Source organism: Astatotilapia calliptera, chromosome 3 (genome assembly GCF_964374335.1).
Source record: "Astatotilapia calliptera chromosome 3, fAstCal68.1, whole genome shotgun sequence".
Lineage (NCBI taxonomy): Eukaryota > Metazoa > Chordata > Actinopteri > Cichliformes > Cichlidae > Astatotilapia > Astatotilapia calliptera.
The window spans coordinates 62,840,342-62,965,528 of record NC_137424.1 but is presented as its reverse complement, the minus strand read 5'-3'; the positions used below and the strand labels follow the sequence as shown (position 1 = coordinate 62,965,528).

The 125,187-nt window shown below is 38.5% G+C and overlaps 6 protein-coding genes and 3 long non-coding RNA genes across 13 annotated transcripts; 2 read left to right on the top strand and 7 right to left on the bottom strand.

Moving 5' to 3' along the window:
- Positions 1-640: 640 nt before the first annotated feature.
- Positions 641-9,702, top strand: LOC145422355 (syncytin-A-like). The gene is made up of 2 exons (XM_080293623.1): positions 641-1,231; positions 7,088-9,702. The coding sequence occupies exon 2, from the start codon at positions 7,643-7,645 to the stop codon at positions 8,603-8,605; it is 963 nt and encodes a 320-aa protein (XP_080149749.1). The 5' UTR covers positions 641-1,231; positions 7,088-7,642; the 3' UTR covers positions 8,606-9,702.
- A 7,596-nt stretch (positions 9,703-17,298) lies between these two features.
- Positions 17,299-28,158, bottom strand: LOC113019637 (L-amino-acid oxidase-like). Its single transcript, XM_080293585.1, has 8 exons — positions 27,455-28,158; positions 22,192-22,240; positions 21,689-21,909; positions 21,299-21,411; positions 20,967-21,171; positions 20,116-20,184; positions 19,877-20,013; positions 17,299-18,645 (listed from the first exon to the last, which is right to left on the bottom strand). Exons 3-8 carry the CDS (start codon positions 21,734-21,736, stop codon positions 17,847-17,849), a joined length of 1,371 nt encoding a protein of 456 aa, XP_080149711.1. The 5' UTR covers positions 21,737-21,909; positions 22,192-22,240; positions 27,455-28,158; the 3' UTR covers positions 17,299-17,846.
- Positions 28,159-36,338: 8,180 nt separating this feature from the next.
- LOC113018994 (uncharacterized) lies at positions 36,339-38,819 on the top strand. The gene is made up of 5 exons (XM_080293473.1): positions 36,339-36,521; positions 36,790-36,886; positions 37,260-37,370; positions 37,819-37,985; positions 38,318-38,819. Exons 2-5 carry the CDS (start codon positions 36,797-36,799, stop codon positions 38,778-38,780), a joined length of 831 nt encoding a protein of 276 aa, XP_080149599.1. The 5' UTR covers positions 36,339-36,521; positions 36,790-36,796; the 3' UTR covers positions 38,781-38,819.
- Positions 38,820-42,855: 4,036 nt separating this feature from the next.
- On the bottom strand, positions 42,856-44,890 carry LOC145422297 (uncharacterized). Of its 3 annotated transcripts, XR_013903587.1 has the most exons (7): positions 44,509-44,890; positions 44,328-44,360; positions 44,142-44,231; positions 43,659-43,730; positions 43,462-43,550; positions 43,247-43,349; positions 42,856-42,996 (listed from the first exon to the last, which is right to left on the bottom strand). It is a non-coding gene; the product is annotated as an uncharacterized LOC145422297 (long non-coding RNA). The 3 variants fall into 3 exon arrangements; XR_013903586.1 differs by having other exon boundaries at positions 42,857-42,996; positions 43,247-43,730; XR_013903585.1 differs by lacking the exon at positions 42,856-42,996 and having other exon boundaries at positions 43,034-43,730.
- A 15,379-nt stretch (positions 44,891-60,269) lies between these two features.
- On the bottom strand, positions 60,270-63,386 carry LOC145422361 (uncharacterized). The gene is made up of 4 exons (XR_013903644.1): positions 62,612-63,386; positions 62,083-62,235; positions 61,634-61,721; positions 60,270-61,050 (listed from the first exon to the last, which is right to left on the bottom strand). It is a non-coding gene; the product is annotated as an uncharacterized LOC145422361 (long non-coding RNA).
- A 4,720-nt stretch (positions 63,387-68,106) lies between these two features.
- LOC113019639 (uncharacterized) lies at positions 68,107-73,419 on the bottom strand. Its single transcript, XM_080293467.1, has 10 exons — positions 73,258-73,419; positions 73,091-73,123; positions 72,562-72,819; positions 72,230-72,475; positions 71,586-71,699; positions 71,212-71,268; positions 70,956-71,021; positions 70,727-70,777; positions 69,598-69,680; positions 68,107-68,552 (listed from the first exon to the last, which is right to left on the bottom strand). The coding sequence occupies exons 1-9, from the start codon at positions 73,286-73,288 to the stop codon at positions 69,598-69,600; spliced, it is 939 nt and encodes a 312-aa protein (XP_080149593.1). The 5' UTR covers positions 73,289-73,419; the 3' UTR covers positions 68,107-68,552.
- Positions 73,420-83,161: 9,742 nt separating this feature from the next.
- LOC113015380 (uncharacterized) lies at positions 83,162-89,096 on the bottom strand. The gene is made up of 4 exons (XR_013903576.1): positions 88,771-89,096; positions 88,251-88,504; positions 86,401-86,466; positions 83,162-84,376 (listed from the first exon to the last, which is right to left on the bottom strand). It is a non-coding gene; the product is annotated as an uncharacterized LOC113015380 (long non-coding RNA).
- Positions 89,097-97,439: 8,343 nt separating this feature from the next.
- LOC113015369 (uncharacterized) lies at positions 97,440-105,901 on the bottom strand. Its single transcript, XM_080293464.1, has 9 exons — positions 104,842-105,901; positions 104,536-104,580; positions 103,649-103,918; positions 103,307-103,567; positions 102,936-103,055; positions 102,446-102,517; positions 102,117-102,182; positions 100,968-101,056; positions 97,440-100,454 (listed from the first exon to the last, which is right to left on the bottom strand). Exons 1-8 carry the CDS (start codon positions 104,870-104,872, stop codon positions 100,968-100,970), a joined length of 954 nt encoding a protein of 317 aa, XP_080149590.1. The 5' UTR covers positions 104,873-105,901; the 3' UTR covers positions 97,440-100,454.
- An 8,449-nt stretch (positions 105,902-114,350) lies between these two features.
- Positions 114,351-124,936, bottom strand: LOC113017444 (uncharacterized). 3 transcript variants are annotated; one of them, XM_080293613.1, is made up of 7 exons: positions 122,904-124,936; positions 122,434-122,703; positions 122,089-122,349; positions 121,700-121,843; positions 121,517-121,555; positions 118,460-118,525; positions 114,351-117,672 (listed from the first exon to the last, which is right to left on the bottom strand). In XM_080293613.1, the coding sequence occupies exons 1-7, from the start codon at positions 122,944-122,946 to the stop codon at positions 117,551-117,553; spliced, it is 945 nt and encodes a 314-aa protein (XP_080149739.1). In that variant the 5' UTR covers positions 122,947-124,936; the 3' UTR covers positions 114,351-117,550. The 3 variants fall into 3 exon arrangements, with proteins under 3 accessions (XP_080149739.1, XP_080149736.1, XP_080149738.1); XM_080293610.1 differs by having other exon boundaries at positions 122,434-124,934; XM_080293612.1 differs by having other exon boundaries at positions 114,351-117,669; positions 122,434-124,934.
- Between the last annotated feature and the right edge of the window lie 251 nt (positions 124,937-125,187).

The following is a 125,187-nucleotide window of genomic DNA, read 5'->3' as shown; positions in this document are numbered from 1 at the left end:
ACCAGGCAAGGGCAAGGGACCAGCCCTTTGCCCTTGGTGAGAGGCAGAGGGCACGGGTGGGCATTGTCAAAAAAGAAGCCTAATCTTTAAAAAAGTATAGAGCGTGTCTGTCTCCCAAAGCTGGTTCCACAGAAGAGGTGATTGAAAGCTAAAGGCTCTGCCTCCCATAGTACTGTAATTTTAAACAGCCTATGAACCACAAGAAAGACAGCAGCCTGAGAGCAAAGTGCTCCATTGGGTTGAAACAGTAAGTTATTAAGATGAGATAAAGATACTACTACTCTATCTTACTACTATTACTAAACTTACTAGATTCCCTCAGCTCAGCACTCAGGTAAGGTCATCATTTTTTGTTGTTGCTTTTTCAGTCAACATCTAAATCACTGTCAAATCAGTTTCATGGTGTGTTTTCTGTGTTCTAGTGGCAAAACATCCAACCGTAAGTACTTTATGCACATTTCTGCTGTGACACAATAATCCCAGCATAAATTTAAATAGGTAGGATGGTTTGCCACTTAACTTTATTTTAAAATTGCGTTTTGATTTTTGTGTTGTTCTCCATAAACAGTGGTAGAATGGTTTGTCAGGTAGGACGGATTCCCAGAACACTGGAACACCTCACCCAAGACGCGCCCAGGAAAAATGTTTCTATGTTTCTTTACCTTCTTTTAAATGTGCAAGCATGCCCTTTTGTCTATGGTTAGATTAGTTTAGAATTATCTTTTTAGACTTTCTCAGCAAAGACATACTGTTTTGGGACATATTGTTTTAGATTGTTTTATCTCTCACAGCCTTCTCCCAGCTCTCTGCTGACGAGACTAGCGCCACATATGGAGTTGTTTATTTTATTTGTTTTGTATTTTCTTATCCTGTTCTCACTGTCTTTCCTATAAAAATTACCAAGCCACTGTGCATGGTGTGAGTTGTTCTTAGCAGCTCACCCGTGTACACGTTTGATAAAGAAAGTAACTTTGTCTCATTGTGTCTTTATTTCTCCTGGGTTTTTTACAGAGTTTTCCCCCAACATTTCTTGGTCCTTCGGAGCCGGAGCGCCTCCATCGTGTCCCATCTCCGTGACCAGTCCACGTTGCTCGTCTGTCGACAGCCCACACACTAGGTGTGTGGTCAAAGACCAAGGGCGTTAAATTCGAGTCTTGGCCAACGTTCTTAGAAAGCGACCCACGGTGGTGGGGCCCGATCGAGGTGGACCAGACCCGGCGACACTGACCAGGTAGATACAGACACACTGACACAATCTTGCGTAAAATCGTATTTTAAATTCAGGGAATTTAAAATAGCGAAAGTAGCTCGTCGCGACTGGAAGCTCCCCACTTCTGTGGGTTTAAAGTAGCTCGTCGGCTGGTAGCTTGGAGCTCGTCGACTGGAAGCTCCCCACTCTTGTGGGTTAGGTTTGGAGCTCTGAGTAGCTCCCCCAGCTGGGTCAAGGGAATAAGTAGCTCGTCTACAGAAAGACTGGCAGCTCCCCTTATTATAAGGGTTCCGATCGCGCGAATAAGTGTGAATGTGAATGTATGTGTGTGTATTGTTGTAACTAACGGAGCAAGCTGACTTTTCACGGTCCAATAAGAGACTGAGCTGCTCCTACTGTGTTTTTCTTTTACTGCTATTCACTGACGTGCTGGTGAGTTGAGAGAACGGTCGAGTTCCGTCTCGTAAAGTTCACACCGCTTTTGGAAATAGTCCGAAAGTAGAAGGGCGTGTGAGCAACCACTCTCGTCTCTAATACCAGCGAAGGTGATAGCAGCTGTATTGTGTATGTATTACTTAAACAAAAATAAGTAAATACATAAATAAATGGGTAATCAAGCAAGTGAAATTAAAACTCACTCCTGCTGACGAGCAGTGGTGAGAAAAGAAAAGTCCAGACGCCGGACAAAAACAGTGTCTGTAAACTGAGAGATTTAAGAAAACAAAATATAAACAGTCAGAAGAACAGGGGCCCGTTCTTCGTACCTCGCTAAGTAGGTTAGCCGGATTAGATTGTTGACGATTTCGCGTGATCCTGGATCAGTCGGTTCCCCGAAGCTCATCCGGGACTTGCTGCCATAGCAACAGAGCCGTAAGCGTAAACCTGCTCGGGAGCAGGTTCACTTTATGTAAACAGGATTAGATCGCGGCCACGCAGGTATGTCCGCTTCATTTATACGAAAGCAACAGCGATATTCCACCACTGTTTCACCATAAATAAATATTATCAATGTAACTAAAGACAATGCAGCACCTGATCCATTTATTGATTTCACACAGATACATACAGGTCATTTCCTAAAAAAGGGAAATGTACTATTAACATTCTATTACATGTATGTGATTATTACAGATGTAATTCATATTTCAGAGTAGTAATTGTAAATTACTTCGTGTAATCAAGATGAGAGACCACGGCTATAAAAGCGAAGGTGGATTTGGGAAGCCTGTCGCAGCCATGTCCTGTCCGTATACGCGAGCAGCCCATTGCGGAAGGTGCAAGATTGATAAGGAGAGTCCTCAGAATTCAGCGTATATTGCGGGATAGACAGGATCCTTTAGCTCAGCGCGACAGTGTGCTCATAGAGAGATATCGATTTTCCCGTGAGGGTATTATTTACTTAACCAACTTGTTGACGAGGGGGTGCAGGACCACCACCTGTCTTTTTTTCCTCTGCCCTTTTCTTGGTTGCTGTTATGAACAAACTAACAGAGTATTACAGGCCAGTATTACCTTGCCAAGAGACGAAAAGCAATCTAAGAGATAAATATTACCATTCTGTAGAATACTCCTGTATTCCACTTTTACTTGTTCCCATGTTCTTGTGGGTCCTGTTGTGGCTCTAATGTGAAAGGGGATATAATATAACATATTATAATATAATATAATGCCATATGATATTGGACAATATAGTGTCATATGATAGATCTACCCTACCGCCTACTGGTGTTGGCCAGAGGGGCCGATGGCGCGATATGGCAGCCTGGCTACAACCGTAGCTGCCTCCACCAGTGTGTGAATGTGGGAGTGAATGAATAGTGGTATCGTAAAGCGCTTTGGGTGCCTTGGAAAGCGCTATATAAATCCAATCCATTATTATTATTATTATTATTAAATTACCTACGAGTTTGATTTGTCAGCAACTTTCTGCCAGCCCTCTCTCCTTGCTTTTGCAGCCTTTGCAGTGTTCTCTTGCGTTTTAATTAAACTCTGAAACTCCTGAAATCCCTCACTCAAGAGTTCTTGCTCTGCTGCCGGAAAATACCGAGCACGCCCCTTCGACATTTTCGCCGACCAATCAGCGGGTTGCCGATCAATGTTTCTACTATCGATGCGTAGCCCCTTTTACGACGCCCAGTGATGTCACATTCCTGCGTCCAGCTGTAGTAATCGTCAACAGCAAGTGTGTTCGGGGAACCGGATTAGCGAGCTCACGGTTAGCGCGATGATTTGATCTTGGATGTGTCATTTGATCTTGGATGTAGTAAGCGACGTACGAAGAACGGGCCCCAGAACTCAACTGCCAGTTTAGTAAAACCAGAAGACGAGACACTGTGCAGTTCCCACAATCCTTTTAGTAAACCATCACTCACTCCTGCAGCCGCATCTGCAGCAACACCCATATCAGGAAGAACATAATAATCCCTTATTAAGTGAAAACTAGAGATCACAGTAGTTTTGTAGTAGTTTAAAAGGGTTGAAAACAGACCCCACTGAGTAGATATAAATATAAAAAGTACGAAATAAAGATGAACAAAGGGAAAATTACAGTAGAAATTATCTTTAGAGTATTTGAAATTAATAATAGCAAGGATAACAACCTGTAAAGTGATATTAACAATGAAACACAGTTGACATGATGACCATGCCCAGCATGTATAAAATGAATATAAAGCAAATAATTCACACGAAAATATTTTAATAAGGTATATTAAGGCTGTGTCATTGTTCAGCCAAGGACAGTGTGTGAAAAGGTAACTGTCTCCACCCTGGGAAAAGGATGATTCTGCAGGTCATCTGAAGCCCTTGATGGATACAAAATAAAATATAAATAATATATTATAATAGAACTGCCTGGTCCGCCATGCAACAGAGAGAACAAATGTGACCGCAGATTGGATGAATTCTAAATTATCTGTTTGCCGAATAAGATTATCTAACTAACAAATTGGCTCAGGAGTAGTATAGTGGTACACACTGATAAAATATTATGCTATTGCTGTTATATAAGACAAAGGGTATAATATTAACAATGACATAATATTAATATGAAGAGGCACCTTAATCGGTTATGATGTGAGGTGGATAATTGTTAAGCAGTAGTCTGCATCAAGCTTAAGGTTTGCTAAAACTCAGTGTAATGACATGTGAGATGAAGACAATACAGAGAATAACTAAACTAATGAAGTGCATAGAGGCACTTGACCAGCTTGAAACCTATCATCCTAGAATGACACATTGCTGAGATATAGAGCACACCTATAATAACAACCAATAAGCAAAACCCTGTAGACAACAGCTAAAACTACAGGATTGAGAAGCTGAATTAAATATGTAGACACTGCTAAGCTGATGAGCATGTTCCACATTTTCTTTTCTTTTTATTTATTTGTTTCTTTTAGAGCAGAAGCTGCTGTAACACACCCAAAGAAAGACTGCAGGTCTGACCAACCATCTCAGTCGTGGGCAAAAAGATGACAGTCAATAAAATTCTAAAAGATAATTTGTTGACGAAAAATATATCAAGAGATAAAAGATAAAACAGTCCAGTGTCCCACTTATGAATTGTATAAAAACACACAGTCCCAAGGCCAGAGCCAGCTATGCCACACAGCCAAGTTGCACTCCACATGTTGCCTTTAACAGGGTTAGAAGTTGTACTTGGAGACCCACCACCCTGCAAGCATATAGTCAGTGGTCACTCAAGCCTCTGCAACCCTGCTGCCTTTAGGCTGTGGCATATAATAGGCCCTGGCCTGCACAGAGAGACAAAACAACACACCTAATATAAAATTCATAGGGCAAAACCCGTCCATCCCAAACATATCTGATTTCATCACATTACATACCTGCACAGAGAGACAAAACGACACAGCAGTGTTTGTAGTGTGGGCTATAAGAAGACCGGTGTATCAGTGCAATCAAGTACACCTGCCTCTAATTAGTCCAACCCCATTCCAGCCATTGGCTCACCAAAAATGTGACACACACAAAACCACTCCCAACCCAGTGCAACTTCACACAATAATATGGAGCTGAATTAACACAGGCACATTAGTCTACCATGTTACAAGCTGCATGCTATTAAAAGCCAACATATGCAGACTTCTGCCTTGTTCGGATGGCAGCATTTTTTTCTTTTTCTTTTGTGTCCTGACACGTTTATGTTTTTTGTTTTTGTTTGATTATTTTGTTGGTTTTGGAAACGAATTTAATCGAACTTGTGACAATACTTGAGAATCACAGTGACACATAGTGATTAGGCATATGATTGAAAAATGCCTAGGTTTAGAGCTGTGAGCTATGAGCTGTGAGCAATGCAAAGTTAAATATATATATTTGTATAAATGGGAAACAACCCTAACTTGAAAGTTTGAAATGTGTGAGATCCATGCATTGTTTGAAGAACTAGAAATTATCTAAAACTGCCTTAAGTGAAAATGTAGAGTTGCATCTATTCTCCCAAACAAAAAAACAAAAAACAAAAAAAGGGAGAAGCATTCTGTAACTTAAAAATAAGGCTGACTGTTGACAACAGACTAAAACACTAATTCGCAGGTGGCTATCAGGAACAGAGAGGCGAGCAAAGTCACAAACACCAAGGCTGCAGACAGCCACGCAGAAACAGCAGATAACATAGAGACAACGCCTGCTAGAACCGTGGAGAGGAAGGTCACTTCACACGAGATTGTTGCGCATGTGAAATACACAAAGATAAACAAATAACCATTTATATAGACAGCCAGTATGTTTTCTCTGCTGTGCATCATTTTGCAAAAAATCTGGAAAACCAGAGGAATGATTACACCAACTGGCAAACCAGCATGCCAACCTCTTACAACGCCTACTGACTCTTTCATTACTACAGGCAACAATTTTGCTGACAGAGCAGCAAAATAGGCGGCACAACAGGCAAACATCACATTGATGGCAGTAAACACACATCAGATTCCACTGGATGTGTTGAAAAATGAACAAAAAGCAGCAAGCACAGCAGAGCAGGCAAAATGGCTAAAACACGGTGCAGTTCTGACAAACGACTTAATGATGTGTTGTGGCAAGTCAGTGTTGCCAAAAAATTCCTCCACAAAATGGCGGCATTAGTGACTCATGGCTGTACGCATTTGTCAACGGGGGGACTGACCAGTATTGGCAACTCTCATTTCTACACTGTAAATTTTGAAACTTCAGCAAAACAATTTGTCAGAACGTGCATGACGTGTCAAAAATATAATGCTCAAGGTAACCTGCGACCAAGGAGAGGCCGTTTTCCAACTCCGCCTCATCCTTTTCACACAATTCATATGGATTTTATTGAACTAAGCGAATGTCAAGGGTCAAAATACGCCCTAGTGGTTATAGACGTGTTCTCAAAGTGGCCGGAAATCTATCCAGTGAAAAAGGCAGATGCAATTTCAGTAGCAAAGTGCCTGTGCAATCACTTCATACCCACATATGGCATTCCAGCTTTGATACGATCAGACAACGGCACTCATTTTGTAAATGATGTCATCACTAAGGTCTCTGAAGCACTCGGTTTCAGCATAAAACACCACTGTGCTTATCACCCTCAGAGCGCAGGCCTTGTAGAGAGAACTAACGGCACTATAAAACAAAGGCTCAGGAAATGCATGGCAGAAACAGGAAGGCCGTGGCCTGAATGTTTGGGTTTAGTGAAGATGTGGATGCGCTTAACACAAGGCTCCCATAAACTAACTCCATTTGAAATCATTCATGGCAGGCCGTTTCCACTGCCTATTACCAGTCAACCAATAGACAAAGCAATCAGAGAAAACACATTAGCAGAATGGATGTCTAAGCTGTTAGAAAACAAAGAGATCATTGTACATAATCAACAACCTGATGATGTTTCTCCAGTGTCTTGCAGACTAAAGCCCGGTGACTGGGTTCTGATCAAGGTGCTTCAAAGGAAAAACTGGAGCACACCCAGGTGGGAGGGGCCATACCAAGTCCTCCTCACTACACCGACCGCTTGCAAAATTGCGGAACGACCATCCTGGGTCCATCAGAGTCACTGCAGGCGAGTCAGTGAAGCCATCTAAACACAGCTGACGGCAGGCTTGCCTACTTGTTGTGATCTCGCCCGGTGGAGGGGTCAGCTTTCCTGGCCGGGGGGTCTACTCGCGACAGGAGGGTGTGTTCCGTCGTCATGAGGTGGTGGCTCTTATCAACTGCAGCGGCCCTGACCATGGCCGGGCTCCTCACCTTTGCTTCCGTGAGGGACAACAAGTCACGTTATATGGAGAAAAGGCAGACACTGTATGACAAAGGAAAGTACACCAAGTTTCCCCATGGCTATGCCACTAATTTCTGGTGGCAGTTTATGAACACTACAGCTTACTTGAATAATAAAACTGACTGCTATGCAAATACATATACACTTTCTGCCCACCAAGGAACGAGAGGAAGTGTATGGACTGTTCACTCAACGAAACCTGTGCCAGTAACGCGACACTGATGAGCCTCAACTGTCGCTCCAACTACAGCTACCGGATGATACTACAAACAAAGACTCAGTACCAGACAGGATGTGCACGGACGGCACCCAGCAGCAGAGGAACCAGAGTTTTGGCTGACTGGTACTTCCTATGTGGCAACAAGGCTTATCTGTCACTCCCTGAAGGTTGGGGAGGTCTGTGCGCCCTGGTGGAATTATCAGATCACGTTTTCTTCATGCAAAGTGTTGCACATCACCCAAGCAGCCGGCAGAGACGTGAAGTGGACGTCGCCTCCCCCAATTCTTTCGGCATTACCGTGGACACTGGAATGCCGGGAGAGTTTCGCATCTGGGGAGGAGGAGTGAAATTCTTACAGAGCTTGATCCCCGGCATCGGAGTTGCCGAGGTGCGAGATCATGTGGAAATCAACCGATATGCTCTGCTACGACACATCAACTTGACTAAGACCCTGGGAACCGCCTTAGCAGGAGAACAGCAGGCCATCAGAACGATGGTGCTGCAGAACAGACTGACACTAGACCTGCTAACAGCATCACAAGGAGGAGTTTGCAAGCTGATCGGGGAAACATGTTGCACTTTTATCCCTGATGGATACGAAACTGGAGGAGACATTTATGAAGCTTTGCAGAATTTGACCGCTCTGCAAAAATATGTCACTGACCACACACCTGGAGCAGCTACAGCACAAGGCTGGCTTGACTGGCTGTTCAGCGGTTCATGGCTGGCTGCTGTAGCAAAGCCATTTTTTCTTCTAGGTCTCATCATGATAGCACTGCTCATATTAGTGTTGTGTGTGTTGCCATGCCTAAGACTAATGATTTCACAGATGATAACAACTACAATGACTGCTTATGTTGCCGTGCCTGAAGAAGAACAACATCCCGTTGCAATTCTGTTAGAGGAGAACTTGTACTAGCTGCTAATAAATGACGTGGTGATTAAAAATGACTTGTCAAGTGATCATGCACTGATTAAAACATTAGTAGGTTATGCAAGTTTTCATGCTTTTATTTTTTTTTGAAGTCTTGACTTTTAAACATAAAGTTTTTCATTTTGAATATAAAGTTTTCATGCTTTTATTTTTTTGAAGTCTTGACTTTTAAACATAAAGTTTTTCATTTTAAATATAACGTTTTCATGCTTTTATTTTATTTTTTTTGTGGTCTTCAGTTTTAAACATAAAGTTTCCATTTTAAACATGAAGTTTTCATTATTTTACACATAAAGTTTTCAATTTAAGGTTTGCATCATTTTAAGTATAAGGTTTCATGCTTGTATTTTTTTGAAGTTTCCATTTTATAATATGAGGTTTTCATCCTTGTATTTTTTGAAGTTTTCATTTTACATATTAGGTTTTCATCATTTTTAAAATATAAAGTTTTCATTTTACTTTTCATTCTTTTATTTTTTGTAAGTTTTCGTTTTAAAATATAAGGTTTTTTCCTTTATTTTTTGTAGTTTTAGTTTTGTTATTTTTCTTGTTTATTCCACTTGTTATTTCATTTACTATGTTTTTCTTTGTATTATTTTCTTTTGTTTTATTCTTTAGACCAAATGACTGCCATTTCTGCTATGCTGACATTTTGAAAAATTAAAAATTGTTTAAGATACTTAATAAATAACCTTCACAGACAATTGTTGTATACATTTAAAATAAGTTAGACAGGAGGGAATGTTACAGGAAAAATGTTTCTATGTTTCTTTACCTTCTTTTAAATGTGCAAGCATGCCCTTTTGTCTATGGTTAGATTAGTTTAGAATTATCTTTTTAGACTTTCTCAGCAAAGACATACTGTTTTGGGACATATTGTTTTAGATTGTTTTATCTCTCACAGCCTTCTCCCAGCTCTCTGCTGACGAGACTAGCGCCACATATGGAGTTGTTTATTTTATTTGTTTTGTATTTTCTTATCCTGTTCTCACTGTCTTTCCTATAAAAATTACCAAGCCACTGTGCATGGTGTGAGTTGTTCTTAGCAGCTCACCCGTGTACACGTTTGATAAAGAAAGTAACTTTGTCTCATTGTGTCTTTATTTCTCCTGGGTTTTTTACAGAGTTTTCCCCCAACAGTGTTGTTCTCCATAAACAGTGGTAGAATGGTTTGTCAGGTAGGACGGATTCCCAGAACACTGGAACACCTCACCCAAGACGCGCCCAGGAGGCATCCTTGTCAGATGTCCCAACCACCTCAACTGGCTCCTTCCGATGAGGAGCCAGTGAAAAGTGCCATAGACAGCAATTCTTCTAGTGTCCACTAAATTAGTACTGTGCAAAGGTCTGGAGCCACACTTATTTTCTTCATACTCTTCTTACAAAATTCCAGATTTTTTTGTATTTTTTGAAAATGGTCTTGACCAATAGTTCTCCAGGCTTTTTGAAGGTCTTTCACAGTTTCTCTCTAAACACTGGCTGCTTTCCACTCATTTTCAGCATGCACTTCAATGTGAAATTCTTCATCCTTTCATTCTTTTTCTTCTTCTTCTTCTCATTATTATTAAAAGTATGCTTGGAACTTTCCCAAGTGTGATTTACATTTACATTTAAATCCACTGCAAAGGCTCCATTCATCATTATAACCCTGCTCTGACGTTTTGAGAATTTATTGTTTCTTATTTTACAGAAAACACAGTATGTTGTATCCTATGCCATGATTCTAACTTAGTGACAGCACAACCCAATAACTAAATAAAATTATCTTTTTGTTACTAAAGAAGCATCATTAACACTCACTCAGCTCCTGACTTCTACTTTACACAGTTTAATCAAACCAAAGTAGAAAGTCAGATCATTATCTTTGGCTTTACAGAGCAGCAGCACGAAACAGGACACCACTTATTTGTCCCGGGTACTAGACCACATTTCAGTTAAAGACAAGCTCAGTATCAAACTTTGCAGGTTTGTTTCACTGCTGACCACAAACCTGGGGCTATTGTTTTGGAAACAAAAGAGCAGGGCCTTTCAGAATAGCATGACCACAGTGAGCATATGCATTTATGCACAGGCAAAAGAGACACGGCTGATGGAACAAGGTGGTTTCAGTTTAATGTCTAAATAACAGACAGAAGCATTTGTTAGCATTTGAAACATACATGCACATATAGCCATGTTACCCTGGCAACCAGGTGTATCTTAAAATTCACTAGATATAACAATTTGTAGATATGCACACAAAACTAAATTCAGTAATCACATTGCAATTACACTTGTGTTATCATTTGCACAGATAACAGGGCAGACAGCAAGAAAGAAAAAAAATCCACCAAATAAAATGTGCTTTTTTCTTCTTGTGGACTTCTGCTACAGTCAGCTCATTTCAGTTTATCTTTTTGAGAAGGAAATGGTGGAGCAGTCTATAGTAGTGAGATGGATATTGCTTTCATTTTTTATTGCACAAAATTTAAAGAGTGTGATGGTGCATTTTTCCAGTGTAAAGAAATATATATATAGATAGATATATTTAAGTGTTTTTTCTTTTTTGCTGTGACAAAGAAAGAAATTGATCAGCACGACTCTTTGGACTTAATTGTAAGAAATAAATGTGTAAAATTACAGAAAACATTTTGGTAATTCATTGCCCAGACGGTCTAGTTTGTTTGTACAGAGTTACAGAGGTTTTATTACTCTGCTTCAAAATACTCTGTTTATTAAGGCTGTGTTTTTAACATGTTTTAATGCTTTGTATCTTGTTCTATTTAATCAGAACAAGCCCCTATAAACAGTCAGTGATCACTGTCGACCTCTCTCACTTTTTTTTTTTACAACTGTTCATTCTTAATGGTTAGTTTTTAAACCTTACGATGTAACTACGGCCTAGCCCATGCAGCAGTATGTTAATGACTAATCTAACATTGTGGATGGATTATCTCAGTTGTTCTCCTGTGTGAAGTTTGGTCTGTTTACAGCATCCTGCCATGTGATTGCATTTGTCCCTAACTATTGGGAACCCTCACATAAACTTTTATTGAGTGGAAAAAAGTTAGCATTCATCCTCCAGCTTCACTGTGTTTAAGTTATGCTAACCACAGCTATGTATGGCGTTATTTTTGTGCCACTATTCTGAGTGCACGTAAAAAAAATTTGAGGGCATGTAAAAATGTTTTGCAGGAGCAATTGTTGCATTTTGAGGAGAAATTTACTTTGAGCTAAATTTGAGTGAACAAAATTCATTGCCGCGTGCAAAACCTGTATTTCAGTTTTTGCTATTATCCATATACACACACACATAGCTGCCCCTCTCGCTCAGTTTTTGCATTTGTGCTTGCTCGCAATGTGTTGCTTGCGCTCTCAACATTTCTGTCCGTGTGTGTTCAACTTTTTCTGTACACCGTTATCTTTGTGCCACAAAACCAAAAACTCACAGACTTGAATGCAAAAAAAATCTCAATTTAACTGTCACATCCTGGGTCGGTGACCCAGCGTTTTCTGTTTTGTATTATTAATCTTTGATTTCTTTATGTCTTTGTTTGTTCATAGGTGTTGGTTATCGGGTCTCTGTTTTGTCAGTGTATGTTTCCTGTTTTACTTTGAAGGTTAATTAGTTCCAGCCATGTTTCCACCTGTTCCCCATCTCCTCTTGTTTGTTCCTGCCGGTGTATTTCAGTGCCTTGTCAGTCAGTGCTCGTCGTCGTATCGTTAACGTTGGTTCTTCCCCATGCTGTGTGGTACCTGTGTTTCCCCGAGAGTGTAACTGTTATCATTTTCCAGTTTAGTTTTGTGTCACCTTGTTTCATCTGTTTGCCTGCAATAAAGCAGTGGATTTGAGTTTAAGTTTCAGCCTCAACGAGTCCTGCATTTGGGTCCACCATCCTGCCTGACTACACACTGACCATGACATTAACTTGGCAAGCTAATAACCAGACAGGTTCACATGAAAAAAACAAAAAAATAAACAACAAAAAAAAAAAACAACAACTTTTTTTTTAAATAAACTTTAAATTAGCACATTTTCTATGTAACAATTGTTACACTGCAGTGATTCCGTCTTTCTAGTGCTTAAAATAATATACTTCTGAATGAACAGAACTGCATTGCTTGTAGCAAACCAAAACCCATGAACACAAAATTATGTGAAATGTTTTTCTTTTTCTTTTTTTTTTTTTACCTCCGCCCTGGCGACATTTACCAAAGTGATGCAGTCCCACCAACAACAACAGAGCACTCAATGAAATAGTGGCAATGATCCAAGATGTGGCACATGACGTCTCGTTGAGACTTTCTGAATGAGTTGTTGAATGTTAAAGAGTTAAAATTGTAAGGGGAACATAAACAACCCTAAATTTTCATTTATACTTCTTTATACTGCAACACTGTTTAAAATTTGACATATATGCATTCAAAACTTAAAAAAACTCCAAAAAACCTTACTTTACATTTGATTATCGGAAGGTATATTTTGTACATTTCATAATATTTATTTTTTATATTTCATAATATTTCTAAAACACGAATAGATTCAACGGCTTTGCTTAAAAATCAATGATTGAAAATGTGTCTACATTTCAATTACATCACACGTCTGCACCAACCTTATATTAAAATGTAACACAAAAGATACCATACACGGTTCCTCCTGGCACATGACTTAGCTCAGAATTACAAAGTGATGCAGTTGTAATAGTACTGCCATTAAAAAAGAAAGAAAAAAAGATATGACCTCTTCAGGGTCTTACCTGTGACACTGAGCCAGCTCTCCAGTGACTGTCCACCTCCTGAGATGTTGCATGTGTAAAGTCCCTCATCTGACTTTGAAACTCTGTGGATTATCATGTCTCCTGTGGAGCTGCTGTGAACATGAGCTCCATCTTTATAAAAATTAGAGGTGAAGTTGGAGGAAGCAGTTTTGTTTCTGCAGCGAAGAGTCACAGCTTCACCCTGCATCACAGGAACAGCAGGACTCTCCAGGACCACAGATCCAGCTGAATGACAAGAATCTGAGATTTAGTTGCTGTGAAATTTATTTAAACTAAGTTTGAAACAAAATGTTGTCCCAGTGCAAACTTACCAGTAACAGTAATGTTGATGCTGTCGCTTCTGTTTGCTCCTTTAGTCTCACACCAGCGCTCCACTCTCATCTGGATACACACTTTTTATTATGCACAATGATCCTGCTTTTCCCTGGTCGTTGTGACTGCATGAGTTTATTTTCCCTTTGGAATTATGCACAACTTCCCAATAAACAGCATCCTCACAGTAAAATATCACTGATTCATATTCAAAGAACTGCAATCTGTTTGGAACGATACGAAGAGAAACTGCATCTGTGAAAAAGAAAAAAAGAGAAAGGTACAGTTTAGACTTGTACCAAAACTGCTGTGGTTAAACAATGAAAAAAATAACACTTGAGTAAATGAAAGCAAATTAACTGATGAAGTGACTCATGACTCCGACTGATTACATGTACCAAATGTGCAGGTTCACTAGAAACAGAACATATTCTTTCCATACTTTTCATACATTGTCTGCTCCCCGAAGCAGAAAAAGACTAAACATCATTCATATCAACAACCAAATGCATGATACACACCAACTTCCTGGTAATGTGTACACAGCAGGATCACTAAGGAGACAAAAAAAAATAGTTAGAGATTACAAAAAAACTCTTGTTGGCTCCCACAGCTGCTGGCAAAGGTATCATAGCATCTCATAACTACTGAAGTTTAGTTTTTATGTGGAAATAGACGTGGTACTTACATAATTTGATGCACATAGCTCTGACCTCCATGATGCCGTGCTGCTGACTATGTCGGCACGTGACAAATGTAAAATGCAATGAGCAGGGGCGTTTTCCTGTGTGGCTTCTTTCTGCACTTAAAGCAATGCTAAACCTTTAAAAAGAACTTTCAAAGAAGTTGTTGCCTTCAAGTTACCAGCAGTGTTTCACTTCACTATCAAAGAGGCAACAAAGACAGAATAATGCTGCGTTCAATACTTTTAATCATTTAATATGCATTTATTTTTTAATGATGTTTACTTTATACCTTTATGTATTAGCATGCTAACATACATTTAATTGTACTAAAACAAATAAGCAACTTAAGATTTGAGTAGTAGAAATGCCATCACCAAATTTGAAGTAATAATAATAATAATAATAAGAAGAAGAATACGAATAAGGATAAGAATAATTAGATTTACTAACCCTAACATCTGCAATAATGATAAGCAGTGACAAAAAGTTGGTTACCAACTTAACGTCATTTCAATGAGATTAACGCTGACAGCACTAATGGGAACACAACGAATATGACTGCACATTTACTCCGACATCATCCTAGTGCAAAGACAAGTGGAAGCAGACAAAAATAACAAGCACGCATGCTACAAACTTTACCCGAGTCATGTAGACAGCCGTTAGCACATGATTCTCCTTATGGGGACCTGATATGTTTAATATGCTGCTGAGAATATAGCCCAGAAGAAGCGTATAGTATAGCTTTTATTTTGGAAAGAGCCATTTCTCTGTAATAAACTCTTTTCCAAAGATGAGTGATTCCTCGATCAGATAGATTTATTTTTTTTATTACTTTGTTGTTTCAGCATCATTAAATTTAAAAACTGTACTTTTGAGTTAAAATATATATTTATAATTTTAATAAATGACAAATTAAAAAGGCATGAACATTTTTTTTTGTATCGAAAAAATATCGAACCGTGACACCAAAGTATCGAACCGAACCGTGAATTAGTGTATCGTTGCACCCCTAGTGTTTAGGGTAATGCAGCCTCTCAAGACCACAAAGGGGATAATTTAGACTTTAAAGACTTTTGAGTACAAATTTGAGTACAAAAATATATAATATATATGAAATATAGAAGAATAATATAGAGCAATGTAATTATACATTTACATGTGAAATTCATTCTAAATATTTGTTTTCCAATTTAAATCTGTCTAGGGTGCAAAAACTGCAAGGACAACCCATGTTTCTACCAGAGGTGGGACCAAGTCATTGTTTTGCAAGTCTCAAGTAAGTCTCAAGTCTTTATCCTCAAGTCTCAAGTCAAGTCTCAAGTAATGTCAGGCAAGTCAGAGTCGAGTCTCAAGTCACTGGTGTAAAAGTCCGAGTCAAGTCACAAGTCTGAAACTTTGAATTTCAAGTCCTTTCGAGTCTTTAAAAAAAAAAAACGAAAAAATAATGTTGCAGTTATGCTAAATGTAAATATTAGACCATGTAATTTTTAAATCTGTGTTTTTCTCAACACATGACAAAATAGTGAACTTAGAAAATATACACAAATTGTGAAATTGCACCTCTATAAAATGCAGCTCAATTAAACCTAGCTCCAAGAATAATTTTCACCGACAGTTCTGAGATAAGCTGCATGTTATTCTTGGATGCGGTTGTAGGACCAGCTTTAAAATCGCATGACAAAAATATCATACACATTAAAAAAAACTGTATCACCAACGTAGCCTGGAAAACATTTGCTAGTTAGATGAAGTCAGCTATCTCATCGTAGCATATTTATATGCATATTTATAATCATACGGTTCTTGGAGTGAGTGCATACACTCATGAAGTTTAGTAACTTCAGGTCACTGCAACAAGCCCAGGTACAGTTTACCGACGGATGGGTGCAGGACCTTGAAATGCACCGTGTAGAACGAAAGACCATCGTACGTATCATAAGTTTACCAGTCTCACAAATCGTCTTCATAAATACACATTCCTTAACCGTTTATTAATAGGACCTTTGAGCTCAACTGTAATTAATTAGTAGTGGAAATAATTTCTGGTACCCATCACAGAAATGTAGCAGTGACAATAATATTGGATGCTGTAATTGTACTGGGCAATTAGTGATACAAAAAACCTGTTTTATCCTGTGAATAAAAGTATATGTTTTTGTCAATGTACCATAATAACAGAAGCGAAACGCAATATTGTGTCAGGACAATTCACTATTTATGCACAATAAACAAAGGAGCATAGTGCGACAATTTCTGTTCAGCGCCAGACTTGCTTGTAACCTACATCACCAATTATGTTATGAAAATGACGTATTAACTACTAAAAAAACACTGACCTTCGTGTAAATGCTTGGAGCAGACTAACCTGTGAGCTGGAGTGTTCTGGGACGTTATATTTGATCTTTGAATGGCTGCAATCCAGGCCATCCATCGTGTCTTTGTTACTTCGGAAACATGAACAATTTCTCTTCAACGACGTGATCCGATAACAACCGATCTCTTTACCCGTCGGCTTCCCGTGGCTGTCATGCGACCGGCTATTGCAGTTAATAATACAACAGCTTCTTGACATTTTTGTGTTTCTTTTTATCACTGTGTAACTGATTTTAATTGAAAGCCTGCGTGCGCTAGTACCGCTTGCCACGAGTTCCCAGAATCCTTTGCGGTTCTACCCGTGAATGACGTCACATTTTCAATCTCTATATAATATGCATGCTAAATTTTATATTTGGGGTAAAATATCAAGTCTTTTCAAGTAAACCGGTTCAAGTCCAATTCAAGTCCCAAGTCATTGGTGTAAAAGTCCAAGTCAAGTCACAAGTCTTAGAACATTTTTTCAAGTCAAGTCTAAAGTCATAAAATTAATGACTCGAGTCTGACTCGAGTCCAAGTCATGTGACTCGAGTCCACACCTCTGGTTTCTACCTTATATTTTATTTCCCATTTTATTTTATAACACACAAAACAACCATTAAAGGTAAAAAAAGAAGTTATAAATTTAAAATCGCTTATAAATTTAATCAATGAGATGCAAGCATAAAAAATATGTAGTAATACATAATATATAAGTAATAGGTAAATTATGACTTTGTAATACATGAATAAACTAAAAAAAAACCCAAAACAACATTCTAAGAGGCTGTGACTGAAGTCGTAGAGACAAAAAAAGTTAATGCTCAGTAAAGTTCATTTCTTAGTAATTATCACCCAATTAAACTCAACCCATTAAACCAGATGTCTATTAATGCTAATACTTAAAATAATTTTTACAAGCAGTACCAGTAAAGCTACTGTTTATTAACTATACAGGAGTTGGAATAAAATTACAAGCAAGCACCAGTGGAGAAAAAAAGTAAATAAACAGTGTACCTGCAATGTTCTTTTATGGAAAAAGAGGTTTAAGAAATAGAGTCAATTCAGCATCACCAGTTAATCATACATATCTTTGTGGGAGCCGAAGTTCCATTAGAGTTCATCTCGTTTTGCACTTCTGACTGACTCTTTGTTTGCAGCGTTGTTAATGTTGATAGCCGCCCTGATTGCAGATTTCATTGATGTCTCGATCCAACCATGAGGGAAGGCTGTGTGCTCACCAGCAAAGTGCACCTTGCCCTCATTTTTAAAGAGCTCTGCAGCATATTCTAAGTGTTGGTAGGGTGTGAATAAAGCAAAGGCACCCAAACTATAAGGATCCAAGCTCCACTTCTTCACTATGACCCCTGTGCAGAGATCCCTGACCTTCTTGCCATGAATCTTTTCCAAATCTCTCAAAGCCAGCTCTTTAAGGTCTTCATCGTTTGGACCTAGGAATAGTAGGGAGTTATCAGACCAGGTGTAGGAAGCCAAGAGGACACCGATGGTCCTATTTTTTGGGAAACTGTGGCTGGGGTAGTAAATGAAACGAGATGGCCCATCTGTGATGCTCTTCCCCCCCCGGATGCCATCATCCTCCCAGAACCTGTTTTTGAAGATGAGCAGGACTTTAGTGGAGCTGTCGTAATGGACAGACCTCAGGGCATCCATCTTTTTAATGGAGAGAGGGGGATCGAAATCTATGAAAAGAGCCGCTTTGGCTGTTGTTGTTACCAGGACAAAGTCAGCTTTAAGATCAGTAAAATTTGACTGTTGGCCTCTTTGATATGACACAGTAACTTCATCTGAATGGCTAATACGCTTGACTGTAGAATTAAGAAGAATGGGGACATCAAGGCCATTCAGAAAAGCTTTGGGGAGATGTTCTGACCCACCAGTCACTTCAAAGTACCTTTAAAATAAAATAAAGAAAAACAGAGATATATATTTTTCACATGAATTTGTTAGTAATCAATGTCTAGTAAATATATTTTACATTTTAGCTTAATTTAACAATAAATTGAGGTCTCAAATGTTTTCAGTTTCATAGAATTAAATAATAAAATGTAACATGTACAAGTGCAAAGAAAACTCTGTATGTACCAGACCATAGGGTGAACCGGATTATAAAACGCATTAAGTAAAACAAAGCAGTCAGATAAGTCAAACTTTACTCAACTTATTCTTATTGCTTCCTCTACTTCTGTATCACTGATTCATTAATGTTGAATTTCCTCACTGCTGCTCTATTCTCAGGTTCTACTGCATGACTGATATCCATGAGTTTAAAATCTGCTTCGCAAGCATGTCTCTTAACAGGTGCCATTTTGTACACACATAATATAATATAATAATATTATGTTGTTGAAGCACAGTAAGTATTACTCTGCAAAGCTCCTGACTACGGGAGCCGTAATGCTCCGACAATCCATCAAGTGGTGCGGCTTTGTAGCTTACCAAAGTCATACTAAAACCTTTTTTGACAGATTTGAGTGCCATGTACCACATAAATTCGGTTCGAGGTCAGTTAGCACAACCAGAATTCATACATAAGGTGCACCAGATTATAAGGCGCACTGTCGATTTTTGAGAAAATGTAAATATTTTCAGTGTGCCTTATAGACCAAAAAATATGGTACTGACTCCTGCTGACAGCAATACAGCCTAAAGTCAAATTTTCATTTTTTTCAAACAGAAATGATGACACATCACATCAGGAAAACGTGCTATCAGGTTAAAGCAGGGTTGGGCAACACCAGGCCTCAAGGGCCAGTGCCCTGCAGGTTTTAGATATCACCCTGGGTAAAACACCTGAATCAAATGATTTGTTCATTCATTTAAATCAGCTGTGTTGGATCAAGGACACATCTAAAACCTGCAGCACCCCAGTCCTTGAAGCCTCCCTCACTCCTGGTTAAAGCAATGAATTGTTATATCCTCTACTTCAAATAATTAAAACCTACAGCTCATCTAAATGAACAGTTGAAGCACTGATAAGAAGTTTATTCTTAATTTAAATAAGGAAATAAGAATTTCAGTTCAATAACGGAACATTTCATGATTTGATTTACTGATATATTTCACTTATGTTTATGAACTCTTCTATGAAAGAAGTTATATTTAGTTTAGTTAAAAGGTCTTACTCGACGTTGTCATGAACATCAGTTTGGTCATAGATCATTTCAGTGAGTGCAGTGTACATAAGGCCCTGCTCGTTAAGTAGGTCTCCAATCATCCTAATGGCTTCAGAACTCAGACCACCTTCTTCTTTCAGGTAATCCTATTAGGAAAACAAAGTTTCTGGTTATGAAATCAAAGTGGGTCATAGAGAAAAAATAAAGTTTAGCTCTTTTAATTAATTAATTATATAATTTAAATTTACCTTCACAGAATAGCGGTCAAATTTTTCCAGTGCAGCTCTACAACCATTTTGTGTGACTTCGTTTTTCACCTAGAGAAGTAAAACTCATTGAGACAATGTCATGTATAAATATCTAGCTGCATATCAACACAGTCTAATTTTATGGCAAGCAGATGTAATACCTGAATGAACTACCTTAGAGCAGTCTAACCTGATGTTAGAGTTGTGTTAACCTTTTAGAGTGTTTACCAAGTGTTTACCGTCAACTAATCTAGGATTTATTATTTATTTTTATTTTATTTTATTGACAAGAACTGTGGGCCAAACCCCATCCCTGAACTTAGCAGTGACTGCAAATACATGTACAATGAGCAGTTAACGAAGTGCACTCATCAGAATTCAGAAGGAGACTAATTTAACATTCGTGGGAGGCATAATAGAAAAATCATTGGTTTCAAAAAATGACATAAAAACAAAACTACCGTGAAGAAACAGGCAGAGAGCATGGAGTAATTAGGCTTGAGCAGATATGCCTGTTTGACCAAATTAAACTGTTTTCAAATGTGTTGTGTTCAAGTCAATCTTCATTCTTGGCACTGTATGAAATAAGAACAAATGTTCCGAAATACTAAAAAGTTTCCATGTGATGCACTTCTTTGTTCACATGACTATATATTTTTACAGAATTCTGGTTTAACAGCTTTTTTAAAATGAAAATCTTTAAAATAAGTGTTTGTATAAAAACCCATATTCACACAACTGTTCAGCTTGAAAATGGGTCTGTTAGATTTAGACCAAACAAAATCAACTCAGTTTTGGTGTTTATGTTGAAACATTTAACGCCAACTGGAAGAACTAACCCCTCCACATACCTTTTCTAATGCTTGCTGTAGGAGAGCGTCAGCTGATTTATGCTTCTCACTTGGTGATAGATTGTATTGCAGGATGTCAGGCTTTTCCTTCACTTTGTATGTCCTTTGTGGCTGTATTCCATTCACCAGGTAGAAAGTATTGTTGTCATCCATGATGAAATTATTCAGCTCAACTCCCAGATCGTTTGCAAACTGAAGGGCAATACTGTTGAAAAAAACAATCAGATTGTGAGTTTCCTCAAGGTTCGACAGATAAACTAGGAGCAGAAGTAGCCTCTATCACCACTGTGGTATTAAAAATGGCCACCTTTTAAATAACTGATTTTACTCACTGATGAAAATCAGGGATCCTCATAGCACCAAGTTCAGCATACCAGCCCTCTTTGTCATTCCTGTAGGTCTCCACACGTCCACCAATTCGTCCACTAGCCTCTAATATGGTGACCTTATTTAAATATTACCAAACACAAGTACATATTATTTAATATGTATGAAATATTGCTTGCTTTGTTTATCTACACACACTAATCTCGTTGAAAAGGAAAGTGTTATTATTAAAATTGCAAAATCTCCAACTCTTTTGACTACACCAGGACTGCTAATAGGACTTGCAGTACCTCTAGTAATTATATATTAAGGCTTGAAGAAAAACAAAGATTCGTCTGTCACAGATAATAGAACAAAATTTTAAATAACCAGAATATAAACATCTCATGTCAGACCTTATGTCCTGCGTTGTTAAGTAGCCTGGCAGCTGTCAATCCAGCCATGCCAGCTCCAACAATGACAACATGACGAGATGTGTTTGTTTGTGGAAGACCGTTCTTGGCTATCTGTAGAAGCTACTCGTAGTCAGTGTCATTCAAACAATCAGCTAGAACAGTCTTCAGCCTGTTGGTAGTGTGACTTTGACATAGAGTGAGCCACAAAGCACTGACAGCAACTGCAGACAAAAAAGGACATGTTGTACATCAGCATGTAACAAAGCCTTCCAATAAATTTAAATCACCAATTTTTATGCTTAAAACTAAGCAAATACGTAGAGAGAATTTAAGGAAGCTACTTTGAATTTCAAAAACAGATTTTCATAAAAAAGTATTTTGTAGGATTTGTAACATATCAGTATTAAATTAGCATTTTGGTTTCTTTTCAACTAGTTTTTAAACAGTTTAACATCTGGAAGCTGACACTACTTCAGTAACAGTGCAAAATGTCACATACTCACATAATTTCACTACAAGTGGATCCATTGTTCACGTTTGTCTGCTTTTCTTCTGAGGTGACATGAGAAGGAATGTACACTTCAACACATATGAAAATAAATAAATGAACAAAATGCAACTATTTGTAGTTTTAGCTGTCTCATCCTTTTGTGACCTAGCACAGCATATAAACTTACTCTGTTCTGGTTAAGAAATCCTAACACTGGGATAGAAATGTCCTCAGTCTTTGTTATTTAGGACAGTAGTGAGAGATATAATTAAACATAATTATTAATTAATATTTTGTGCTTTACTTAGGAAAACTGGCTTTAACGTCCTACTTTCTAATTTATAATGCTAAACATTGCAAAACTATTTAATTAACTAACTGTTGTCTGCTATATATATATATATATATATATATATATATATATATATATATATATATATATATATATTAGTTTTACATCACTCAAAAAAAGCTTTCAAAAAAAGTTTTCATTTACAACTGGCTTTTAAAAGAATCAGTTATAATAATCATATTACTACATGCATTCTTGCTTTTTTTAAACTACTTTCTGTAGATCTTGGCTATATTTCTTCGATTTAAATCAAGTAGTAATTCTTACCACGTGAAGCTCTGTCAGAAATGAGACAGAAACTATCATGAATGGCCTTATATAGCGAGAGACTAGGTATTATCTGGAAAGGTGTGTATGTTTTGTTCCTCTGAATTTTCTTAGAAGATTTTTTTCTGACTATGTGACACTATGTGTGACACATAGGTATGGATATCGAAAACCGGTTCTTGTTGACAACCGGTTCCCACTGTTTCAATTTTTTGGAATTGTTTGCCATTTTTGCAAATGATTCCCTTATCGATTCCAGTCGCCCCGAATGACGTCACCACGTTGCGGAGCGTCATTTACCTGGCAGGAAACATGGCGGCTCAAACGCTAAAAAGTTTGGTTATACTTTACAAAAACGGATGACAACAGGGCAACTTGCAATACTTGCAAAGTAGATATTTCATTTAAGGGAGGAAACACTACGAATATGCAAAAGCATTTGCTCACAAAACACACGATAACCTTAAATGAATGTTGTGTTTTTAATTCCACAGTTCCGTCAGTCTACCGGTAGCGTCTCCTTTCAGGCCAGGATAGACGAATGTCACCGAGCAGTGACTAAGTTTGTGGTCAAAGGCTTGAACCCATTGAACCCATTTGCCACAGCAGATGCCCCTGATTTTCGGTAAGTGAATGTGTTTAATTGTAGGCAGGGACATTACTGGATATTCTTGTGTAATTGCTACAGAATAATTTATGTTATACTTTGTTATTGCTACAGAATAATATTTATTTTATTATTTTACATTTACAATTTTTTTCCTGGGGTCCCTGTGACACCCCATTGAAGAGCCGTAGGCTGGATCTCTTAAGATCTCACTGTTGGGTTTGTAAGGCCATGTTACTCCTAAATTTCTATCTTGTTCAAAGAGAAGATATAAAACAAAGTTCTAAGCTAATCGACCTTAGTGTTCTCCTTTTTTTTAAAAAGAATCGATAAAGAATCGAATCGTTAAACAGAATCGAAAATGGAATCGGAATCGTGAAAATCTTATCAATACCCATCCCTAGTGACACATAGTGTATGACCACTCCTTTGCTGTTTTTCTACTAGAGATCTCCTTCATGATCATTCATAGACAAGCAGGTGCCAAGACAAGCATTTCACCTCAACCGCTTTCACCACCATCCCATAGAAATACAAGCACACATGACAAGTTCAATTTCACAGTTTCAAAATTGTTTAAAGCCACCATTTTCCTTGATTTGAGCCACGCTGGATCTACATTGCATCTGAACAGCATCTATGCACAAAGATTTTGTAGAATACCTACAAATTTTAAAATTTTCATTTTTAAGTATTTTAAGTCACTTTGGGAATAGTAATGAATTTTGAGTGCAAAATAATCTTCTTTTGGATATTTTCAAATGAAAATAGATCGATTAAATCCTTGTATAGTCTTCATGTTTGGGACTTTCTCGTATCCCTTTGGGTACATTGATCCATTTGGAGTTTTAAAAAGAAGTGTAAAATTAAATTTTACTTTATAGACCATCAACATATGTTGTCATTATCTCAGTATCAGACAGTAGAGAAAACATATATGTTTAACGATTCCAATCAGTCTCTACCCAAACAAAGTTAACAATGGAAGTGTGATTTGTTTTTGCCATAAGGTTATAATTCACAAATCCACAACCCTGAACATTATCTTGGAAAAAAAATGGATTGAGACAATGTCTTCATTAACATTAATATGTGTTCAACCATTGTCAGCTTTGTCTTGGGAAGGTACTGACCCAGGTTGTATGATGTGTAAAAACTATTGTGGCCATTGAGGTCTTCAGACATATTTAGCACCACCCGTGCCCTCTATGGATTGACTGATTTCTAAATTGTCCTCATAGTGTGAGACTTCTTCTCTTCATCCTATCTTCCTCTTCTACATTGCTGCATCCCTGTCTCTCTTCAAACATGAGGTCTAAAGTCCTTTGACAGCTAAATCCTTTGGTTATATTAAGCATGAAAGACTACTGTGATGCAGAAGTATTTATCTCTTCTGTCCTACCCCCTTGATGTGCAGGTGTGAGGTATATAGAGCTAGAAAATATGGAAAGACAAGCAATTGGTTTGCAGGTGATGGAGGTTAGAGTGTAAATGTAAACGCGTTGGGTATAGCAGCATATGTGCTCAGTTATTATTTTTGGTTTGGAAATTTTTGTCACAGAAAAAATTCTAAGGCTATTGAGTATCAGGTAGAAACAATTTAACTTGTACTGTTTGTTTTTTAACAGAAACAGGTCAATTTGACCCAAAAACCATACGAGGATTAAATCAGTTGTTTACTAAATTTTGAATGTGTTTATGCAGCAGCAATGTTTAGGTGGAAAAACAAAATCATCATGAATGTCAGTCATATATCTGTTTTATATGTGGGTTACTGATTGAAAATATTTCATGGATTATTGTAAAACATTTCTGTGCTTCCAGCGATGAAGCTATTAATCATTTTGTTTGGCAAATAAAAGACTGCTGGTTCAATTCCAACTGGTTCAGTTCCAGAGGAAGGGCCTCTGGTGTTAAGTGTAAATCAAACATGCAGCGCTACCCAAGGGAGCAGCAAAAAATGGCTTTTTATAATAACGTCTTCAGTGTTTAAACCTTGGAAGCAATCTATATACCTGTCCATAACAACTACTCTTTAAGTCATAAACAAAAGGTTAGACACAAACTTGTCTCTTAACACATAAAAACGGTGGCCATGACTAAAAGATTAACCAGCTAATATTTGTGTATTTAAGAAACATTTGGGTAAAGCATAAAGCAACTGACCTCTGCTGTGCTTTCCACTAAGAAGAATTACCTCTTTGTCTGCACCTTAAAAATTGTGCAATCACTTGTCTGTTCTTTTCCGTGGAAAGGAGGGTAGAACAAATAAGCTAAGATTTTGAGAAGTTGCCAGTAAGATTGCACAAACAGCTTACAGTTGTTTTTCCTGTTTGAGCTGACATTGTGTGTATTTCTGCCCCCCTCTCTCTCTCGCTATATATATATATATATATATATATATATATATATATATATATATATATATATATATATATATATATAGGAGATAGAAGCCACTGGCATTTAGACAAGAAAGTTCATTACCATTAATGGAGGGTTTAACCCCAGGCTCTGTAACCTGGTGCTGCACGCTAAGCAGAGGGGAAGATGCCAAGGACTAGTGAGTGTCAGAACCATTATCCAAGATGAATCAAACAAGATCCATGGGGTCAAATGATGGCCAGAATCTAACACGTGGCATCCAGCACATAACAACAGGGTGCAAGATCCTAGCAGGCAGGGCATACATGGAAGGCCATAACTAAGAGGCCAAGAAAGTATATAGGAACATCTGTGTTGAGTATGGCCTGGGAGTCCTGAGGTCAAAATGGGACAGGCCCCCTAGGGTGGTTTTGAATGAGGTAAGATCCTGTGGGACTTCCAGATACAGACAGACAAACTGGTCATATCTAATGAACCAGACATAGTGGTGTTGGACAAGCAGACGAAGATGGAAAAAAATTACAATGTAACTATGAACGGCCAGATTTACTAAAAGAGCTAAAACAACATGAGAGCACAATCCCCAAAAAGGGCTGGTTGGTGTGCTTGGATTTACAGGTTATTTACCAAAGTTGTGCTGTTTTCGGAAAAGGTAAAGTCAGTTCATTTTAATATCAAGCACATTTTTTTGCATTAAATATCTGTGCAATTATTACTAAATTGCATGTGGCAGATGTTAGTAAATAATTTTGTATTTTTGATTTAACCCTCCTGTTCTGTTGCTGGTTAAACCCATTTTTTGTTTCATTATGAAACATTCTGCTTCACAATTGTACGTGATAATGTAACCAACATACAGTGGGGCAAAAAAGTATTTACCGTAATTGTCGGGCTATAAGCCGCTACTTTTTGCACAAGCTTTGAACCCTGCGGCTTTTAGTCAGGTGCGGCTTTTCTATGGATTGTCCATGAGCGGATTTGTTTTGTTTGTTCCGCTGTTGTACGGCACTACGTTGCCTGGCGGAAGGATCGGAGTTCAAGAGTGGTATGTTAGTCACATGTCCATCCGCCAGGCAACGTAGTGCCGTACGAAGTAGCGCGAAAAACAAACTTCAAAGTAGCGCTACGCGTTCAGCTGGAGGCGTGGATGATGAGCGGCGATAAACTTGCAAAAAGCAAGTTATGCCCAACTCCACCACTGGATTCTGACAGCGTGGGAAAGTGTGAAAACATCCACGATCACCAACGGATTTCGAAGGGCTGGACTGCTGCCTGATGGAGAGGAGGCTCTTCAGAAGGTGTTCGACTCTGACACTGACAATGAGGATTTCTTTGGTTTTGAAAGTGACAACGAAAGAAAGGAGCTGAGAGTGGATGATGAAGCCACCCTGAGCCTGTTCGTTTCCGACACTGGAGGAGAGGACTTTGGTGGTTTTAGTGCGCAGGAAGAAGAGAAAGATGGTGGTGAATGACTGACTTTTCTTCTTGTTAAAGCCGTGTCACTGCACCTGAGCCTAAAAGGTAGTCTGAATCTATTTTTCTGGTGTGCTGTAGGTTATTGTTATGTACTACATTTGTTACTCATTTATGAAGCACAGTACATGTTTTGTACTTGTAATTACCACTACTTGTACACATACCCTAAAAGGTTATGCAAATATGTACCTGAAGGAAACGGTTTCCAGGGCCTAATCCGTGGATCGACTTCCTTCGAGGCGTGGACGTCTATCAGCAGAGAATGTACCTTCACCTATCAGCAGAGAATGTCCCTTAGTCTGTAACACAGTCAAATATATTCTCAAGTAATATTCAAGCATGCCATTCAGCGTGTTAGTACGAGCTCGGGAGCAGCTTGGGAGAACAAGAAAACAGAGACTGCTTCAGGTTGTCTTCCCAAATTGACTCAACTTTATTCACAAGTACAACAGTTTATATAGAGGGTAAAATTCATGAGACAGCAGATTATCAGTTTAAACCAGTACAGACCAAGATAAGGGAGCGTCTTCCTGCCCTTGGGTGAAGAAGCATCCTTTGTGTAGTTTATTAGTTCAGCTACAATTGTGATTATCTCCGCGACATATTTTCAAGGCACAAAACAAAGAGTTCTTTCATTAGTGAAATCTGAAACAAACCATTTGGCCTTCAACAGGTGTCTAAAAGATTAAGAAACTAATGTAGCTGAGGGAGTGATCTCTGTGGTATTTCAACCTTGTACCAGCCTGTGATTCTCACACATCAATTCTTGGGTCAAAGAGAAAAATAACTAAAACAAAGGGGCCTTATTGAATGACAGAGTTTTCCTGCATAATGTCACTATAAAACAATATCCAGTAAATGCTCCCATGGTACTAAAATACCTAACAGTACCCATAACTTGTTTTTCAAAATATTAATAAAAGTGGTGTGTCTCCAAACAGCCATCTCTTTCCTGACAATTCGATTTGTGCATATTCTCTTACATATGATAAGTCAACATTGAAACACCTGCGGCTTTTAGTCAGGTGCGGCTAATGTATGTACAAAACAGGATTTTCCCCTGCTTTTAGCTTGTGCGGCTAATATTCAGGTGCGCTCTGTAGTCCGGGAAATACGGTAGTCAGCCACCGATTGTGCAAGTTCCCCCACTTAAAATGATGACAGAGGTCAGTAATTTGCACCAGAGGTACACTTCAACTGTGAGAGACAAAATGTGAAAAAAAAATCCATGAATTCACATGGTAGGATTTGTAAAGAATTTATTCGTAAATTAGGGTGGAAAATAAGTATTTGGTCACCTCAAACATGGAAAATCTCTGGCTCTCACAGACCTGTAACGTCTTCTGTAAGACGCTTTTCTGTCCCCCACTCGTTACCTGTATGAATGGCACCTGTTTGAACTCATCTGTATAAAAGACACCTGTCCACAGCCTCAAACAGTCAGACTCCAAACTCCGCCATGGCCAAGACCAAAGAGCTTTCGAAGGACACCAGGAAAAGTATTGTAGACCTGCACCAGACTGGGAAGAGTGAATCTACAATAGGCAAGCAGCTTGATGTGAAAAAATCAACTGTGGGAGCAATCATCAGAAAATGGAAGACATACAAGACCACTGATAATCTCCCACAATCTGGGGCTCCACGCAAGATCTCATCCCGTGGGGTCAAAATGATCATGAGAACGGTGAGCAAAGATCCCAGAACCACACGGGGGGACCTGGTGAATGACCTGCAGAGAGCTGGGACCAAAGTAACAAAGGTCACCATCAGTAACACACTACAACGGCAGGGAATCAAATCCCGCAGTGCCAGACGTGTTCCGCTGCTGAAGCCAGTGCATGTCCAGGCCCGTCTGAAGTTTGCCAAAGAGCACGTGGATGATACAGCAGAGGATTGGGAGAATGTCATGTGGTCAGATGAAACCAAAGTAGAACTTTTTGGTATAAACTCAACTCGTCGTGTTTGGAGGAAGAAGAATACTGAGTTGCATCCCAAGAACACCATACCTACTGTGAAGCATGGGGGTGGAAACATCATGCTATGGGGCTGTTTTTCTGCCAAGGGGACAGGACGACTGATCCGTGTTAAGGACAGAATGAATGGGGCCATGTATCGTGAGATTTTGAGCCAAAACCTCCTTCCATCAGTGAGAACTTTGAAGATGAAACGAGGCTGGGTCTTCCAACATGACAATGATCCAAAACACACCGCCCGGGCAACAAAGGAGTGGATCCGTAAGAAGCCTTTGAAAGTCCTGGAGTGGCCTAGCCAGTCTCCAGACCTCAACCCCATAGAAAATCTGTGGCGGGAGTTGAAAGTCCGTGTTGCTCGGCGACAGCCCCAAAACATCACTGCTCTCGAGAAGATCTGCATGGAGGAATGGGCCAAAATACCAGCTACTGTGTGTGCAAACCTGGTAAAGACCTATAGTAAACGTTTGACCTCTGTTATTGCCAACAAAGGTTATGTTACAAAGTATTGAGTTGTATTTTTGTTATTGACCAAATACTTATTTTCCATCCTGATTTACGAATAAATTCTTTACAAATCCTTGTCTGCATGCAGTTCACAGTGAACAAACAGTTTAACATTTAACAGTTAACCCGAAGGATTAAGCAAGCTGAGTTTTGCGTTACAGTTTGTGGGCAAGTTCAAACATGTGATTTCAGTGTGATGAGAAAACAGAGGTGCAAAAGCTGTCAGCAGTCTGGTCTTCTTACCTGCAGAAACTTTAAAACACAGATATTTAGCAGAATTATTTATGGCAACATTATTACAGCATTAAATGGCATAATGTTAATTCAATTCAATTCAATTTTATTTATATAGCGCCAAATCACAACAAAAGTCGCCTCAAGGCGCTTCATAGATACAGAGAAAAACCCAACAATCATATGACCCCCTATGAGCAAGCACTTTGGCAACAGTGGGAAGGAAAAACTCCCTTTTAACAGGAAGAAACCTCCGGCAGAACCAGGCTCAGGGAGGGGCGGCCATCTGCTGCGACCGGTTGGGGTGAGAGAAGGAAGACAGGACAAAGACATGCTGTGGAAGAGATACAGAGGTTAATAACAGATATGATTCAATGCAGAGAGGTCTATTAATACATAGTGAGTGAGAAAGGTGACTGGAAAGGAAAAACTCAATGCATCATGGGAATCCCCCGGCAGCCTATGTCTATTGCAGCATAACTAAGGGAGGATCCAGGGTCACCTGGTCCAGCCCTAACTATATGCTTTAGCAAAAAGGAAAGTTTTAAGCCTAATCTTAAAAGTAGAGATAGTGTCTGTCTCCCGAATCCAAACTGGAAGCTGGTTTCACAGAAGAGGGGCCTGAAAACTGAAGGCTCTCCCTCCCATTCTACTTTTAAATACTCTAGGAACAACAAGTAGGCCTGCAGAGCGAGAGCGAAGCGCTCTAATAGGGTGATATGGTACTACAAGGTCATTAAGATAAGATGGGGCCTGATTATTTAAGACCTTGTATGTGAGGAGCAGGATGTGAGGAGTTAATATACACACGTGCTGTCTCTGCTTGTAAATATGACTGTACCATTAGTCTGTATAGTCTTGTCCTGTGGAGGTGGCTCTTCTGTGTTGTGCCATGCGCTTGTGAAGTGGCTCCACAGGACAAGACTCAGCTGTCCATCCGCATCTTAAGGATAAAGGACACTCTTTCGAGGATGCCAATGTTCACATTGTGGACAGAGAGGACAGATGGTTTGAAAGAGGAGTGAAAGAAGCCATCTATGTTCACTGTGAGCGACCATCTTTGAACAGAGGCGGGGGTTTACGACACCAACTCTCTGCCATCTATAATCCAGTTTTGAGATCCCTTCCCAGACACCTTAACGCCCACTCACATCCTGGGCCATCTGATCTCAGGAATTCGCATGATAAGGTGGGGCCAGGTTTCACAATGAACTCACCCGATACTCTGGCTGATTGGGACCCACACCCAGTTTCACACCTTGGCTCAGGCGATTAGAGGATCATCGGGGGGTCCTTTTGTCCCTCTGTGGGGGGTTACTCCCACTAGGTTTATATCTGGGACTCTCCACCATTTGACCTTAGAACTGAAGAAACTTCTCGGATGAGAGGTGAAACGTCTTCAAGTAACTTAAAGAAGTCCAGACACTTTTCTTTGCAAGCTCCTTTGACTTCTTTATATCATATTAAGATATCTCAGGGATTAAACATCTTTAATTTACCAGAAAGTTTCACTCATCTGGCCCACTTAAAATCAAAGTGAGCTGTATGTGGCCCTCAATGCAAAATGAGTTTGAAATCCCTGACTAAGACAAATTACTGAGTGATGTTTTTAATATCTCAGTCCACTGATTAAAATGGCTTTGAATTAGAATCAGTCTCACCTTGTGGTTGAGTGTCCCTTATGGTGTAGATGTAGTGAACAGGTCTAGAGGGCAATAAACCATCATCTTCTGATGGGGAGGGACAGTGGAAGTGAAGGGATAGAATAAAGTTACGTTGAAACCAAGCACACCATTGTTTTTCTTGTGACATTACCAATAAGTTTGATGTGTCACATGGCCCTCTTCCTATTGAAAAAACAAAAGTTGTATCCAAGATGGCCGACTTCTAAATTGTCACCACCCATCTTGAGGAGTTTGCCCCCTCACATCTAATAATGTGCCACAAACAAGACTTTAATATCACCAACCATTCCCATTTTATTACGGTGTATCCATATAAATGCCCCACCCTGTACATGAATGTGAGATGAAGCTACCTGGAGTTACTCATACATGTTTTAAACTAAAGATAATAAAAGCAACAAAGAGCCTTTCACAACTCTTTGTGGGCATATGTACTACATCCACAAATCTTCCCTTTGATCATCCTTTTTTCAGCTGGCAGCTCCATGCAATATATCCACTACCCTTCCTCTGAATATGTCCAAACCATCCCAGCCTTGACTGGAAAAAAAAGTCATAATTTCGTTTGATGATTATTGATTTCTGCAGCTACAGTTGGATGGTTGGGGAACAGTGAGATGCTTTTCATGTCAAAATGGACCAAAATCTCTGAGGAATGTAAAAGAGGGTGCACTATTTTTTCGCTCTAACTTTGCAGTAATTAAATCATGTCTTAATTTCAGCCCAACTCTAGAGTGCATCATGAAACATTGTCTTTTTCTTTTTTCAGTTGAGAAAAAAACAAAACAAACAAGAAATATGTTACATGCAGTTTGTCACTGTACACGTGTGGATGACACTTTTATGGATTTATTATGATTTAGGTCACATAATTAAACAATTTTAATGACTAGAAAATATTGTTTGGCATTTATTGGTGTTACGTCCCCACAAATGAGGTCTAGGGGAAGGTGTGGGGAGCAATGACAAACAGGAAAAAATGAAGAGGAAACCAAACAGAGGTGTTTAGCTCATATTAAGGTTTTATTTGAAATAATCTTAACACAAAGAGACCGCAACAACGCTTTATCAATAAGTCAAAAAAAGGAAAATGGTCACAACAACAAAGAAAACAACAAACTAAGGTGCACTTTCGAAGGCCCACAGGGCCACCCCGTCGCTAGCTGCAGCAAGCTCTACTGCTGTTGAGGCCCACAAGTAGTGAGGTGAGTAGTAATATTTTTTTGCTCCCCACCCTGCGCGTCCATGTGAGTGCATGTATGTGTGTACTGGCTTTGCACGTGCATGTGAGTTCAGGGGTCATGTGAGTTCATAAGTGTTTAATTGCGCTTTATTTAATGAAACCATTATGTGTTTTAATTAAACTGTTTTTAAGGATTGTATAGGTCTCAGCGCTGTTATTTAGACATAGGTGATTTAATGTAACTAGTTTAGGAGCATTTCACTTTCTTTAGCGCTCCGAAAGACAGTTTTTAAACAGAGCACCACAAACAACATGCATTCCTTTAGAAAATCACTTTTCTTGTGATAAATCTAAAACCACATATTCACACCTGGCCACAGTAGCACTGTATCAACCCCCTACAATTATCTAGTAGCCACACTATGTAACAGTAAGACTCAACTACACATAGGGGGCTGCAGAGAGGGCCCCATGTGACACTCACCTCTCCTCTCTTGAAACTGGTAGATAGTGATGGCCCGCTTGAAGCTGACGCTCCGGAGCGTGTGTCGAAAAAAACAACACACTGGTTCAGAAGCACTGTGTCGAGGCTTGCTTCGTTTGGCAAACATCACGTGACCAGTGACGTCCGAAGCTTCATTACGCACGTAACTGCTTCGGTACCTGATTCAAACGGACGGGATTCGTGGAGTGTGCTGATGGTGACAGAGAGCGAAGAGGTGATCATTCCACTGACAGATATGGAGCCAGCGAGGAAGAGAGGACGTTATGGCGTGTGGAAATATTTTGAGTTGATTTTGCTCAATTCATTTTATCTGCCGAAGTGAAAAACCTGAAATGTCCAAAATCATGTTTTCATAATGTAAATATCATTACAGCATATGACTTTAGGAACACTTCCATGTGAATTAAAGCTAATGAAGACTACAAAAATGTATTTGACACTATACGTACATTACATTGCTACAGTTTAGAAAATCATTTTGTTTATTGTTTTTAGGTGATAGTCTGCAGGACCCAGGAATACCTGCATATCTACCAGCTTGCAGTGTGGTTCCTGCACTCCACAGCCTCTTCTGTTCCATGCAAGTGGATTTTCTCCAGGGCAGGAGAAACTATTTCTAAGAAAAGAAACAGACTCAGCCAGCGCACAGTAACACTAATCCTCTTTTTAAATGTAAATAACAAAAGGGCTACCTTACATTGATCATGTTTTTACTCTGCAAGTTCTTGATTAGGGGTGGGTTTTGATTATCGCTTTTCTGATTACAATCCATGCTAAATTGAATAAAGTGATATTGATTCATTAAAATCCCGTGTCGATTTGTAAATTAACGTTATTATGCCTGAAACGCCAGCATCTCAGGTTAAACTTCACAACATGTCGTCAAACACCATGCAGCTAAAACAGTAACTGGGTTTACGGATTCTGCATACAAACGTGAACACAGAGCGCGGACCCGACGCGTCAGAATCAGATTTTGGTGTGTTGTCGGGTCCGCGCTGTGTTTGCCTCTTTTTTTTTCGCTGGCTTCTGCAGCTGCAGGTTTCATAACTCTCTGTTTACATCTCTAATTAAGGCTCACATGTGTCAGCTTTCTTTTAATAGATACGAAATTATGGATATATACTGATACATGACCAGAATTGTAATATTTCTGACTGAGGCAAAACTTTCCAGATTCCAATCAAATTGAATCGGATCCTGTATCGAATCAAAATGATTCTACAAATCAGTAACGATGCAGCCGTACTCAGCTTCCTAAGCATTTTCCCTTTCCAGTTCACAATCAATCCCACCCCTAGGTCAAAAATATGTATAGGACAATTGGCCTCATCTAATATTTTGTATGAACCTGTCCAGCTGTCCAGTGATTAAATGACAAGTAGATGGAGGCAGGACTCCACAGCAGGGGCATACTCCATAATGTGCTGTGCGTTATCATATGTATATTATATATATTGCTCACTTATTGTATTTACCAACATCAAGGAGTTATGAGCAAAGAAAGGCAACACCATAGTGCATGTTTAAATAGGGAAAGTTTATTGATCAAAATGTATTACGCAAATACACATTACATTTTTTCAGCCCGCCAATCGAGAAAACAAAACCAATTACATGTTCAAAGCAACGGAACGGTGGCCCAATATCAGAGAGAACTCCACTCTTGAGTGAGCAGTGATGATTGAGCAGTCCGTTTTATTTTGGGACGATCTGATTTCCTCGTGTCAGCATTGTTCCCACATCATCATAATTAATGTTGTTCCAGGTTCAACATTGCAAGTGACCAATCACCTTCTTGTGACGTCATTCCTTTGCGACTTCGAAATACCCGCCTTCGAGTATTTCGAAATACAAGTGAAGAAGCGAAAAACCGCCGCCTGTCCGCCGAATTTGAAGTCAATTTAGGATACTTTCCTTTAATAAACGGTAAGCATTATACATATGTTCCTCACTTGGCTTGCTGTTTGTTTGCTAGCGATAGGCTACTTGACAACAGCATTAGCTAACCAGTGTTCTCTAGACCAGCGTTCCCCAACTTTTTGGGTGTTTCGTGGCCCGGGGGTTGGGTCAGGCAAAATTGCAGTAGCTTCCCTGATCATTTTACAAACATAAGTGAAGAGAATCTGGACTAAAAGGCCTAGACTTATGGTTGTGTGCTGAATCTATGAATCAAACTATCACCTGGAAACATAATTAACTGGTCCATAGCTGTGAAACTGGACATGAGTTCTTGATTCTATGGAGATTAACAGTAATCCAGAAATTTACAAATTTGTCCTGGTACATCGCGTAAATGTTGTCCCTGGGACATCGCGTAAATGTTGTCCCTGGGACATCGCGTAAATGTTGTCCCTGGGACATCGCGTAAATGTTGTCCCTGGGACATCATGTAGAAGTTGCCCTGGGACATCGTGTAGATGTTGTCCCTGGGACATCATGTTAAAGTTGCCAGAGACATACCATATGAAAGTTTAGCTTCTTTTAGCCCCTGTTTGTTTTATATTATTTTATATATATATTTTTTTTAATATTATATTTAATATTTACATTGTATTGCAAAAAACCCCAAAACAAGTTAAAATGAATTAATGAATATTGACTAATTAAACCTTCGTTATTTTTCCACCAGAAATGGACGACATAATTAGAAGAAGTGTTCTGAATGACGAAAAAAAAAGAACTGGAAAAGACACACAACTTTGTGTGCATGTGTCACAATGCCAGGAGGACCCATTCAGTGTTGTGTTAGAAAAATTGAACTCATTAACCCTTCATGGACATTATAAATGTTTAAATGTTGCCTCAGGTAAAGACAGGAAAAGAGACTATTACAAATTCAACTGCATCAGAGCTGGGGAAAAAAGTCGAAACAGCTACAGAGCAGTGGGCTGTAAGGCCTATGTTTCATTTAAAGTACTCAAATGTTGGAAAGACCACACAGTCATCGTGCAGCGTACATATGATAAGCATGATGGGCAGTAAAACAGTTAGTATTTGTTGACACCACGCACTGCGTTAACCAGTATTCATTTCCCTTATTCACACTTGTTGTAAGAGATGATCATGGGCATGGAGTCCCTGTGGCCTATGCTATTGTCAGCAACGAAAGTCAGAAAACCCTGGAAACTGTTCTTGGAATAGTTTGTGAGCATTTCCCAACTTCCCCGAGGTAAATAATACATTGACAGCTATTAATTTTGAAATAATTCCTTTTCAAAAAAGTTATAACATGCCAGAATCTAATGCTATAGCTGCAGCATGGGCTGCAAAAAACTTTCCTTTCCAGTTGTTAAAGTTATTCCTATAGGCTGTATGCAGTATTTTATATATCTACTTGTGAGTTGAAATGTTTAATTTGGCATTGAAGTGGTGCTTTGAGATAGCAAAAACATTTTCATACTGTTTAATCTCATTTAGTGTTTTCTTTTTTTCTGTAGAGCATTTATGGTTGACAAAGACTTTGCGGAAATAAATGCTTTGCAGAAGGTTTTTCCAGAGTCAGCTATCCTTCTATGCTGGTACCATGTCTTGCAGGTAAACCACATTGTTTTCTTTTCACGTTGTCTAAGATGCACCTGAAACACATTTTTACAACAGGGTCCTGTTGTTATGATTTGCCTCATTGTGATATTCACCTACTCAGGTTAATGAATATAAAGGGATAAAATGTTGAGTGACTATGTCCATCCATTTAAGACCACAGTGCACTCATCTTCTGGTGGCTGCTTCCCAAAGCTCTTTTTGACATTTAAAAATATGTTTGCCTGGTTGATTTCTGTAATGCACAGGTCCTCTTGTCCAGTGAGTGACAAAGTTATTTTTGGACGTCAGCTTTCTTTTATGCTTTTTGTACAGCTGCTCCTCTGTCTCTCTCTCCAGATTAACTTTTTTTCTCTTACATTCACAGGCTGTTAATCGATGGCTTTCAAAATCAGAGTCCGGGGTCCATGGGCTTTCTAACACCCAAAAGAGAAATGAAATCATTTCTTTCTTTTGTAAGCTGAAAGCTTGCACATCTGTAAGTGTAATTTGTCTATTTCACATTTTGATTTCTTGATTACACTAAGAGCATAATAACTTTCAGTTGCTAAAAAAAGTTACAGAGAGATACAAAATAGATTTTTGAAACAATTTCTAAAACTGGCTTCTTATCTTGCTTATCAAAACAAGTACTTAAGCTGTGCAGACCATCATTGTGTCACCCACTGTGCAGTAGAACTTGTGAGTGGGATTCTTTCACAGACAGATGCTGAAACCAAATATGCTTATAGGTTTAGTGTTCCTTCTTAGCCATTGTAAGGGAAGAAATAATTGCTTCTTAATACAAAAACACGACATATTATTAATAACTTAAAATTCTTAATGTTATTCAATAAAAGGAAAAGGGCTTCAATACATAATATTAAAGATTTCAATAGGTCTGTTAAATGGATTGAAATATATTCTGTTGCATCCAATTCTCTTAGGAGGACGACTTTAAAGCCACATCAGCAGAGTTCTGCCAGACATTTAAGCAATACCCTTTGGTGTGCCAGTATTTTCAGAAGCACTGGGAAGGCATTGGCCACATGTGGTGTGACTACGGCCGTCGCTTCAGTCACGCTCGTTCTGAAACAAACAATGTGATTGAAAGGTATGATTTATTATTTTGACCTCATTCAATTGTATTGCTGAAAAAAAGATATTATGCTTTAATCCAAGAGGCTAAACTGAGTAGGTTCGTCATGTCATTGCCAGAACAGGTTTTAGGCAAATCCTTTAAATTCTAGCAGCGTTTTTTATGTTATCACAACAAAAAACAGAGTAGGTGGGTTTGCCTAAATCAGCTAAACCGACACAGAGCATTCCTTTATAAAAGACGTGTGCAATAGGTATTCCAATTTTTAAAAAAATAATACAGTCTTGATTAAAACTTTAAATTCCTTCAATTACAGTTACTAATCATTTCAAATAACTGTTTTTCAGATTTTTCCACCGCCTGAAATACCAGTTTTTATCTGGCTACACGAATAGGCGTCTGGATGATCTGATTGAAGTGCTCCTAGGGAAGGCCGACGACTACTTCTCAGTCATAAAAACCCTGCAAGATGTGGGCCGCATGAAAAACAGGTTTGCTGACACCTTGTCTCAAGTTTCAGACTCTGCTTCAAGACTGATGGAAAGTGGTTGGGCTCTTAAAATTACAGTCAAGAACAGCCATGGAGTTAATGCATATCAAGTCCCATCTGAGTCAAGAGAAGACATGGTGTATGATGTCTGCCCTGTTGAGTCCTACTGCAACTGTACATATGGCTTACGAGGACTTCTTTGCAAGCATCTAGTGTTACTTGCAAAATTAGCAGAGGCTGACAATGACATCTATCCAAACATGGAAACAGACCTTGGCAAGAATTGCAGTGAAAGAAAGGCATTACTTTGTACACTGTGAGGACTTGAAAGTGATAAAAATGCCAAGTTTGTTTGGAAATCTGTGTTTTTTTTGCATCGGCTGAAACACTTCAGTGCACTTGTTGTACGTTCTCTCACTATAACACATGTGCTTGCCTGAAGGTGGCTTGTAGCCATTTTAAACAAATGAAAAACTCTCTGAAAAGTCCTCTATCAACTTTGAATGACACTCCTGTAGTTGAAAGCACAGACAAAAAATGCACAGAAGATGCAGTTGGAAAACTAAATGCTGTTTTAGACACAGTTAAACAGTGGGCATTCATTCCAGAGGGTATTACTGCAATGCTAGATGAACTGCATACAAATGTCTTAAAAACAAAACAAGTAGGCAAAAGTATATGCCAGTACGAAATAAAGACGACAGATAATGCACGCAAAATTAGGCCATTGTATTCTAGCAAGAAACGTTCGGCCAGCATCGACATTCCAACAGTCTGAAAATGAATGTGAACAGTCGATAACCACTGAAAGAGAGACATCCTCTGGAGAAAATGAAAACCTTTTGGAATACAAAACAAAAAAGAGAAGAGTTAAAGCTAAGTATATGCACAAGTAGACTTTTGTGTGACATTTCAAAGGGACTGCATCCATTACTTCTGTTTATTGAAACCTAAAGCTGAATAGCTGTCTTAACTTTCTGCCAAGGAACAGATGAAAAGAAATTGTTTGGTCTCTCAAGCAGTTGTTATTTATGTGTGTTATTCATTACTTAGGCTTGGTTGCTGTTTTTGATACAAATTCATCTGTGCCCATTGTAATATTTTCATATGTTACTATTTTTATATTGCTATGCATTATAAATAAAGGATTACTTATTACTATTAAAGGTCTGCATTTGTAATTGTTGGTATTATTTATAAAATATGCGCTCTTAAGTTTTTTGCTCCATAAAACGATACCTGTCACTTTTTGGACATAGAGTATCAGCTGTTGAGAATCCTGGCTCATACAAAATAGAAGTAAAAGGTTTCAACATCCAGCCTTTTTATGATTAAATACAAAGTGTAATAACAGAGTTATTGGGGTGTGATTTTGTTAATAGTTAGTCTTAAGTATAAGTTTAATAGTAATGAGTAAGAAAATATAGCCAGAGTAATGGAATGAGACTAACACCTGACCTCACACTGAGATTTGGTATGAAGTGGCATGTTTGTGCTAATGCTGACATTGGGGCTCAGAGTTCCTCTGTGTGTATATATTTGTGAACGTTAACTTGGCTAATGTCCAAGGGTTTGACTGCTTTCCTGTTGGATTGTATCACAAAGAACAGGGATAAGAGCACCAGTGGCCGTGCACACCCTCATCTCTCTCCTTCACCCAATCATTAGTGTTGGAAACCGGCATTAGCTCAGAGTAGATTAGACTTCAGTATAGTGCAAGTGATTTGATTTTATGATTATTTGATTCAGTTTTTTCTGTGTTCAAGCTCAATTACTTTAATAAAATATGTTGAATTCAAACAAATAAATAAACAAATAAACTGTGGACATTACCCTTTTAAACCTTTCTGAAACAAGACAGGTAAAAACCAGTGTATAAAAGTTTACATAGGTATAAATAGCTCTAACACTTTACTCCAGCCTGGCGTCCACATATGTGGACATCACATTTTGGGTTATTTAGACCAAAATACTAAATCTTGATCAACAAGTGCCTGATATACAGTTATGAGGACATTATACTGCAACTGTTCTATCGAAATTTCAAATTAATGTCCTCATATGTGGCTCTCATTTTTCTCAGAAACAAAAATTAGGTAAAAAAAACAAAACCTGGTAATTCTTTCTTTTTACATTCATCGGGTTCCAATCGGCCCAAATATCAAAGAGAAATTAAAAATGCATGCCATGGAAGATTTCGGGTCTTAGGGGGTTAAAATGACCAGACCCCTCCGGCCTGTTTTCCAGGCCACTAAATTAAACCCAGTCAATTACCAATTGAACAGAATAAAAACCTACGAGGTCCACTAATAGTCCAAAAGTCCAAATCTTTAATAGAAAAGACAGGCAGAACTCAAACAAACAATAATCCAAACGAGGAGCATATATACACACTGGAAAGTAAATAATTATAAGTTATTAAATCAGACTAATTAAATACAGTAAAACTAATAAGGGAAGACGAACACACGGGAAATAAAAATAACAGTGTAAACATACCAAAACTCAAAATAAAACAGGAAAGCTACTACAAACCGAGTGTGACACAATTACATTCATATTGAAACATATGTGATAATTTTCTTTCTTTGTAGCATTTTTAAGATATGTGTTAGAACAGTCATTATGCTGTTTGGATTAGGAACCAATCATTTTTGCCAAATAGTTAACACAAACTTAGAACAACAATGAACAATTTTCAAGATTCTGATTTACAGAACAAACAAAAGTCACAAAAGGTTTCATTATTTAAGAGACAAGATCAAGTTTTTCACACAGGAATGAAATGACAGAATCCAGTGCAGCGGGGCCAAAGGTGTGTGTCAGCAAACTGAAGGTTGAGGAATCAGTCAGCTCATGTTTAAGATTGTGTTGGATTTTGAGAAGAGTCTGTCTGTTATTAGAAAGTACGATTAACAATGTTACACCAATAACCCAAATACGGGGAAATGACAAATAATACCAAAAAAGATACAACTTTCATATTGTTTTACTAACTTACTTTGTCATATCAGCACTTGAATGGTCGATGCCTTTACAGACCATGTCTGTTGTGACATCGCAGGCCAATCTTCCGGCAAACCCGAGGGCTAGCTCCCCAGCCTCCTCTTCACTCAGAACACTAAACACTGTTACTTTAGTTTTGGCCTTCTTAGGCCTGTCAAGAATCATTGCGGGCAGTTTGGCTTTACGGCCCTAAAAAAGAAAAAGTGCAAACACCAAAAGAGCAGAGAGAGACACACACACGCACACAAAGTTAAATGCTTTTGTTTACATGGTGTAATTGTGTATATGTTGCAGCAAATGCACAATTTCCAGCCACATTGTCACTTCATTGATACGAGTAACCCGGATTTATTTCAGGTGACATCAAAATCACGAAATGTATACCTACCCCAATCAAACCTCTGAAAACATGAACTGACATGTTCTCTGCATTGATTCTGCGCTTGATCTCGTCTTCTGTTATTGTGTAGGTTTTCTTTTTTGAGCTTGGTACAGATAAGCGACCATGCACTCTGTAAACTGTACTAGTTCCTTCTGAATCAGTTTGAAATTCTGCATCTGCATCGATCCTGTCAACATCAGCAGCAGCAGCATTATCTGTACTCAGACTTGTGCCGTATACTTCTGCTTCTTTTTCGTTGTCTTCAGTCTGTGTACCTTCATCTCTTTCAGTCTGTGTACCTTCATCTCTGACTGTCAGTCTTCCTATCTCACTGTTACTTGTCGATTTGCTGCAGATGTTCTCTCCCTTAGGAACTTTTCCTTTGTCATTCGCTGCCTGATGCTTTCCCTGATGACATTCTTCACTGGCTACTTCTATTGCTCCTCCTGTATAGCCACCCACTATGCTGCACAACTCCTTTCCCTCTGCTGTGCTGCACTGTGCTGTTACATAAAGAAGAATGATATAAACAGCACTATATCAATTTAATTGTGAAGAGAAATCCCCACAATACGACACAGTTATGTCTAAAATAGTTTTGTGTAAAAACTGGATCTTGAAACGTCCACTTTAATTACACAGTCCTGGTGTGCAAAGGCAAAATTACGAAAAAAAAATTCACTTTAAACATTTTTGGACGTTGTTTAGTTATATTGTGACTTACTCTCACAGAAGATACACATGCCACAAACAGACTTTGAACAACGCATGTGCTTGTATGCACCACATTTCTGGCACTGCACCTGTGAATTAAAAAAAGAAAAAAAAGAAGAAGAAATAAACAAACAAAAAACAAATGAACAAAGTCCATTAAATAAACAATCTATATGGCTAAGGACATGTCATAGTGTACCCGGTCTTTGGCTGCAATCACACACCAGCACTGACTGCACTTCCTAGTTCGATCTGCAAAATATAATTTGTTTAAGTACAAGTTACATTTTCCAATGTTAGAGAAAAAGAAGGCAGCTAATTTTATCTTTACCTATTGAGGAAAATAAGTAGCGGCAAAGTCGAGACCCGAGCTTTGTGATTTCAGTGTTGTACTCCTCCACTTGTGTTTTACCGTCAATGAGAGATTGGGCAAACTAATAATTGACGAAGAAGAAAAAAAAAAAAAAGAACAAAAAGAATTAGATTAACAAAGAAATGTTTGTTTGTTTTTACCCCCCCCCGAGGAAAAAAAAAACAGAGCAACCAAAGCAAAGCATTACTGCTGAAATGGTTCAATCTACAAAAAAAATTGAGATTTTACCATCCTGCCTCTAAGGCTTTAAAAACTGAATAGGCAAAAATGTAAACATTACTTATATAGGTTAAAGCTATAGTTTTCAGTACCATTATGACATGCACTCCACATGAGTTCCCATCCTGTTGATGTGGGTGGCTCACATGTGACAAGGTCCACTCTCCAGCGCAGCCTCTTGCTGAAGCAAATGAGCTGAGAGATCGCAGTTATTACAAATAAAAAGCATATAGAGAAATCAATAACCACGTTCGGTAATGATTTCAATTAAATTAAATATGTTATGTTAAATATGTTAATTAATTACCTCCAGTTTTTCAACACCGCACTTTTTCTGACCTCCGACTCGCCAAATGAATTCATATAGACTATGGTCCTCTTGGGTATGTCACAAAACTGTTTTGTAAAAAGATGGATATGGTAGGCTTGGGCCTTGAGCTTTCCTAATGAGGGACACTGAAAAGTATCATGCACTAGAGAGAGTGCAAAATCTGTGCAACTTACAAACAAGGTCCAGTGGCTGCCGTTTTCCAGACAGGCTCCAATCAATTACTCATACATCTGAAAGATGTTTTTCTGGAAATAAAAATAATGTGACAAGTATGTTTTTCTGTCAAGAATGACACTGCAAAACTGCAAAAGCTTGTCAGGTGAGACTTGTAATTAATTCTGCAGATACACAAACATATAGAAAGTGTCATTTTTGGTTTACATTAATTAATTTCTATAGTGTGTACAAAACAAATCAAGACCACAGACTCAACACGCACCACTCAATTTTTGGTGTTCTTTATCAGTTGGCCAAGACAGAAATGTTTTAATCTGTGTGCATTGCTTTTGAACAAGTCTTTACACAGAAAAGGTTTCAGAAAGGTATTTTTCAGGTTCTTCTGACAAGGCTTCAATTTTGGAAAATGCTGTTTGTTTATAGTGGCAACTTATAAACCCTTTGTGATAAGAACATAGTTACCACAGTCCAAGTCATACCTTCAAAAAGTATGCACTTTGTGCTCTTGTGGACCCATCCAAAATTTTTCCAGTGATTTGGCTTGGTATTGGATAAATGTGAGGGAAATTCTATAAAAATAACATAAATACACCTATGTTTTCAAATACATTACAAAAAACGTAAACATGCTATGTCATTATGATCAAACAAGCTTTTCAACATACCTCACACTGCAAATAGATTAGGCCATCTATTACCTTATAAAACAAATAAATAAATACATATAAATAAAAACAGAACTAAGGAATACGATTCATTAAGTAAATTGTACAATAAAGTGTATTTAAAGCAGAATTTAACATTAGTTTTATGACAACATAAAAGGATTTTTATGTCAAGAGGTACCTCATCTGAAATGTTAGTCTGGTCAAACAGGGATTTCAAACTTGAAATACCAATAGAGTTTGGTCCAGCTACTCCCACAAGGTAATCTGTGAGAAAGCATATGCTGTAGTCAACAGATATCATTTTCTTTTTGCATGCTGCAACCATCATCCATTTCAGTCTTCTAGGAGCTTTGTCTGGTTGTAGTTCTTTTTTCTCCTCCTCATCTATTAATTAAATTGTTTTCTGACCTTCCTAACTGTTTCCGACCTGTCTTCCCAATGTGATGTTTAAGCAATATATGTATGGTCAGAAGGGGGTGAAATTTTCATTGCAGTTGTACGTGTAACATTGCATGTGATAATAAAAGGCTTGATTGGTTGATTATTCAACATGAGTTGACATTTACCTGACATTGTGAAGGAGTCACAGTTTCTGTAAGGGTGTAAGAACATAACATGTGGATTTGTTACACTTCTTTTTCACAAGTTAATAACAATCAATAATTTTCATTCCATTATTTACAAGCTATCACACGATGTCCCAGGGACAACATTTACACGATGTCCCAGGGACAACATTTACACGATGTCCCAGGGACAACATTTACACGATGTCCCAGGGCAAATTCTACATGATGTCCCAGGGACAACATTTACGCGATGTCCCTGGGACAACATTTACGCGATGTACCAGGACAAATTTGTAAATTTCTGGATTACTGTTAATCTCCATAGAATCAAGAACTCATGTCCAGTTTCACAGCGATGGACCAGTTAATTATGTTTCCAGGTGATAGTTTGATTCATAGATTCAGCACACAACCATAAGTCTAGGCCTTTTAGTCCAGATTCTCTTCACTTATGTTTGTAAAATGATCAGGGAAGCTACTGCAATTTTGCCTGACCCAACCCCCGGGCCACGAAACACCCAAAAAGTTGGGGAACGCTGGTCTAGAGAACACTGGTTAGCTAATGCTGTCGTCAAGTAGCCTATCGCTAGCAAACAAACAGCAAGCCAAGTGAGGAACATATGTATAATGCTTACAGTTTATTAAAGGAAAGTATCCTAAATTGACTTCAAATTCGGCGGACAGGCGGCGGTTTTTCGCTTCTTCACTTGTATTTCGAAATAATCGAAGGCGGGTATTTCGAAGTCGCAAAGGAATGACGTCACAAGAAGGTGATTGGTCACTTGCAATGTTGAACCTGGAACAACATTAATTATGATGATGTGGGAACAATGCTGACACACGAGGAAATCAGATCGTCCTTTATTTTGCAGATTCAAGCTGCTCTTCAAAATTTTCACCACCAGATGTCACCGGAGAGGACTGTTGAAAAGCTTCGAGTAATGAACCGTTTTTCAATACAAGCTTCAGTGCTTCGGAAAGCTTCATTTGGCCATCACTACTGGTAGAGACTGGCTTTAAATAGGGCCATCAATTTCCCTCCAATTGCCCAGCCAGTACCACTCACTCAAACTGAGGGACCTAAAACTCTACACAGATGATCTAAAAACACAAAACCTCTACACACTTCTAATATGCACATTTACACAACTAAATGGCAGTATTAAGGAAAGGAAAAACATTCAACAAATCCCTTTAAACCTTAACACCAACAAAAGGAAGCATCTCTATGGAAAAAGAAACCCCTCCACTTGGTTTGACCTGCTGATGTCATATGTGACATCATCAAGACTTTAAAATGAGGAAATGCCAGGCGGATGTTTCCCCCACACCTGATCCTCACGAAGACTGAAGAGACAAACAAAGTAAGTATGAACAAATGACTTAATCTGTAACATAATAAAATATAAAGAAACATGTAATTTGTATTTGCCTTAATTTGCAGAATGTTTAATTTGCCAGCAACAAAACGCTTACACAAACAAACTCAGGATAGTGAGTGAAGCAATGTTATTTTACAAATAGCAAATCATAGCAAATACATAGAAACAGAATAATGTGTACAAAGTGCAAAAAAAAAGGCAAACACATATGGGACAAATGGAGAGCATTACAACTGCTCCTCCACTTTGTCACACCCCAAAGGTCAGAAAACATTTAAAGAGGCTTCCTTATCAAGAGCATCCCAGCACACACATCCCAACTGTACCTCCATAGTTTACACCTTTTTCATTGTAAACTGCTCCTTTATCTCACCATGTCAGAGGTCAACTGAAACCATGTCCAACTGAACCTCCAAAGGTTTTTAAACCTTTTTTTCTTTACATCCTACTCTTTTATCTCTGCATTTCAGAGGTCAACTGAAACCAGCCCCACCTATATAAAAACACCCTAATCAGACACACTGTATTTTTCCTCACTACTACAAAACAGCCCTCGCGAGCACAACACTTCGTTCAGCAGAACGGTCAGCAAAGCTAACAGTGTTTTTTTTAAAAAAATTTTTTATTTATTTATTTATTTTTAACATGGACTTCATATATGGTAAGTAAAACGATACTATTATTGTATTTTTAAATTTATATCATAGCATATCATAGGATATTCAATCTGTTTTCTTTTCTAAAACAAAAGCCTAATTTTTAGGAGCTCGTCACAATAGGACAGCATACGTTTCACACAAGGCTGGTGTTTCTTCTCTTTTTTTTTTTTTTTTTTTTTTTAAATAGTCATGCGCTCACGCAAACCAGTTTTTTTTTTTTCTACGATGTCTCATTGTTTTAGAAACAATCTTACCTGTTTCTTATATAGTAACATTTAAAATGTATGTTTCTGTCTCATTCTACAGGATCACAGGCAGGTCAAACTACACCTCTAAAAAACACAAGGTATACACAGTGTTACACACATTTTAAATATAAGTATGTTTTGTTTAAACCGTGTATTAACTGTGCTTTTCCCCCGGGCATAGGGTCAATAAGCTGTCCAGAAAAACTTACAGAAGCGGGGGCGATAAGACCAAACCTTACGTTAGGTATGTATACAAGTCTCAGTATACATGTCAACCAATTTAAAGGAAAAAAGTTTAAATAATTACAAATGCTCTAATACACCAGGCCTGAGACAGAATACAGTGCGAGTGGGTGAGTATAGTCATAAATAAATCAAGACGCAAGCATATACGGTTTTTGAAATGATAGTGTGTGTGTGTGTGTGTGTGTGTGTGTGTGTGTATTTATAATGTTTTTAACACACGTCTATCTCCACAGCAATCACACAACCCCTTCCCATGAGGTGGACCATGAAGACCCCTTGATGCTTTTGGAATATTTACATGATATTCAACTCCCAGAACAACAACAACAAGAAAAACCACAAGCTTTGTGCAACAGAGGAGACTCAGAGCCATTCTCCATCATACCCCAGAGTGAGTGCCTGCCTTGTGATTTCAGCGATGTTTTTGAGTACAGTCTATCAGATTTCAATATAGTTGACATACCCATCACGCCAGAATGTCTCAGAAACAACAGTGATTCAGACATAGGTTTTGAAGAAGGCTGCATAACAGACTCTCAAATATCACAGGCATATGACGCATACTTAAATGCTACAAGCACCTCTACTTCAGAACAGAGTCATTCTGCTTCAAAAACGATATACTATCTTTGATCGATGCTCGCCAAAATCAACAAGCAGTACAGAGGAACCTGCAAGAAATGGCAGCTAAACTCAACCAACAACAAGAAGCAGCACAGGGCGACTTGCAAGAAATTGCAGGTGGTCTAACTGGTATCACCCAGGCAATACACAATACCTGGGGTTTATTAGATCTCATTAGTAGCAGATTTTTAAATCGCTGACTTTTAAAATCCACACCATGGACCCACTCCGTAAATTATTCAAACACAATTTTGGTACCTTCACTCGGCTAAATGGTTTGACTTTGAGGCTTTTAACTAGTGGGCTGCGCAAATAATAAACAATTCAAAAGTTTGCATGCAAAACTTAATAGTGTCACTGTAGTAGGCAGTCTTGTGTCTAATGCACGTCCTTGCCCAACTCATTCTGAACCTGATGCTGTTTATATTGATGCTGCTGATCATGCAACCGATTCACATCCAGATTTGCCTGTTGCCATGGCTTCTGCAGGGACTGTTGTTACTCAGGCTACCACTGACTGTCTTATTACTGAGGCTTCTGTCACACCTGATCGGGGGTGTGCACCTAGCGTACATGCGTATCTGGGTGCTGCTGCAGCTGCTGCTGACGCATCACCACACAACCCCTCAAACAATGGAAATTCCTTAAGTGTTAACCATTCACAAACAGGTGCTGCAGTAGTCGAGCCCATTGTTCAGTTTGGGTCTGGCAGTCAGTCAACTTGGCATTAGAGAGATACCTAATTTCAACGCCCGAGACTTGCGTGAGCACCTTGATTTTAGGGACATAAGTCTTGATGATCCTGAACAACTGCCAGAAAGAGTTAGAAACTGCTTCGCCAATGTGATAGAGCTGTGGATGGATCTCAGCAGGGCTGTGTTCTGAATGTGGTCCTGCAAGGGCCCTCATTGGCTTCTGATGTTCAAGCTGTTTTAAATCCTGATGATCAGTATGACCTTGACCTGTTTCTCAACCAAATAGCTCAAGTTATGCAAAGTAATGACGAATCTATCGGTCATGTTGAATTAGAGTTTATTGTCACGGTTGCTCAAAACAGTAGCGATGGTGCTCGCTTAAAACTGGCAAACATCTCTTATGATGAGATTCTCTCAAAGAAGGGTAAACATTTGTACACACCAAACAACACACACAATTTGTGCTTCTCCCTTTGCATAGCACATTCATTAAATTCAACATCCCCTGAGCATGAAAAACTTGCTACTGCTAAACAGTTAAATGCTCAAGTAGGTCTATGCACTACAGCCAGTGTCATTCTCTGATGCCGGCAAATTTGAGAAACACCTAAACATTAAGGAAGTAATCTATTATCACGCAGCAGGGTGTAAACGTCTGCATAGGTTTTTCACACATGATGAGCCAAATCCACACACTGTAATGATTGTACCTGCACAATGAACATTATCACCTGATTGAAAAGCCATCAGGTTTTCTCGGGGCATGCTATGTTTGTAATTTCTGTTACAACGCATAGGAAGCACCGCTCTATCACAGCTGTAAATATAGATGCAACATATGTTTCACACTCTGTCATCACCACAGTATGAAGTATTGCATGAGTTGTGGTGTCACATATAAAGAATCAAAGAAATCACCACACAGATGTGTCCACCCTAAATGTGAGCACTGACACGAGCCTAAATTAGCCAGGGACTCTGAGCATCAGTGTTTCATACAGCCTGTTGAAAAACGGAACCCTTGTGATGAATATATTTTATATGATTTTGAGACACGGTATCACAACGGCAGACATGGGGCCAACTTTGTGTGTGTGTCTGATCTGAAGGGTAACAAGTTCACATATAATACATTAAAATGTGTGGAGGTGTTTGTGCAGCATTACAGACGTCCGAGGTTTCGTGGGTACACATTCATAGCCTATAATGCATCTGGCTTTGATAACTACATACTTCTGGAGTACTTTGTCATGCAGGGCATAACACCTACCGTCACAATGAGAGGGAGCCGTGTGATTCTGATGCATGACAGGGACTATGACCAGCGGTGGATTGATTCGTTCAGCTTTTTGCCCATGGGACTTGCCAAAATACCCTCTGCTTTAAGTTTTCATGACCTGCAGAAGGGCCATTTCCCACACAGATTCAACACGAGGGATAATGAGTATTGTGTTGGTCCGTACCCAGCCCCATCCTTCTATGGCTATGAGCGCATGTCTGAAAGTGGTAAGGCGAGTTTCATGGAATGGTATCAGACCGCCTCACAGAACCCCCTTTGATTTTCAGGCTGAAGTCAGACGCTACTGTGTTAACGATGTTGATGTCCTGCGTAAAGCATGCACCATATATTGTGACACTCTACTGGGTTGTACACAAGTTGATCCATTCATGTATACCACCCTGGCTGCGTTCAGTATGGGTGTGTGTATAAAACACTGTTTCTGCCTAGAGACACGCTCGCTCTCACGTATGATGGTGCATACGTTGAGCAGAATAAGACGTTTTCAAACGTCTCTATTGAATGGCTGTCCCACACTACCAACACAGTGATAAAACATGCTCTCAAAGGAGGCGAACAGAGGGTTGGGCCATATTTTTGTGGACTGCTTTGACCCCACAAGTAACAGGGCTTATGAATTTGCAGGATATTTTCACCAGGGCTGTGTTAAATGTTACCCGAAAGTGAAGCTATCCCACAGTGCAATCTAAAAAAGATTATCCTGTAGGACACCCTCAAATCATTTACACCAACTTTGACAGACTAGAAAATTATTTCGGTTTTGTTAAATGCACAGTCCTGCCTCCAAGAGGTCTTTTTCACACAGTCCTTCCCTACAGGTGCCATGGTAAACTGATGTTTCCGCTCTGCAGCATGTGCGCTGAAGACCAGAACCAGCACACAGCATGCGGGAACAGTGGGTCTCATTTGAGCTTGAAAAAGCTGTTGAGAAAGGATACTGGAATGTTTCTATTGATGAGGTGTGGCACTTCCCCAACAAGACTGACACAATGTTTAAAGACTATGTGAAAGCTTTTCTAAAACTTAAACAGGAGGCCTCAGAGTATCCAGAACATGTGAAAACACTTGACAAATGGCAACAAGTTCAGCTAATGTTCAGCGACCAGTACGACGTGCCGCAGTTTTGTTTAATCTCTGACGACGTCGCCATGGTGAAGTGGCGCCACGCTGATGGTAGAGCATCCCGCGTGAAGAACATTAATGTCCTTGTGGGGGCCATGAAGACTTCAAGACACGCCAGACTCATGCTGTATGATTTGTTAGATAACTTGCAGCAGCATGTGCTGTATTGTGATACAGACAGCGTCATTTTCACAGCACGCCCTGGCGACTGAATGACTGGGGGGATCTCACCAGCGAATTAGACTCTGGAAAGGGAGGTGTGGAGGATCACACAATAGAATTTGTTTCCGGTGGGCCAAAATGCTACGCGTATCACACATCGCTGGGCAAAACCCAGGTCAACTGTAAAGGTGTAACACTGAACGCACTAAACTCCAAAGTTGTCACCCACAAATCCTTAAGGTTTAGTTCACAAGTTGTAGCCAATCAGACACACGCCTAGTGGCTGTGTCTGATAATATCAAACGCGATAAAAAGAAGCTTCATTTGAAGAATGAAACCGTTGTGAAGAAGCTTAAAGTTGTCTACAACAAGCGCCGTGTGCTCCCAGACTATACTACACAACCTTATGGATTTTAAATTAGATCATGGGTTTGATGCCAGGTTGCAGCACCCGTTCAGCATGGTGGTCAGCGGTCCCAGTAACTGCGGCAAGACTTTTTTTTTTTTTTTTTTTGTCAAAAATGTCATTGAAAATGCTTCCAGGATTATTTCACACAGCATTGATAACATTGTGTATATATGCTCATGCTGGCAGCCACTCTATGACCAGCTTCTTAAGATAAGATAAGAGACATAAACTTTGTTAACGGTATACCCGAATCTCTGGCTGATGACACCCTTCTGCCTACAGACAAGAACAATTTGTTAATTATAGACGATGTAATGAACGATGCCGCCAACAATTTAGAAGTACAAAATGTGTTCACAAAGTATGTGCATCATAGGAATTTGAGTTGTATATATCTGGTTCAGAATTTGTTTATTCAAGGAAAATCCAGAAGAACTATTTCCTTGAACACTAACTACCTAATATTGTTTAACAATCCTAGAGATAAATATCAAATCATGCTTTTAGGTAGACAAATGTTTCCTGGTAATACTAAATATTTTAGGGAAGCGTTTAATGATGCCACACCCACAACATATGGGTATATTTTAATAGACTATAAAGCCAAGACCCCAGATTATTTAAAACTCAGAACAAATTTGCTGTCATACCGTCTGGTTGTTTATATCCCAAAACAAAAAACAGTGAAGAGGTGAAAGGATGTCATCACGCATGCGGAGGAATCTGTCTCTGTTGGAGTTGATATAAAAGTCTCCACCGGCTCTATGCAGAGTTATTATTAGCAATGCTGGCTTGGATTTCATCAATGCATTGTGTGAGATAGCCTTTAACGTATTGCAAGGTAACATTCCACTGACCAATCAGCAGTACAAACGGCTAAAAAAGAAAACATCTCTAATCAGACTGATTGTTGATAAAAACTTTGGTTGATTGTCTTTCTCTTTTTCAATCTGGAGGGTTTTTACTACCCTTATTAGGGGCTGCAATCCCTTTTATAACCAGTCTGATAGCAAACAGGTGACAATGGAGCATGTGCAAAAGATGTTTTTGGTGCCTCAACATCAGCTGGACTTATTGAAGCAACCGCAACAGCACACAGGCAACATCAGACAGCAGGCTCAGAATGACTTGGACAAGGAGATGCTTCATGTGTTACATGAATCAGACATAGATGTGTATGAGAAAGCTAAAAAATATGGCGATATTCTCCAAAGATACCTAACAGTTGTGAGACAAGGGGCCCGTGAAAAGAGTGTTTTGTCTTTATCACTACCGGAACAGTTTAACACAGATGTGCAAGTCCCACCTGCGGTCACCCCTCCTGTTTATGGTGATGTTGGGGTGAAGGATTTTATTGCAGAGAGTGTTTTGACACACATACCAAAAAGGAGTAGGCGGAATGCAGAACTCATTCTGTCAGCTCTGAACCATTCGCCGGACTTAATTTCTTACAATGACAAAGGCGAAATTGTTGTTGATAAACGCACCATCCCGGGTTCGCACATTTATGACCTGATTAAAGCTGTCACAACCACACACAGATCTATAGGCTGGACAGAGTTTTTTAAAGGCTGTTTCAGATTTAAACATACCGTTATCAGCGTACATAAGACCATTGCCTTGTATAAAGAAGGTCACACACTGATTGACCCTTGTCAGTCCCACTGCGTGATAGTACATTTAAAGAAAAAATAAAAAATAAATTAAAGGGTGGTCCTGTTGAGTGGTTGGATTTTTGAATTCAGACTATATCTTATCACAGCTGTAATGTTGTTTATTTTTCTGCCAAAAATATTGACTGTTGTTTTTCTGCTGTAATTTGTTTTCACTAACTGCTGCGGTTAGATTGTTTTCTTTTATTATAGTTAATGTTTTTTCTTTTATCAATGTTAAATATATTTTTTGTTATTATTAATGTATTTTTGATTTCTTTATTACACTTGAAGCATGTATGATGTGACTGTATAATATATGCAACAATTTTTGATAATAAATACCATTGACTCGATTAAATCATGCTCTCATATTGTCTTTTATTATAGCCACTAGTACATATCAGTATCCACGTTGCACACACACATAATCGCTGCATACTGCCACAGGTTCTATGTTGTTGACAAAGCGACACACCAAGCCAGTGTTCCCCGGGCATTGTAGAAGAGTGAGTGTTTACAATAGCCATAGCCGGGAGTCCTTGAAGCTGTGCAATGGGTAGCTGATTGCATGGCTAACACACCTAGAAAATGTGTTTTTATTGATAATCCTGCCCATCACAGCTGATAGTTGTATAGTTTTTATAGTGTTCATGACAGTGTTTGTCTCAATAGTAATCCAAGAGCACCTGTCTCATGTTAGCTATTTCAATGACTGAATCAAATACGGAATAGCACAAGATGTTCATTGTGCGGGGTAGTGGGTTTCTGAAATGGGTTTCAAGCCTCGCATTCCCATTTTTAATTAATGATACATTGCCTGAATGTCCTTTGTCAGCTTCCAGATTGAAACAGAATAAAGTTTACCCGCTACCAAAGTCGTCACCAGTTATGGCAAGTAGTCTGTCCTTTAAATGTCTTCCAGCGGTTTGTATCAACTGATAGAATTCTCTGGTATACTGTTTACTCTGGAAATTTGGCTGGAACGGTTTAGCAGGATAAGCCTGACCATCAGCATATAAAGAAATTAATTCTATATCACAGTTTTTGAAATTAAATGGATTACAGGTGAGGCTGCCTGTGTAAGCTTCGTTATCAATGAAGGCAATGATGACAAATTTAGGTATAAATAAATTGTCAGTAGTTATCATTCTTGCCCCAGCAGGTATGGAAAAAGTCTTTAAAGATACTCTGTCTATAGTGTATTTTGCATTTGCATGATGCAATGCCTTGCTGTGCGCAAGTGTGACGCTTGGTGAGACGCTTATGATGACAAATTTAAGTATAAATATGCCTTGCTGGTATAAATGAGACGCTTACTTTTTTGACAAACAGACTGGCTGAGACAATTTTAACTCTGTACGCATTGTCATCCGCTGTCATGAGAGCAAATTTGTCTTTATAGCGCACAAATTTCAGTGACAGATCTATTCCATTAAGTAATAGTTTTTTCTTGAAAAAACAGGTTTGCATGTACAGGCGCTATCAATTCAACAATGCTGCTATTCGCTGTATATCTGCCTCTGGTCACAAGGCCTTGGTTGTCCCCTTCTATGGATGTGTCATTCATGTGTGATGCTGTATCCTTACAGAATAACCCGGTGCTGAACTGTGTGTCTAAAGTGTCCTTATTATAATTGATGACATTCTATCACACCTCTGTATGGATACGTGTTGGATGATTGGCTAGTGAGTCTATCTCCCAAATTAACATAGACTTGTTAGAACATCCAAGATAATTAACAAATCCTACATTTGCATCCCCAGTCAAGTTTGTGCCATCGGCGTTTGTGATTCTCACACGCGTGTAGATATATGTGTCGTTTAGATCCAGGTAATCTTCTCCAGACGATGAGATGTAAAACTCGATCGGGCCTCCGTCAGTGATTGCCAACACTGGAAGTATTTCAATAAATGTGCTTTTCTCAATGCTAGTCTGTGTGTAGGGAATGGTAAACCGGTCCAGCTCTGTTTTTACACATTCTCCAGATTGACTGTGTAACAGTGCCATTTAGAAAATGTCAAACGCTGTAGTTTTTGAACGACTGGCTCTGGGTTTTTTTTCACTCCGCGCGATGGTTTTGCTGGGTCTCCTGGCGGGTTTTGTGGTTTTACACTTGTTAGACATAGTGTGTCCTGTGGGTGGGGTCTTTGAAGTATTGGGCGTATACACATACACTCCGTTACCATCCTGCTTAGTGGTTGCGGGTTTGGTTATGTTGGATACGACATCAGACACTATGCCTGATGCGGCAGTTTTTAGGTGGGGTTTGACTATACTGACTCCTTTTCTAAACAGCGGTACTGCAAATCTAAACAAGCTGCGGAACAAGCCTCCCAGTCCAGCCCCATACTGCATGCTGGTGCTGATATACCCTCCAAGCTCTCCCCCAGCCTGATTCAGATAATACCGTACATATTTTGCTTCACCTGTGTTGTAAACAACCATCCTTTATTTTTTTTTAAATGCTGTCTTATCGGACAGAAGTGTAGCTTGACAAGCACCTTACCGTATAAAAAGGGTATGTGTTGATTCTGGTCGTCTTTCAAATCAATTTCTATGTCGTCAATTAATGTCTTTGACACGGGTGTGTAGTGTGGGCTGTCAAATTGTAAAATGGTTACGCGCCATCGTCGCGCATGGGCATCACCCACAAGTTGGTAATCAGTGATATCTGCATAAATAAACATGTTGTATTTTCTGCCATACAGTGGGGCAAAAAAGTATTTAGTCAGCCACCGATTGTGCAAGTTCCCCCACCTAAAATGATGACGGAGGTCAGTAATTTGCACCAGAGGTACACTTCAACTGTGAGAGACAAAATGTGAAAAAATAATCCATTAATTCACATGGTAGGATTTGTAAAGAATTTATTCGTAAATTAGGGTGGAAAATAAGTATTTGGTCAATAACCAAAATACAACTCAATGCTTTGTAACATAACCTTTGTTGGCAATAACAGAGGTCAAACGTTTACTATAGGTCTTTACCAGGTTTGCACACACAGTAGCTGGTATTTTGGCCCATTCCTCCATGCAGATCTTCTCGAGAGCAGTGATGTTTTGGGGCTGTCGCCGAGCAACACGGACTTTCAACTCCCGCCACAGATTTTCTATGGGGTTGAGGTCTGGAGACTGGCTAGGCCACTCCAGGACTTTCAAATGCTTCTTACGGAGCCACTCCTTTGTTGCCCGGGCGGTGTGTTTTGGATCATTGTCATGTTGGAAGACCCAGCCTCGTTTCATCTTCAAAGTTCTCACTGATGGAAGGAGGTTTTGGCTCAAAATCTCACGATACATGGCCCCATTCATCCTGTCCTTAACACGGATCAGTCGTCCTGTCCCCTTGGCAGAAGAACAGCCCCATAGCATGATGTTTCCACCCCCATGCTTCACAGTAGGTATGGTGTTCTTGGGATGCAACTCAGTATTCTTCGTCCTCCAAACACGAGGAGTTGAGTTTATACCAAAAAGTTCTACTTTGGTTTCATCTGACCACATGACATTCTCCCAATCCTCTGCTGTATCATCCATGTGCTCTCTGGCAAACTTCAGACGGGCCTGGACATGCACTGGCTTCAGCAGCGGAACACGTCTGGCACTGCGGGATTTGATTCCCTGCCGTTGTAGTGTGTTACTGATGGTGACCTTTGTTACTTTGGTCCCAGCTCTCTGCAGGTCATTCACCAGGTCCCCCCGTGTGGTTCTGGGATCTTTGCTCACCGTTCTCATGATCATTTTGACCCCACGGGATGAGATCTTGCGTGGAGCCCCAGATCGAGGGAGATTATCAGTGGTCTTGTATGTCTTCCATTTTCTGATGATTGCTCCCACAGTTGATTTTTTCACACCAAGCTGCTTGCCTATTGTAGATTCACTCTTCCCAGTCTGGTGCAGGTCTACAATACTTTTCCTGGTGTCCTTCGAAAGCTCTTTGGTCTTGGCCATGGCAGAGTTTGGAGTCTGACTGTTTGAGGCTGTGGACAGGTGTCTTTTATACAGATGAGTTCAAACAGGTGCCATTCATACAGGTAACGAGTGGGGGACAGAAAAGCTTCTTACAGAAGACGTTACAGGTCTGTGAGAGCCAGAGATTTTCCATGTTTGAGGTGACCAAATACTTATTTTCCACCCTAATTTACGAATAAATTCTTTACAAATCCTACCATGTGAATTCATGGATTTTTTTTTTTTTTTCACATTCTGTCTCTCACAGTTGAAGTGTACCTCTGGTGCGAATTACTGACCTCTGTCATCATTTTAAGTGGGGGAACTTGCACAATCGGTGGCTGACTAAATACTTTTTTGCCCCACTGTATATGTCTGCAGGATGTGGGGCGTTTTTATAATGAAGTACTTCTGTTTTGAATCCTAGGATTTCTGCCAGTCTCCCTCTAAATGTGAGAACACTGCCTTTAGGCCCCATAACACTGACATAGTTACTAACTGGGCTGTATTGTGTTTTAATGTCACTGCACTGTGCTGAATGAATGACTGCAGAGCTATGTCGTCTGGTTAATCACGCATCGATGATGTCTTCTTCTGAAATCCATGAATTAAAGCTTGCAGGCCATCCTAACCATTTTACTAGAGCCATCTTTTTCCGGGCCACTTTTTTTCTAGCCAATATGCTTTCAATATTTTGTTTTTATCAACAATCACGCGCTGTATTTCAGGCTCATAAAATGTACCTCTTTGTTGAGAAATGTTTGATGTTATCAGAATACTTTATTGATCCCGATAACTTCAAACATTTCTCAACAAGGAGGTCGCTTTATCGCTTCTTTAGCTGTTTAACGGTTGTATTATAAAACTCTTTACCTTCATCTGTTTCTAGTTTCATAGGGATCCTTCCCTCAGTAAGTATATCCTCAAAAGCGGCTGATGCAGCAGTCCCTGTCTTGTTTGTGAGGCATCTAACCCATGCATATTTTGAGAATACATCTATACATGTTAGCAGGTATCTAACATTATCAATATCTGCCATATATTCAGACATATCAACCAGATCGGCTTGAAACTGTTTGTCGATTCGCGAACGAAATGGCTCTTAGAGCCGGGTCTTTGACGTGAACGACGCGAGCCGGCTCATCGCGAGGCATGTTTTTTTTTTTTCTTTTTTCTTTCTCTCACCCTCTCTCTCGCACTTTTTTTTTTCGCTTCACTCAGCATGCGAGCCTTGTGCTTTACGCTGGAAAGAGGGGGGTGGATGGTAGTTACACTCAGTAACACAGGAACAGAGCAGGAGGGAGAGACAAAGAAAGAGAGCCAGGGACAACAACGTCACATTAGAAAGGTATAGTAATCATCCACAACTATTTTCGGTTGCAGATGATAAAGGATTCAGAAAGTTTATTCATGCAGGTCCATATGACAGAGAATATGCATGTTCTTTTTGTTTTCATATTATAATTTATATTTAATTGTGTTGTGGTTTGCAGTGTTTTGTGTTGTTTCACTTTAAATTTGTAAAAGGAAAAAGCTGAAAATTGAAATAGTTAAAAGTTGAAATGTGAATAGTTGATTTTTGTATTATATGATTTATTTATTACATTTTATGTGGAGTGAATAAATAAAATTATATTTACGGTGGCCCCTAGAGACAAAGCACATTCAAACTCCAAAGCATGTACAAAACACAACAGAAGTGCTCCAGGATGCTAGGGGCAGTGTTGAAATTTTGTTACCTAGTGGCTACACAAGCCAGCAAGTACCAACGACTGGATTTGGTGTGTGGTAGTAACAGGTAACTGAACTTTTTTTATTTTTTTTTTATTTGACTATATATGAATGCTTGTGTATAAATACACAAACAATACACACATGCTTTCATGCTTTGAATTGTGTAATTTAAGTGATCTAGGTAGCTCTGCTTTGGAAGTTCAGTTCATGCTAGAAATGTTTTTTGGAGTTTGTACGTGTTTTGTCTCAAGAGGCCACTGCATATATTTATATATAAACATAAATAAAACCACTTTTTTTTTTTTTTTTTTTTACATTAGTAATTCCTTTTGTGCATAATTTTATATTATTGTTAATAATAAATTAATTAATGCAACAAAACAACCTGAAGAGCCGGTTCGGAGCCGAAAGAAATCCCATCACTACTATACATACACTGAAAAAAATATGTTGTTGGATTTACTTAATTCAATGGTGGACATTTGTTGCACACAGATGTTTTGCTTTGGCAGCAACTTAAACAATTGAGTTAAATTAACACAATTTATTCATGTTCAATAAACCTGTGCAATTTGTGTTGATAAAATGTGACTTAAACATGTTTTGATGAAGTAATTTGAGCTCTTGAAATATTTTAATCCTTCACAATTTTCTCACTTTATCCCAACACGATTCAATAACTTTTACCCAATACTACTTGGTCACTTAAATACTACATGTTATCTTCAAATTACATTTTGCTATTATATTCTAGTATCAAATACACAATTTTCAAATGGAGGCCTTATAACAGATTGTATTGTTCTCTTCCAAGATGGTTGCTGGCATCCACCAGTAACCTTTCAAAACAAAATGTCTAATTTCACTGCAGTAGGTAAAGAATTAAACTGACATTACTCCTCTACTGAATCTATATAAACCAACAGTTAAATAATGTCAGTTCTTCCGTGTTCTCTGGAATCAATCACAGCAAAGAAATTAGACTCTTTCTTTTGAAAAATGTTGGGAAAGAACAATACAAAACATTCTATTTAAGGCCTCTAACGTCAAGATTCAGTTAAACAACAATTATAACTAAACAATTTGAGGTAATGTTAGTTTCCATTAACATTAAATTAGGTTACTGAATTGGCAAACACCTTCCTATTAACACTACCCATTTTACCCCAATAACTAAAGAAATTAGCACTTGCAGGTCAAAACCTTTATTCAAGAGATGCAAAAATAACATTGATACAGTGACTGTCAAAAATTACGGCACTGATCATACTGTGACATCTTGGTTCAAAACAGCACACTTAGAAATATTCAACGTTCCTTACTTCAACTGAATGAAACTGAAAATACCATTTCACACGGCCCATATGGGATATTTAGACTGCATAACTGTTCATGCTACATCTCTTCACTAGTAAAAGAAAGAAAAAATACAAAGAGAAATTTAAAAATGCTGCCAAACAGACAGAGAACTTGTACAGAGCAAAAGGAAAAACAAACAACAACAACAACAAAAAAACGGCTCGTCCTCATGGCAGTTGCAGTGTATATAAAAATGAACCCTGCGATCTGTTCCTGGAATTGAGGTTCAAAAATGCAGCAGAACAAGTGTGAGATTTAAATGTCTTCTCACCTAGAGCTGGTCACCTCACATGCATAACAGTGAGCTTCGTTGCAGGAGCAGTTTTGTCTTAGTTGTGAGCTTTTCTTGAGAGCTGAGTTGCATCCAACTCCATTACCACCCATTGAATCACCTCAAAAGTGTAGCAGAGTTGTGATGGGTAACTCATGTTGAAGGAATAAAAAAGGTCCAAACAGCATGGCTACTGCAAAGGTCACGTTATCCAGATCTTGAAGAACTACTATACCCTCGATGATGATGCCAACGTCAGAAAAGTCATTGCCTGGTGCATCCTCTGGAGACAGATGTTCATTGTGGTTTTCTCAATCTGTGCAGTGGCCTCAGTCAAGTCCTGGTTAAACACAAAACATTTCTTTAAGATTCCTTTTTAAACTCATCTCTTTTGAATCTACCAGTTCTAATGTTAGAGTAATTTAAACCAATGCAAGCAACATAGTAAATAGCTATAGCCAAAGAGTGGCCTGCCATGCTGCCATTCATGGTCTAACAGAGTTTCTAAGAGAGGGTGAAAAACATAATTTCAAATGCTTTACATTAGTTTTTCTTAGAAAGACACCGGCCCATCAGAAATCCAGGTTTTGTCACTCAGAAGATGTTAGAATTTAGACTTTCAGCCCCACAATTTGGTTAGCTGTTGGTCTTTTTTTTTTCTTCAAACAAAAGCTAATGTAAATATTGGTGGGATTTTCCTTTGTTCACTAGAATGACAAATTTAAAGTTTTTTCACACTGATGTGACCCCTAATACAGGGGTGGGGCCTCAAGGGCCGGCGGCTGAGTTCACTACCAGGCCTTATGTGAACTTCAAATTATTAAAGAGGACTACTGGTCCTAACTGGTCCAATGAGGATCAAGTGGATAACTAAATGCATTTTTAAATGTTGCAAAGCCACAATCTACTCATAAAACACTCACCATGAACTCCTGCACCAAGATGTTGCAATTGTCTTTCACACAGATGCGGAGCACTTTGATGAGACTCCCTTTGAGCATTAATGTCATCCTAAAGTATTATAACAAAGAAAACAGAGATTTGTGAACTTTTCAGTAGCACAGAAGAAAATGATCCCAGACCAAAACTTAAACCAGTCAACATGCAACACCAGCATCTACAAAGCAATATCAAAAGTTCCTGTTTGACATCAACTTTATGGATATATAGTTTCCAGAACATTTATTTTTTTAAAAAGATCAATTTTTCTCAGTGGGCCAGTAAATGCATGACGAAAATTATGGCATCCTTTCGGTGGAATCAGTACTCACAGGTAATAGTTGACTGTTTCAATGGATGCAGCATAAAAATCTTTTACTGACCTAATGCAATACATATACACTTTGTAGTTAAAGAATTTTAAAGTTCTTACTGTCATCATGGCAGCTACATCCTTTAGCTTTGTGCCCTGTTCCCCCGATTACTTTGCAAACACTTTCAGCAGACTGTCAGAGAGAAACTCAGCTCCGTCAGAAACCTTGACTGTAAAGGCATGGTTGGGATGCACTGGAATGCTGCATTTCATCTGAAATGACATAAAATTATTTTGAAATAACAGCAGGCACTGTGCTTGGTTAATAATCAGTAATGTTTTGTTGAATAAAAACTGTGTTTCCAGATCTTATGGGATTAAAAAAATCCAAAGATGTTTATTTCTGATTTGCAACCCAAGAACCCACAAGTTACAACCTCATTTTAGTTCAAGTGTGCATTAATGTGAGTCCAGTAATCACCTTTCTGACAATACATACAGGTATAAGTTAAACCTATGGCAGATTTTGGATTTCTCAGTTGTATTAATAGGGTGGTCTATTTGAGTATGCATGCACCTAATAATTATAAAAAACCTATTATAATTAAGTTACAGAAACCTTAAGCGAAAATAGAATATACTTTCTTACCATAACACCTTGAACCCACAATCCATCAGCTGACTCCTGGTGAAATGCAGAATAGATGTGGTCTCTCAATGTGCATCAACAAAAACAAAAACAAAAACAAAAGGACAGCAGGTGAGGGCAGGAGGGGTAGGGATGTAAGCTAGCATAATACCGCTGATGATATTAGCTAAAGCTGTTCAATGTCCAAAATCTCACTAACACCACGGTGCAGTAAATACACAATGTAACTGAAGAGTCAGTTGACAAATCTATTCACACAGAAAACCAAATTATGTTATGAGTGCCTCGTAATTAGGTTTAATGTGATATTACGGCTCTTGTGCCAAAGACAAATTCAAATGAAAAAGCGCCAATTCTTTGATAACAGATAAAACAGCAAATAAGCTAACGGCTCTTTTTTAGCATGTTACATGGTGGCACTTTAGACGTTTAACTACATTTGGCTGAAATATGGTAAATATTAATTCAAAAAATCAAGACATACCAAAAAACGTAGAGTTGGCTGCTCAACTTGACTGAGATGGATGCATTTTTTAAACCACGATCCAAAGCCCGCGAGATGAAATCACGCGTGGTTTCACGAGATTTAACGTTGCTATCTTATTGACTTACTTCACCTGAACATGATATGAACAATTTAATACACCCTTTCTGCATATCATGTAGTTTTTACACTATATAGTTACATTTATCTTTAAAACATGAGGCAATTGTGTTAAATACATGCAAGATGCTTACATAAATCCAAGAGATGGCCAGTCCCTTTTTTTCAGTGTAGCTTATTTAAACTGGCCAAGCCTGCAGGATGGGCCGGATCATGATAAATTTTAGACAAGGTGTTTTCCATGATGAATGCAAGACACAAATGACTAAGATGCTGGTGTTAACATGTCTTTTTATTTCATTCACACAGACAATGAATACTGAACAGCATACATTAAACCATGTGTCACCCAGCCCTGTAGTTACCAATCATGCGAAGCATGGCTGGTTTAACACGACGGGCATAACGACTTGCTTCTAACAGTTGTGCAATATTGTCATTAATTGTGCATACTATATGTTGTGATGATCTCAGTTCGGTCATGGTGTGTTCTGCAAGCCTGCGGAATTGTGTTCCAGTCCCAGCGACTGTGTATGAGCGTACAAACAGGTGAATGGCTGGGATGAATCGGTCTGTCTGGAGCCTTATCATCACATTGTCATAGTAGGTGTCAAAGAAATACTCTACCAATTCAAGCAAGCAGCTGTGTTGCACCTGACTGGGATGACCTGTTTGACATCCGTAGCATGTGTCCTGTAGAAAGTCATTTAGCACCAACATCAGTAGGTGGTGGGTTGCAAGCTTGATGTCGATTACCGTTTCCTCACACAGACCTGATCAAGTCTGAGAGGTCCCACGCATGCATGTCTCCCTCTCTAAAATGAAAACAATAAAAAGAGGTTATAATTTGTTGCACAGACACACACACACACACACACACACACACACACACACCCACCCTACCATTTGGTTTATTTAGTTGTCAGACGGCCTTATGATTTTAGGTTTGCACAGGGTAGAAGGCAAGCCAGTCTTCGGACAAGTCGCAAAATCATCAAAAACCAGGCGTTTTCTAATACCCTCCTACGCAGTGTTGAGCCTATGTTGACAATGGTGTTGTCAATCTGGCTAAACAGACGCAGCATAGCTCTCCAGTCGCACCACTGTATAAAAAAAATGTCCTTAAACCATATAGTGCTCTCTTCTATGCTTAGAGGGTAAGGATTTAACCTCCAGTTTTCAACCCCTCTGGCAGCAATAAGACTTTCCCTGTCATCACATACACTGAGAAAAATAAAGTCATCGGGCTGCGGTTGAAGCGATCAGCCTCAACCCTGTAAAGCTCAGGGCCTGTTGGACTGTTCCACTGGGAAACATACAGCATCTCTGGGAAGCCCACATTGTCCAAGCCCGCACAAACAACGGTGCGAAAGAGTTTCCAGTTTTTAGTAGACATGACTTGTGACTCCCCCCAAAACAGTCCCTCACCACAATCTACATGAAGTATAACTGCACCACTGGTATATTTAACGGTATACACATACTCATTACTGCCTCGATATTCTAACTTAAATTCAGCCCCATCTACGGCGTTCATATATATATATATATATATATATATATATATATATTCATATATATTCATATATATATATTCATATATATATATTCATATATATATATATATATATATATATATATATATATTCATATATATATATATATAAATAAATAATATTTTGTAACTTCTGTCAGTGCTGTGCTTTTTGGAAACCGAATTTCCCAGAGGAACCCACCCGAGGGATTAATAAAGTTTTATCTTATCTTATCTTACATGAGGTGGTTGTGGCATTAGTAGAAAATTTTAACAGACCTTTTTAACCTGTTAAATAGAAGTTTACTTCATTATACTTTCACCAATTCACTCAACCTGCAAATCTTAACTTCAGATACTAATAACAACCATACAAATGTAGAAAACTGATTTCCCTTTGACTTTATTGAACAGTTGAAATTTTCACATTACTGTTGCATTAAACACACTCTTACTTTGTATGTGTACTAAACCTCACTTTAATCAGCAATATGCTCAGGCTATGCAGGTATATTTCACTGCTGACCACAAAGTTGATGTTTCTGATTAGTGGACAACCTCAGTGAGTCCTTTTTAAAGCTCTTTTCTTGTAACAGCATTCATACACTTGTAATAGGACGAAGCATATGGAACAAGTTGTTTTAAGTTCAGCCTATAAACTGACAGATGGCTGCTTTTGTTAACATTCAAATTTTATGTGTTCACAATGAATTGGCTCTAGCATCCAGCTGTACCGAATGGAACATACACAAGCTATATCAACTTATAGAGATGCACACTGAAGCTGAAAATGCACAGCTTGTTCAGTTACAAAAACAATATGTAAAAGATCTGGGTTATCTGGGTCACTCTCTCAGATGTGACTGTCTTCAGTCTCTTTGTAACCTGTAAGAGAATAAAAAATTAAAAAGGGTAGAAACCATTATTTGTGATGCATATTATATACTACTATTCACTTCATAGAGCAGTTTCAATTTTTGTCATGATACATGTTCAGTCATCCAGTGAATAAATCCCAAAAGGCTAATTCTGGTCATGGTAATCATACCAAGACCCTTTAGACTTTTATGAGTAATCCTCTTTTGTGTCAGGGGTTGCTGTGTGGATGTGGAGAAGAGGGACCCAAACGCAGGACTAGTGGTGAGGGTTAAGGGTGTTTATTGTAATTTACGAATGAAGACAGCAGGAGATGGCTGACTGAACTGAACACACGGCAATGACAACATCAATGAGAAGACTGTGAACAGAAGGAAACTAGAACACAATGCACAGAGACTGACAAAGGGCTGACATAATAAAACAGGACGTGTATATATGGAAACTAAAAGTAGAACATGACTAAACTGAAAACACGGGGTCAACGACACAGGAACCCTGACATTTTGTCTGCATCTGAGGCTGAATCTCAGGTGGTTCCTGTAATCAGCGATCTTACATGCTGTTTGTTCATACTGATGTGCCAAAGTGGGTTAAAATGGACAGAATCAACCTTTTGGCATGGACATTTCTGAGGTCAGGTGGTAATTGTTTCTGGTGGATCAAGCAAACAGTTTCATACTTATATCTTGGAGGCATTGTCTAATATACTGTAACGGACTGGTTTACAAGTTAGTTTTCCTGTTGTTTTGGCATTGGCTATGGTCTACAGTAGCCTGTGTTACTGGTATTAATAAACAGCCAGTAAACACAATACCAATCGTCTCTGTCTTCTGTCAGAGGGATGCTACAATACTGTAGTTTTGGATTTTTACAGCTTGTAAGACTGCAAATACAACTATGAGAGCTGCAGAACAACAAGAAATACAGAAAGCTGTCTAAACCTAAGGTCTTAGAAACAGCCAAGGAAAGACTCACACCCTTGGCTCACCATATAGATAGAAGCCGGGGGAATAAACTCTCTCTCTACTGAACCATCCAAGGTGTTCTCTTAGTGGCAGGGGAACAATATGAGAACAGAACCAACCCACCTGAGTCCAGTAACCATCACAGTGGAAGCTGTCCAAGAAAGAGTCATAGGCAGCACCATTCCAGGCTGTTACATTGACATGGCAGATGTTTCCAGTAATGCTAACTGTACTAGTGCAAACCCACATATGGTAGTGTTAGTGAGGGCCAGGGGTTGCACCCACGTTCTGAAACAATGTGGCGTTTAGAGGTGGATTTGGAGGTTCATCTTTATATAACAATGGCTGGGATGTTGACTTGCTTCAAATTGTGGGCAACTGGAAGCAAAATCTTTTAAAAATACTGGATTCTTGTTCAAAGGGAACACTCTCATACAGACAGCCCAGCAGTGTGAGATGCACTGGTCAATATTGTCTGGACGTTGACTGTGAATGAATGATGGTAACAGTACACCTATCTTTCTTGGCTGTCAAACGATTGGTGTCTTTGCTCCACCATTTGACAGCCAGAAGAGGCAGACCCAGACCAGAAGTCCACATTTTGAGAATCTCTATCTAATATATCTAAATGACGGTTTGAATAAAAAGAAAAAAAAAAACGATATTAGAGAAGGAACATAAACCACCCACATGTTCATGTTAGCTTCTTAATACTGATACATTTAAAATATAATCCAGTCTAATTTAAATTTTTTTAAAAAGTTCTAGTTTTTTAAACCAGCCATTCCAGTTTGCACACGACAAATTACTTAGCATCCCACCCCCACATTTACAAATAAAAATTATTTGTAAAAGAATTAAAAACCTATTTTAAAACATCTCATCTACCAACAGGGAAAGTATGACAGGGCCATTAATATATTGGTCATTGTAGCAGACTGGCACTGAAATGATGGAAATGGAAGCGTTTTTTTAAGCACGGCAAACATCGCAAATTTACTCAGGCACATTTTGGATACCCTTTAAATTCACTTACATATTCTCATTTTCTGCTGCTACTTTAAAGAAATGCATCTCTGTAATGTCACTTTGTGTTCTGTTAACTCCCCTTGTCTACAGCATCAATGTGTCAAATATAAGCTTTTTCATTATGACCCAATCTGGTCTTTTGTGAGCCATTTCCTTTTTTTCATGTGAAAATCAATCATGATGTGGGGGTGGAAAATTGTGATGTAATAATTAAGAGTAACTAAAAGTAAATTAACAGTAACAGATTGTCAAATGTTTACTGTAATTACTTAAGATCAGGCCCAGAGGCACTGAGCACCACCTTCCACCATCAAAATCAAATTCCTTTCTTGGCTTTTCATGGTTTCATTAACTCTCTTTCAGCTTCTAAATTTTGTTTTCAGACACAGTCTAACACTGGCCATGCAGATAGTCTCACCTTTGGCTTTATTGAACAGCTGAGGTTATCACAGTTCTGGAAGACAAAACAAGCTACAACTTATTCTGTCTGTGTACTAAACCACACTTTAATTAAAGATATGCTTTATATCAAACTACAAAATCATATTTTACTCTTGACCACGCAGCTGTTTTGGAAAAGGCAACGCAACACTCAGATTAGCAGTTCACCACAGTGAGTGCCTGTGAGCTGCAACCATACATATGTGAAAAGAGAAAGCAGAAGCCACAAGTTAGCTTTAATTAGATGTAAACGTAGAGAAAAGCAGAACAGTGTCTGTCTTGGTAACTGAACGTTCTACGTACTTTGAACCACATGGGTCTATTTAACTGAATGCACACAAGCTATAACAGTTTATAGACATGCAAACCAAACTCAGTGTACAATGTGTACAACTTCTTCAGTTACAAAAAAAACAATACAGTATAATTCTAGGTTGTTTTTACTCTCTGTTAGTTGAAATTATGTCTTTATTCAGCTCTCTCAGCAACCTGTAGGACACACAGAAATTACAAAAAAGAATATTTTATACATTTATTTTCTTTCTTTACTTTTAATGATGGAAAGAAATTGCTTTGGTGCATATTACACACCAATGTTTAACTTAAAACAGAATGAATATATTTGACCTGAAACATTAGCATTCTTATTGTCTCTGGTGGGTCAAGCATTAATTCTGCATTTGTATTATGATAGGATCATTTTACACATGACTTCTGAAAGGATGAAACCTCACAAAGATATACAGTGGAATCCCAGCTTACGAATTTCCCATATATCAAAAAATTCAAGTTACGAAGGCACTTAACGGCAATATTTCAGCCCATTACGAAAACTTAGGAAAGACCTTCGGGAACTAATTAATTTCATAAGTCGGGATTCCACTGTGTGTGTGTGTGTGTGTGTGTGTGTGTGTGTGTGTATATGTATATATATATAGATAGATATATATATATATATATATCTATCTATCTATCTATCTATCTATCTATCTATCTATCTATCTATCTATCTATCGATCTATCTATCGATCTATCTATCGATCTATCTATCGATCTATCTATCGATCTATCTATCGATCTATCTATCGATCTATCTATCTATCGATCTATCTATCTATCTATCTATCTATCTATCTATCGATCTATCGATCTATCGATCTATCGATCTATCGATCTATCGATCTATCGATCGATCGATCTATCGATCTATCGATCTATCGATCTATCGAGATATATCTCTATATAGATATAGAGATATATCTCTATATAGATATAGAGATATATCTCTATATAGATATAGAGATATATCTCTATATAGATATAGAGATATATCTCTATATAGATATAGAGATATATCTCTATATAGATATAGAGATATATCTCTATATAGATATAGAGATATATCTCTATATAGATATAGAGATATATCTCTATATAGATATAGATAGATTCGTTATCTATGTTTATTAGTATTTACTGACCATTGCGCATTATCTGAATGTGACAAATCAGGAACTATTATTGCCAATCTTACCTATGATATTATAGAATAGAAGGGATCTGCTGATACAGGTTGGTTGATACATGTTGAGGGCATTCTTGTGATGGGTCCCGGTTCTGCTTCAGCAACAGATGGAATTAAATCAGTTGTTAGCCAAAATGTTTATTTCATAAAACATTTATTTCGCTATATGCAAGGTGCTGCTAACAAGGCTAACAAAAAAGGTGAATCTCTAATGGCGTTTCTGCTTTCTATTAGCCTGGCAGTTCCACTTTGATGAGAAGAAAATGTATTAGCTCAAATGGCACACCACCTGTAGGAGATGTCTTAGGGATCGGGTGTAATTTATGTTGGGAGGCGGTAAAGGGCAGTGCCCCTGGTGGTCCATGGTTAAGGGGCTATGGAATTTTAACTCTCTGGTGGTGAAAGAGCCTGAACTAGTGTGCCAATGCACAGTTTGGGGTTTGTAACCAGTCTCCTGAAAGATGTGCTTGGCTCTGTTCCTCTGTTCCACTATGTAGTTGTCTTCAGTGAAAGTCAATGTGGAGAGCAGAGTATTCTTTTTATCCTTCTGCCTTACTGATTATCAGAGGGTGTCTTCTTGTTTCAGTACCTTCTTGAAGTTGCTTCTCCACCTGGCAATTCTATTGTCCTACTGACAGACATCAGTTCTTGTGTGGGCAATGAGATCTGGAGAGGCATGACTGTGACTCACTCTGAACCAGAGTGGTGTTTTGTTCATGAACTTCTGTGCAAATCACAGTTTGCCCATAAAAAAAACACCATGCTCTAGCATAAGGGATTTCATAATTTGCAGATCCAGGTCGAGACTCATGATCAATTTTTCAGTCATGATCAGATTTGGGTCTGTATTGTCTGGAAACGTGGGTAATGAGAGAAAGAGCTGAGCTCTCAACTGATCACCACCTGGTGGTGAGTTGGATTAGTTGGTGGGAAAGGACACTGTAACATACGGCTTTCTGCAGGATTTTACAGCATTTCAGGAGAAGCTGGGTACACTGAGAGTTCAGTACTTCTGTTGTTCAGGTGACTGTACATTTAATAGGTTGCTGCCCGCTGTGGTGGTAATCCCTGAATTGGTTTCACTGAGTAAGTTTTTATTTCTTTATACAATAATACTAAAAACATTGTGTGTTCTGACCTGTTTGATCCTCGATCAAACTATCTTCCTTTGCTGACAGACAGAGCGATGCTGAAACAGAAGAAAGTAAACAAAAATGTATCATTATATAGCCATAAAAAAATAGATATTGTCCAAAATGAATTAATAAATAAATTAGATCCAGACATTACCACACAAGAAAATAAATATTAAGAGAGAAAACACAAGCATAGAAAAGAAAACAAACAAAAGATACAACATAAATTACCTCTGTTTTTTCTTACAACAGCATATGTTTCTTTCACTGCATTCCCTGTACTGGCTTCTGTTGAAACTGGGGGGGAAAAAAGAACATGCAACGACTATTTCTAAATCATTTAGGTTGCCCCATGTGAATTTAGCTTAAGTCACTTTAATTCCTTAAAACAAACCTCTAATAGGAAATTTCAGTTTTATTCTAGATATTAAACCAGTGTTTTACTATTACTATTACAATAATATTGAAACAGTGTTTGTTTTCTTACCTGTTTGATCCTCGAATGAGTGAGAATCATCTACATTTGTTGACTGACAGAGTGACACTGCAGTAGAAGAGGGGAAAAACAAAAAAATAAACAACAACAACAAAAAAAAACAATCCCCCCGCGCCCCCAAATTTATCAGTACATGGCTAGGAGAAAGAGAAAGTGATATTTTCTTTTCTCTTTTTTTGAATAAACTTTAAATTAGCACATTTTCTCTGTAACAATTGTTACACTGCAGTGATTCTGTCTTTCTAGTGCCTAAAATAATATACTTCTGAATGAACAGAACTGTATTGTTTGTAGCAAACCAAAAAACATGAACACAAAATTATGTGAAAGGTTTTTTTTGTTGTTGTTGTTTTGTTTTTTTTTACCTCCGCCCTGGCGACATTTACCAAAGTGATGCAGTCCCACCACCAACAACAGAGCACTCAATGAAATAGTGGCAATGATCCAAGATGTGGCACATGACGTCTCGTTGAGACTTTCTGAATGAGTTGTTGAATGTTAAAGAGTTAAAATTGTAAGGGGAACATAAACAACCCTAAATTTAATAAATATTTAATATTAAATTAATTAAAAAATTAATTAAATAAATATTTAATTAAATATTTAATAAACCCTAAATTTTCATTTATACTTCTTTATACTGCAACACTGTTTAAAATTAGACATATCTGCATTCAAAACTGAAAAAAAAAACCCCACAAACCTTACTTCACATTTGATTATCAGAAGGTATATTTTGCACATTTCATAATATTTATTTTTTATATTTCCTAATATTTCTAAAACACGAATAGATTCAACGGCTTTGCTTAAAAATCAATGATTGAAAATGTGTCTACATTTCAATTACATCACACGTCTGCACCAACCTTATATTAAAATGTAACACAAAAGATACCATACACGGTTCCTCCACATGACTTAGCTCAGAATTACAAAGTGATGCAGTTGTAATAGTACTGCCATTAAAAAAGAAAGAAAAAAAGATATGACCTCTTCAGGGTCTTACCTGTGACACTGAGCCAGCTGTCCGGTGACTGTCCACCTCCTGAGATGTTGCATGTGTAAAGTCCCTCATCTGACTTTGAAACTCTGTGGATTATCATGTCTCCTGTGGAGCTGCTGTGAACATGAGATCCATCTTTATAAAAATTAGAGGTGAAGTTGGAGGAAGCAGTTTTGTTTCTGCAGCGAAGAGTCACAGCTTCACCCTGCATCACAGGAACAGCAGGACTCTCCAGGACCACAGATCCAGCTGAATGACAAGAATCTGAGATTTAGTTGCTGTGAAATTTATTTAAACTAAGTTTGAAACAAAATGTTGTCCCGGTGCAAACTTACCAGTAACAGTAATGTTGATGCTGTCGCTTCTGTTTGCTCCTTTAGTCTCACACCAGCGTTCTCCACCGTCGTCTGGATACACACTTTTTATTATGCACAATGATCCTGCTTTTCCCTGGTTGTTGTGACTGCATGAGTTTATTTTCCCTTTGGAATTATGCACAACTTCCCAATAAACAGCATCCTCACAGTAAAATATCACTGATTCATATTCAAAGAACTGCAATCTGTTTGGAGCGATACGAAGAGAAACTGCATCTGAGAAAAAGAAAAAAAAAGAAAGGTACAGTTTAGACTTGTACCAAAACTGCTGTGGTTAAACAATGAAAAAAATAACACTTGAGTAAATGAAAGCAAATTAACTGAAGAAGTGACTCATGACTCCGACTGATTACATGTACCAAATGTGCAGGTTCGCTAGAAACACCACAGAACATATATTTTCCATACTTTTCATACATTGTCTGCTCCCCGAAGCAGAAAAAGAGTAAACATCATTCATATCAACAAGCAAATGTATGATACACACCAACTTCCTGGTAATGTGTACACAGCAGGATCACTAAGGAGACAAAAAAAAATAGTTAGAGATTACAAAAAACCTCTTGTTGGCTCCCACAGCTGCTGGCAAAGGTATCATAACATCTCATAACTACTGTAGTTTAGTTTTTATGTGGAAATAGACGTGGTACTTACATAATTTGATGCACATAGCTCTGACCTCCATGATGCCGTGCTGTTGACTGTGTCGGCACGTGACAAATGTAAAAGCAATGAGCAGGGGTGTTTTCCTGTGTGGCTTCTTTCTGCACTTAAAGCAATGCTAGACCTTTAAAAAGAACTTTCAAAGAAGTTGTTGCCTTCAAGTTACCAGCAGTGTTTCACTTCACTATGAAAGAGACAACAAAGACCGAATAATGCTGCGTTTAATACTTTTAATCATTTAATATGCATTTATTTTTTAATGATGTTTACTTTATACATTTATGTATTAGCATGCTAACATACATTTATTTGTACTAAAACTAATAAGCAACTTAAGATCTGAGTAGTAGAAATGCCATCACCAAATTTGAAGTAATAATAATAATAATAAGAAGAAGAATACGAATAAGGATAAGAATAATTAGATTCACTAACCCTAAGTTAGTAAATCCCTAAGTTACCAACTTGCAGGGTTAACTTGGCAAGCTAATAACCAGACAGGTTGACATGAAAATGTGTCCCAACAGCACTGTTGTGAGATGATGTAATAATGTTTATAAAACAATAAAATTTAGGAATCTACATAGTTATTATTGATGCTCATTGGTAACAAACAAAGTCTTCAGATGTTATTATAAAATTCAGTCCCTCGTACTATCCATGCACAGAGCTATGCTGTTTTCCAGAGAAATTGGTCAGTAGGTGGTAATTGGATATCTGTTGATCGCTAATGGCAAACATAACCTGCTCCAGAGTAGTTTAGGATTGAAGGATAACTTAGCATAAGGATATACCCCTGGTAAGAAGTGGACCACCTTTGAAGTAAAGAAAACGCAGGGATAACGTTGAGGTTACCATGATAAGACACAACCCTGTTCTGTAATACAATAATGGAGATGTGTTGATATCACTGTTTCTAAAAACCCATAACAACTAAATCTGACTAAAACAGCATTTATATATGTGGGATGAAGCTATTCGAAAAATATGCCTATTTTTATACCCAGGACCTGTGTGATTGCAGAACTAAATCCACAAAAGATGATATCAGCATGGCCACGATGTAGCACGTTTGATCATAAACAAACATATGTGAGAATCCTTTTCTCTGATTACAGCTCTAAATGCAACACATTTGTCCTCAGTCAGCAAACATCTCAACTTGGGTCTTGGTTACTGTCTCTGATCAAATTGCCCACAAACAGCCAACTCCATTTTCTTTTTTTTATTTTAAAAACAAAACATCAGCTGTATTACCTACATACCAGTCTCACTTCAGTTCTGCTCGAGGCATGACAGCATAGCTGCACATAAGTCAAAAGGAAGAGTCTTTAGAGCGCCCCCTCCCTCTAAAGTGCATTCACTACGTGCGCAAATAATCTCTGCTTACCTTTCTATAAAAGTTGCCGCATGCCTCTGGTTTAAAATTGAATAGATTTATAGTAATGGGAGCACGTTTCACAACAGTCCTACTCTGCTTCCTACTCTGTGTCATAAAACATTACACTGTGTCTTATTTTGTTTATTTTTCTTTTTTATGTTTTGTTTGTTGGTTCTTTTCTTCTTTCTGGCTATAAAATAAAGTTAAAGACAGTTTACAGTGAATACATATGTCTGATATTTTATTGGCACTAAAAGCAATATGCTTATGCAATGAAATCCAATGTATCATACAATACATTGTATGTACGATCCTGAAGGATGTAGCAGGACTGGAAATTGAGATGGATTGACAAATATTTCATAAACTGCTGTGAGACCAGATTGGGCAATGGCATTGTGGACAGAAGGTTTTCTTGTACTTTGATAGTTCCATATCTATTCTGAGGCATACAGTTATATCAAATTATAGAATCTCATACAGTTGTGTAGATATGTGTACATATCAAAACAAGACATTTCTTGTTCCAGAATTATTCTGTAAAAATGATTGTCACAGTGTTTTGGGTAATGCTGTCACGGTTGACGATGGCCAACCGTGGGGAAGTGAGGAAGAAGGACCCAGGCGCAGAGCTCTGAATATCAGCAGTGCATTTATTTACAGTGAATGGAAAATAACAATAAATGCCCGTGCTCTCCCCTGACTCCCGTGTTGTGTCTTCCCTGACAAGTCCGTGTCTTTGTGCTCTCCGCTCCCGTGTCTCAGCACTCCTCATACTTCCTGCTGTCTGGCACTCCACACCTCGCCTGGGGACACAATAGAAGCAGCAGTCAGGACACATACAATCGAGGGGATACACACGTAATGCTCCCGCGCCAGAGGAAGCTCCATCGCTCTTCTAAATAGCTCCCCCGACAAGCCCAGATCAGCAGCAGGTGTGCGGCAAGGCTTCGTGTGTGGCCAGTCCCCTAGCAGGGCCACACCCACCAGGTCTGAAGGTGCCTGTAACTTGGCCACAGAAAACAACTAAAGACACATGCACACACCAACTAATAACAATAACAACAACAACAACAATGATAATAGTCCACACTTCTCATGGACCCCGAGTCCTCCAGAGCTGAGTCCGTGACAAATGCAGCCTCTCAAGACCACATAGAGGATAATTTAGACTTTAATTTAAAGACTTTTGAGTACATATTTGAGTACAAAAATATACAATATATATGAAATATAGAAGAACAATATAGAAGAATGTAATTATACATACACTAAAATAAAACATTATAAGGTGCTGACTGAAGTCATAGAGACAAAAAAGGTTCAATTTCATTTCTTAGTAATTATCACCAAGTTTAACTAACTAAGTTGTAATAAAATTACAAACAAGCACCAATGGAAATTTTAAAAACATGAAGTAAATAAACAGTGTACCTGCAATGTTCTTTTATATAAATAGAAGTTTAAGAAATACAGTCAATTCAGCATCACCAAATAATCACAGATCTTTGTCTGAGCTGACTGTTCATCTGGTTCAAATCATCTATACGCTGCAGTCGTTCCATTAGAGTTCCTCTCGTGCTGTGCTTCTGACTGACTCTTTGCCTGCAGCGTTGTTAATGTTGATAGCCGCCCTGATTGCTGATTTCATTGATGTCTCGATCCAACCATGAGGGAAGGCTGTGTGCTCACCAGCAAAGTGCACCTTGCCCTCACTTTTAAAGAGCTCTTCAGCATATTCTAAGTGTTGGTAGGGTGTGAATAAAGCAAAGGCACCCAAACTATAAGGATCCAAGCTCCACTTCTTCACTATGACCCCTGTGCAGAGATCCCTGACCTTCTTGCCATGAATCTTTTCCAAATCTCTCAAAGCCAGCTCTTTAAGGTCTTCATCGTTTGGACCTAGGAATAGTAGGGAGTTATCAGACCAGGTGTAGGAAGCCAAAAGGAACCCGAAGGAAACGAGATGAAACGAGATTCTGATTGATTCTCTTGCAGCTGCTCTGTTCCGTCAACTGCGTGACTGATAGCCTTGAGTTTGAAATCCAGTTCATAAACATGTCTCTTAACAGGTGCCATTTGGGGGTCTTTATACACACACAATCAACATTATTTACAGGAAGTTTTACTCGGCGAGGCTCCTGACTACAGTAGCCGTATGCTCTGACAATCCATCAAGCGGTGCAGCTTTGTAGCTTACCAAAGTCATACTAAAACCTTTTTTAACAGATTTGAGCGCTGTGTACTATATAAAATCGTTCTGAGGTCAGTAAGCACAACCAAAATTCATACATAAGGCGCACTGTCAATTTTTGAGAAAAAGTATTTTCAGTGTGCCTTATAGGCCGAAAAATACGTTACTGTTGACTCCTGCTGACAGCAATACAGCCTAAAGTCACATTTATTTTTTTTTATTTAACATAAATGACACAGACTAAAAAAAGCTAAAACGAAAGTGAGCACATTCCCCAAAAAGTGCTGGTTGGTGTGCTTGGTTTTACAGGTTATTAATAAAATGTTTCCTGTTTTCAAAACAGGTATAGTCAGTTCATTTTAATATCAAGCAAATTACTTGCATTAAATATCAGTACAATTATTACTAAATTGTATGTGGCAGTTGTTAGTAAATAATTAGCATTTTGGATTTAACCTCCTTGTACTGTTGTAGGTTAAAGTGACCCATTTTGTTTTGTTTTATTATGAAACTTCAAGTGCAAGTGTAATAAAATGAAAATGGTTTATTTCACATATTTTCACAGTGACACATGTGACATCAAGTCAGCTTTCGAGCTGGTCATGTCCAACTCAATACACAAAATCATTCTCAAAAAGACTCATTTAAAAAGACATTGTACATATTTTGGGAGAAGAATGGAACGAGCTGAATAAAATCTATTTGCATGGATTTGGATGGCTTTTTGGGTCCTCATCCTGGCCGGGTCTGGAAGTCATTTTAACCCACTTTGGCAAGGACTGCCGAAAAATTGTAAAGAGATGAGCACTGTCAGATGGGAGAGAGACAACCTAGATGCTATTATTATACTTCATAAGAAATGCACCTGAGAAATGAACATAACAGGAGGTTTAAATTTTCTCCTCCCTGTATTTTGAGCCTGGAGAAAGGAACTCCCCAAATACATTTGCAACAGTTTCAAGAATCAAGACTTTTCATTTTACATGCATAGTTATACAAGAACAACACACAGTGAAATGTGTCAAAAATGTAATGACATCATTCCTGGTTGGGCTCAAACCACCATCCTTTTGCTAACAGCCAAACACACTAAACAATAACCCTAAAGACAATATACAGGAGGTTGAAACTGAGCACCTTTGAATCCACTATCCATCAACCAGCATTGCAGATTTTCTTAAATACACATTGCAAGTTAAATATATTTGGAAACACAAAGTCACAGCTCACACGTGTGTCCACAAACACAGCACAGAGTATATTAACAGGCATTTGAAAATGGTCCTAAAACAAACAGACACAAAAAAAAAACAGCCAGGTGACCACAGCCAACTTAGATGGCCAAAATCATCCTAAAAGGAACATTTAAATTTTAAAAAAGTAAAAGTAAAGTGTAGCTTTAGCAGAGTTTCTGCAGATAAAAAAGGAGGTTTTCTTAAATACTTGAATAAATTGTACTTAATATACTATCTGACAATACGTAACTGGACAATTATCAGCTGACATTTGGATTCTCATTACTTGGACGGATTCATCATCCACTGTTTTATTGTTTGTGACATTGCAACAGCCTCAATAGGAGTATCATAACTGGTGGTTGTAGCTCGGGTTAGTGAGATCCCTGGCTGTTCCAGTCTGCATGCCAAATATTCTGACAAGATACTAATTAATACTAATAATTTGAGTATTAATGTCTGTGAATGTTGGATAGTAAGCACTTAAACATTAAAAAAAAAGTCCTGTTGTACATCGGTAAATGAGGTATGCTGTATAGAATAGAATAGAATGCATTGTATTGTCACTATACACATGTACAATGAGCTACAGAGCATCTCCTAATCAGTGAAGACATGTGGGAAAATACATGGGATGAGGTGCACAGTTCTGCAGCACATATACAAAAAAAATATGAAAAGTACTCAAAAAATAGCAGATGTACAAATATCCAATCAGGTTATATATTTAAAGTCTGGATTATTGCACATAAATTAAATATTGCAATGTGGTGATAGTAGTTGTCTCTGTATAGAGCAAAGTCCTTGGATAGCAGAAAATCAATTGCGGAACTGTGTTGTCGGTGTATGTGTGAGTTCAGGGAAGAATCTATTTGCCATGGGTCTTTTTGCTGATACACCTGCAGCACTTCCCTGAGGGAAGCAGGTTGAACAGGTCAAAACCAGGGTGGGAGCTGTCTTTGATGATGTTTGCTGATCTGCTGAGGCAACGGGAGGAATAAATGTCCATCAGGGAGGGGAGAGGGCAGCTGATGATCTCCTGTGCTACCTTGACTACACTCTGAAGCCTTACTCTATCTGCCTTAGTGCAGCTGCCACACCATACTGTGATGCAGTATGTTAACAACTCTTGATGGAAATGGTGCTTTGAAAGTTCAAGTAGAGTAAGTCATGTAACCAGTCAATTTACAAAGACAGGTGAAACCAAACTTCTCAAATTTGGACTCACCAGACAAAGCACAGAATTCCATTGTAATTGTGTTTCTTGGCAACAAAATTTAATTCTGCTTGTTGCTTTTCCTTTGTAGTGATTTTTTTAGCAGCAATTTGACCATAAAGGTCTAATTGACACAGTCTGCTCTGAACAGAGCAGATGTATCTGCTACTGGAACTCTGTGTGGCATTTACTGTATCTGGGCTCTAATCTCAGGTGCTTTTAACCTGTGCTTGCTGAGGCTGGTGACTGATGAATTTATTCTAAGCAGCAAAGGTGACTCTTGGTCTTCCTTTCCTGGGGCAGTCCTTGTGTGAGCCAGTATCGTTATGATGCTTGATGGTTTTTGCGACTCCACTTGAGGAAATATTAAATTAATTAAAAATAGCAATTTTTAAGACTGCCTAAACTTCAGTTCTTAAAGTAATGATGAACTGTCATTTCTCTCATCTTAGCTGATTGATTCTTGTCATAAAATATATTCATAATTCATAATATGGCAATAATAATAATAATAATTGCGATCGCGGCTCAAGAGTTGGGAGTTCGCCTTGTAATCGGAAGGTTGCCGGTTCGAGCCCCTGCTTGGACAGTCTCGGTCGTTGTGTCCTTGTGCAAGACACTTCACCCGTTGCCTACTGGTGGTGGTCAGAGGACCTGGTGGCACCAGTGTCCGGCAGCCTCGCCTCTGTCAGTGCGCCCCAGGGTGGCTGTGGCTACAATGTAGCTTGCTATCACCAGTGTGTGAATGGGTGGATGACCGGTTGTGTAAAGCGCTTTGGGGTCCTTAGGGACTAAATTAATTAATAATTAATTTAATTAATTAAAGCGCTATACAAATACAGGCCATTTCATTTGTCAAATAGGGCTGTCAGCTGTGTGCAAACCTGGCTTCTGCACAACATGGTGGTCCCAGCCCATTAAGAAGGCGAGAAATTCCACACAAGATCCCTGAAAAGGCACACCTGTGAAGCAGGTAAATAAATCATGAAGCTCATTGAGAGAAGGTCAAGGGTTTTCAATGCAGTCAACAAAGCAAACAGTGACTACTTTGAGGAGTCTATGTTATAAGGCATATTTAGAATTATGTAATTTTTTTTCTTTGCTACATAATTCCATATATCTAGCTTAACATATTAGGTTTGTATCTACAATGTTGAAAGTATTAAAATTAAAGAAAAACCATTAAATGAGAAAGTGTGTCCAAATTATTGACTTGTAGTGTAAATAGTGTTTTCATGAATTAGTAAAATGAGTAACATGCATTACTCATTTAAAGATAAAAACAGTCACAGAGCATCCAGTATGATATGACCTCTGCCCTGTTACCAAATCTGAAAAGGGGACAGTACACATGTTTATATTTTCCTTTCATTCCTCAAGTCCTATCTTTGCTGTAGAGGACAGTTTGAGCTGGAAAATTACAGTGTCAATAGATAAAACTTTGCCACACGCCCACAGACACACACTCACAGTTTCACAGTTTTGTATGCAGATTTAATAAGACTATAGATGCCGTTTTATAACTTTTCTGGTCACCTTGCATAGCAATACCACCAACAACCATTAGATGGGAGCAGAGCAAAGGTTTTTTCTCAACTACTGATCTGTGATCTTTAACAGTTTACCCGTCACCACCAAAACATCTAAAAAAAAAAAAAAAGCTTTAGCATTGCGGAGCTCTGTGTGGTGTTCATGTTGTTGTTGCTACTTCTGATAGACTAAATTCTGAATGAAAGTGTAGTGGGAGAGAGTCAGCCGAATGCTGGCTGTTAGGTCTGTGTTTCGCAGGCCCCGCTGGTTTAGACTTATTCCCATGAACAAAGCAAGACAGAGCTCCATTCATTTTAACTTGCAAGGGGAGCTGATAGGACCAGAGTCTTGGAGCTACAAGCTCCTCACCTGATCCCAGACAACTCCCAAGAGCCAGCCTCCCCTACAGCCTTTTATTAACTCTATGGTCACACAAACATCTCATTAATCATGCAACAGATAAAACACTCACATGTGAACACGTGTCATGTGTGTCTGCAACAGAGAACATCTGATGTGTGTGTCTCTATGAGCATGTGATGTGATCAGTGATATGTGTGTGTGTGTGTCTTTGTAGGAAACAGAAGTCAGCATTCATCCTTAAGATGTAAACACTCTGCTTCAAATCAGATTTTATATTCTGCACAAAAAATAACCACCATTTGTGCACCACCTCACTTGTCTTCTGTATTATAACATCACTAACACCCACTCAGCTCCTGTCTTCTGTTTTCATACAGTCTGATCCAACAAATATAGAAAGGCTTCTTATTTTATTTGGCTTTATTGAATAGATGTAGCCGCAGCCGTAAACAACACACCACTTTTTCACTTCAACCACATTTCAGTTACAGACATGCACAGAGTCGTGCTTCACAGGTATATTTGACTGCTGACCACAAACTTGGTGTTTCTGTTTTGAAAAAAAAGAACAGTTTAAAAACACCTTAAGATTAGGGGTTGACCACAGTAACTGCCTTTGAGAGCAGCTTGCTTGTAACAGCAATTATACACTTGTAAAAAAAAAACATCTAAATAACAAATGTGTGCTTTTGTTAGTATTCAAACTTTATATATACTAAGAACCACATGGGTCTGGCTTGCACTTGTACCTAACTGAATACACACGAGCTATATCAATTTATAGACATGCACACTAAACCTGATATGAAAACGTACTGTACAGCTTGTTCAAGTACAAGCTGGATAAACCTGGATGACTTCATTGTTTTCACTCTTGCTTATGTCATCAGTCAGTTCTCTCTCTGCTCACTGTGAGGCATAAAGGAAGGGCAAGGGAAAAAAAGTAACTAAACTATTTATTTTGTTTTTGCTTTTGATTTTAAACATTAGCTTTCAGAGCATCTGTTGCATCAGTCAGTGATTTTCTGCTATGGCTTGGGCATAGTAGGAAATACACAAGCTGTGGGCAATTCTGCGATGGTTCCTGGTTCTGCTATGACAACAGGTGGAATTAAATCAGTTTACCTAATACTTTATTTTTACTTAATAAAACACTTATTTGCCTTAGATTGTTGCAAAGTACTTGGGAATGTTTCTAATATTGCTTAATAACAATGCCAGTGTTATAATAGGTTTTAATCACAGTTTAGTGTCACACAGGCCTAAAATCTAGTTATGGATCTAGAGGACAGTCCACATTCGTCTTGTGTTAAAAAGACACCAAGACGGGTAACTACAGTAACATCAGTGATGATGTTTACTGTTCACTATAGTTATAACTAAGTCACAATTTCAGCAGATGGATTTGTTGGATTCATTTTTTGAACTAAGCTAAAAAATTATAATTTTTTGGATGAAATAAATAGATGTAAACAATCAGATCATCCACTTCTACACTGTATCTGAAATATTCACAGATACTGAATATATATAGTCAAGACTAACTGACTGTACATTAATGCTGCTCTTAAACCAGCGGTATCTGGCCATACCCTCAGTGAGCAAAGTCACTTTGAACATCAGTAGTTCAGTACATCAAGTCTGCATTTGGTATTTAATTGATATTAACTTTTATTAGGGTTAATCATAAAATAATGTTCTTTCTGCAAAGGTCCAAGTGGCAGAGTTGTTGATAATGTTGCTTCTTTTTCCTCCTTCAGTCTCAGTACACTCCACTGTCAATTGTACAAATATATTTAATGATGCAGGATGATCCTGCTGGTGTTGACCTATTAATTTTGCTGCAGCAGTCTGTTTTCCATTTTATGCACAATAAAGGACCCCTTCACAATAAAATGTTATTGTTACTGTATTCAAAGAACTGTAATCTGTTTGGAATGATATAAAAAGAAACTGTATCTGAAACAAAGATCCTGTTTATTTTTCAATTCCTTTATTTAATGATTAAACGAAAATAAAATAAAACACTACATGTCCATGGATAACACCTATGTTGAACAAGTAAAGAAATAATAATAATGATGAGAAGAAAAAACATTACGAGATCGTACGGTTACGGTGTAACCTTGGTTCTCTTAGTGAGAGACTATCTCTGCACCGTGAGGCCGCTTTAGCTTGAATCAAAGACTAAGAAGAAACAGTTAAAAGTACTGTAGAATCAGTTTGGGCAGTTCTAACATGAAGTGGCCACCTCAGTTTTTAACGTCAGTTTTTTCTAAGTCTAGATCTTGGATTATTTAGGATCATTTCATTGGATGACCTGATAAGAGTGTGACCATGAATATTGTCAGACTGATGCAGCGGCGTCAGCCCATTCAGAATCATGATCATAAAATTAATTAATTAAATCTTTAAAAAGTGTATCCTAAAATTGACAGAAAGTCAACGAAGGGAGCCTTGAACCTCAAAAATGACTTCAAAATTATGAGGATGGAGGGTTTTGTTTTCTGAAGACCAAATGCTATGTCCTCATGAAGTACACAGACACACACCTACACACACAGTACTTGGATGCAGGGGGCACAAAAATCCACACAGAATAAAATCATAGTACTTCATTCATTATATTAAGTTATAATGACATTAATAGCTGATTTGTGAAATATATCATTAGCAATACATGAATTATTTTATCCATAACCATGTTTATAGTTGGACCATGCTAACAAGGTTGGAAACATGACTATTTCTTTTTTATGCCTTTACTCCACTGGGCCTCATTTGTAACTGAGAAAGAAAGCTCAAAACAAATAAAGTCCAGATGATTGAGCTATTATCTAATGCAATCACCTTAACATTTGGAACTCAATTTAATTCAATTCATTTGTGAATTGACACCAAATCTGAAGTAAATTTGTTTTCACATTTCTAATCATTGTGAATTCTTTACGTATCATTATACAGAGACCTGTAATACAGTAAGCACTTACGAATACACAATACACAGATTTTAACTGACTGCAAAATGATACACAATAAACAATACGGGATGTTTCTAAGTTACTTCCTTGTTTTCAGTCTCACTCAGTGATGGGCATGTTTTTTAATTGTAGAATAGAAAGGTTCCTCTGCCACAGGTTGGTAGATATCTTGTGAAGGTTTGTATGGAACAGCAGATTTCACTGTTTCTGCTTTGAAGAGAGATAGAATTGAATATGTTGGTTAACAAATTTGTATGTAATTCAAACAGTTATCAGCAACACTTTTCATCATATCTCTGAAATAACATTGTTCAAATTGTGATAATAGATGCAATAAACAGGGAGAACAATGTAATTACAACATAATTAATTATAACATTATTAAGGGAATTCAAATAACAGTTTTGGATTTTAGCTGAATAATGTCAAACTGAAATGTATATGATGTGGTAATCAACAGAGGCAAGACATGTAACAATACCTATGTAGCAAAACCAGCAACAATGTGATACTATTGATAGACTAGAATAGAATAAACCTTTATTATCCTACGAATGAAAATTTGGGTGTTACAGTTACTGTTACAGTGAAAGGAATAAAGAAAAAATAGAAAAAAGACACAAGGTAGTCCTATATACAAAAGCAACTGAAACACAAACAAATAAAATATGTACAGGGCTATGTACACGAGAGAGTGTGTGTGTGTGTGTGTGTGTGTGTGGTGGTGTGTGTGTGTGTGTGTGTGTGGGGGGGGGGGGGGGGTGGATGAAATATACAGTGTATAGAGAATAATTAAACAGCTGATGAGGAAGCTGACCAAAAGAATGTTAAGCTGTGTTACAGTCTGACAGCTGCTGGTAATAATGACCTGCGGTAGCGCTCCTTCCTACACTGTGGGTGTAAAAGTCTACTGCTGAACAAGCTGCTCAGTGCTCGTACAGTTTCATGCAGGGGGTGGGAGGTGTTGTCCATGATGGATGTCAGCTTAGATAACATCCTTTACTCCCCAACCTGCTCAATAAACTTCAGCGGACAGTCCAGGACAGAGCTGGCCCTTCTGACCAGTTTGTTGAGTTTCCCCATGTCCCTCTCTGCCATTCCACCACTCCAGCAGACCACAGCACAAAAGATAGCAGATGCCACCACAGTGTGGTAGAAATACTATGATAGCATCAAAATAGTAATGTATTTGCAGTGTTTGGAAGTAAACGTTTTTGTTAGAAGGATGGTTTTGTGAAATTATGAAAATGACTGTGCTGAAACATGTTCTGTCAGGGTCAAGAAAGTGTTTGGTGGACAGACGAAAGAAGACGATGAGACTTAATGGCGGAATGAATAAGTGTAGGTAAGAATTCAATAGAAGGGGTTAACCTCTAGCAGATCATTACATGAAGGAACCTTTTAAAAAACAAAAAACAAGCGCGTCCATGCTCACAGGTGTACCACGGGTGATCACACCCACAAACTACACCCTTTTTGGCTCCTACCTCAAAGCACACTGTGTTGTGTTGATCTTATGTGCTGCACAATAATGTGTAATATTTAGTATTTACTGTCATATTCCCATATATCACTGTGATGTTGTTTATTCTATTACTCTTGTTCTCTTCTGCTTGTTTTCTTTTTTCTTTCTCAGCAGGTGACCCAGGTGACTGATATATGCATTTTTTTTCTTTTCTTTTTCTGCTCACTCTGTTGGTTTTTGGTTTTTGCCCTTCTCCCCCATCCCTCTTCTCAGCTGTTTCTCTTTCCCTCTTTCTTTCTCCCCTTCTTTCCCCCAGTAAAGTCTGTCCCATATTCAGTAAGTGAAAATAAAATAAACAATAAAAGGTGAATCAAATGGACCATTACGGCAAGGCTGGGATGGTCAATTTGGTAAAGTAAATCCGTTGGGCATCTTTCTTTGCCTTTAGACAACAATTCTGATGGCAAAAGAGCCAAACGGGACAGGCAAAAAAAAAAAAGAAAAAAAAAAAAGAAGGGGTTAGCAAATGAAAGAGCATGAGCGAGGGGGGGGGGATCGAGGAGAGTTAGTGAATCAGCAAGTACAGCGGATTAGTAAGGAAGAAATTAAAGCAGCTATAAAGATAATGAAGGGTTGAAAGATGAGTGTTACTGATGACTTAGGTTTTTCCAGGGGAGACAGCAGATTTTACTAAATGTTATGACTTATTGCGTTTCTGTCACATTATTACCCAAACAGAAATATACTGTAATATCACAATGAATCTTACCAAGAGGTTGAGTGCCACCCTGGCCCAAAGAATCATAAACTGGATTAGGACACAATTCAGCTTCATCTGATGGAGGCAAACAGTGGGAGTGAGGGAGCAGATAACCATAGTAAAATTCGTGATGACGACCCATGTCTGCCTTTTCTTGTATTTAACAGAACTAATGTCATGTTTTCTGATATTCCAAATTAGGAAACATAACCTCACTGCTAACAGGAAAAGCACAAGCTAGCTGTAAGCTATGTACAATTCCTAAACACACGACTAAACACTCAATACTAAATACTACACACTGTACTTGATTTAGAGATTCACAAAAAAGCGAAATTTAATCATTTAAATTTGTTGAGTTTCCGGTGTATTACTTTAGGTCTTTACATTACAAATATAAAGTACCTCGGGTGACTATTGCTGTGATTTGGTACTTTAAAAACAAATGGAATTGAAAAGGGTGTATTTCTCCTTCACAGTTATTAAAATAAGTAAATAAATAAAAACCATCGTCCATTTATGCAAAATGAAATGAAATAAGTTCATGTTTTTGTGTTTTTGTTTTGTTTGTTTTTTAACTTGTGGGCTTTTTAAGTAATAATTTTCATGTATATAATCTAAAAAAATATTTCTAATTTACATTAGTTCTAATGGAGGCTGAAGGCATGCCTCGGGTTATAAAACAAGCACAACCATTCTCACTTTTATCAGCAAACTCATGACCTTCATATAAGATACTTTATCTGAGGTGTAAGTCCAGGAAGTGAACATTCAAACATGCCTTGTTAAAAAGTGATGCCTATCTGATCATTAATAATGAAAACGTGTACCATCAGATTCCACAGTATTTCTTAAAGGTCTAAAAATCCCCCAAAACTTAGGTTGGGTTTTAATAGCTTTTTATGTGATCTAAGGGGCTTAGAAAGAAAAGCGTCTGGACTTCTTTAAGTTGCTTGAAGTAGTTTCTTCAGTTCTAAGGTCAAATGGTGGAGAGTCCCAGATTTAAGCCCTGTGGGAGTTTCCCCCAAGAGGGCCAAAGGACCCCCTAATGATCTTCAACTTAGTCACATGAGTGAAATAGGTGTAGGTCACAATCTGAATCTGTCATGATCTGAAGAAGCTTCACAATCATCCAGGGTTTCGAGTGAGCTCGTTGTGAAACCTGGCCCCACTCTATCATGTGATTTCCTGAGATCAGATGGCCCAGGATGTGAGTGGGCGTTCAGGCGTCTGGGAAGGGATCTCAAAACTGGATTATAGATGGCAGAGAGTTGGTGTCGTAAACCACCGCCTCTGTTCAAAGATGGTCGCTCACAGTGGACATAGATGGCTTCTTTCACTCCTCTTTCAAACCATCTGTCCTCTCTGTCCAAAATGTGAACATTGGCATCCTCAAAAGAGTGTCCTTTATCCTTAAGATGCAGATGGACTGCTGAGTCTTGTCCTGTGGAGGTGGCTCTTCTGTGTTGTGCCATGCGCTTGTGAAGTGGCTGTTTGGTCTCTCCAATGTAGAGGTCTGGGCATTCCTTGCTGCACTGTACAGCATACACCACATTGTTAAGTTTCTGTTTAGGAGTTTTGTCTTTAACTTCTTTAACTTCTTCACACTTGCATAGTGTTTAAAGACATCTGACCTCAGGAAATCACATGATAGGGTGGGGCTATGTTTCACAATGAGCTCACCTGAAACCTTGGCTGATTGTGACCTACAGCCATTTTTACACCTTGGAAAACGGAAAGCTTTTCTTTCCAAGCTTCTTAGACTATGATGACCTGGATGACTGAGTATTTTCACAGACTTTTTATGTGATCCTAATAAATGGAGGCTGGCTAGTGCCCCCTAATAGTAGATTTCTTACTGTTTGTGTTCTGTCCTGTTTGATCTTCAGTTGGGCCTGAACCATATGCCATTGACCAGTAGTAAAAAAAAAGGGGGGAAAAAGGAAAAATTACTGCAACAACAGAACTTAAAGAAACTCAAGAAACATTAGAAATTTATTTGATTTTTTTTTTTTTTTACCTCTGTACCAATCTTTGCAGAAGAGATAGAGTCCCATCACCACAATAATCAGAGTGGTCAGTAAAATAGTAGCAATTATCCAGGGTGTGGAAGCTGTACAGTGAAATGGTAATTAACTTCTTCGCACTTGCACATTGTTTAAAATGTTACAAATCTTGCAGTCAAGTTCTCTAGAAGATTCAAATAACATTCTTAAATAACTGAGGTTAAAGGAAACCTCAGTTACAGCAACAGAACAGAAACAAAGGAAAAACAGACTCAACAGCTGTGCTTAAAGTTTTTTTCAGGAAGAAAATAGCATCTTAAAATATTTGTTTCACACATACGTATAAATATTTTGAAAAATTGCTGTTTCTCACCTGTGAGACATGGCGCAGAGACAGACAGCCAGCTCTCTGGGGATTCTCCACCTCCTGAGATTTTGCACTTGTAAAGTCCTTCATCAGACTTGTAAACTCTGTTGATGGTCAAGTTTCCTCTTGAGCTGCTCCCTATGTGACACCCATATTTATAGAAATCAGCTGCGATGCTGGAGGAAAGGATCTTGTTTCTGCAGCGTAGAGTCACAGCATCTCCCTCCATCACAGGAACAGCAGGACTCTCCAGGATCACAGAACCAGCTGAACAACAAGTGAGTTAAATTTATAAAATATTGAACTTGTGTTTGTTTGTGACAAAATATTACTGCCTTTTTTCAATCATACCAGTGACAGTGATGCCGATATTGTTGCTTCTCTTCCCTCCTGCTGTCCCACACCAGTATTCTCCACTGTCAAGTGCATGAAGAGGATTAATTGTACACTCTGAACCTGTTGTTTTCTTACTGGTTTTGCTGCATTGCTTTACTTCCTCTCCCATCTTGTATAACACATGTCCATGAGAGATCTCCCCACAGTAAAAGCTGGCTGACTCATATTCAAAAAACTGGGATTTGTTTGGAACAATATGAAGAGAAACTGCATCTGAGAAAAAATGACCAAAAAAACAAAAAGGGATTCAGTTTATTAATAAATTAACAAACTCCTGGGTTTTAGTTTTACAATAAAAAACCCAAAATGAAAACTATGATAGCCAATAAAATATGCAATAAAATGTGACTAAACCCAGTAGAGGTGGTGATTGACTAAAATGTTCTTTTTTATGTTTAAATAAATCATATTTTCCACTTATAGCAAAATGATAACAAGTACACAGATATTACCCACCAACTTTCTGATCATGTGCACACTGCAGGATCAGCACAATTATCACTGAAAAGAGAAAAAATTGTTACCAAAAGATGTCAAACATGCCAACTCTTAGAGTTACAGTTGCTATTCCTTATTACATTTCTAAGGTGTCACCAAAGGTTTCTGCTACATGAAAGCTTTAAATCATCACAGCCTTTTAACAACATTGTTAAACTTAAGGAACTCTTTATAGTTTAATTTTAATGTATAAACTGAGGCAGTACTTACACAGTCTGATGCACAGAGCTCTGACCTCCATGATGTCTTGCCGGAGACCAACCAATAGATGCTTCCTGTATGACCTTTGTGAATCAACTATGTAAAGATTGTAAATAGAGAAGCAGAGCTGTTGCTGTGGTAGGTGAAAGAGAACACAGACTGAAGTTTTCAAATCTATTTGTAGCTTTTTAACATTCACCTTTGTTATACTTACATTATACCAGTGATGGCTTAGTCAGTCACAGTAATACTAAAAGCTTTTCATGAAGCACTATAGGAAAGCTCAAGTTGCTTTAAGTCATTGGAAATCCTCACCAATAAGAAAGCACTGACTAAATAAATATTTTGCACCGTGTAGTTGTACAGATATTAAACTGGTGGGACAACAGAGCTGTGTTCTCACAGTCTCACACAGAGATAAACATCGAGCTCAGTGATGTTTTTGCATCAGACACAAAAACAGACTTGAAACAACTCTAAATAGTTTCAAAGCTGCTGTTATATGGGTTAAACCTCAGTAATTCCATTTATAACCAGAAAGTCACACTAGTGCTGCCTTCAACACAACATGTAGTCATTTCACATTCACTTTTTTATTCTGGATTCATAGCACTGAATTAAATCAGTTGTGATCTACAGTGTTGCCAGAGTTACCAGAGTTATATTTACATGTGCATACAGGTTTATGCCTCCGACATTCTCCTAAAGAGTAGGTGTTAATATTCAGAGCAAAGCTCTATTATGGCTACGTTTACATTTGACCCCATTGTTTCAGCACTAACATTAGCCCATTGAAAATATCCTAACATTAGCAGAGACACTTTAATGATGCAATGATGTTATCATCAGTTTTAAAAGGTAAATATGACTGGACTGCTTTAAGGATTTCTGTGAGAGATGATAAGGATTTTGTACATGAAGCACAGTGATCTGGATGGTGCCTTTATGAGGGTTATGTTGCCAGTATTTTAAAAGAAAGATGAATATGACATGAGCTTGTTTACAGCTTGACTTGCATCTAAGGGGGTTTCCATTTCTCCTTAGCGCCATGCGCCACCTAGTGACCTTTGAGTAATATCAAAGGAATCAGTAAATAAAGACAGAATAAAGATATGATAAAAATATTATTTGACTCATGAATTGAATTTTGAATCCCCACTTAGATCATTGTAACTGATAAATAACATTTGAGCCTCAGTCTGCCTCTCTCTCTCCCTCTCTCTCTCTCTGTCTCAATCAATAGCATCATTCTAGCTTTGGATTATCAACATGGGGAAGGTCATAGGACGAGTCACTTTATTATCATGCCTAAAGCTGAATATTTATATTTCTAAAAGAAAGTCAAATATCAAGTATATAAGCTTGAAACAAACAAGAAAAACACATTAACCACTGCACCTGACTTATTTCAGTGGACCAGCTTCTAGATATATTACACACCCATTAGAGTATAAGCACATATTTTCAACATGTAGGTCATAACAGTGTACAAATACCTTCAGAAAATCACAAATTACTCGACATGACTTCATCTTTTGGGCCTTGTGTTCAGCATCATAAACAACAGTCAAAGACAACACTGCGTAAACTGAAGGTCCTGGCAGTCCTAAATATTCTGTTCTCGTTTTTTCTTCCTCATTTGAGCACCTCTTTTTTAGCTTAATTTTAAAAAGTATAAAATAACAACAAAATAATTAAAAAGGCCATTGCCTCACCGAGTGACTGTCAACTGATTTGGGGTCATCTTGCACAAATGATTTGGGAGGCTCATTTCTATTGAGTTGCCTTCCTGGTCTCCCCGTTTCCCACACCTTCAACTAATAATTCATCACCTAAATATTTAAGGAATAGTGGTTGATGTGATTCTCTGCAAGACTGTGATGGTAGCTACTAGAAATTGACTGATCCAATATACAGTATTGCTATCAGTCTGATCTTGACCTAAGTTACTGGATCGGATATCAGGGAGAAATAAAAATGTGATCCAATCGATTAAATATCACAAAACCACCTCTGAGCATCTCTATCCCAGAGAATTAAAGCAAGTGTGTAAGTTCATCTCTGAATGGTTGTAAAGCATTCCCACGATAAGCTTAACAACCAACACTTGGACTACATCGTGATCATCATCAAGGACTCCAGTCACCCCAGCCATAAACTGTTCAGACTGCTTCCATCAGGAAGGAGGTTCTGCAGCATCCGGTCCCGTACCAGCAGACTGAGAGACAGCTTCTTCCATCAGGCCATCAGACTGCTGAACACGTCATAGACACCTCAGCTTCACTACTGGAACTTCAACATTATGCACTACATACTGTATATAAATGCCACTTGTTTTGCACATATTCAACTCTGTATATTTTATTTTATATATTTTATTATTATTATTATTATTTTATTTTATTTTTTTACTATTTAATTTGTAAAAATGTGTATACATACACACACACACACGTAGGAAAATATTTAGTATACACATCCAGAAATGCATACACTATTATATATTGTACATATATTTATTAGTTTCAGGTTGGCCATTCTTGTATTTTGCTCGTTTGTGTTGTTGTGTTTGCACATCTCTGTTGCTTGTGGGGCTCGCACACAAGAATTTCACTCGCATGTGCTGTGCCAGTGTGCCTGCACATGTGATGTGACAATAAAAGTGATTTGATTTGATTTGATTTGAAGCTCATTGAGAGAAGGCCAAGGGTTTGCAGTGCAAAGCAAACAGTGACTACTTTGAGGAGTCTATGTTATAAGGCATATTTAGAATTATGTATTTTTTTCTTTGCTACATAATTCCATATATCTAGCTTTGCATATATATATATATATATATATATATATATATATATATATTAGGGGTGCAACAATACACAAAATTCACGGTTCGGTTCGGTTCGATACTTTGGTGTCACGGTTCGATATTTTTTCGATACAAAAAAAAGTTCATGCCTTTTTAATTTGTCATTTATTAAATTTTCACGGCACATTCCGCACCACATCTCTGTGCGTTCATCATTTGTTTGAAGCCAGCTCACCTCCTGCAACTACTTTTCCGACAATACGTGCTTCTTTTGTGGTTCGGACTCCTTCTGACATTTCTTTGGAGGTGGAGGAACATCACAGTAATTGCTTAAAGGAACTTGCTTCTTCGACATCTTTAAGAGTTCTAAACAAATGTCTGTCCTCCTCCTGAAAATCTTATGTATGCAAACACGCGTTGCAACTTCTTATCTTGTGCCCGTTTTTTATTTTGACAGCGAATGCGCACCTGCGGACCACTTATGTGCAGCCCTGGTTATTTCGCTTGTCATATTGCAGCCACAGAAATTCTTTTGTCCATGAAACCATAAAGCTGCACTTTCTTTTTGCCTTATAGTCTGATTTGTCATAACTTTTCCGTTTTGTGGTAAGTTTTTCTTTGGCTGTCACTTCTTCACCCTGACCTGTCTTATTTGGCTCAGCAGAACTAAAATATTGTGGCGAGCTCAGACAAGGAGGAGACGGAGGTATCGTTTGGTCTTGCTTCCCGTGAGCTAGCCAGGGAGCACAGCCGTTTATTGACATCTGCAGAAGAACACTGCCGCTAGCTAACTGCTCAGCGCGGCAACAGCACAGCAACAACAACAACAACACCACCACACAGGGCGCCCTCTGACCCCGGAAGGACACACCGTCGCAGCGAGAGGGCGTCACCCGTCACTATGGCAACATAAACAAAACATAACTGTACAAACAGAACCCCGAACAGCCCTGATCCGCTACAATATATATCCTGCTGCTTTTACACACGCACTCACATAATGCTCAGCGATTCTCTGCACGATCAACCTCTCACATGTTTAAGCTTGTTGCGGGAGATTTTACTTGTCATGTTTGCATAGTAAGCTAACGATTGATAAGACAACATCAGAGGAATTGGTGCGCAAATTATCATCACTCACCAATCAGTGCTGTCGCTCTCTATACACAGTTCGCGCGATTGCAAAGTGAAAGCAAAAAAACAAGCGCAAATTCAAACGCGATTTCAATATGTCACATATTGGCAGTGGCTCACCGATGTCAATGACATAATTACCCAGCTACATTTCCAAAAGAATGCAAAAGCATTGACATAGATTTTTCCTTCCTACAATAGCCCGACGGGCAGGGTAGCCCATCTGAAAAAAATCGCTAGCCCCAGGACGTCGGGCTAGCGATTTTGCGAGCCCTGTATCTGATTGAGGAATCACTCATCTTTGGAAAAGAGAGTTTATTACAGAGAAATGCCTCTTTCCAAAATAAAAGCTATACTATCCGCTTCTTCTGGGCTATATTCTCAGCAGCATAAGGAGAATCATGTGCTAACAGCTGTCTAAATGACTCGGCTAAAGTTAGTAGCATGCTTGTTGTTTTTGTCTTTGCACTAGGATGATGTAAATGTGCAGTCATATTCGTTGTGTTCCCACTAGTGCTTTCAGGTTAATCTCGTTGAAATGACCTTAACGCCACAACACGGCAAATCTCCGTTAACGAGCTACCACCGATCGCCCTGTGCATGGGGCTAGACGGCCAACACGTTAACGAGCTAACTGCGCTAACACACTAGTTCCCACCTATGTAATTGAGCATTGCATGGCACATCCAACATACTGTTTTACTTTAGTCCATGACTCGCTTACCTTCAGGGTCATACGTCACATGAAAACCAAAATAATTCCAAACGCCAGATCTGAATGAGGGTGGGGGAGGTCCATGTTGCAAGGAGAGCTTAACTTCTGTCTTGCTAGCTTGCCCTGCGCTCTTCCTTCTGACTATGCTGTCTGTGTTGAGCGCTCAGTGACTACTCAGCCTAGGCGGAGTAGTCGAACGCAGATTCACTGAGCGCTCAACACAGACAGCATAGTCAGAAGGAAAGTTGATAAAATAAATTACAAATGTTGTATTGTTCGATACATATGCGTACCGAACCGAAAGCACTGTATCGAACGGTTCAATATCGATACGAATATCGTTGCACCCCTAATATATATATATATATATATATATATATATATATATATATATATATATATATATATATATATGACCCAAAATGCAGGACTCTTTGGTCCAGAAAGTTAAATATTGCACAGTGGTGATAGTAGTTGTGTAGTCTGTGTATAGAGGAAAGTCCTTGGAAAGCAGACAATTAACTTTCAAACTGTGTCCTCAGCAGTGTTGGGCAAGTTACTTTGAAAAAGTAATTAATTATAGTTACTAGTTACTTCTTCAAAAATAGTAACTGAGTTACAATATTCTAAAAGTAATTAATACTTGAAAAGTAACAATTGAGTTACTTTAAAAAAACGTTTAACCCTCTGGGGTCCAGAGTATAATTGGCCATTTTTAACTACTTTTGATTTTCCCTCCACATTTTACCTTTAAAAACTATTTACTTTGCCTTGTTTGGTATCATCCTTTTCAGCACAACCTCACATGTCTGAATTTATAGTGATGTTTTCATTTTTTACATACTATATTAACACAATTGATCTAAAATCAGACAAAAAACATAAAATCAGAGTCGAAAAAGTTATATTTTTTACTGTAACAACCACAAAACATGTTTAAATGCAAATCTAAATTGTCAGTTTTAAAATCCTATGCACAAGTTTTACAAACAACACAGTTATTTGCACCCATTTACCCTTTACCTTGATTTTTAAAAAATAACCATTTCAAACTATTTACAGAACAATCAGCTGTTCTGCATTCAGTAAGATGCCACACAAATTATTTGTGCCACTCCAAAAACATAATTTCTGTCCACTATAAAGGAGAACATCACAGCCTGATACCTGCAGGCCTGACACCAGCAGGTGTATCACTCCTGTTTTATACTTGGAGACAGCAATCGCCTCATTGTTCTGACACACAACTCAAAACTATCCACAACACTACACACTAACTACACACTCCAAACATGCTAAACGTCACAAATCTCTCACATGTCAAAACTCGCTCTGTCTCATTTTCTGCTGTCTTTCTCTCTCTCTCTCTCTCTCGCCCTCACTCCTAAAACTTGCCCTGTTTTTCTTTCTCTCTCTCATAAGCAGAGAGTGTTTGCTAGCGCTGTCCTTAGACAGTAAACGTGACGAAACTATTGAGGAAAAAACGCCGCATATATATTGTTTATCATGACTCTGGTTTTACGTGGCCTATCAACACAATTTAAAAACTGGTACATATCACCTTGTTGCTTTGTCTTTAAGTGGTCATGTGATTGGATTACCACGACTACTTTATTCTTCCTCAGTCAAACAGCAGCACTCATGCGATTGTTTTGCCCCTTTAGCTCCAGGTGTTGTGCTGGACAGTGATCGTCCGCGGGAGAGCACACAGCTGCTTAAAGCTGTAGCGTCCAGATTTTTTTTTTTTTTTTTTTTTTTTTTTGTGTTAGTGACTCTCAACGAAAAACGTGCTTTGAAAGGTCATGTAGAGTAGAAAAGTCCTGTAACCAGTCCATTTAAAAAGACAGGTAAAACCAAACTTCTCAAATTTGGACACATCAGACCAAAGTGCAGATTTCTTAGCCCAAACAAATCTCTTCTGCCTGTTGCTTTCCTTAGTAGTGTTTTTTAGCAGCAATTTGACCATAAAGGTCTGATTAACACAGTATCCTCTCAACAGCTGATGTGGAGATGTGTCTGCTACTGGAACTCTGTGTGGCATTTGTCTGGGCTCTAATCCGAGATGCTATTAACTTTAAGCTGGCCACTTTATCCCCAGCAGCAGAGGTCACTCTTGGTCTTCCTGTCAAGTGCGACTTGGGGTCACATTTGAAGTTTTCCACACTGACTGACCTTCAGTTCTTAAAGTAATGATGGACTGTCATTTCTCTTTACTTAGCTGATTGGTTCGTGCCATGATATGAATTCTACCTGCTGTCAAATAAGGCTGTCAGCTGTTTACCAACCTGACTTCGGCACAACACAACTTGTGGTCCTAACCAAAGCAAGAAATTCCACAAATGATCCCTGACACACCTGTGAAGTGAAAAGTATTTCAGGTTTCACGTTATGAAGCTCATTGAGAGAAGGCCAAAGGTTTGCAATGCAGTCAACAAAGCAAACAGTGACTACTTTGAGGAATCTATATTATATGACATATTTAGAGTTATGTATATATATTTTTTGCTACATAATTCCATAAATCTAGCCTAATATGTTTATATATTAATAATATATTTAGTGTCTTTATTTTGTATCTACAATGTTGAAAGTATTACAAATAAAGAAAAACCATTATATGAGAAAGCGTGTGCAAATTTTTTGACTTGTAGTTTTAATAGTGTTTTCAAGCATTAGTAAAATGAGTAACATGCATTACTCATCTAAATATATATTAAAAGCATTTAGTATGATATGACCTCTGCCCTGTTACCAAATCCTAAAAGGGGACAGTGCACATTGTTTTTTTCCTTTCAATGATACCTCAAGGCTTATCTTTGCTGTAGAGGACAGTTTGAGCTGGAAAATGAAAGCGTCAAGAGAAACTTTGCCACACGCCCACAGACACACACTCACAGTTTCATAGTTTTTTATCCAGAGTTAGTAAGTCTCTAGATACTGTGGCACTTTTTATTTTTCTGGTCACCTTGCATAGCAATACCAACAATAGCCATTAGATGGTAGCAGAGCTGATCTGTGATCTTTACCAGATAACCCGTCACCGCCAAACCATCTAAAGAAAAAAAGCTTTAGCATTGCGGAGGTCTGTGTGTACTCAGCCAGAATATATCAGTACCATATACATGTAAGTAAAAAAGCTTTATGTTGTATAAATGTTTACTTTATCAAAAGCAATAGTTGTCAGGGATTAATACTTAACATTTCTACTTTTGATCATTTATGAATGAAAGTGTAGTGGGAGAAAACACATTGCAGTTCTCCTTTTTTGTTAGTTTTGGGCCTAGAATAGAATTTAGATCAGGGAGTATCTCCTGATCAGGTTGAGCTTCTGGGTGGCATCTGGGTTAAAGAAATAAGCACTATTTGTGCACCACCTCACTTCCTTCATTATCATAGCATCACTAACACCCACTGAGCTCCCGTCATCTGATTTCACACAGTCTGACCAAACAAATATAAAAAAGTCTTTGGCTTTATTGAGTAGACGTGGCTGCAAACAAGACACCATTTTTTTAATCAACCTTATTTCAGCTACAGACATGCACAGAGTCGTGCTTCACGGGTATATTTGACTGCTGACCACAAGCTTAGTGTGTCTGTTTCAGAAAAGTTTCAAAACACTTTAAGATTAGGAGTTAACCACAGTGAGTGTTTTTGAAAGTCAGTGCAGCTCTTTTCTTGTAACAGCATTCATACACTTTTAAGTTAAGTTCAACATCTAAATAACAGACATGTTCTTTTGATAGTATTCGAACTTCACATATGCTAAGAACCACATGGCTTGCATCTGTAGCTAAATGCATGCACACGAGCTATATCAATTTATAGACATGCACACCAAACCTGATCTGAAAATGTACTGTACAGCTTGTTCAAGTACAAGCTGGATAAACCGCTGCTCACTGTAAGGTATAAAGGAAGTGCAGAACAAAAAGAAACTAAACTATTTGCTTTTCAGCATATCACACACCAATGTGTTTTTGAATTTAAACATTAGTTTTCGGAGCGTCTGTTGTGAGTCAATTAATGATTTTCTGCTATGGGTTGGTAGGGACCCGCTGAGGGGATCTCTGCGATGGTTCCTGGTTCTGCTGTGACAACAGGCTGATTAAATCAGTTGGATGCCACATTTTTGCTTAATAAAACACTCACCTTTATTGCAAAACTACTTGGCAAAGTTTTTAATGTTGCGTAATATTTACTATTAAAATATTTTTAATCACAGTTTAGTGTCACACATGGCTATGAGTCTAAAGGACATTTCACATTCATCGTATGTTGGAAAGCTACAGAGACAGGTAACTACAGTAACATCAGTGATAATGTTTGTTATGACTAAGTCACAATTTCACTGGGTGGATTTGTTGGATTCGTTTTTTGAGCTAAGCTAAAAATGTATGATTTTTTGGATGAAATAAATAAATCTAAGCATTAAGATCACCCTTTTCTACACTTTAGCTCAAATACTTACAGGTACTGAATATATATAGTTAAGATTCATTGACTCCACTTTAATGCTGTATCTGGCCATATTGTCAGTGAGCAACGTCACTTAAATTATTTTCCTTGCCGATTCTGATTCTGATTTTTGAACATCAGTAGATCAGTACACCACGTGTGCAGTTGATATTTAATTTATATTAACTTTTATTAGGCTTAATCATAAAATTTTCTGCAAAGGTGTAATGTGATTTATTTGAATTTATTTATTTGCCTATTTGCACTACTATGCCTCCTTACTTGAATATTGTATATTGCATAGCTTTTTTTTTTTTTTTTTTTGTTATACGTAAAATTGTATTGTATTTATTTAAATTTTTACTTTTTAATTATTTTATTTGCATTTTTTAATCACTAGGGTTTGAGAGTAACGAAATTTCTATTCTCTGTATGTCCTGTACATGTGGCAGAATTGACAAATAAAGTTGACTTGACTTGACTTGATCAACAATTGGTTTGAACTGACAAATAATAGAGGATAAACAAAACCGGATAATTCTGAGTTACTTCCATGTTTTCAGTCTCACTCATACCTGAGCATGTTTTTCAAAGCTTTTCTTTCATGTATCTGTCTCTCTTGCTCCCTCTGTAAAGTTTAAGATAAAGTACAGAAGAAAATTCTGAACAGTATAAAAAAACATAAAAACCGTATGCCATCAGTTGATAAACAGCAACTTTTAATTTCAAGTTATGATTGATAATTTAAAGTGAGATTTATCTTACAAAAGGTTGGGAGTGATTACAGTTTACAAATTTTATATTTCATTTGCATAGTGTAATTATGATTTCTTGGGCCAGCTGATGGCTTTTTATACGGGATCTGCATGTTCTGTCTATGAACTGATTCTGAGTCTACTCTCCTAGAGTACTCAAAGCACTTTATACAGCATGCGTTATTCATCCATTAACAGAAGAACTTTCTTCTATGCTTAAGTGCTTTTTTAGCATTCACACTCTGATGGATGCATCAGAGAGCAACTTGGTGTTAACATCTTGCCCAAGGATCTTTGTCATGCAGACTGGAGCCGCCAGGGATTAAACCACCAACCTTCTGGTCACTAGATGTTAAAGAATCAGCCCTATTTCATCTGCTTTTACTCCTTAGTGGCTAAGGGTTGTCCTTCCAACTTGCAGGAAGCTGCCCACCTCCACTGATGGAGATGATCTCAGTCCAGGAGGGAAATACAGCATTCTGGTAAGGTGCCAAGGGCATACACAGTGGGCTGTGGTAGACTTATCCAATTTATCAAAACCCTGGTCCTGGTTTGGCCTGGGGTGTTGTTCAAGGCGGAGTTGGCGGAGATCAGTGGTTTACATGGGTATGTTCACAAATATCCTATGATGCCTCCACAAGTTGAGGACATGCTACAGACCCATGATAGACTAGCGACCTGTCCAAGGTATACCTTTCCTAGGATCGGCTCCAACCCAACAGCAACACTGAAATCAAGGAGCAGAAAAGAATGAGTGGATGAAATAAATTTAACATTTTGTTTGTTTTATATTTGAATTTTTAGTGTCTATGATACAGTTATGTTACAAAAGACTCATGTCACATGAACTAATGCCAAGAAACATTGATATCTGTTGTAAGACAAGTTTGTTATTAAATGTTACTTTTTTGGAACAGTGAGTTCAGCTTCACTAGTCATACCCAGACATGAATATTGCCACTCTTACTGAATCAAGAAATCACTTAAAAAGAACCAGAGAAGCAGGTTAAAGAGCAACATGATCATGCCACGATTGAAAAGAAACTAAAGCATGGAGAAACAAAGTCATCTGGAAAGAGCTGCAAAACCATTTTGAAGTGAAAGACTCAATGTCAGGTATCAGAAAACGTGATTGCCAATGGTGTTGCAACCAGTGATTCATCAGTAATTTATTAGTCTCAACCATTCATCACATGTTAGGTGAATGCAGAGCATAAGGCATCATTGTTCTCAGTCTTACCTACGGTATTGTAGAATAGCAAGCATCCTCTGCCACAGCTTGGTAGATACCTGGTGAAGCCATGTATGCTACTGTGGTTTTCACTGTTTCTGTTTGAAGAGAGATGAAATTGAATATGTTGGTTAACAAAATTGAATCTAATTCATCCATCCATCCATTCGCTTCCACTTTCCTTTTCAGGGTCGCGGGGGGCGCTGGAGCCTATCCCAGCTGTCATAGGGCGAGAGGCGGGGTACACCCTGGACAGGTCGCCAGTCTGTCGCAGGGCCAACACACAGCGACAGACAACCATTCGCACTCACTTTCATTCGCACATTCACACCTAGTGACAATTTGGATTATCCAATTAACCTATCCCCACAAGCTGTATGTCTTTGGACGGTGGGAGGAAGCCGGAGTACCCGGAGGAAACCCATGCAAACACGGGGAGAACATGCAAACTCCACACAGAAAGACCCCGGTCTGATGGTGGAAGTGAACTCAGGACCTTCTTGCTGTACGGCAACAGTGCTAACCACCGTGCCACCGTGCTGCCCTGAATCTAATTCAATCACTTATTTACAACACTTTTCATCACATCTCAGCAATAACATTGTTTAAATTGTGATAATAGATGTAATAAACAGGGAGAACAATTTAATATCAACATAATTATTAAAGGACTACAAAATAACAGTTAGTCATAGTATTGTATATTTTGGCAACAATGTGATATTATACTAGCAATAAAATGTTCATTTCTTATTTCGTATTAGGCAGAAGAATGGTTTTGTGAAATGATCAAAATGGCTGTGCTGAAACATGTTCTGTTAGGAAAAATGTCAAAGTGTTTGGTCGACAGACCAAAGAAGGTGATTAGACTTGATGGCAGAATGAATAAGTGTAGGCGAGCATACAAAAGAAGGGATCGGCAAATAAGAGAGCGCTGAGGGCAGTTCGAGGAAACTTAGTGAATCAGGAAGTGCAGAGCATTAGTAAGGAGGAAATGTGAAGCTGTGAAGATAATGAAGAGTTGAAAGATGAGTGGTACTGATGACACAGCTGTGGGGTTATGGAAAATTCTAGAGGGTAGAGCAATTGTACTTTTTAACAAGATTTTACTAAATATTATGGTGCAGACTTATACTATAATATCACAATGATTCTCACCTAGAGGTTGAGTGTCACCCTGGTCCAAAGAATGATAAACTGGATTAGGACACAATTCAACTTCATCTGATGGAGACAAACAGTGGGAGTGAGGGAGCAGATAACCACAGCAACATCAGTAATTACGACCCATGTCTGCCTCTCATAGTCAATAATAGGATCACACCAGATAACACAGTTATTATTAAATAAGGTAAAAAATAAAATAAAATACAGTAACAGAAAATGAAATGAAATGAAATTAAAAAATAGATTTCTTATGAGAAACTTAATCTAACGGGGTGTTATTGCTGATAGTAAAGCACCATAATAGTAAAGGCATTTCTTACTGTTTGCGTTCTGTCCTGTTTGATCTCCTGTTGAGCCTGAACCACATGCCATTGTTGACCAATAGACCAAAGCTGCAATAAAAAAAGGAAAAATAACTGCAATAACCAATAATCAAAACAGATGAATACAGCAATTAAAGAAACTGAAGAAACATTAGCAACTGAAGAATAAAGTATATGTATATATCTATATATATGTATATATCTATATACATATATATATCTATATATATGTATATATATATATATATATATATATATATATATATATATGTGTATATATGTATATGTGTATATATATATGTGTATATATATGTATATATATGTATGTAGGTATATATATGTATATATATATATATGTGTGTATATATGTGTGTATATATGTGTGTATATATATATATATATATATATATATATATATATATATATATATATATATATATACGTATATATACATTTAATTATATAAAAATGTTTCCCCTTTTTTTACCTCTGTACAAATCTTTGCGGAAGTGATAGAGTCCCACCACTGCAATCAGAGTGCTCAGTAAAATAGTGACAACGATCCAAGGTGTAGTAGCAGCACAGTGGCTCCTCTTGTTGTGACTGTCTAGATAAGTTGTTGAATGTACATTTATCGAGTTTGAAGAAAGATTAAGTATAAATTTCACTATTAATAATTTCACACTTGCATGTTTAAAATGTTACAAATCCTATACCAAAGTCCTCTAAAAGGTCCAAAGAACCTTCTTCAATAACTGATGATTAACCCCACAAAGAAAAAAAAACGTATTGAAAAGCTTTGCAAATATTTGTTTCACACATACGTATAAATATTTTTGAAAAATTGCTGTTTCTCACCTGTGAAACATGGCGCAGAGACAGACAGCCAGCTCTCTGGGGATTCTCCACCTCCTGCGATTTTGCACTTGTAAAGTCCTTCATCAGACTTTAAAACTCCTTGGATGGTCAGGCTTCCTGAGGAGCTGCTCCTGTTGTGAACTCCATTTTTGTAGAAATCAGCTGCGATATTGGATAAAGACGTCTTGTTTCTGCAGCGCAGCGTCACAGCTTCTCCCTCCATCACAGGAACAGCAGGACTCTCCAGGATCACAGAACCAGCTGAATGACAGGTGATTTCAAGTTATAAAATGTTGAACTTGTGTTTGTTTGTGACAAAATACTGCCTTCACTAAAACATACCAGTGACAGTGATGTTGATATTGTTGCTTCTCTTCCCTCCTGCTGTCCCACACCAGTATTCTCCACTGTCACTTGCATAAAGAGGATGAATGGTGCACTTTGATCCTGTTGTCGTTACTGTTGTTTTCTTACTGGTTTTGCTGCATTGCTCTACTTCCTCCTTCATCTTATATAGCACATCTCCATGAGAAGGCTCCTCACAGTAAAAACTAACTGACTCATATTCAAAAAACTGGGATTTGTTTGGAACAATATGAAGAAAAACTGCATCTGAGAAAAAAATGACAAAATACAAAAAAGATTCAATGTTATTGCTGAATTAACAAAGAGCTGGATTTAAGTTTCATCCAATCATTCGCTTCCACTTTCCTTTTTCAGGGTTGCGAGGGGCGCTGGAACCTATCCCAGCAGTCTTAAGGCGAGAGGCGGGGTACACCCTGGACAGATCGCCACTCTGTCACAGGGGTAACGCATAGACACAGACAACCATTTGCACTCACATTCACTCCTGCATTCACACCTATGGGCAATTTAGACTTTCCAATTAACCTATCCCCACTAACTGCAGATGGCAGCATGGTGATTACCACTGTTGCCTCAGAGGAAGAAGGTTATGAGTTCAGTTCCACCAGGCCAGGGTCTTTCTTTGTTGAGTTTGCATATTCTCCCTGTATATGCATGGGTTCTCCACGGCTTCCTCCCACAGTCCAAAGACATGGATTTAAGTTGTAAATTAAAAATGTGATAACCAATAAAATGTGCATAACAACTTTTGTGACCAAACCCAGTAAAGGTGGTGATTGACCAAAATGTTCTTTTTGGTGTTTAAATAAACCATCTTTTCCTCCAATCACAAAGTGATAAATAAGCAAACAGATATTACTCACCAACTTTCTGAGCATGTGCACACAGCAGAATCAGCACAGTCATCACTAAAAAGACCAAAAATAGTTACTATAAGATGTACCCACATCTTCAGACATCTTTAGAGTTGCCAACTCTTAGAGTTAATAGTGCTATTCCTTGTTAAGTTGTTGATTAGAAACATTACTTTGTACTTGTTATTTCTAAGGTGTCACCTTAGGTTTCTGCCACATGAAAGATTTAAATAACCACAGCCTTTTAACAACATTGTTAACCTTAACAAACTCTTTATAGTTTAATTTTCATGTATAAACTGAGACAGTACTTACACAGTCTGATGCACAGAGCTCTGACCTCCATGATGTCTTGCCGGAGACCAAGCAAAAGATACTTCCTGTATGACCTTTGTAAAACAACTATGTGAAAATAGTTTTCAGAGAAGCAGAGCTGTTGCTGTGGTAGGTGAGACAGAGCACATACTGATGCTTTCAAATCTATTTGTAGCCATTTAACGGTTTTTATGCTTTCATTATACCACTGATGGCCTAGCCAGTCACAGTAATCCTAACAGCTTATAACTAAATTTCCATGGTAGCACTAAAAAAAGCTCAAGTAGCTTTAAGTCATTGAAATTCCTCACTAATACAAAAGCACTGACTAAATGAATATTTTGCACCGTGTAGTTGTACAGATATTAAACTGGTGGGAACCCAGCATCAATAACAAAGCTGTTTTCTCACACAGAGATAAACATCGAGCTCAGTGATGTTTTGCATCAGACACAAAAACAGACTGGAAACAACTCTAAATAGTTTTCAAAGCTGCTGTTATATGGGTTAAACCTCAGTAATTCCATTTATAACCAGAAAGTCACACTAGTGCTGCCTTCAACACAACTTGTAGTCATTTCAGATAATCTGCAGTGGAAATGTCACTATATGTTGCAGCAATGTGTACCTTACAAAGTCCTTAAAAGTATCTTTGCTTATACATATTACACTGCAAGTGTGCAGAGACGAATTTACAAGTCAGTGCCTCTGTAGTACTGGCAGTACCTTTCAATACATGTATAAGTACATCATGAAGCAATGCAAACATTTTCCCACACAGCAACACACACTTATGCAGATTGACATGGCTGATCTGAGCCTTTCATTTCCATTAAAGTTCCTTAATACCAGAGTGATATTTACATGTGCATATTATGAGAAGTTTATGCCTCCCACATTCTCCTAACGATAAGGTGTTGATACTCAGAGCACTCAGGCTCTATAATGGCTACTTTTACATCTTTTACATCTGATCCCATTGTTTTAGCACTCATATTCCCCCGTTGAAAAGATCCTAACATTAGCAGAGCCCCTAAAATTATGTATGGATGGTGCCTTCATGAGGGTTATGTTGCCAGTATATTATAATAAAGAGGGACAGAACATGAGCTCCCAACATTAGCAGAGCCCCTATAATGATGTTATCATCAGTTTTAAAAGGTAAATATGACTGGACTGCTTTAAGGATTTCTGTGAGAGATGATAAGGGTTTTGTACATGAGACACAGTGATCTGGATGGTGCCTTTATGAGGGTTATGTTGCCAGTATTTTAAAAGAAAGATGAATATGACATGAGGTAGGGGTGGGCGATATAAACGATATACGATAGAAACTATATAAATTTGGCCAACGATAGAGATTTTGACTATATCGCTCTATCGCGATAGCGCATGTTGATGATGTCATCAAGCTGCGCCTGTTTTGGTTGAAAGCATGCAGCGGCTAAAACCATTATCATCTGCAAATTATGCCGGGTGACAGTCATAGCAAAGAGATGAAGCACTCTTGAAATATGGGGAAAGCCATTAACTGCGCTTCCTCCACTTCCGTAACATTGATTCATTAATGATGAATTCTCTCGCAGCTGTTCTATTCCCATGTTGTTGCAGTATGTTAATAACTAACCTCGTATTGTGGATGAATAATCTCAGTTGTTCTCCTGACTGAAGTTTGCCCCGTGTACAGCATCCTGCTATGCGATTGCATTTGTCCCTGACCACCAGAATCCCTCACGTTAACTTTTATCGAGTGGAAAAAAAGTTGGCGTTCATCCTCCAGCTTCACTGTGCTAATGTTATGCTAACATAGCTGTGTCGCTAGCAATCACGTAGCACAACATTATATACCAGGTAGTCCAACTTCAGTAACCCTGCAAACGCCACTGCTGTTTAGTTTCCTGTCTTCATTTATATCGGAAGTGGTAGCAGAGCTGTACGTTTTAATTAGTTTCAAAAATCTCTCAGTCAGAACATGGTATGAAATGTTTAGGTGTAAACTAGCGAGCTAACTTCCTGTTAACTTCTAACTCCATTAAATTAAATAAATTCTGTTTTCATGGATGCATGGATTTAAAATTTAATTGTTACACCCGATAAAGCAGCAACGCTGATGATTTTATTAAAGAGGAAAGAATTTAGACCGTTTTTAACTCTTTTGACTTTGGGACCTGAAACAGACGGAGTTTTGGACCCAGATTACTCCGCGAAGCTCCTCGCTACAGCAGCCGTAATGCTCTAACAATCCTTCAAGCAGTGCGGCTTACCAAAGTTGTACTAAAACATTTTTTAACAGATTTCTGCACGGCAAAATCGGTTTGAGGTCAGTAAGCACAACCAGAATTCATACATAAGGCACAATCTCGATTTTCGAGAAAATTAAAGGATTTTAAGTGTGGCTTATAGTGTGGAAAATACGTTATACAGAAGAAAAGAATATATCGTCATATATAGCGTTACTGCACATGCTTCAAATTATATCGTGATATGAATTTTAGGCCTTATCGCCCAGCCCTAACATGAGGTTGTTTACAGCTTGACTGCAGAACTTGTTTTTTTCTTGCTGTGTTTATTGTATGATTGTTTCATAGCTGTTTGTGGTTGTGTAGTTTGTATTTCAGTTTGACTGGGATCGCGTCCAGTGGGACGCTGTCCCTGTTTTTGAAGCATGGAGTCAGGGTGGTGCCGCAGCCGAGCACCACTGTCGAGCAGTTGCTGTTGGCTGTAGGTGAGCGGGTGGGGCATGGAAACATTTCGTATGCTTCACGTATGAATAAAGCGGTTGTCATATTCTTGAAAGAGCAGGGGTTTGTCAATCAGCTTATAGAGAGTGGCCTGTATTTGAATGATGAATTTATGCAGGTTTCAACCCTCGCAGTGCCCTCCACTCAGATCACTGTGTCGGTGGGTGCCTCCGTTTATTCCCAATGCGGCTTTAGAGCAAGAACTAAAGCGCTTTGGGAGATTTGCCAGTGGCTTCCGGACAGTGAGTCTGGGCTGTAAGGACGCCAAGTTAAAGCATGTTCAGTCCCTTCGGAGGCAAGTGTTCATGTTTTTAGACTCCCCTACGCAGACACTGGATGTCTCCTTCCGTGTCAAACATGAAGAAGGGCTCTACATGGGTTCTACATGGGAACATGAAATGTTTTGAGTGTGGAGATGTGGGTCATAAGAAAATAATGTGTCCTCACAGACAGCTTGCAGCGGGACCTGCTGTGGATGATAGTGGGGAGGGGGTTAGCGGGCAGCAGGCGCTAAAAGTGGCTGCGCCTCCGGCGCGAGGTGAGACCACTGTTGCCCCGGCTGAGGCTGTGCCTCTAGTGCGGGACGAAGCTGCTCTTGTCCCGGCTGAGGCTGTGTCTATAGTGATTCTGACTCTGATAATGTTTCTGTGGCAGACAGTGTCTCTCAAAATGCAGATTTGTATTCTTTGGTGGAAATCGTTGCTTTTCTGGACGACACCTTTGGTAGAAAGGTGAATGTTAGGGAATATTTCCCTGATGTTGAGAAATTCATTCGGTCAGCTATGACTCTTCAGAAAGTTGTGGGATTGGACTTGCTGGATGGTAAGAAGCGTTATCGCCTGAAAAAACATGTTACTGGTCTGAGGAAACAGTTGAAGTGTCTGAATCGATAGAGACACTGAAGTTTTTACGCTGAAACATTATGATCATACAACACTGGGTGTTTCATCTCTGCTGGTTTTTTCTGTTTGCTTTCTTGATGGCTTCCTCTTATGTGCAGGGGTTGAGGGTGGCCTCCTTGAATGTGAATGGGTGCAGGGATGCAAATAAAAGAGCCTTATTAGATGAGGTGATCAAACAGAAGAGATTAGATATAGTCTTTCTCCAAGAAACACATACTGACAGTTTAAATGAAATAGACTGGGATCTGTGGTTGGGGGGCAGAAGTTTCTTAGCCATGGGACAAATTTTAGCGCAGGAGTTGCTATTTTATTTTCTCCTTCTCTAAATGCGAATATTATTTTCAGCATAGAGATGGTAAAGGGCAGAGTCCTTTTGGTGAGGGCTGAAATTGAAGGTTTTATTTTTACTTTTGTTAATGTCTATGCACCAACCTTAGGGTCTGAGCGTGAGATTTTGTTTAAAACATTGAAAGAAAAATTAAGTGGTGCTGCTCAAGGGGACTGTATTGTGTTGGGTGGGGACTGGAATTGTTGTCTTGACTTTACTTTGGACAGGACTGGGGCGGAGCCGCATCTTCAGTCATCTTCTGCTTTATCAGGAAAATTAATTTGGTTGATGCGTGGCGGATGAAGCATCCCTCATCCAGGCAGTATACCTTTTGTGAAAGTGACTGATGGCAGGATTAGTGCAGCGAGATTAGACAGGTTTTATGTGTCTGTTTCATTTACTGCTCGAATTATTAACTGTCAGTCTTTTCCGGTTGTTTTTACGGATGATCACTTAGTTTTACTGGAGCTGTTTCTATCTACCACCAGCAAATCCAAATCTTTTTGGTGGTTTAATATAAAATTATTGCATGATCGGATATTCTGTGACAATTTTAGTTTTTTTTGGGATTACTGGAGATCAAGGAAGGGTGATTTTGATTCCCTTACTCAATGGTGGGAGGTAGGAAAGGCCCAAATTCGTGTGTTTTGTCAGCAATATAGTTTTTTTTTGACAGCCAATATCATGAGAACTGTGCAGGACCTTGAAAAAAGGATAACACATGTGGAGAATGTCTCTGGTTCACAGTTAGGTCAGCAGAATAATGACTGTCTTCATTCTAAAAGGCAAGAGCTTAACCATTTTTTACATGAGAGAGCTAGAGGAGCTTTGGTTCGAGCACGTTTCACCAGGCTCCAGGACATGGATGCTCCAACCACATTTTTCTTTAATTTGGGGAAGTCTGTGGTTCACAGAAAGCAAATGGTGTGTCTCCAGCTTTCGGATGGAAAGATGACTGAGATCCGGCTGAGTTGAGAAGGCATGCAGTGGCCTTTTACACAGACTTGTTTAGTGCGGATAGCTGTGATGTGGACTCTGCTTCGGACCTTCTGCAGGGGCTTCCTCAGCTGAGCCCAGGGGATCGGGACGTTTTGAACAGGGATATAACCTTGGATGAGCTGTCTGCGGCGGTGTCTCAGATGGCTTCAGGCAAAGCTCCAGGAAAAGATGGTTTACCATAAGACTTTTTTAAGCACTTCTGAAGTCTTCTGGGTCGAGACCTACTGGACGTGTTTAAGGAATGTTTTATAGAAGGGATACTTCCAGCTTCCTGCAGGCGTGCAGTTATCTCTCTCATACCAAAGAAGGGAGATTTAACCCTTTTTAAAAACTGGAGACCAGTGGCCCTTTTATGTGCAGACTATAAGATTCTTTACAAGGTTTTATCGAACAGACTGAAAATGGTCATTGAACTGCTGATTGGTGTGGATCAATCTTACTGTATTCTGGATAGGTCCATGATTGATAACTTATTTTTAATGGGAGATGTGTTTGATATTTGTAAAGTGTACAGTGCTAAAGTTGGCATCGTTTCTATTGATCAGGAGAAGGCTTTTGACCGTGTGGACCATGATTTTCTTTTTTCCACCTTGAAGACCTTTGGTGTTGGGTAGGGGTTTCTGACTTGGGTGAAGCTGTTGTATAGCGATGCTTGCTGTGTTGTGAAGGTGGGAGGAGGGTTGAGTTGTCCTGTGCCAGTTCGGAGAGGGATTAGACAAGGTTGCCCTATCTCTGGACAGCTATATAGCATTGCTATTGAGCCTTTTCTCTGTAGACTGAGAAGCAAGTTGAAGGGTTTCTCTTTGCCAGATATGGTTCAGAGCCCTCCTGTCATTGTGTCAGCATATGCTGATGATGTTAATGTTTTTATTATGGATCAAAAGGATGTGCAGGAATTGCAGGAATGTCTGGTTTTGTATGGAAACGCTTCCTCAGCTAGGGTTAACTGGGGTAAGAGTGAGGCCTGTTTGGTGGGGCAGTGGAATTTGTCGAGTATTCCCAAGCTTCCTGGGAACCTTTGCTGGGTCAAAGGGGCATTAAAAGTCTTGGGGTTTACTTGGGGAGTGATGACTTTGTGAAGCAGAACTGGGAGGGAGTGCGGGAAAAGGTGGAGGCTGAGCTGTCTAAATGGAACCGGTTGCTCTCCTACCTGTCCTACAGGGGTAGAGTTCTAGTAGCTAACAATCTAGTTGCCTCATCTTTATGGCACACATTACTTGTTTTAGTGCCACCACCCGGTCTGCTGGAAGAGGTGCAGCGGCTTCTGGTGAAGTTTGTCTGGTCGGGACAGCATTGGCTTTGTGCGGCGGGCCTGTATCTTCCTGTGGCGGAGGGGGTCAAGGCCTAATAGATGTTTTGTCCAGAACAGCAACATAGACTACAGATGGTACAGAGGCTGCTGTGTGTCTGTGGTCACAGCTGGATGACTTCTGCTCAGTTGCTGCTTAGGAGAGCGGGCCGGCTTGGATTGGATAAACACCTCTTTCTTCTGAAGTTGGATCAAGTGGATCTGTCTGGACTTGTGCCATTTTACAGCTCGGTGGTTAACGCCTGGCGGGCGCTGAAGGTCGCACGTACTCCCGACCCCAGACCTGGGATGTGGCTTTTTGAGGAGCCACTGTTTTTTAATGACTTTTTTCCCAGCACTGTATTTTATTCTGCTACAATAAGGACCAAGTTTGTGGAGGCTGGCGTTGTCAAACTGGGTCATCTTACAAGGATGTCTATGGGTGCACTTGGTGGTGTCACAGGGATTAAGTCCTACAGAGTGCTGGAGAGAATTATGGAGGAAGTTTGGCACTCTCTATCGCCATCACTGAGAGACTTTGCTGGAGATCGTGTTCTAGCTGATCAATGGGCTGATGACAGCGAATATGTGTCAGGGTCCTGGGTCTCCTGACCCAGCGTTTTTAGTTCTTTGTGATTTTTGTATTATTGTACTTGTGTGAGTTATTCCATTGTTTCTAGTTTCAATCCCTTGCCCTTCATGTTTCTCTGTGTCCCCTCTGTTCTGTGTAAGTCTGTCTCTACATGTTTGAGTTTCCCTCTGTGTCTTTCGGTTCTTAGAGTCCTCTGCCTTATGGTTTATGTCTCTGTGTTTCTTAGTTGCTGTCTCCACTGTGTCAAGTTTGCGTCTCTGTGTGATCCTTCCTGTTTTACTTTGAAGGTCCGTGTCTTATGTGAATGCGTCCTGCTTTGCTTGTCTCGTCAGTCCTGATTTCTCCCAGCTGTGCTCTCCTTCTGTGTCTCATTCCCCTCGTTACTTCCCAGTGTATTTAAACCCTGTGTTTCTCTGAGTCAGTGTCGTGTTGTCCCTCATCCTGTGTGTGATTCTGCCCATTTCTTCTGGTATGCATTATAATTAGCTTTTCCCAGTTTAGTTTTGTATTACTTGTGTTCTATTTTCCAGTAATAACGCTGTGCTTTTGAGTTCAAGTTCTGTCCCCATGAGTTTGCGTTTGGGTCCAATCCCTGCCTGCCACACAGCCGAAACATGACAATATGTTTTCCCTTCATTGATGGTCAGTCCTGCCTTTGAGGAGCAGCCAGAGGGGAGTGGCATGCTGCTCTCCCTGGCGACACCAGTGCTGGATAGTTTCAGCTCTTGTGGCAAGAAGCAGCTTTATTTATGCTGTGTTAAGGTGCTGAATTTCCGCTCTCTGGTTTGGAATCAGGGAGTCAAAATGGACTGAGTTTTTTGCTTCGGATTCTACCCCTAAAGGCAGGTGGAGGGTCCTGTATAAGCCTCCTGTTGAAAAACGGATGGCTGACCTCCAGTGGAGGATTGTATATGGAGCAATAGCCACGAACAGACACAGAGCCCACCTGGACCCAAGCACTGGGGAGGGTTGTCCTTTTTGTTCAGAGAGGGAGACGTTGGAGCACTTAGTGGTCTCTTGTCTGCGGCTAGTGGGTTTATTTTCTTTGTTGCAGGAGTGGGTGGAATCTTTAGGGGAGACTTTCTGTGTACCTTTGTTTGTTTTTGGCCCTAGGTATTCAGTGCAGAAAAGACGGACCTTGGTTCTGATCAATTTTTTTTTTTGGCACAGCTAAGCTGGCAATATGGGAGACTAGGAAGAACCAGTTGCTAGGTCAGGGTTGGACTGATGTTGTGCAAAGTCTAAAGGGTCTGTTGGCATCCCGTCTGAGAGTAGAGCATGCTTTTTACTCTGACTAATAGTCTGGACTCCTTTGAAACTATGTGGGGCATTATAAGGGTTTTGTGTTCAGTAGGAGCAGATGGGACATTTGTGCTTAACTTTTAAGTGTGTGTGCTGGGTACCTTAGGTAATGGTTAGTGTACAATGAATGTTGTGATTATGTGGTAGCATTTTTGTGTTTTTTGTTTTTGTTTGTTTTAATTCGGTGTAAATAAATTTGTGTGGAAAGTCTCTGTCTCTCTCTGTCTGTCTCTCTCTGTCTGTCTGTCTCTCTGTCTCTCCCGCTCGCTCTCTCTGTCTCTCTCTCTCCCGCTCTCTCTCTCCCGCTCTCTGTCTCTCTCAATAGCATCATTCTAGCTTTTGATCAGCACCATGGGGAAGGTCATAGGAAGAGGCACTTTATTATCAAGCCTAAAGCTAAATATTTATATTTCTAAAAGAAAGATAATTATCATGTATATAAGCTTGAAAACGAAAGAAAGAAGAAAAACACATTAACCACTTCATCAAATAAACACATTTATTTAAAGGAATTATTTAAGTGGACCAGCTTCTAAATATATATCACACAAACATAACAGGATAATTTCAACATGTAGGTCTTAACAGATTCAGAAGACTTTATTTATCCCCAAGGGGCAATTAAGAGACTGACCTTGCCGACCGTACATACAATACACAAACATCACATTGGAGAGACAGGTCAGGCACGGTAGGTGGCCGGTCAGCTGCACGAGCAGCAACCCGTAACCAAACAATGGAAAAATGCACAAAATCAGGAAGGACAAGGAGAAAAAAGAACTACCCCAGACTAAATCCAACAGGGAGATCAGTTTGAGAACAGAAAAAAAACCTCAGCGCATAGCACATGAAAAACTCTTAATACACTATAGAAACACACTAAGACAGTGTCCTTTGCCCTGCCAGGCTAAGTAAACGTCTTCCAGCCAACCCAGGTGGCCTTGCGTAGGATAGGAAGGAACAGTCTAAACACAGTCTGTTATCAGGGAGAGTTTGTTCAGCTCCAGCCTTGAGACCACAGCTGGCATTGAAATGATTACCGGATGAAATGATAGTGGTTTATTCTTTAGTGCAAACAACTCATGTGAATTTCAAAGCAGTTCTAATGTCCAAATACAGAATCACAAATTACTCGACATGACTTCATCTTCGGGGCCTTGTGTTGAGCATCATAAACAACAATCAAAGACAACAGTGCTTAAACTGAAGGTCCTGACAGTCCTAAATATTCTGTTCGCTTTTCCTCTTCCTAATATGAGCCCCTCTTTTTAAATATAGCATAAATTGTACCACAATGATGGCCACTGCCTCACCCAGTGACTGTCAGCAGATTTGGAGGATATCAGGGAGGAATAAAAAATGTAATTAAATATCACAAAAGCGCCTCACAAAACTTGTGACATTGTATAACCGAGGTAGTGACCTCAGAACGTCGGAGCATCATGCATCACATGACAGAGTGAGTTAATTCACAGTGAAAGCACTAATACCTACTGAGCTTCTGTCTTTTGCTTTCACACACTCAGACCAAACACATATAGAAAGTCTTTGGCTTTATTGAATAGATGTGGCTGCAGCATTAAACAAGACACCACTTTTTCAATTAACCATATTGGCAATCAACCATATTTCAGCTACAGACATGCTTCAGAGGTACAATTGACTGCTCACCATAAGCTCGGTGTTTCTGTTTCGAAGAAAAAAAAAATTTAAAAATACTTTAAGATTAAGAGTTAACCAAAGTGTGTCTTTGAAAGCCAGTGCAGCTCTTTTCTTGTAACAGCATTCATACACTTGTAAAAACACAAAGACAATCAAACAAGTTCCATCAAGTTAAGTTCAACATATAAATAACAAACATTTGCTTTTGTTAGTATGCAAACTTTATATATACTAAGAACCACATGGGTCTGGCTTGCAGCTGTAGCTAACTGAATGCACACAAGCTATATCAATTTATAGACATGCACACCAAACCTGATCTGAAAACGTACTGTACAGCTTGTTCAAGTACAAGCTGGATGAATCTGGATGACTTCATTGTTTTCACGCTTCCTTATGTCATCAGTCAGTTCTCTCTCTGCTTACTGTGAGGCATAAAGGAAGTACAGAACAAAAAGAACTAAGCTATTTGCTTTTCAGCATATCACACACAGACATGCTCTTGATGTTAAACATCTAATTTTCAGAGCATCTGTTGTGCGTCAATCAATGATTTTCTGCTATGGGTTGGTAGGGACCCGCTGAGGGGATCTCTGCGATGGTTCCTGGTTCTGCTGTGACAACAGGCTGAACTAAATCAGTTGGATGCCACATTTTTGCTTAATAAAACACTCACCTTTGTTGCAAAAGTACTTGGCAAAGTTTCTAATGTTGCGTAATATAAATGTTACTATTAAAATATTTTTTAATCACGGTTGAGTGTCACACAGGCTTAAAGTTTAGTTATGGATCTAGAGGACAGTCCAGATTCATCTTGTTTTGGAAAGACACAGAGAGGTAACTACAGTAACATCAGCGATGATGTTTACTGTTCACTATAGTCATGACTAAGTCACAATTTCAGCGGATGGATTTGTTGCATGTCATTTTTTTTTAACTAAGCTAATACTGAATATGTGTAGTTAAGACTCATTGACTCCACATTAATGCTGCTCTGAAACCAGAGGTATCTCGCCATATTGTCAGTGAGCAAAGTCAAACTGTATCTTCCTTGCCCATTTTGATACTGATCTTGAACATCAGTAGTTCAGTACATCGAGTCTGCATTTAACCCTTTAGAGCCGGTCGGAGCGGGCATGCTCTGTTTTGCGTAACTATTTTTAAATCCCAGTAGCTCTGCAACCACGTAAGCTAGCACAATAAATTTTTTTGCATATGAAACCAGAGGAGTTGTACTTACATCTTATGCCATCAGCTTGTCCTAGGTCACGGTTTCCTTCCACATAAAGCTTTGCAAAAACTGCATAAAAAGCGCTTGCAGGAACAAAAACATAATATTCCAGAAACACGCTTTACCGATCCGATCAGCTGTTCATAACACTTCCTACGTTGGAATAGACGTCAGCGCGAACTTTTGCATTTCCGCCATTACCTGCCCGAAACCGGAAGTGACGTCATTTTCGCGGAAATGTAGTTTTTTTTACCATCAGGGCCACAGGGCCTATACTGGTGCTTTTAAAAGTTATCTTTGACTTTATGACTTTCTGTGTCGTTTCTGGGATGCTTAGGACTCAAATTGCACTGCTGGAAATAGTTTATTTTGATGCACGTGCTGCTTTTTTGCAAATTTGCAGTATAATATTTATTTTCATTTTTCCTGCAGTGTATAAAAATTGGTGTATTTCAAAAATAAAATTATGAAGACACTCAAAATAAATTTCCTGTGGTAGGAAACTATTTTGTGCAACTTTTTTGTATGTACAGTTTTGAGGGATAAGCCTCTTAAATTTCTCTAACTACAAATATATGTTAAAAAAGCAAAAACGATTTTCAATTTTTTTGTAGTTTATTGCACTTTTTTGCAATTTATGTAATTACTATGCACTTAATGAATACATATTATTAAAATCTGGGGTATAATTGTTGTATTGATGTATAGCAACTTGAAATGCTCCCAAAAATGGCTCCACAGCATGTAAAAATATAATATAAGCTCTGGCGGACTTGGTTCTATGGTAGGTCTTAAAGGGTTAAAATATTTAAATTTATATCAACTTTTATTAAGGTTAATCATAAAATAATGTACAAATATGTTTAAAGATGCAGAATGATCCTTCTTATGCTGACTTAATAATTTTGCTACAGCAGTCTATTTTCCATTTTATGCTCAACAAAGGACCCCTTCACAATAAAATGTTGCTGTATTCAAAGAACTGTAATCTGTTTGGAACAATTCAAAAAGAAACTGCATCTGAAACAAAGAAAATTCAGTTCATTTTTTAATCCCATCATGTAATGATTAAACTAAACTAAAATAAAACACTACACATACTACATGTCCATGGATAACATGTTCACCCTATGTTGAACAAGTAAAGAAATAATAATAATGATAAGAAGAAAAAAAATACAATATCTTAAAGTTTAGCTCAAATCAAAGACCATAGACTTAAAAGTCGTGGAGAATCAGTTTGGATAGTTCTAACATAAAGTGGTAATGCCTTCCAGACATTTAACGGCAACAACTGGAAGAGCTCGGCCACCTCAGTTTTTAAGTCTAGATCTTAGATCATTACTTCACTGGGCCTCATTTGTAACTGAGAAAGAAAGCTAGAAAAAATGACATGCAGATAATTGAGCATGTGATCAACTTTAACATTTGGAATTCAAATGACTTACATTTAATTAGTGAATTAACACTATTTAGGGAATTAACACCAAATCTGAAGTAAATTTGTTCTCTCATTTATAATAATTGTCGAATGTTTATGTATCATTATACACAGACCTGCAATACAGAAAGAACTTGAGAACACACAGTTTTAACTGACTGCAAAATAATACATGATATACAATACCGGATAATTCTGAGTAACTTGTTACTTGTTTTCAGTCTCACTCATTGATGAGCATGTTTTTTTTTTTTATTATTATTGTAGAATAGCAAGTATCCTCTGCCACAGGTTGGCAGATACCTGGTGAAGCCATGTATGCAACAGTGGGTTTTGCTGTTTCTGCTTTGAAGAGAAATAGAATTGAATATGTTGATTAGAAAAACTGTATGTAATTTAAACACTTATTTGCAACGCGTTTTATCACATCTCAGCAATAACATTGTTTATATTTTGTAATAATTGTAATAATAGATGCAACAAAGAGGAAGAACAATGTAATTACAACATAATTATTAGAAAGGAATACAAAAATGCACTGTTGGATTTTAGCTGAATAATGTCAAACTGAAATTTATATAATAGGGTAATCAACAGAAGCAAAACGTGTAACAATGCCTAAGTAACAAAACCAGCAACAATGTGATACTATGCTATCAATAAAGTGGTAATTTATTTGCAGTATTTGGTAAAAGGATTTTTTTTTTACGATGAAAATGGTTATGGTGAAACATGGTCTGTTAGGTAAAATGTCAAGAAAGTGTTTGCTGGACAGACAAAAGAAGACAATGAGTCTTAATGATGGAATAAATAAGTGTAGGCAAGCATTCAAAGGAAGGGATCAGCAAATGAGAAAGCGGTGGGGGGCAGATTGAGGAGAGTTAGTGAATCTTCAAGTGCAGAGGATTAGTAAGGAGGAAATGAGGGCAGCTATGAAGATAATGAAGAGTTGAAAGATGAGTAGTACTGATGACACAGCTGTGGGGTTATGGAGATTTCTAGGGGAGACAGCAGTTGACTTTTTAAGCAGATTTTTCTGAACTGCCTTATTGTATTATTATTGTATTATTATTGTATTATTATCGTATTATTACAAAACAGGACTATGTTATAATATCACAATGATTCTCACCTAGAGGTTGAGTGTCACCCTGGCCCAAAGAATGATGAACTGGATTAGGACACAATTCAACTTCATCTGATGGAGACAAACAGTGAGGGAGCAGATAACCACAGAAACATCAGTAATGTCAACAAATGTCTGCCTTTTCTTGTATTTAACAGAACTAGTGTGATGTTTTCTGATATTCCAAATTAAGAAACACAACCCCTGTTGTGAGGTTGTGTTGGAAACAATGGCAATTAAGCACAAGCTAGCTGTAAGTTATGCACAATTCCTAAACACAACACTAAATACTCCAACATAAATGCTACACACCATGCTTGATTTAGACATTCAGAAATAAGTCAAATTGCATCATTTAATTTTGAGTTTTCTCTGTATTATTGCAGGTCTATACCTAACAATTGTTGTGATTATGTACTTTAAATGGAATTGAACAGGTACATATCTAGATTTTCCCACACATTCATATTGATTAAAATGAATACATGAAAAAAAAAACCTTAGTCTATTTATGCAAAATGAAAAACAGAAATAAGTTCATGTTTTGTTGCTTTTTTTGTATTGTTTTGTTTTTTAATTCATGGGCTTTTTAAGTGCCATATTTTTCGTGCCATAGGCGATAAGGTGCATTAAGTGAAACAAAACAGTCAGATAAGTCAAACTTTAATCAAGTCATTCTTCTTGCTTCTTCCACTTCCGTACCGTTGATTCATTAATGTTGAATTCTTTTGCAGCTGCTCTATTCCCATGTTGTTGCAGTATATTAATGACTAACCTCGTATTGTTGATGGATTATCTCAGTTATTCTCCTGACTGAAGTTTGGTCCATTTACAGCATCTGCATTTGTCCCTAACCATCGGGAACCCTCACGTTAACTTTTATGGAGTGGAAAAAAGTTAGAGTTCATCCTCCAGCTTCACTGTGTTTATGTTATGCTAACATAGCTGTGTCGCTAGCGATAACATAGCACATCATTATAAACCCGCTAGCCCAACTTCAGCAACCCTACAAAAGTCACTGCTGTTTAGTTTTCTGTCTTCATCTATGTTGGAAGTGATAGCAGAGCCGTATGTCTGAATTTGTTTCACAAATCTCTCAGTCAGAACATCATATATCATGTTTAGGTGGAAACTAGCGAGCCAACTTCTTGCTAACTTCTAACTCCGTTAAATTTAACCCTCTGGGGTCCAGGGTATAATCGGCCGTTTTTGACTACTTATTTTTTACCTCTATATTTCACCTTTAAAATATGTTTATCTTGCCTTGTTTGATATCATTATTTTAAGCACAACCGCAAATATCTGAAATTTGAGTTATTTTTTTAATTTTGGTATACTATATTAGCACAGTTGACCTAAATTCAGACAAAAAATTCAAAATCCAAGTAGAAAAAAGTTTTTTTTTACTGTAAAACCCACAAACATGTTTAACGAATCATTTTCATAACTTGAAATGCAAATAGAAATTGTACATTTCTAAAAATTATGCACAAGTTTTGCAAACAACAAAGTTATATGGTACTATTTACCTAAAAATGTAACCATTATATAACCATTTAAAACTATTTATAGAACAATCATGTTCTGCATCAAATAAGAAGGCACACAAATGTTTTGTGGCAGTCCAAAAAAATAGTTTGTGTTCAGTATAAGACAGAGGAGAACAGCACAGGCCTAAACCCTGCAGGTCTGACAGCAGGAGGTGCATCAGTCCAGTTTTGCATGTGGGAACAGCGTTTACACTGGAATCTGCCTTTTATGGCTTTTTTGGAGCAAATGTGAAATTCAGCAGTCTAACTGACACGCAATACAAAACAATAACTACACAACACACTAACTACAGCCTCCAAACACGCTAAACGTCACTATTGTCTCACATATGAAAACTCGCTCTCTTTCTTTCTTTCGCTCGCCCGCTTTCCGTCGCGGGTGTCACTCCTAAAAACTTCCCCTTCTCCCTAAACAACTAAATATCACATGTTGCCTTATCATTTTTTTGATTGGCTGACATGGTAAACTCTAACACCAAAAGGGAAGGGGTGTTTTTTCTTTCTGTTTGCTAGCGCTGTCTGTAGAAAACGTCGTTTTTACCGTTCTTCCCGCTGTAAACGCCACTGTTTTGTTCAGAAAATAAACATTGCGTGTATTTTTTATCATAACTCTGTTTTTTTTTTTTTTAACATGGCCCATCGACACAATTCACAACTGTTATATAGTTTGAAGTCTTGAAGTTTGAAGTTCAAATGGAGACTCTGAGTCGCTGCATATTGTAGCCGTGTTATCTTAAATTGGTCATGTGATTTTGACGCGCCGGCACGTCCGTCGACCCCAGAGGGTTAAGAAATGTTGTTTTCATGGATGCCTGGATGATAAACTTAATTTTTACACCTGGTAAAGCAGCAACACTGATCATTTTATTAAAGAAGAAAGAATTTAGACAATTTTTAACTCTCAGTGATCGTTTGACCTGAAGTGGAGTTTGGACCGAGATTACTCCGCGAGGCTCCTGACTACAGTAGCTGTTGCTCCGACAATCCATCAAGCGGTGCGGCTTAGTAGCTTACCAAAGCCGTACTAAAACATTTTTTTTTGACAGATTTTTTAGCACCGTGTACCACATAAAATTGGTTCAAGGTCAGTACACACAACCAGACTTAATACATAAGGTGCACCGGATAATAAGGTGCACTGTTTTTTGATTTTTGAGAAGATTCAAAGATTTTTAAGTGCGCCTTATTGTGCAAAAAATACGATAAAAATTTTCAAGTATGTACAAAATTCCAGAAATTATTTCTAAAATAGATTTAAGTTCAAGTGAAAACCAAAGGCATGTCTCAGGTTATAAAACAAGCAAAACTATTCTGACTTGCATTAGCTAGATCATGACCTTCACATTAGATACCTTATCTGAGGTGCAATTCCAGGAAGTGAACATTCAAACATGCCTGTTTTCAAATGTGATGCCTATCTATAAAAAAAAAGGTTTCTTATGAGAAACTTAATATAACTTTGGTTTTGAAGGGAGGCTGGCTAGTGCACCTTAATCGTAAAGGCATTTCTTACTGTGTTCTGTGTTCTGTCCCATTTGATCCCTTTTTGAGCCTGCAGTAAAAAAACAAAAGTAAAAAAAAAAGTAAAATAAATAAATAAATAAAAAAAGTGTATATATATATATACATATATATATGTGTATGTATGTGTGTGTGTGTGTGTGTGTGTGTGTGTGTGTGTGTATATTTACTTTACCTCTGTAGATATCTTTGCCGATAAGATAGAGTCCCACCACCACAACCACAGTACTCAGTAAAATAGTTGCAATGATCCAAGGTGTTGAATCTGCATAGTGGCACTTCTCTTTGCAACCATCTAGATTAGTTGTTGGATTTATATCTTGAGCGTATGAAGAAAGATGAAATGTTAATTTTGCTTCTTCACACTTAATGTTTAAAATGTTACAAATCTTGTAATCAACTCCTCTAAAAAATTTCAAATAACCTTCTTAAATAACCGATTAATTAACTGCACAAATTTCACAGCTTTGCTTTAAGCCTCTTTCAGAAAAAACAAAAAAGAGAAAAGGCAAATATTTGTATCACACGTTTGTATAAATATTTAGAAAAATTGCTGTTTCTCACCTGTGAGACATGGCGCAGAGACAGACAGCCAGCTCTCTGGTGATTCTCCACCTCCTGAGATTTTGCACTTGTAAAGTCCGTCATCAGACTTGGAAACTCTGTTGATGGTCAAGTTTCCTCTTGAGCTGCTCCCTATGTGACGCCCATATTTGTAGAAATCAGCTGCGATGCTGGAGGAAGGGATCTTGTTTCTGCAGCGCAGCGTCACAGCTTCTCCCTCCATCACAGGAACAGCAGGACTCTCCAGGATCACAGAACCAGCTGAACAACAAGTGAGTTAAATTTATAAAATGTTGAACTTGTGTTTGTTTGTGACAAAATATTACTGCCTTTTTTCAATCATACCAGTGACAGTGATGTAGATATTGTTGCTTCTCTTCCCTCCTGCTGTCCCACACCAGTATTCTCCACTGTCACGTGCATAAAGAGAATGAATGGTGCACTTTGAGCCTGTTGTCGTTACTGTTGTTTTCCCACTGGTTTGGTTGCATTGCTTTGCTTCCTCTGTCATCTTATATAGCACATCTCCATGAGAAGGCTCCTCACAGTAAAAATTAACTGACTCATATTCAAAAAACTGGGATTTGTTTGGAACAATATGAAGAGAAACTGCATCTGAGAAAAAAATGACAAAAAACAAAACAAAACAAACATTCAGTTTATTGCTAAAATAACAGATTCCCATTGAAATGTGATAGCCAATAAAATGTAGAGGTAGAGAGTGGTGATTCACCAAAATGTTCTTTTTGGTGTTTAAATAAACCATCTTTTCCTCCAGTCACAAAATGATAAATAAGTAAACAGATATTACTCACCAACTTTCTGAGCATGTGCACACAGCAGAATCAGCACAGTCATCACTAAAAAGACCAAAAGTAGTTACTATAAGATGTACCCACATTTTCAGACATCTTTAGAGTTGCCAACTCTTAGAGTTAATAGTGCTATTCCTTGTTAAGTTGTTGAATAGAAACATTACTTTGTACTTGTTATTTCTAAGGTGTCACCAGGTTTCTGCTACATGAAAGATTTAAATAACCACAGTCTTTTAACAACATTGTTAACCTTAACAAACTCTTTATAGTTTAATTTTAATGTATAAACTGAGGCAGTACTTACACAGTCTGATGCACAGAGCTCTGACCTCCATGATGTCTTGCCGGAGAGCAACCAATAGATGCTTCCTGTATGACCTTTGTAAAACAACTATGTGAAAATAGTTTTCAGAGAAGCAGAGCTGTTGCTGTGGTAGGTGAGACAGAGCACATACTGATGCTTTCAAATCTATTTGTAGCCATTTAACGTTTTTTTTATGCTTTCATTATACCAGTGATGGCCTAGCCAGTCACAGTAATCCTAACAGCTTATAACTAAATTTCCATGGTAGCACTAAAAAAAGCTCAAGTTGCTTTAAGTCATTTGAACTGATCACCAATAACAAAGCACTGACTAAATGAATATTTTGCACCGTGTAGTTGTACAGATATTAAACTGGTGGGACACCAGCATCAATAACAGAGCTGTGTTCTCACAGTCTGACACAGAGGCAAACACAAGAGTTTCAGATTATTCAATTCACTGGTCAAAATCTACAGTTCTTCCAATTTTTTGCTCCTTCCATAATTCTTCTTCTACCCCACTTCAACCTGGAAATATTAAATACTTAGGTATTAATATCTCTCCTAAGCTTGCAGATTTAACAAAGTTAAACCACATCCCACTTCTAAAGAAAGTAGAAGGTGATCTGGCTAGATGTTAATCTCTACCCATATCAGTGATGGGAAGGAGCACTGCTATAAAAATGATGGTCTTGCCAAAAATAAACTATTTATTTTCAATGACCCCGAACGAACCATCACAAGATTGGTTCAGATCTCTGAATTCATATATTTCTTCCTTTGGAAAGACAAACCCCCGCGTTCAGCTACAAAGGACCAAATATAAAGGAGGACTAGATCTGCCTAACTTTCAACACTACTTCTTAGCCAACAGGCTTCCGTTCATGTCATACCCCCTTAGATGAGCCTTGGCTAGATGTAGAACAGGCAATATGCAATAATCTAGAGATTTCAGACTTACCATTTATCAGCTCAAACATCAAGCGACATGAATGGTTTAATAGCATCAATGTCAGCTCTTCTTTGACAGCATGGTGGCATTAACCCAAGACAGCAGTCAAACTCATGTTTATTTTCTTCTGCAAATTAGCAAATCTAAATAGAGTTTTAGTTGAACATGTGAAAATATTTTTTTGAGATGTTATGTTCTAAGATGAAGGCATTGTAAACGTTTTTGTTGTTCAAATTTAGATGATGAGGATGTAAACCTGAGGGGGTAGGGCTAAATAAGTATATACTTCTGCCTACTCCTTTTCAAACAACTGTATGGAATGATTTTATGAAACGTTGGTGAATGTATATGTTTGAAATAAAAAAGAACTGAACTGAACTGATTCTTAAAATAACGGGTCTTCATTAACCCATGCAAACGTACAGGGGATGTGTGCATAAGGGGTGGGAGTGCACATTTGTGCCTGTGTGCACCTGTTCGTCTGTGTCTATATGTCAGGTCGATCCCAGACTTCACCTTTCTGGGAACATCTCAGGCCCTCCAAAGTACGGATGGGTACCGGTATCCGGTATCGATACCGGTGCAACCGTGCAACCTATCGCCCCCTGGTATAGGTCATAAACCCCGCCTGCTCCGTGTTAGCAGATGGGACAATAAAATAATAAAATAAATAAATAATCCTCAGATAATTTTTTTCCAAAGATTCTTTCTTTTGTTATCAATAGTTCTCATCACGTTGATTGATGTCCAAGGGGTCTCCTCCATTCTAATTCCCACCCATGTTAAATTGGGGTGAAACGTCATCATAGGGCGATCGTGGCTCAAGAGTTAGGAGTTCGCCTTGTAATCGGAAGGTTGCCGGTTCGAGCCCCGGCTCGGACAGTCTCGGTCGTTGTGTCCTTGGGCAAGACACTTCACCCGTTGCCTACTGGTGGTGGTCAGAGGGCCCGGTGGCGCCAGTGTCCGGCAGCCTCGCCTCTGTCAGTGCGCCCCAGGGTGGCTGTGGCTACAATGTAGCTTGCCATCACC

What these genes read in the sequence shown, in the direction of transcription:
- LOC113017444 (XM_080293610.1), bottom strand. Translation starts at nt 122,854, where the DNA reads ATGGTTTATTTAAACACCAAAAAGAACATTTTGGTGAATCACCACTCT. An exon ending in TATCTACATCACTGTCACTG is followed by an intron (nt 122,350 to 122,433) that starts GTATGATTGAAA and finishes CTTGTTGTTCAG; the next exon opens with CTGGTTCTGTGATCCTGGAG. An exon ending in GGGACAGAACACAGAACACA is followed by an intron (nt 118,526 to 121,516) that starts GTAAGAAATGCC and finishes TGTCTCCATCAG; the next exon opens with ATGAAGTTGAATTGTGTCCT.
- LOC113019637 (XM_080293585.1), bottom strand. Translation starts at nt 21,736, where the DNA reads ATGGCTGGATTGACAGCTGCCAGGCTACTTAACAACGCAGGACATAAG. An exon ending in AGGATCCCTGATTTTCATCA is followed by an intron (nt 21,172 to 21,298) that starts GTGAGTAAAATC and finishes TTTTTTCAACAG; the next exon opens with TATTGCCCTTCAGTTTGCAA. An exon ending in GATGTTCATGACAACGTCGA is followed by an intron (nt 18,646 to 19,876) that starts GTAAGACCTTTT and finishes TTTATTTTAAAG; the next exon opens with GTACTTTGAAGTGACTGGTG.
- LOC145422355 (XM_080293623.1), top strand. Translation starts at nt 7,643, where the DNA reads ATGGACTGTTCACTCAACGAAACCTGTGCCAGTAACGCGACACTGATG.
- LOC113018994 (XM_080293473.1), top strand. Translation starts at nt 36,797, where the DNA reads ATGGTTGACAAAGACTTTGCGGAAATAAATGCTTTGCAGAAGGTTTTT. An exon ending in GCTGGTACCATGTCTTGCAG is followed by an intron (nt 36,887 to 37,259) that starts GTAAACCACATT and finishes TTACATTCACAG; the next exon opens with GCTGTTAATCGATGGCTTTC. An exon ending in ACAAACAATGTGATTGAAAG is followed by an intron (nt 37,986 to 38,317) that starts GTATGATTTATT and finishes ACTGTTTTTCAG; the next exon opens with ATTTTTCCACCGCCTGAAAT.
- LOC113019639 (XM_080293467.1), bottom strand. Translation starts at nt 73,288, where the DNA reads ATGGAGGTCAGAGCTATGTGCATCAAATTAT. An exon ending in CAGCTGGCTCAGTGTCACAG is followed by an intron (nt 71,700 to 72,229) that starts GTAAGACCCTGA and finishes CAACTCATTCAG; the next exon opens with AAAGTCTCAACGAGACGTCA. An exon ending in CTCATTCGAGGATCAAACAG is followed by an intron (nt 71,022 to 71,211) that starts GTAAGAAAACAA and finishes TTTCCCCCCCAG; the next exon opens with TTTCAACAGAAGCCAGTACA.
- LOC113015369 (XM_080293464.1), bottom strand. Translation starts at nt 104,872, where the DNA reads ATGGAGGTCAGAGCTCTGTGCATCAGACTGT. An exon ending in TGCACATGCTCAGAAAGTTG is followed by an intron (nt 103,919 to 104,535) that starts GTGAGTAATATC and finishes TTTTTTTCTCAG; the next exon opens with ATGCAGTTTTTCTTCATATT. An exon ending in GGGTGACACTCAACCTCTAG is followed by an intron (nt 101,057 to 102,116) that starts GTGAGAATCATT and finishes CTCTTCAAACAG; the next exon opens with AAACAGTGAAAACCACAGTA.